Below are 116,977 nucleotides of genomic sequence, written 5' to 3'. Positions count from 1 at the left end.
ACTACGGGACTCATTTCTGAAACAGTCACGCAACCACACAGGCCCACTGATCAGGGACACATTAATGCATAAAGTCCAATAAAATCACATTCGAAGAAAGGAAGAATAAAGCACCAGAAGAGAAAATGACACAAACAGTAGATGGGGAACCAGGCAAATATAATTACCCCTGATTAACCAATTCATCACATAAATCCAAATAAATATCTAGCTTTGGCAGACAGCGCTGACAAACTGCAACGTAAGAAAAGATCAGCAAAAGGGTAGCTGGAAGTGAGGCAACGTACTTCACTGAAAATCTAAAGCAGACCCTGCCTGACAGAGGACGTGGGCGAGATTAAGGGAAGATCTGTGCCATATCAGTCAGGACTACGAACCGAAAAACAGACCAGTATAACCCACAGCTCCAATAAAAGGATTTTCCTTATGGGCGCAGAAAGGAAACTAATGGGTAGCTGACAATTCAAACAGTAGGAAAGATGTTTCAAAGAACCAGAATCATCATTTAAAACTAAAACTCAGTGCACGCCAGAGATTAAAAGCAACTGTCACTGGAAGAAAACATGAAAATAAATTCTATTATCAAAGGTATCTGGTGGCAATAAGGAGCTAAAAAGAGAAGAACACTTACTTGAACCGAGGCTTCCAAGGACAAAAGGTAAGTCGAGGAGATCGATAACCGACAGCAACCGCTTCGTGCTCGCTCCTGCCGGCCAGGTCCCCCGCGCCGCTTCATCTTTCTTCTGCAGCAGCTCCCGAACCATCAGCGGCGACACCGTCAGACCCGCGGAGGGGCAAGTCCCAACAACAGAAAAAAAAGGGAAACCCGACGTCAAAAAACGAACGGGTCACGCAACCACCCAGCCAAGGAAGGCCTTGCATTCCTCCCCGCATTGCGCCCCCCAACCCAATTCACCCCGGCAAAACCCGCTTTGAGCGGCTTTTCTCTCCTCACTGACTCACTGCGGACTTCCAGCCGGTGCTGCGGGGGATCGCAGAGGCGGTCAGACCGGGCAAATGGTGCCGGGCACACAAAAAGCAGCGGCCAAAAGACAGCTTCCCTGCTTACAGGGACCCCCAGCCTCCGCCTCCGTTGCAAAGGGCCTGGGACCCCGGGGCAGCTTCTCCCTGGCTTACAGGGCAGCCCCCGTCCCTACGGCCGAGGGAGGCTCCTTCTCCCACCAGTTCGGGGCACCCAGAAACGCACCCCGCTAACGGGGCGGTCACCCCACGCAGGCTGCCAGCAGAGCACAAACGCTCACGCACCCACGACCTGATTACAGGCGGGTGGACGACACCCCAGGAGCCACAGAGCTCGGCTTCACCCCCGCCCCCCAGTGGCAAGAACGACTCTCAGCAGCCAGGTAACGGAAAGCCGAACGCCTTTCATTCTGCTTTTGGCTACATTCGCTTTTATTGTAGCAACGAGATAAACTCTATTGATTGTTACAGTAAAAAGCTTTGGAAACAATCTTGTGTTGATACATCAGTATCCTTTATGCCCAGTTACCGTCACCATCCTGACTTCTTGTCTGCAAACTGCAAAATGTAAGTTTTTCAATCAAACTATGTAAGTCCTCCCAAGAGGATATAAAAACCAACTAGCAATATGTGAAACCCACATACAATGAACATATAAAGAGATGCTTTTTATTAAAACACATAGCAAAATACAGGGACTGTGCCAACTGGACTGTGCCAACTGGACTGTGCCAACTGGACTGTGCCAACTGGACTGTGCCAACTGGACTGTGCCAACTGGACTGTGCCAACTGGACTGTGCCAACTGGACTGTGCAAACTGGACTGTGCCAACTGGACTGTGCAAACTGGACTGTGCCAACTGGACTGTGCAAACTGGACTGTGCAAACTGGACTGTGCAAACTGGACTGTGCAAACTGGACTGTGCAAACTGGACTGTGCAAACTGGACTGTGCAAACTGGACTGTGCAAACTGGACTGTGCAAACTGGACTGTGCAAACTGGACTGTGCAAACTGGACTGTGCAAACTGGACTGTGCAAACTGGACTGTGCAAACTGGACTGTGCAAACTGGACTGTGCAAACTGGACTGTGCAAACTGGACTGTGCAAACTGGACTGTGCAAACTGGACTGTGCAAACTGGACTGTGCAAACTGGACTGTGCAAACTGGACTGTGCAAACTGGACTGTGCAAACTGGACTGTGCAAACTGGACTGTGCAAACTGGACTGTGCAAACTGGACTGTGCAAACTGGACTGTGCAAACTGGACTGTGCAAACTGGACTGTGCAAACTGGACTGTGCAAACTGGACTGTGCAAACTGGACTGTGCAAACTGGACTGTGCAAACTGGACTGTGCAAACTGGACTGTGCAAACTGGACTGTGCAAACTGGACTGTGCAAACTGGACTGTGCAAACTGGACTGTGCAAACTGGACTGTGCAAACTGGACTGTGCAAACTGGACTGTGCAAACTGGACTGTGCAAACTGGACTGTGCAAACTGGACTGTGCAAACTGGACTGTGCAAACTGGACTGTGCAAACTGGACTGTGCAAACTGGACTGTGCAAACTGGACTGTGCAAACTGGACTGTGCAAACTGGACTGTGCAAACTGGACTGTGCAAACTGGACTGTGCAAACTGGACTGTGCAAACTGGACTGTGCAAACTGGACTGTGCAAACTGGACTGTGCAAACTGGACTGTGCAAACTGGACTGTGCAAACTGGACTGTGCAAACTGGACTGTGCAAACTGGACTGTGCAAACTGGACTGTGCAAACTGGACTGTGCAAACTGGACTGTGCAAACTGGACTGTGCAAACTGGACTGTGCAAACTGGACTGTGCAAACTGGACTGTGCAAACTGGACTGTGCAAACTGGACTGTGCAAACTGGACTGTGCAAACTGGACTGTGCAAACTGGACTGTGCAAACTGGACTGTGCAAACTGGACTGTGCAAACTGGACTGTGCAAACTGGACTGTGCAAACTGGACTGTGCAAACTAACACTATATTGTCCATAGAACTTGTTGCTAAACACATGCTGTTGATTAAATACATGCAGGTGCACTATTCTTGTTCAAAGCATGGTACATAAAATCTGCAACAGAGAAGAAAAACACATCTATTTAAGCTACAGCAGCGCACAGTAAATTTAGGCATTACCTAGATCTGCAGACCGAATAATTCCAGGCATACTTACAGGGACCGGTGAATTCATATACAGAGAAATGTGTTCAAAAACAGCATGAATTAAAAGTTTATTTTATTATCTAAGTACTCTTAATTTAGTTAGAAGACATTCAGATTATTCTGTTCTCAAAATGCATCTTGTTGGCAGTAACGGGTTATGCAACAACATCTATTTCCTGTCTTTATGAATATACAGTATTCAAGACTGATTAGATCTTAGGCTGTCACATTGATTAGCCTAACTCCTGCCCATGAAACTGTTAAAATATGTTGCTTTCTTAAGCTGTATCCTTTCTCAAAGATCTGTATGGACATATTCTAGCAGGATTCATTGCCTACTTACCACAGAGATGCTCTCTGCAAAGGGCATGCCACGATTTTCATTGGGCATCCAGATGTTGCACATCACTGTCATCAAGTATTCTGTAGATAGCAGATCCCAGTTCACATTCCCATGAAACAGGTGTAGATCCATCTTATCAGTGTCAGTATACCTGCCCAGTAGCACAGGTCACAACCTTTTGAACACTGCTATACATGTCCTTGATTTTTGTAAAGCCTTTTGGTATTGCATTACACTGCACTGATTCTACAGTGAAATACTAACACGGGTGCAATCACACCATCAAGCCAATTCTCACTTTGATAATAAACTGTTCTACAAGCACCTTTCTCTTAAAAAGTAACTGAACAGATCTTACCTCTCACTCCAGCAACATCTGAGATGCCACTTCTTGCAGGAGCTGCAATCACAGTAGGCTCTAATTCAGACAGTTCTACTGGCTTGTGGAAGTAGCTCTGTTGCACTAAACTATGTCATTTGCAACTTTCTGCAGCTTTTATTGTGTAGATGTTTGACTGGAAGCTGATGAATGAGAACTAATTCTCTACAGCTAAATCCGCTACCTCAAATGGGAAAAACTTTCAAGCATGGTTCATGCAACTTCTGTGGCTTCAAATAAATGGTAAACTAATTATGGTATGAAACAACATAACCATTTTGTACATAGAACACTTACTCTGTATCTATTTTCTCGGGTGATGTTGTTGTGTAAATGCAGAATTGTGGAATTAAATGACAACTTATTTCACCTAATAAGTACTATAAATATCACTTCAACCTTCTTGTATTCTACCTGCTCGTTCCTCTCCAGCAAGAAAACTACTTCAGGATTTCACTATGCAAGGGAACTTCAAGCAGCTCCTAAGGATGTTCATTGTGCCACATAGAACCGTCAGCGATCACGTAACTTGTAATACAGTTACCAGCATCTGCAAACACAACAGAGAATTCTTTGGCAGACTACCCAATTGTAAACCAGCTGTACAAAACAAATAGTCTCTTAACATTACTGCTTTGAGGACATTCCTCTCTAGGAAGATAGAAATGATTCTTAAGATAAAAGCTGCAGTGAAGATATATTCAGCATACTGAATATACTCAAAATACGGAAGGCATGCATTGAACATCACATGCGCGTTGACCTGAGAGCATACAGAGATAAAGTACTTGTAATCCAAGATGAATTTCAAAAGCAATGAGCAGCACAACACATAGAATGAGCAAATTATCTATAATGAAAATAAACTCCACCAAGTTTTCAAACTAAAACCCCGCTCATTTCATAATCCAGTAGGCCCATAACTATCACTGCTGCATCCAAAATTACTTTGGTAAAGGCAAGTGCTACAGGGCCCAGCATGTCTCAGTCTTACACATTTGACTAGCGGGGATGTCTGCTCTACCTGGGCAAGTGGTGGTGCGTGCTGCTGATGGGTATCCACAACATAACAGTTCTCAACCAGTTTACTAATATGTAATGACACAAACTGGTTGATAAGGACTACAATGCAGAGAAACCTTCTAAGCTTTAGCAGTAATACCTGAACAGTAAGAATCATAGCATTATTCAGGTTGTTAAAAGCAGACTGTTGTGAATCAGCCCCGTATTGGAGTTTGCATAGACAGATTTTCTTCAAGCTGAAATTGACTGAATATGAGCATAGAGTATTCCACCTCATGAAGGCTTTATTACAAGAGACATACAGAAATACAGTGCAAAATACTGGATACATAGCTGCTACTGAAAAATCAAAAAGGATCTGTTTGACCTCAGAAACATTAAATGCAACCTGGGAGGAAGCCATTACTTTCAGGGCAGTCCTGTTTTCACAGTTCACATGTAGAGTAGTGTGAATGTAGATTTTGCAACAGAACATACTTGAAAAAGATACCTTCAATTTGCAGATTTAAGTAGCTATGAACAAGAACAATTTTATTTTTTAAGAACAAGCCATCAATTCACTTAACATACTTCCAATGTCATAGAAGGTACCTGGAATTTCAAGTCCTGTCCTCTTCTTTTACAGTTATTTCATCACTTTAATATACCTTCAAGAAAGCTTCAATTTTACAGCTATTTGCAAGCAGAAAAAGTTTAAAAAAAAAAATTCTGAACACACAAGACAGCCATTCAATTTCTATACGGTGTCTTCGCATGCATACAACAAATGAATGACTGGGGAATTAATATTCCATACACAGGCCCATGCTGACATCCTCATAACACTGACTGTACATTAGTAGCTTGATGCAGTACCTACTTAGCACTGCGCTGCTATTAAACTGAGCGCCTCTTGGTAGACGTTTTGCCTTTGGTTCCAGAGCAGACAAATCTTAACAACACAGAGCTCTCAATACTTCTTAACATCAAATTAAGTATGAACATTGTTCTTAATAAAGTTTTAATTTCCACCAGTGAGCTATGCAGGAAGTATCAGAAAACCCACTGACAACTACATAAATGTAACAGTGGAGATTCCAAGGACTGGAGCGTAAAGCAAAACAATTATAAACCACACAGTAAAAATCTAATAAATTCAGATTTTTTGCATGTAGGTTTTACATGCAGATAATAGCTTCAAAATATAAAAATCATATTCTATTGCTTAATCTGAATTTTATTATTTTGCTCTGGAAGAGGAAGGTGATCAGAATACTAATTTAGGTCTCCCAAATAAAGCTCAATTTTAATTTTTTGAAGTATTTATTTTCATTACATTTCTCCCCCTGAAATAGACCACCACAGTAAAAACATCTGTTCCATTTGTAAACATTACCTAGAAACAGAAATGCCTCTCACAGGCAGGATTAAGTCCCAGATATGTGTAATCACACTCTTATCCAATACACAAGCAACACTCAATGAGCAAGCTTTATTTTCTCTTGGCTCTTCTACCATGAGAATGAGTAATTCTGGTTGCTATACAGACAAGGGAATAATTCATAGCCTTTTTCCTATTAAAGAACTAAGCGATGTTCTCCACAGAGACATTAGATAGAAAACACAAAGTGAACTTAAGAAATGCATCTTCATATCTTCAAACACTTAATGAATACTTTGCCACAGGATTTTGTGTCCAGTTTATCTTACAGATGTTGAAAAAAACCTATCATCTATACACAAAGGCTGCTAAACACAGAGCTACCTGTGGTTGAGGCAGGCACTCAACTGCAGCTTTCTGAAGGACAGAAGGATACCCAGTGAAATGTACACCATAAGTGCATCTTGTTCGATGCTTCCTAAGCGTTTTCTGCAGGCTGCTGTTACACACTGGATACTGGGTTGGCTAAACTTTGGGAATTCATATAGACAGCCTTGTACTCTGATGTATTAACCTTACATACTTGTAGTTCTTGATTTCAGTATTTTGAGTATTCCAGAGAGGCTAAAAGACATCCACACCTACAAGAAATGACAAGTTAAAACATATGCCAAATACATGGCAAACATCACTGTAATGCTTAACTCAAATAACAAGCTCACTGTATTTCAGCACTCAAATCCATCTCCAGTCAATATTGCACAGTGTGTGATAAGTCGAGACAATAACACTAAAAAATTTTAACCATGGCTAAAAAAAAAATAAGAAACACAATGGAGATAAAAAACACATCATCTTCAGACCCTAACTTAAGAAATAAGAAAGCCCTATCACTTTCTAATAGCATTTGGACAAACCTTTTTTATCCTCTAACTGTTTTCCAGGATAACATGTAAGCATCGGGGCATTCTCATTGCAGCATAAGCATCAGGCAAACAGCAAATCATGCTCATTTAGGAAAACTCTATATTGATGCAGCTAGATAGCAGTTCAACACTACTAATAACAACAAACTAAAATTAAAGCAGCAGACAGAAAATTAAAGGTGTGGGAAGATGGAGCTGCAACAATGTAACATAAGCAGAGGAAAGTTAGCAGAGAAAGTTTCTGATTTCTCTCACATTGCACACCAGGCAACTAAGAGTTCATCAGGCTCCAGTTTACAGCTGGGGACAGCTGGAAGTGTGAGACTGCAGGAAGCATAAAGGCCATTCTGGTGTATTTTTTCTTTAATAAATGGTGAAAATTACTGGACTCTGGGTTCACATTACAAAGTACTAAGAAAACAATGAACACTTCTTTGAGAAGAGGTTATTTGTAGATCACAGCTCCTTTGAAGTACAATTCTCTACAGCAATATGGCAACACATTAAGAAATCGCCACCAAACCAGCATCATATATCTACCAGGAAATATCAGTGAAGAACCAGAAAACGCACCATGAATTCCATGATGGGCATGTACAGAGACCTACAGTCCTATCAGTAGTTCTGTTTTTATTTTTTTTATATATATTTTACATATAAAATATTTTATTACAATTTGGCATTACACAAAACCTGGTTGCCCTCCGTTAGTTAAAGTTAATACGAAAATCACGCACTAACCGCATAGTGCTCAAGAATTAATGGAACAAGCATTCAACAGGGAACACTCCTAATTCGCCTTTTCTGCCCTCAAGACCCACTGAACGAGGGGACGACGACTAGGCTGCTCACCCTCTTCCCTGTTATGTGCTTTCCTTTAAAAGCAAATGAAAGCCTAGCAATTTGAACGGCAGCTGATGGTAGATGCCTGCAGAAGAGCATACCCTTTTATCAGGCAAATAATGGCACTCCCCAGAGGGCTCCTACATCTTCAGCTATTTGTCATTCCAGTTCTGGTAAAGGTGGTTTCTCTATAGTTAACGGTCTTCAATAGGTTTATCTTCCACGAATTTGTCACTCTTTCCAGCAGTGAATGCAGTACCTAAAAAGCTGTATCATCCTGGCACAGTACAATTCAAAGATCAAGAGGTTAAGCAAGACTTACTTCTGATTTGACCCAGTCACAGCTTGCAAACACTCAGAAATATAACAGGAGCTGCCATAGCATGGGAATCAAGTGTTGTTTCTGCATTTAGAACAAAGTAAGAATATATAAGTAAAGAAATTTGTAGTTCCTAGGTAGAAGTCATAGGTACAAAGGGTGCAGCTCCTGTCTGTCCAGCTCTCTGAAATCAAACTACCGATTTTTGGTGCTGGACAAATAAGGCCTGAGTAATAAAGGATCTAAAGAGGAGAAGATAAAATAATTAACAGTATATAAACTAGCAACAACATGTGTTTTAATGTTTTCTAGTACACACTGTACAAATATACAAGTAGTGATGTATCTAAGGATGTGCCTGAAGAGATATCGGTAAGGACTGGAATCACCCCCCAGGCTCTTTGTTCAGCAAAGGTCTCCGGGACAGAATGGAAGAAGCTTTGAAGGGAATCAACATATCAATACCATAACAGTACCGAGACATCTTGGAAACAGAAGCAGTAGGATGGCGACTGACTGGCACAAGATAGCACGTGAATTAACAAGTTTCAGAATGAAATTAACAAATGCAAACCTCGGGTAAAACTGTAAAATTATACTACCAGCAGCATTTTAAAAACAGCAAGTGAAATAGCTTGGATCTAGGTTCAGGTGCCAAGTTGGTATTCATTTATGCTGACCTCACTTCACATGTATTTAATATCAACATACTCACTTGTGACCCATAGACCTGACCCTGGCAAGACTGATCCCTTCTAGAAAGGCATCTAGTTGCCTGTTGGTAATCTGTGAAGAGAATGCACTACAGTAGTCCTTCACCGCCTGCTCATATTCTTCAATGGGGAAAACAGTTTCAGTGCTGTCAGTATTCTGCTTGGTAATGCGCTGTCACTCCTCTTCCACACAGAGCAAATAAACAGTTCAGCCAAAATTATTTCATTACAACCTCCATGTCTTAGAGAAAGCCCAAGGCCGGTGAAGTTTTCACTGCAGGTTGCAGTAGCTCCTGACTGTCCCCAGGGAAAAGAGAGAAGCTGCACAACTCTACAGTGGTGGTCCGAGCTCCTGCTAAGCCACTATGTGTCAACATTACTGTTTTCCACAGACTTACATCTATGTAAGCAAACTTTTCAAACACACATGTAGGAAACACTGGGGTAATAACAATTACTCTATAAGACTGCATTCATCAAAAGTGCCAAACCAGAAATAATGCATCCAAATCCCTTTGGTTTGAAAACACTTTTCATCTCACAAACTGAGGTGTTAACATGTGACCACAAATAACACACAAATAATCACATGGCTAAACACGCCAAATAGCTCAAAAGCCCCTATAAGGGCTGAATTTGCTTCTTAAGCTGAGTTGAATCCTGTACAGCTTACTTGGCAAGAGAAATAAGAGTAGCAATAATGTATTTAAAAAGTACCACACTGAAGTATTGCTAGCCTTAGTGTTCTTCCAGACCTTGCCTGGAGTCATCCGTTCTCACAGCGCACAAAGGGCTAGTATACGCCTAGCCTGACTTCACCTGCTTTGCTGCCTTGAAGCACAAGGAGGAGAAAAGGGACATACGTTGAGATTCCTGCACTGAGGAGCTTGAAATTCTCTGGGGGAAAAGGCCTCCTGTTTGTCCAGCTGCATATACTAGGATGTAGTAGAAAAGATTGAATGCAGGAGTGGAGTACATTAGAGAGCAGAAGGCTTTGGGGGAGTTTTTAAAGGACTAGAAGACAAGCACAATAAGCATTTTGTCTGTCATGGGGTAAAGAGGTGCAGGAGGAGAGGTTCTGGGAGTTACTCACCGGGAAAGGAGGAGCTGTAGCACAAAGTTGGATAGGTTGTCAACTATGTTGCTGAGGCAGAAGGGGGATGGACAGTAGAAAGTGAGGAGCTAGATGCTCTGTACTGGAATGAGCTGCAAATTGGGACATACACTGAGGGGCATTCAGCTAAGAGACAATGAAAAGTAGAGTGAAAACCCTGCAGGGTGTGCAGGACTTTGAAGGAGGTTTAAATTCAAAATAATTCTAGCCAAGGATACCCTGATTAAGGATTTAGGTACTTAAACACATATTCGAGAATTTTCCCCGATCACCCTACCCACACATCAAGTCTTCCTACTCCTATTGCCAGAGATGCACTAATTATGGCTCACGTAATCCAGTCCATCAATTGGAGCATAAAAGACATTACATTCTCTATAGCTATTGGGAACAAAGGAAATACCCTGGTGTATTCCTGGATCCCAAAAATCCATGTGAGAGTTGAGCCTCAATCACAGAAAAACTAAGATGGTACCAGGAAAACAGACAAAATGAATAAAATTCCTTAAGACAGTGAAACTCAAAAACACTGTCTCAACACCATTGTTAACTGAGAAGTCAGATGCTGCACTGTTTGAGCTAACACTAATCACAACAGTTTGCTGTCTACTTGCTTTTACATGTTCACAACCTAATTGTAAAGGAGGCCAAAGGCCCTGCTTGGCTATTGAGGATACCAGCTAAGCAGAAATCTAGTGACACACACAAAAAAACATAAGAAATCTCACAGTCCATTTTCAGCCCTTAAGTAACCAGCTCTGCTGCTTTCATTAGGGAACCAGAATGAAGTAGGAGCTTTGCCTGCAGGCTCACATGCCACAGTAAGGCTATAACAAACAGCACCTGAATTTGAGTAGACTCGGACTATGATAGGTAAGGGAACAGTTTGTTAGTCAGATCTAAATTCAATGGTGCTTTCTCAGGTGTCCTGGAATGTAAACAGCATTGTAAAATATAAATTGTGTTATAAACAAGGGAAACTAAGAAGCTGCATGCACTGCAAAATACACATTGCCAGGGCACATAAGCTGCTAGAAAATAACATGAGAGTAACAGAAAAGATAGCTGACTTCCACCCCCACGATCATCAGGAGGAAAGAAAGTGCACCCCCACACACAACAACATAGGACGCCAGCAATAACCTGTGCAGCCACAAGAAGGACTGGAACATATGCAAGAGATAAGAACTGTGTAACTGCAGAACTGATCCTTTGTTCAAGTTGCAACCTTGGCACCTTGGTGGAGTGTAGACTGCCCTCAGCACCCAGCACTGTTTTGCTCACTGCACCACCTTGCTTAATTGAATCAATCTATCCCGTTATGTATCACACTAGACTTTGTATGGCTTTGTCATGGGAATCTGTAACAGGGACATTATACTAGACCTTAAGGAACAGTAGGTAAAGCATCTACTGAAGACACTGGGCAAAGAAGAGGAGGCCAGGAAGAAAACTAGCCTCAAGAGCAGCCTATGAGGGGAAATTGCAGTGCCAGCCTTGAAACTTAACAGGTTCCGTGCTACTCAGTTACATGCGCTGGGAGCCATCAGAGGTAAGCAGAAATAACTGACAGCCACCACAATACTCTTCCTACACTATCAAAACAGCACAGCAACTTTGACAGCTAAATCCCATAAACAAGCGATTGCAATTAGAAGAAAGCATAGGGCTTGCCTGTGGAGGTCAAGAGATCATCTTGCCAGCATGGGAAAACGGAGCCAATACAACTGGGTATATTGCTGATGCCCGTTCCGTTCAAAATTTCCAGCAAGCTGAAAGGCAAGGTATCTAAAACAGGAGAGAGAAATATAAAGCCACAGTGGATCCTATTAAACACATTTAAAGCAACACAGGCCCATAGACTGCTCAGCCATCGTAAATCCCTCTGCCACAGGTAAGGAAGGCAGGCAGCAGTCCCTTGGCTTTCTGCCTTCACCTGTGTTGCCACTACACTGTAGGCTGCCCACCCTACACAATTGACCTCTTAACCTCCTGGTTGAAAAACATCCACTCTTCCTTAGGGGTGAATTTCGAACCTACAGCGTGCCCCACAGTTGCTTTCCCAAATGCAATACGGTGAATAAGGCTAACAGCAACGCATTTACAACAGGAGACTTCTGCTTCTGGTGTTCAAGGGAGATTTGACTACAGTAATTGTTCTGCTTCCAGTATTTAAAGAGGCTGCATTGCATACCATGGTTTTCATTTTATTTAACCAAGTGGAGAACAACAACATGACTAACCTAGAGATGGATTTAATAACTAACAAAATAGACTTGAAAAAAGGGCAATGAAAGGTCTTAAAAGATCCCACAGGTGTGGATGAACATAAAGAATACTTGTGGAATCACTAAATCATTTGGGTTGAAAGGAACATTTAGAAGATCACCTAGTTGCAATTGCCCTGCTGTCAGCAGGGACACCTCCCTCTAGACAAAGTTGCTTCATGCCTCATCCAGCCTGGCTTTGAATGCTTGGGAAGGGGCGGAGGGATTCATAACCTCAATGGGCAACATGTTCCAGCATCTCACCGCCCTCACAGTAAAACATTTCTTTATGATTTCTAGTTCAAATCTACCCTTTTCCAGTTTAAAGCTATTTTCTTCCATCCTGCTACTGCACACCCTTAAAGAAGTCCCTCCCCCATAGCCTTCAGCACATCAGCAAGCACAGGTAAGTCCTAATCAAAAACAGTTAACGCTGCAGGCGAGATGAGGGAAGAAAAGCAGTATGTGATGCAAAGTGGAAAAGTATAAGTCCTAATGATGCCTGCCTGGACATTCCAGAGCAAACCTTCAACAAAACAGCTCTGACAGTGTTCATCCATACCTCAGCACCTCTGGAATTAATTGAGGACATAAATGCATACTTTGTTTTTATTTTATATATACAGGCAGCAGCTTCCCAAGTTTAATCAAGGCAAAAAGTTGATTAACTGCCTTCAGCTGAAGCCTGCCAGCAAACAGCCCTCTACCTATGCACTGTGCATTTGTCGTGTGCTGTTTTGCCTTTGAACATTTCTGTGGCACCCCATCCCAAAAGCTCACCATTCACCTCAGCAGCTGGCTGGAAGATTAGCTCTACAGCTCACATCAGAAAGGACCACTTTTACAGATAAATGTGGAGGAAACTGAGGAATTCTGACTGTGCATGAGGAAAAAGGGCCAGAACAGAAAAAAAATACAGAAATAGCTTTTGCTTTGCAACGAAGACAAGCATTTCTAGGTATACGTAAGCAAAATGAAGCTGAAGTACTAAGAAATACCTTCAGACCAAACACAACACAACCTGTGTAAAAAAAGCGTTCAATATAAGTAGTAGTACTACAAACATGTCTCATCCATTCCTTTCAGCAAGCAAATCTCTCTAGTCACTTAATGGCAGTCACCAGTTAACCGAGTTTGGGGAGAAACTTAGTAGGAATAGGCAGGACTTGGGAGGAGTCTGATAGAATGGGGGCAAGGCTTAGGCTTATCCATTGCACATTTCAAAGGAATAAGCTCCTGGAACTGCAGATCTGAAACCTTCAGATAAGAAACTGGAACAATCACCATAAAAGAAAGCTCGTTCAAACTGACTTGACTATACATTGTGCATGTCCAAGAAGGAGTGAAAAGCAAGAAAACATTCAAGGTATTAGTTAGCATAGGACAACCCACTGTGTAGAATGGTTTAGCAATACCTACTTTGGGTAATCATGAATGCACTGTTCCAGCAACTGGTTAATACAATATGGAGAAAGCTTTTTAGTCTGTCTTTTAAGCCTCCTAGCAGCAAAATCTACTCATTCCCTATATGCTGTGATCTACTTGCTTCCTATGTGTGCACAACACAGCTGCCAGATTTAATAACCTCAACAGCCTGCATATCCCATAGAGCAGAGAGAAGACAGGATAAACATGATGAAGTCAGCATGTCAAGGTGTAGCTACGGCCACATTCATTGAAATGTCGTGTTGCTCTTAAAAATTAAATTAACACCATTAGTTAAATAACACTCAAAAGGATTTCAGAAATGTAAACCCGTACCTGCCTTCAGTGACACTGCAGAACTGGCTTCCTCTTCCATCAGCTAACAAACCTGAAGACTCGAGTTGATTCCTTGTCAAAACATCCTGATCAACAATTACACGTTTGGCCAAGCAACACGTGCCTGTAACCCAAAAGAACATAATATTAACTGACAAATTAGTTAAGAACACCCCTCCCCAGAAGGAATTATGTCCTTTTCTAAAAGAAATCAAAGACTAGTTAATAAAAGAAGGAAATTCTCACTTAACACTTAAACCCACCCAGGCACAGCTGTTGCTGCAGAGTTTCTGCAACAGCTGTGTTTGCCTCTTACTACTAATCTCTTCACTTCCCCTGGAGGCACCCATATCACCTGGGAGCAGTTACTGTGGAAACCACAGACAGTTGGTTTTCCCTCAGAGAAAGTGTTACTAAGAGGGAAGTGAGGAGGAAGGAGGGTATTCAGGTGATGTTATTGAACAGTGCAGCGATCAAAACCACATACTAAAGATGAGAGGATTTGAATCAATTTATTTTTCCAGCAACAGGAATTTCAGTACATCTCCTCTGCTCAAGTCCCACTTGGACTCCTACCTGCGCAACCTGGTGTAGGGAACCTGCTTTGGCAGGGGGGGTTGGACTCAATGATCTCTGGAGGTCCCTTCCAACCCCTACAATTCTGTGATTCTGTGAAGTACACGGCTGGCAAAGACACAAAGCAGAGGTCACAGTTATAGATGGTTAGTGAGCCCTGAGAAACAGGTTGGCACTGTGCCTCCCTGACAGCCACACCTGTGAGTAGGCTCTTAACAGGCAAGAGAAATCACAAGTAGTTAAACATCAGAACAAGCCATTTACACAAAAATGAGCAACTTCAGATGGAAGAAAATTGCTGGGCAAGTGCTGAGGTTTAACCTCACAGGTGGGAACGCACCACACAGTCACTAACTACAGTGGGACGGGGAAAGAATTGGGGGAAAATTATATAACAACACATAGGTTGATATAAGCCTATTTACTAAAATAGAGAAAAGGATATCCATTACAAGCTTATATACATAAATGGATATAAACAACTGGTGATGCACAAGTAATTGCTCACCACCTCCTGACCAATGCTCCAGCTAAACCTGGAACAGAAGACAGATGAACACCCACCCCCCGTAGGTCAGATTTAGGCCACTCTCCTAACTCTGCTACCTCCCGACTCCTTGCACACTTAGCTGAGAACAGCCTCAGCTCTGTACAACACTGCTTTACAACACCTTCAATAATAAAAATATTAATTAAATGATATCATAGTTATCAACTAGAGAAAAAATTAAACCAATATGCCACGCACTCTGAATAAAGCAATTACAGCCCAGTTGAAACAAAGACAGTAAACTGAGGACAGCTCTACCTTGGAGGTGATAGCTGTGACTCAGAAGATAGCTCTCTTCAGACCTGTCAATCACAACTTCTATTAACATAACATGCATTAAAACAAGGGCACAGATTTCTCTCTCTTGGCATACTCAAAATACAAACAAGACAAAGCAGCCTGTCTACAGACTATTTCCCAACAGCTTACCTAAGATCCTCATGCACTGCACAAAGGGGAACTCACCATTGATGGGCCACAGAGGCAGGAAGCATTTCTCTAAACCACACAGCCTTCACAATCCTGTCTCATGGACAAGAACTACTCACGCTACCTGAAGGCAGGAGTCGACTGACATATCACTTCTCCAAGCAGCTAATGGAGAAACAAGTCCACGGGGTCACAGAAAAAGCAGTAGCTGACTCAAGTGGCTGGAACATACTCTAAGCCCAGCCCCCCTCAAAAGATTTATCTACCTGGGAGCTCTCATGTGCTATCCAGAGAACCAATATTACAAAGACAACAAGCACAGCACATTACAAACTACCTCTTTCTTTTTAAAATAAAAACTAAATGATAATTTTTCTTCCTCTTCTGAATAAATCCCATATCCAAACAGCAAAATAATTATACACTGTCTTACTGAAGCACCTGTGTAGTGTCATAGGTAAGACAGCACACTCAGAAGAAAAACAATAGAAAGACACTGTGATCAGGTTCTAAAGAGTTAAGCTGATGCCTACATTCATGCAGTAGAGGCATTTTCCTACATAATACCTTGAACTTCAAATAGCATATAGTACAGAGACAGTATGATGGATAACTTGAGACCTTAATACCACAATAGAAGATGGTAAAGAAATGAAGCAAAAATTAACAAAAACAAAAAAAGAAACAGAACCAATTCTTATGCCGTATCAATTTAAGCACAGCATTAGGTGACATGCTTACATGTCTTTTAGAGCAAGTTAAGAAACATTTGGTCAACTCAGCATGAAGTCTGATCCACATTCACTCACCTAAGCAAACCTTCAATGGGCGGTCATTTGCTGCCCCCTCAAGCAGATAATAGGGTGTGGGGGTGTTAGACATCTCACTACCACCAGTAAGTTGCCTAAGAAGGAACATAACAACACTTATATTAAGTATCCTAAACTCTTTTGCCAGCTAACTGGGGATTCCAGGCTACCCAGGTTTCTGATCTCTCTAAGCTGATCGTCTGAGAGGATGCACAGCAATTACTGTGTGGCTGGGCTGCTCGGAATACAAATTGTACTGCCATCTTTTGCCTGCACGGAGAACTGCACCTTCAGAGTGCCTCCCTCCTCTAAGAAGTCACTGTACTCCTTTAATCTAGTCAATGAAACAACTGCTCCCATATAGAGATGTCCAGTACAGTCAATGAGCCGAGTCCTTCGCAGAAAGCAACTTCTTGTGGACGTACCCAGAAGAAGGTTAGTAATTTTGGACAACTGCATTACACTTGAAAGGAAAAACACCAGTCTTAAACTGATCAGCTAAGAAGCAACTACACCTAGTTCACATATCATACCAAAACCCTTGGAATCAGCTCCATGTTTCCTCTGGCACTTCCTGTCTGCGGGACCATAGCAGCATTCAATACCCAAATAAGTCAGTACCCATCAGAGCTGGTATTAATTTTAGACACTGATTCACAATGTGTAGTTTTTATCTAGGCCAAGTTAGTAGTGGTGGACAGTACTACTTTAAATAGATAACCACGCATTACAGAAAGTTTTCTTTTCTATGGAGGTGTCATGCACAATTAACTGTCCTTGTTTGAAGAGTCAGCACCCGGCAAAGAATGAACTGGCATTCAGGGCACGCATTTTGGCACATGGTGTTTTGTAACGCTTCACCAATTTATGATGAAACCAAGGCAAAAAAATCATACCTTCACTGAAAAGAAAAACTTATGTACTACGGGCCTCAGTGGAGCTGGAATTTTACCTGTGGTATCTAATAAATGGATCCGTGGCCTGGAGGAAGACAAAGGATAGGTATTTTAATTTAACAGAAAGCAGTTTTAAGGAGCTCTCAATTATTCTATGCAGGTGCAAAGAAATCAGAACACAGTACACACCTATGACCAAAGTCAAGAAATACAAACAAAGTCAAGACAGGTGTTACTTACTATTGACTACTCTCACTCGCCCAGTCCCACTAACTCCAAGTTCCTCTGGTGTAATTAAAAGTATATACAATAAGGAGCGTACCTACTAACTCTAATACATACATTGGATGTTCTCAGCTGCAATATTCCATGAAGGCAACAATGTCACTGCAACCAGAAACCAAGGGTCTCGATTCACATTCCATTCTGACCTCTAATCCACAGCCTTCCAGTAAGAGACCTTCACACAGCATAGTACAGCACTGGTTAACACCCTCACACTGGACAACCAGTGCGAGAGTTTGACTTCCATACCAGCTAGATGGAGGTAATGTTGTACAGCTGAATAACTCAGATTCACATGGTATTACAAGAAACACTGAACTTACCACTGCCCCGTCCCTCAGCAGTGCTCCGTCTTCCTCAGTTATATAGAATATGCTTTATCCTGGCTATGTCTAAACAGAGCAATAGCTCATGCTTTCTAGTATTACTAATAACATTTCACCATTTCTCTGCTCATACAAAGCAGTGGCAGATGTCCAGCCATTTGAAAAGCATTAAAGCCACCTGCTAAACAAACATTTTCAAGCTTTTATTCTATACCAAAAATACCTGGAAAACAGCATGACAACCCAAACAAACAAAAAATATATATATACATCTTAAAGGGACCTAAAAGAAAATTACGTCTCACAGTATATCCTGGAAAAAAAACAAAGGGTTTGTGGAATAAATCCCAATTAGGAACTTTAAAGATAAAAGAAACCAGCTCATTTCCAACATCAAATGCACCAGTGAAAGGAACCTAAAACTGCAGAAACATCTTCAAACAGCCAAACGTACCCTCCCACACAAAACAAGACTACTAGCAAAACAAGAACCACAAAACATCCCTACTCAGACATCAGAGCTAAGTGAAGTAGGCCTGCTAAAAAACATACACCTCAAAAAGCACAAAGGAGTGAGGGATTACACATTGCTTCAGGCTATTGCAAACTACATAGAATAAGGAACCAGACTGAGCCACATAACAGCTAAAACCCTCCTTAGAATCTTCATATCTGCTCAATTAGAGTAAGTGACTGTGCCAGCAAAAATAAAAAAGACAAAAAATGTGTACCTGGTGTACAGCTCGGTTCTACATCCACCCACATCAGCTGGGACTTCCTGTAACTTCTTTCTAAAGGTCTCTGGATGAGCCGCCAAAAGACTAAGATCCATCAGACTCTGTATCCTTTCTTCCACTGTGACAACAGAACAAGATAAAATGTAACTCAATCAGATCATTCACAACACATAGTATATGAAAGCATATGCACATAAAGCAGTTCCAGCAAACACTGACATTTTAAAGTACCTAAGACAGAAATGAGCTCCTTCACAGTAACAGCAGAACACACTCACGGAGGAGCCTGCATAAACATCCCTACCCTTGTTTTACCTCTGAAGAGATCCTGTATTTTCAGGCTGCCATTCCTTTTCACCTCCAAAAGGTGACGCTGTATTGTAGGTTCCTAGTTCTGCTCTTCACAGAGGCTGCCCTACAGCAGAAATTAACAGCCTGCATAATTCAATAACTTGCAGGACTGCACTGCAGACAGAGCTGCAAAATGGGTTGCTCTTACTAAAGTGATAATACGTTCTGTGTTTTAAGCTATATGTAGGAAGTGGTCCGCTTAAAAGCCAGTAATGTCAGCTAAAATGAGAGTAAGTGAACTCTCACTTGAAGACAAACTGCTGGAAGCTACTGAGATAACATTACTCTGGAATAACCATCTGGATCAACAAAAGTCCAGCAAATAATCTTCACAGATCATTATCTCTGCAGAAATTGAACCCTCAAAGCTAACTACTTCGTTAACTATGACACAACATTAAGAATCCACCAACTGGAATTTCTTAACACCTCTCCTTTCCCTCATACACCTGATATCAGAAGCTTCAAATCTCAACAGTATGTGAGCTGCCAGCTGGTCTTTAAAAAGGTAAAAATAAATCCCAAACAAAAGCTAGTTAGTAACTGTAGTAGGAAAAATAAACCCCTGTACTGCCATTAATAAACACAGTCCTACAAAGAAGGTAAAAAAATACTTGTGCTGAAACAGCTGGAAACCCAAGGTACAAATTAGACAGGCAAGACAAATAAGTCAAAACTTTCTCCACATTTGCCAATTAAAACAGCCCTGCTCCAACTGAACCAAAGAAGTCAGTCTTTGTTCTCATGAGTAGTCTCAAGCAAAAATAAATGTTTCTGTTTCAGACAAAGCCTAGTAGATAAATAAGTCCCAAGCTGCAAAGCTTCATCAGTAGCATTCCTGCCGTCACACCCCAGGCCCAGCAACTTGAGGCAGAGCTAGCTACTTGATTTCAACCCCCTTAGCATAGTCAGTGGAACTCATAACTGAAAATATTGCACCCATCCATTCTTGGAGACTCCAGCAGCTCAGCTGCCTCCCAAATTGATCCGCAAGAAGAATGATAAACAGCCAAAAGAGCATTAAAGGAAGGTTGTGATACTCTCCCATAGTTAATTTGAGATTCCCAACCCAAAACACAACTCATTTAGGCTGGCTCCATTCTCCTCTCATTATAGGAAGAGAACCAAGCAGCAATACACCCTCGAAGCAACGGAGGACAATGTTATCCCAGCCTGTACCAGGAGGTGGGTTACCACCACCTCAAAGGAGGACATCCAGCAGCATGAAGTGTACCATGTTTAGACAAACTAAAGTGCAGGAATTCCCCTATGAACATTAAGAAAAATTCTTTACTGTTCCCTCACCGAGAATGGCCAGCAAAATTTACACAGAGACATTGCAGAGTCTGCCTACTTGTAGATATTCAGAGCTGTTTAGATACAGTCCTGAGCCACCTGCCCTTTGTAGCCCTACCTAGGCACAAATGCTGGAGAAGACGCCATCCTAAAGGTCCCTTACAATCTCAGCCATTCCGTGACTCCAGTCTCTACCCTAATAGGTCGAACTTGCAATTAACTTCCACATAACTGACTCCTTTCTCACACATAACATCCAACCTTTCATGCAGAAAAGCCTAATTCTTACTTCCAGAGCTCCTCCTGAGCCCAGATAACATATCAATATTACCTCCGAGCACAATTTAACCACCACTAAGGACAGCCTTTGCTATTCAAATAAGAGCTATTAAATCCTGCATGTCATATTTCCTCAACAGTACAAGTTGAGTATTTGACACATCAAGAAACAAAACATCAATCCCATTAAAGCATGCAGACTACTCAAAACAACTGAGAATAGTTAGCAAACTACATAACAAATATAAGAGACAACAACAAAAAGGAGAAGGAGAGTAACAATGCCTATAGAAAGGCCAAAAGTTAAATAGGCGCACACAGATCCTTTCTTTACTGCTACACCTCCCACTACATTTTCACCTGTGAACTCCCACCTTCAAATTTAACTAGTTAAGTTCCCTACATCGAAATCTCAACTTACGAGTAGTACAACAAGCAACCACTTTACAGTGGACCATTCCTAAGCAACCTGAGCAGTCAAAGCTGGTCTAAAAGAAAAAGATGGCCACACCCTACCAGCTGTGCAACTAAGTGAATCATTAAGAAATCTGAATAGAAACATCACTGAAGAACAACTACAAAAAGCTAAAAATTAAGATAGGCCCCTAGAGCTTGTTCAGCCTTCATGTTTTTGAGACACGCTTCTTGTTCCTTCCCTCAACCTTAGACAGGGTAGATTTGTGTCAAAAGACACACCGGATGCAGCATTACCCAAACACCTCCTCCTTGTTCAATTTGTAAGCACTCTCACTAACCTCATGGATTTCCTAGCAAATACAAAACCCATCTGCTTCTCAAAATCTTCCCTTGTTTTGCATAACAATCACTTGCTTGATCTTTACAGTTGCTCTTAGTAAACTCAACTGTTACCTGCTAATTTATGAAACCTATGAGCTGAGCAGGCTGCCAAAACATTTACATAATAAGTCAAGTAATAACCTCCAAAACTCACAGTTCTGTACATTCGAGTAAAAAAATCATTTCCACTAGTACTAAAGAGCAATTGAACTAGTCAATGACATTCATGAGTCACCTCTCAGACCTATCAAGCCAGGCTTTTTTCTCTAGAACAGGTAGCTTCACACTACCCTAAGCTGAAATAATGAATATAAAACAGAAATAAAAGTGTATCTGTAAGCCTGAGAAAATAAGGTAAACAGCAAAGAAGAAACTCTAGAGACAACTCTTATGTCCTAACTTACAAAACTTCACAGCTTTGGTCCATAATTCATACCTGTTTACTCCTGCTTCTCCTGCACCTTTGAGAAGATGTTCTCCTTCCCTTAAACATGGAAAAATAAAAGTAGACAAGCCTGCCTGTTTAAAGTGGCTCACCCAGGCACGGTAGCTCTGCACAACAACAGTACTACACAGCAGCAGGACTTCCTTTCCTAAGCAGCAGTTGTTGGAACACTAACAATGTTTCTCAACTCTGAAGTAACTGAAGGTATAAGTGACTGATTAGAAAAAAACATCCCAAACCACAGAAAACTAAAATTTACTTAAAGAAAAATACAGCTACAGGAACAAAATTAAGTAAATCCACCACTTACCTACAGAAAACCTCCTTTATTCAGGTACCTGTAACAAAAGGTACCCCCAACATCCCTTAAATGAGGACTGCAAAGGGGAGGATCCTGGCTCCACCCCTTCTTGTCAGCTGCATTGTGTGCACCTGAGCTCCCCCGAGTCAGCCCTAGCTTCCTACCTGATGCTGTCACCTGTTTAATCTCTGACCTACAATTCTGCTACCACATGAAATGAAAACCTGCTTTCAAAACATAACAAAAGGAAACATGCAGTGAGATCTCTAATGGGAAAGCATTATTTCATAGAATGACAGTTTATGGATTACGACAAATATGAAATACACGTGAAATGTAAAGGTTAAGCATAAAAGACTGGAATTGCTGCTATAAATCAAACACTTGTAGTGAAAACACAGTCCTCATAACATGTTATTACAGTGAAAAAAATAGCTAAAGCTTAATGTACACATGCACATACACTGATGTTTAGCAACAATAATGCAAAGATAGTACAAGAGAGGCACTGGTAAGTATCCAAAAGGTTAGCTGTGATAAATATCCAACAGGTAATTTAAAGGAAAGACTCACCCAATAGAGGCCTTCTGTCGGCTGGAAACACTGAAGCAAGCAAACAGTAACAAGTATTTAACAGGTTATTAAATGGAAAGACTCACCCAAGAAAGGTCTTCAGTCTGCTGGAAACACTGTAACAAACAGTAATAAGTATCCAACAGGTAATTTAAAGGAAAGACTCACCCAATAGAAACCGTCAGTCTGATGGAAACACTGAAGCAAACTCCACCAAAGAACAACCTTAAAGGGATGCTGCTCCAGCCGTGGTCAGCCCTTAAATGAGGTCTAGAGGAGGTGGAGTCAGGCTCTACCCCATACGGGAGCACAGCTGAATTACCCTCACCTGTGCTCTCACGGCTGACCTGAAGCTTGCCTCAGCTGATTAATCAGTGGTTCAGGCTGTGATTACATATACATATACATACATGCACAAATGCATATACTAATACATATGTATTTATTTAACATGCAACATGAGACTGAGCTCAGCTGTCAGGTTTTCAAAGGTACGTTAATGTAACTAGAGGATGGCAATATACAAGGGCTGCTTCAGAAGTTGTCCTGCAACATCAGAGACAGATGTCATCGGTACGACAGAAGAGTCTGAACCTTCCCACTGACATCCCGTTACACATTGCTGCTGTGTGACAGATGGCAGTAGAGGGTCAGTCTGACGGAATATGACCTGACGTGCAAGTGTGTACAAAGCAAACGTGTGTCACTGAATCCATGGTTTGAAATCATTTCTGCTTTCCCCATAATGACACACCCTGCTAGAGAATAGAATGTGTCCTCTCTTTTCCTATAGCCTCTCTGCAGACCTTGAAAATCTCTGCAAATCGCTCAGTAGTGCACACGAAGAACGACTGGCTACCGGAGTGAAAAATACACTTGGTCATACAGGCAGATGGGTCGTCAACAGGTTTTATTCGTGTGCATTTTTACTTTCTGCGTGTAGCTGAAATGCCAAGTCACGGCTTGAAGCAGTGATGGAGCATCAGGTGGGAAGGCAAGGGTAATGGAGTCAAAGGACTTTGTGTGGCAGGAGCCTGCAGGAGTTTTTCTCCCCTGGTCTGGCTCGAGCCCAGCATTCAGCCTGGGGGATGTCCTGGTGGGGAGCTCAGGACACACGAGCTGGTGAAAGCATGAGGGCTTCTGCTCTGCAGCGCTGCCCACAGACAAAGCCCAGACCCCAGGGTGCAGCCTCAGCCCTCGGCCCAGAGGAATATGTGGGCAGTGCTGGTGCAGCCTCTCCCTACCCAACAAGAAGTGGAAGCAATCCTCCTTGTCCTCTGGTGCTTCTTCACCAGAGACAGAGGTATCCAGTGATGAAAAATAAGATCCCTTGGGTCCATGAAGCACACTGTGACACTGTCTGTAGCAGGGGATGGTAACACGCAGCATTATCTGATTTCGTTCAGGGGTGGATGCTGGGAAACACACAAGGCCTGTGGTTCTCAAGTTCCTACGAAAGCGCTACGACCCACTGATGGCAGTGCTTATAGCTGTGCTGCTGCCTCAGCTGGTGATGACCTGTATTGTTTTCTCATGGATGTGGCACGAATGTCAGTGAGTTGGCTTTTCCCCAAAATACTGCTGCATTTGGCAATGAAGCATTTGTGGTGATAGGATCCTGGATGACCAACTCAGCTGCTGGCAGTATGCTGCTAGGATGAATGTTGCAATGTCTTTTAAGCGTGCTCTTAGTTCCCATCAGCTAGCAGTGCTTTCTGAAACTCATTCTCACAGAGTGTGCAAGAGAGAAGAGACAGCTCCAGGACAAGGTCATCCTGACCGTGACCAGGAGAGAGGCCAAACTGGAGGTGAAGCAGAGTTGCAGGAGGCAGCAAAAGAGGATGTACTTGCCCGAGAAAGAAAGAATCTCTGCAGCGGATCCGGCCCATTCTCCCGCTCCTTTGAAGCAGAGTTTGACTCCCTGTGCAGCAAAATCAGCACAGACCCTTCCCTTTGGCCCACGTGTCCCAGCAGCTCTCCCACAGACAGCGTCTCTTCCCCAGATACCCGCAATTCTCAGGGTTCCTCATAGCCATCTAGTGCCCCAGTTACCTGTGTCAGCAGGGCCGCGGTTCCCTGAAAGACCCCTTTCTGAGTAATAAAGACGCCCCTTGCAAAAGCAGCTGTTTTGACCATTTCCATTGGTTATAGTGCATAGGGCTGAGGCCAGCACTTTGTGCAAGGGAAGGTGTTGGACAGCTGCACACCACTGAGGGACTCCTTGGTCCCAGCATCAGCTTGCTTTTCTAATTGGACTGTCACCCAGGCTCCCGCCAGAACAGGGAAGTGCTGGGGGGGCTTGATACGTGAAGAGTTGTCCTTCTAGGCTACTGCCCTGAATAAGGGCAGGCAGTGAGAGAAGGAAGCACCTGGAAGGAGGAGTTTCCAGCAGTGAGCACATCTAGGAGAAACAACATGGTAGCTAAGGCTGCCAGTAAAATGCTTATGTCTGCAGGTGAATAGATGACAGCCTGCTTCATGGCAGAGACCAGAAATCACAGAAATCATTTTACGAGTCATGGCAGAAATCATCGAATGGTGTGGATTGGAAGGGACCTGAAGGACCTTTGAGTTCCAAACTCCCTGCCACAGCCAGGCTTGTGAATCATGAAAGCATCTTTTCTATATAAAGGTGGACTCCATTACCCAGCAAACAGGTTTTTTTTTATAAAGGTCCCCGTTTTGTTGTGGACATTGGTTACAACTCTTGTCCAGGGAATTTGGTGTTCCCTTGCCCTGGGTAAGTAGGAGGACTCCATTACCCAGCAAAACACAAAGGATTTTCACCCTATACCTGAGACCAGCTAGCAGAAATAACTGTTATGGGGCAAAGGTTGTCAAAAGAGATACTGAGAAAGTGAAGGCTCCGGGGAGGCTTCATTGTAGCCTTCCAGTACTTGAAAGGAACATATAAATAGGAGGGGGAATGGCTGTTTACGAGGGTGTATAGTGATAGGACAAGGGGGGGATGGTTTTAAACTGAGATAAGGGATATTTTGTTTGGATATTTGGAGGATGGTTTTCACACAGAGGATGGTGAAGCACTGGAACAGGTTGTTCAAGGAATTAACGGATGCCCAATCCCTGGATGCAATCAAGGCCAGTCTGTATCTTGCTCTGGGCAGCCTGGTCTATTGATTGGTGATCCTGTACAAAGCAGGGGGGTAGAAAGTAGGTGATCATTCCGGTCCTTTTCAACCCAGGCCGTTCTGTGATTCTATGATTCAAAATTAAACATGTAAAACTTGTTGCATGGATACCTTATGGTACTTTTTAATAGCTATTCCAATAAGAATTTCTCTGTAAACACTATTGATGAAGAACTCTTATTTTTATTTTGTTTTGTTTTGCTTTTTTTTTGTTTGTTTGTTTTTGTTTTATCTTGTTTTATTTTGTATTCTTCTATGCAAGTAAAAGCTGGAAAGGGAGTGTCTGTGAGCCTAAATGCAACCATTTCTGGAGGGTTGGAAATGGCTCAACATTGCTAGAAGAGACTCAGGAAATTAGGGGCACCCAGTGGGACTTAAGCACCTCCCAAGGCTTTAGGGGATACCAAGGTTAAGGAGCAGCATTCAGGGTGCCAGAGACTTTGACACCTTCTCTGAGCTGAAGAGCAGTGGACAGAGTGAGGACAGACTCAGGGTTGGTCAGGGACACTCAAAAGAATAAGGCATGTTCTAAGCGGCAAGTGTCATGGGAAGGTGTTTTGCAGATGCACAGGAAGACCTCCCCAACATCCCACTTGGACCCGATGGTTGAACTGTGCGCCAGAGTATGTGCAGGTTGGATATCGCCTGATCAGACTACAGACTGTGACAGGAAATTGCTGCTGAGTAGTACGTAGAGCCCGATTGGGCTGGTTTACGCAGAGAGGGTTCAGACTTGTGGGTGGAGCATGCACAAAGGTGTTGAGGCTTTTGCATGCTCCAGGGTTACCCATGCCATGCTGCACCATCATGACATTGCAATATTGGTTAGTACTCGAGGATGGTGTCATGGGGAAGTCCACGTGACTGTTCAAAAAATCTTGGTAGGTTGGAACAGCATGGCACATAGACACTGTCAGGGCTAGGAGCAGGACAGCAGTCCACCACAGGGAGCTCATGGCCACGGCTGCCTAGGAAGGAAACTGTAAGAGAAACTCACTGCTCTGTGAGAGTACCAGGTAACTCAGGTGCCCCTGCTGCACCCAACACAACCCACCACTCCCTAGGAAATTCTCCTGACCCCCAGATGCACTATTGTCCAACAGGAGATTGAGACAAACAAAGATCACCTTGACACCTGTCCCTCCCAAATGGCAAATGACCCCAGCCCACTCTACATACACAAGAAAGCCCAACTCCCTCCTGGCCCATAACCATAAAGTCTCCTCTAATTATCCAGTGCTAATTCGAGCTATTAAGGAGGCAGAACACTTCCTCCTGATCCTCTGGAGAGCTTCCTGTAGAACGGGGATGCTACACATATAAGCAAATTCCCACCCCCTTTTCAATACATTTTCACACCCCTTGTCCTCTCAAACACATACACGTGCCCCAGCAAAATACTCCACTGTCCTCGATGTCTCAGCCAACCCCACAGAGACACCTCTTTTCCCCGGGTCCCTCGTATCCTGCCCACCTAGGACTCACGTTGCCACTCTTTGGGTATTTGTGAGGATCTGTACCTGTCTCTCCTCAGGGTCGTTCCACCTCGACCGTCGACCGCTTCCTCCGTCTGGCAATGGTTCAGGGTATCAGCTGTGTCTTTTATTTACTACAGTGTGACAGGAAACTCCTAAACAAGGAGGAGTCACCACAGTGCAGGGAGGAAGCACACAAGAGGCGGCACTTGGGGGGTTGGAGGATGGGATAGAAATTAAGAACTTACGGGCTCTGCTACTTTGGAAGGAACTCCAAGGCCCTGGTGTCCCAAACAAATTATAAGGGCCATGGTCAGAGACAGCTCAGGGCTGGCTGGCTGGTCAGCTGGTGATGTGGAGGTGCCGAATCAATGGGATCTGGGATGTGGATGGCTATGCTGCAAGCAACATGCAGGTGGCCCGGCAGCATTGCTGCAAAACAGATGCATAAGCAGCACTTCATGCTACAGCCCTAAGACTGCTGCCGAGGCTCAAAGCTGCAGCACTGCAGGGCCAAGCAGGGGTTTCACCCAGTTTTCGCAGCAGGAGATGAGAGAATGAGTACAAGAAGACCCCAGGAACTGCTGGCATTTTCCTTCTAGTCAGGTTTGGTCACTGGCTGCACATCCCCACCTGGGACATCTGTGGTACTTCTTGCTGCCAGCTGTGGAGTAGAAGAATGTCATTATAATGCATACCTGGATGAGATGTGGTTGAAGAACCCAGGCCACAAGATCCTGTCTGGAAGATGAGATTCACCATTAGGGAAGAAGGCAACACACAAGCAAGCACTAGTGCACCAGCTCCAGACATCTCCAAAAACAGGGATTCACAAGGGACAGTTTTCAGGTTGTGTGGAAGGACTGTGCACTGTGGAGAAGGCAAAGTTACGGTCTGGAACAGCACACTGAGACTTGGCACTGTGCTGAGAGACTGCACCTGTATAGCTAAGAGCAAAGATTGCCATCTTTTTAAGATGGCTTCTTTCCTCTGCCCAAATGAACTTCTAAACCAAGAGGAAGGAGATGTCAGCATCACACACCATCCAAGACTGTGCCATGTTCTGCCATGTCCTTGTGATTCACCACTTCCTCATTTAAAAAGACGTTGATGTGTTCTGGTGACTGTGCAAAAGAATTTCAGCTTTGTGGTCTGTGTTACCTGCTGCTACAAGGACACGAACGCCTTTTGGCTATAGAAAAGTTCTGGTGCATTTTTGTCCCCTGCCAGTCCGTTAAGGATCCCAAGCCGGTGGCTATAACAACAAAAGGCAGAGCACTGTCCATTTATTTTCTCACCTGAGAACAGATGTTCTTGTCTTGCTTTGTGAATCACAGGGAGCCCACTAATGACAGTTCCGTGGCCATGCAACCAGTATCAGCCTTTGTCCGTGAGATAGGATGTTGGAGATGGCAAAGGATGAGGCGCAGCGGGCACGCTGCAGCTCTCCCCACTCGTTTTCCTGCACCAGCCCAGATGTGGCACGGGGCACTGGGCTTCACTGCATGCTTCTCTGCTCCTCTGATTCTAGCAGGGCTAAGCTCTCCTGTGTGAAAACAAGTATGAACTGTTGCCACTTTTTGATCATAAAGGCAGACTCACAGAATCACAGAATAGTTGTGTTTGGGACACCTGGATGTTGCCTGTTCCAACACCACTCCTCCAGTGGGTATGGACTTTTTAGTATATATTGGAGTATGTAGCATATATTCACTACTCAGTGTGGAGTAGTGAATGAATTTGTTCTTTTCTTTTTCTTAGTCATGCAGCTTTTGATTTACTCAGTAAACAGTCTTCTTCTCAACTCGCGGATCCTTGTACATTCACTTTCCCAGTTCGCTCTCCTGTTCCACTCGGGAAGTGTATCTAGCACCTAAGAGGTACACAGCTGCACGCCAAGGCAAAAGCACAACAGAGACACATACACTGTTAAGTACAGAATTACAAAAGGAAAATTCTCTGCAGCCCTTGTATATTGCTATCCTCTAGTTACATTAATGTACCTTTGAAAACCTGACAGCTGAGCTCAGTCTCATGTTGCATGTTAAATAAATACATATGTATTAGTATATGCATTTGTGCATGTATGTATATGTATATGTAATCACAGCCTGAACCACTGATTAATCAGCTGAGGCAAGCTTCAGGTCAGCTTTGGGAGCACAGGTGAGGGTAATTCAGCTGTGCTCCCGTATGGGGTAGAGCCTGACTCCACCTCCTCTAGACCTCATTTAAGGGCTGACCAGGGCTGGAGCAGCATCCCTTTGAGGTTGTTCTTTGGTGGAGTTTGCTTCTGTGTTTCCATCAGACTGATGGTCTCTATTGGGTGAGTCTTTCCATTTAATAATCTGTTAAATACTTGTTACTGTTTGCTTGCTTCAGTGTTTCCAGCAGACTGAAGGCCTCTATTGGGTGAGTCTTTCCTTTCTTCCATGCATGTGTACATTAAGCTTTAGCTATTTTTCTCTCTGTAAGAACATGTTTCTGAGGACTGTGTTTCCACTACAAGTGTTTGTTCTGTAGCAGCAATTCCAGTCTTTTATGCTTAACCTTTACATTTCACGTGTATTCCATGATTTCCAATAATCCATAAACTGTCATTCTATGAAATAATGCTTTCCCATTAGAGATCTCACTGCATGTTTCCTTTTGTTATGTTTTGAAAGCAGGTTTTCATTTCATGTGGTAGCAGAATTGTAGGTCGGAGATTAAACAGGTGACAGCATCAGGTAGGAAGCTAGGGCTGACTCGGGGGAGCTCAGGTGCACACAATGCAGCTGACAAGAAGGGGTGGAGCCAGGATCCTCCCCTTTGCAGTTCTCATTTAAGGGATGTTGGGGGTACCTTTTGTTACAGGTACCTGAATAAGGGAGGTTTTCTGTAGGTAAGTGGTGGGTTTACTTAATTTTGTTCCTGTGGCCGTATTTTTCTTTAAGTAAATTTTAGTTTTCTGTGGTTTGGGATGTTTTTTTCTAATCAGTCACTTATACCTTCAGTTACTTCAGAGTTGAGAAACATTGTTAGTGTTCCAACAACTGCTGCTTAGGAAAGAAAGTCCTGCTGCTGTGTAGTACCGTTGTTGTGGAGAGCTACCGTGCCTGGGTGAGCCACTTTAAACAGGCAGGCTTGTCTACTTTTATTTTTCCGCTTTTAAGGGAAGGAGTAGCAACTACTCAAAGGTGCAGGAGAAGCAGGAATAAACAGGTATGAATTATGGACCAAAGCTGTGAAGTTTTGTAAGTTAGGACATAAGAGTTGTCTCTAGAGTTTCTTTTTTGCTGTTTACCTTATTTTCTCAAGCTTACAGATACACTTTAATTTCTGTTTTATATTCATTATTTCAGGTTAGGGTAGTGTGAAGCTACCTGTTCTAGGGGAAAAAAGCCTGGCTTGATAGGGCTGAGAGGTGACTCATGAATGTCATTGACTAGTTCAATTGCTCTTTAGTACTAGTGGAAATGATTTTTTACTTGAATGTACAGAACTGTGAGTTTTGGAGGTTATTACTTGACTTATTATGTAAATGTTTTGGCAGGCTGCTCAGCTCATAGGTTTCATAAATTATCAGGTAATGCTTGAGGTTACTAAGAGCAACTGTAAAGATCAAGCAAGTGATTATATTATGCAAAACAAGGGAAGATTTTGAGAATTGGAAATTACATGCACTTCCTGTAGGGTTACGAATCTTGCTCTGATAAGGAACAGGGTCTTTAGGGACGTGTAGACATCCCTTCGTAGCCGGGAGCCTGAATGCCAGTGTTGATTTCTGAATAGAAGATGGTGTTCAGTGGTAATACTGTTTTTGTAATTCCTACAGAGTCTTCAGAGTAAATCCCCACAGAGACTACAGTCATGTAACATTTACATAGGGTGGAAAAAATAACATCCCAGGAGCTAGAGTGCATTCATTATACTCTCTATTCAGTACTGTGCGAGTAGGCTGTAAAGCTGGGCATATCACAGAGAGGGTTTTGTTAGGAGTCTTCACTGAATGTTTCCTTCCTGAAGTTAATTGTGCTGCATGGTGTCCCTTAGCTGCCTCCATTCATATTGATGGAAAACACTCAATGTGGACAGAGACTGACTTGACTTCTTTGGATCAGTTGGAGCAGGGCTGTTTTAATTGGCAAATGTAGGGACAGTTTGTACCTTGGGTCTCCAGCTGTTTGAGCACAAGTTTTTTTTTTTACATTCTTTGAAGGACTGAGTTTATTAGTGGCATTACTGGAGTTTATTTTTACTTCTGTAGTTACTAACTTGCTATTGTTTGGGATTTATTTTTTTACCTTTTTAAAGACTGGCTGGCAGCTCACATACTGTTGAGATTTGAAGCTTCTGATATCAGGTGTATGAGGGAAAGGAGAGGTATTAAGAAGTTCCAGTTGGTGGATTCTTAACGTTGTGTCATAGTTAATGAAGTAGTTAGCTTTGAGGGTTCTTTTCCTGCAGAGATAGTGATCTGTGAAGATTATTTTCTGGACTTTTGTTGATCCAGATGGTTATTCCAGAGTAATGTTATCTCAGTAGCTTCCAGCAGTTTGTCTTCAAGTGAGAGTTCACTTACTCTCATTTTAGCTGACATTACTGGCTTTGAAGCTATATCTAGGAAGTGGTCTGCTTAAAACACAGAATGTATTCTCACTTCAGTAAGAGCAACCCATTTTGCAGTGCTGTCTGCAGTGCAGTCCTGCAAGTTATTGAATTATGCAGGCTGTTAATTTCTGCTGTAGGGCAGCCTCTGTGAAGAGCAGAACTAGGAACCTACGATACAGCGTCACCTTTTGGAGGTGAAAAGGAATGGCAGTCTGAAAATACAGGATCTCTTCAGAGGTAAAACAAGGGTAGGGATGTTTATGCAGGCTCCTCCGTGATCGTGTTCTGCTGTTACTGTGAGGGAGCTCATTTCTGTCTTAGGTACTTTAAAATGTCAGTGTTTGCTGGAACTGCTTTATGTACGTATGCTTTCATATACTATGTGTTGTGAATGATCTGATTGAGTTACATTTTATCTTGTTCTGTTGTCACAGTGGAAGAAAGGATACAGTATCGGATGGATCTTAGTCTTTTGGCGGCTCATCCAGAGACCTTTAGAAAGAAGTTACAGGAAGTCCCAGCTGATGTGGGTGGATGTAGAACCGAGCTGTACACCAGGTACATTTTTATTTTTGCTGGCACACTCTAATTGAGCGGGTATGAAGCTTCGGAGGAGAGTTTTAGCCGTTATGTGGCTCACTTGTTCCTTATTCTAGGTAGGTCTCTCGGCATGGTGAGCCCTTTCATCTGCCTGGCTTTGCAATAGCCTGAAGCAATGTGTAATCCCTCTCTCCTTTGCTTTTTGAGGTGTATGCTTGTAGCAGGCCTACTTCAACCAGCTCTGATGTCTGAGTAGGGATGTGTTGTGGTTCTTGTTTCGCTAATAGTCTTGTTTTGTGTGGGAGGGTTTATTTGGCTGATTCAAGGTGTTTCTGCAGTTTTAGGTTCCTTTCACTGGTGCATATGTTGTTGAAAATGAGCTGGTTTCTGTCATCTTTAAACTTCCTAATTGGCATTTATTCCACAAACCCTTCGTTTTTTTCCAGAATATACTGTGAGACTTTTTTTCTTTTAGGTCCCTTTAAGATGTTTACTTGGGTCGTCATGCTGTTTTCCGGGTATTTTTGGTGTATAATAAAGGATTGAAAATGTGCATTAAGCAGGTGGCTTTAATGCTTTTCAAATGGAATGCATGTTTTTGAGGAAACAAAACCTAAGAGATTAAGGAGTATCAAGAGAGATGTATTTAGGTTGGATTATGGATCATTATTTTCAGAGATATCTAAGGATTTACTTTTTTTTTTAATTGAGTGCATGGAGATAATTAGTGAAAATGAAAAATCATTGAGTGTGATATTTGCCTTGGTTTCATCATAAATTGGTGAAGCGTTACAAAACACCGTGTGCCAAAATGCATGCCCTGAATGCCAGTGCTTTCTTTGCAGGGTGCTGACTCTTCAAACAAGGACAGTTAATTGTGCATGACACCTTCTCCCTAGAAAATAAGTTTCTGTAATGCATGGTTATCTATTTAAAGTAGTACTGTTCATCACTACTAAATTGGCCTAGATAAAAACTACACATTGTGAATCAGAGTCTAAAATCAATACCAGCTCTGATGGGTACTGACTTATTTGGGTACTGAATGCTGCTATGGTACCACAGACAGGAAGTGCTAGAGGAAATGTGGAGCTGATTCCAAGGGTTTTGGTGTGAGATGTGAACTAGGTGTAGTTGCTTCTTAGCTGATCAGTTTAAGACTGGTGTCTTTCCCTTTGAGTGCAATGCAGTTGTCCATAATTACTAACCGTCTGGGTACATCCACAAGAAGTTGCTTTCTGTGAAGGACTCGGCTCATTGACTGTACTGGACATCTCTATATGGGAGCGGCTGTTTCATTGACTAAAGGAGTACAGGTGAGTGGAGATGGATCTGACTTCATGCTGAGCTGACCAAATGTTTATTAACTTGTTCTAAATGTCATGTTCTGAAAGTCATGTAAGCATGTCCTCTAATGCTGTGCTTAAGCTGATGATTCATGCTGTGACAACTGATACGGCATGAGAACTTGTTATGTTTCAATTTTTTATGTTTTTATTAATTAATTTAGTGTGCTGTCTTACCTATGACACTACACAGGTGCTTCAGTAAGACAGTGTATAATTATTTTGCTGTTTGGATATGGGACTTATTCAAAAGAGGATGAAAATCTCTCATTTAGTTTTTATTTTAAAAAGAAAGAGGTAGTTTGTAGTGTGCTGTGGTTGTTGTCTTTGTAATATTGGTTCTCTGGATAGCACGTGAAACCTCCCAGGTACATAAATCTTTTGCAGGGGCCTGGGCTTGGAGTATGTTCCAGCCACTTGAGACAGCTGCTGCTTTTTGTGTCCCCCTGGACTTGGTTCTCCATTAGCTGCTTGGGGAAGCAATATGCCAATCAACTTCTGCCTTCAGGTAGAGTGATTTGTTCTTGTCCACGAGACAGGATTGTGAAGGCTGTGTGGTTTAGAGAAATGCTTCCTGCCTCTGTGGCCCATCAATGGTGAATGCCCCTTTGTGCAGTGCATGAGGATCTTAGGTAAGCTGTTGGGAAATAGTCTGTAGACAGGCTGCTTTGTCTTGTTTGTCTTTTGAGTATGTCAAGAGAGAGAAATCTGTGCCCTTGTTTTAATGCATGTTGTGTTAATAGATGTTGAGATCGACAGGTCTGAAGAGAGCTATCTTCTGAGTCACAGCTATCACCTCCAAGGTAGAGCTGTCCTCAGTTTACTGTCTTTGTTTCAACTGGGCTGCAATTGCTTTATTCAGAGTGTGTGGCATATTGGTTTAAATTTTTCTCAAGGAGAAAAATCATGTTGATAACTCTATTATTAATTAATATAATGATATTTTATTATTGAAGGTGTTGTAAAGCAGTGTTGTACAGAGTTGAGACTGTTCTCAGCAAAGTGTGCAAGGAGCCAGGAGGTAGCAGAGTTAGGAGAGTTGCCTGAATCTGACCTACAGGGGGTGGGTGTTCATCTGTCTTCTGCTCGGGGTTTAGCTGGGGCATTGGTCAGGAGGTGGTGAGCAATTACTTGTGCATCACCAGTTGTTTATATCCATTTATGTATATAAGCTTATAATTTATATCCTTTTCTCTATTTTAGTAAATAGTCTTATATCAACCTATGTGTTGTTATATAATTTTCCCCCAATTCTCTCCCCGTCCCACTGTAGTTAGTGACTGTGTGGTGCATTCCCACCTGTGAGGTTAAACCTCAGCACTTGCCCAGCAATTTTCTTCCATCTGAAGTTGCTCATTTTTGTGTAAATGGCTTGTTCTGATGTTTAACTACTTGTGACTTTTCTTCCCTGTTAAGAGCCTACTCACAGGTGTGGCTGGCAGGGAGGCACAGTGCCAACCTGTTTCTCAGGGCTCACTAACCATCTATAACTGTGACCACTGCTTTGTGTCTTTCCCAGCCATGTACTTCACAGAATCACAGAATTGTAGGGGTTGGAAGGGACCAGGTTGCACAGGTAGGAGTCCAAGTGGGACTTGAATATCTCCAGAGAAGGAGACTCCACAACCCCATTGGGCAGCCTGTTCCAGTGCACCGTCACACTCACTGTACAGAAGTTCTTGCGCACGTTTGTGTGGATCTTCCTATGTTCCATAGTATGTTCATTTCCCCTTGTCATGTCTCCACACACCACTGAAGAGAGACTGGCCTTGCTGCTATAACCCCCACACCTCAGATATTTATATACCTGAATTAGATCCCCTCTCAGTTGTCTTTTCTCAAGGCTAAACAGACTGTTTTCTTAGCCTTTCTTCATAGGGGAGATGCCCCAGTCCCTTCACCATCTTTGTGGCCCTCTGCTGGATTTTTTCCAAGAGATCCCTGTATTTTTTTTGGACTAGGGAGCCCAGAACTGGACACAGTAGTGCAGCTGAATCCTTACTGGGGCTGAGTAAAGGATCACCTTGTTCAGCTTGTTCAATTGCTGACTAAAAAGGGGAGACAATGCCAGCCCACACAGCCACAATATTGGGGACCTCATCTTCCTGTCTCCTAGATAGGCTCCGATATGTTCGCTTGCCCTGCCATGGTTGCGGATAGGTTTGTTTCCTTTGAGCTGAGGGCAAAGCTGTGTAGACAGCATTTTGCCTTGTCCGTTTTTGCTCTGTTGCACACCTTGCCTCACTGACTCCCATAGCTTCTTTCCGACACTTGAGGTTTTATGTGGCACCGTTATCTAATGTGGAGTGAGCGGCACTGCAGCTGTTAGCTCTGTTTTGAGCAGAGGAGATGTACTGGAATTCCTGTTGCTGGAAAAATAAATTGATTCAAATCCTCTCAGCTTTATTATGTAGTTTTGATTGCTGCACTGTTCAATAACATCACCTGAATACCCTCCTTCCTCCTCACTTCCCTCTTAGTAACACTTTCTCTGAGGGAAAACCAACTGTCTGTGGTTTCCACAGTAACTGCTCCCAGGTGATATGGGTGCCTCCAGGGGAAGTGAAGGGATTAGTAATAAGAGGCATACACAGCTGTCCCTGAAACTCTGCAGCAACAGCTGTGCCTGGGTGGGTTTAAGTACTAAGTGAGAATTTCCTTCTTTTATTAACTAGTCTTTGATTTCTTTCAGAAAAGTAAGGTAAGGACATAATTCCTTCTGGGGAGGGGTGTTCTTTACTAATTTGTCAGTTAATATTATGTTCTTTTTGGGTACAGGCACGTGTTGCTTGGCCAAAAGTGCAATTGTTGATCAGGATGTTTTGACAAGGAATCAGCTCGAGTCTTCAGGTTTGTTAGCTGATGGAAGAGGAAGCCAGTTCTGCAGTGTCACTGAAGGCAGGTACGGGTTCACATTTCTGAAATCCTTTTGAGTGTTATTTAACTAATGGTGTTAGTTTTATTTTCAAGAGCAACACGACATTTCAATGAATGTGGCCATAGCTACACCTTGACATGCTGACTTCATCATGTTTATCCTGTCTTCTCTCTGCTCTATGGGATATGCAGGCTGTTGAGGTTATTAAATCTGGCAGGTGTGTTGTGCGCATGTAGGAAGCAAGTAGATCCCAGCATATAGGGAATGAGTAGCTTTTGCTTCTAGGAGGCTTAAAAGACAGACTAAAAAGCTTTCTCCCTAGTGTCTTAACCTGTTGCTGGAACAGTGCAGTTGACCTGCAGAACAACACTCTGACTAACAAGAGTCAGAATGGAAGGTAGTTCATTTAAGGTATATACACCTGAACAATGTGGAGCTTCCACTACACTACCCCAGCTGTGCAACTAGTGTCCCACAAGCAGTGATATTTATACCATGCAAAATGCACACTCATGATTACCCAAAGTAGGTATTGCTAAACCATTTTACACAGTGGGTTGTCCTATGCTAACTAATACCTTGAATGTTTTCTTGCTTTTCACTCCTTCTTGGACATGCACAATGTATAGTCGAGTCAGTTTGAACGAGCTTTCTTTTACGGTGATTGGTCCAGTTTCTTATCTGAAGGTTTCAGATCTGCAGTTCCAGGAGCTTATTCCTTTGAAATGTGCTATGGATAAGCCAAAGCCTTGCCCTCATTCTATCAAACTCCTCCCAAGTCCTGCCTATTCCTACTAAGTTTCTCCCCAAACTCGGTTAACTGGTGACTGCCATTAAGTGACTAGAGAGATTTGCTTGCTGAAAGGAATGGATGAGGCATGTTTGTAATACTACTACTTATATTGAACGCTTCTTTTACACAGGTTGTGTTGTGTTTGGTCTGAAGGTATTTCTTAGTACTTCAGCTTCATTTTGCATATGTATACCTAGAAATGCTTGTCTTCGTTGCAAAGCAAAAGCTATTTCTGTACTTCTTTCTGTTCTGGCCCCTTTTCCTCATGCACAGTCAGAATTCCTCAGTTTCCTCCACATTTATCTGTAAAAGTGTTCCTTTCTGATGTGAGCTGTAGAGCTAATCTTCCAGCCAGCTGCTGAGGTGAGTGGTGAGCTTTTGGGATGGGGTGCCACAGAAATGTTCAAAGGCTAAAACACAGCAAATGCTCAGTGCATAGGTAGAGGGCTGTTTGCTGGCAGGCTTCAGCTGAAGGCAGTTAATCAACTTTTTGCCTTGATTAAACTTTGGAAGCTGCTGCCTGTATATATTAAATAAAAACAAAGAATGCATATATGTCCTCAGTTATTTCCAGAGGTGCTGAGGTATGGATGAACACTGTCAGAGCTGTTTTGTTGAAGGTTTGCTCTGGAACGTCCAGGCAAGCATCATTAGGACTTATACTTTTCCACTTTGCATCTCATACTCCTTTTCTTCCCTCATCTCGCCTGCAGCGTTAACTGTTTTTGATTAGGACTTACCTGTGCACGCTGATGTGCTGAAGGCTATGGGGGAGGGACTTCTTTAAGGGTGTGCAGTAGCAGGATGGAAGAAAATAGCTTTAAACTGGAAAAGGGTAGATTTGTACTAGAAATCATAAAGAAATGTTTTACTGTGAGGGCGGTGAGATGCTGGAACGTGTTGCCCATTGAGGTTATGAGTCCCTCCGCCCCTTCCCATGCATTCAAAGCCAGGCTGGATGAGGCATGAAGCAACTTTGTCTAGAGGGAGGTGTCCCTGCTGACAGTAGGGCAATTGCAACTAGGTGATCTTCTAAATGTTCCTTTCAACCCAAATGATTTAGTGATTCCACGAGTATTCTTAATGTTCATCCACACCTGTGGGAACTTTAGAGACCTTTCATTGCCCTTTTTTCAAGTCTATTTTGTTAGTTATTAAATCCATCTCTAGGTTAGTCATGTTGTTGTTCTCCACTTGGTTAAATAAAATGAAAACCATGGTATGCAATGCAGCCTCTTTAAATACAGGGAGCAGAACAATTACTGTAGTCAAATCTCCCTTGAACACCAGAAGCAGAAAGTCTCCTGTTGTAAATGCGTTGCTGTTAGCCTTACTCACCGTATTGCATTTGGGAAAGCAACTGTGGGGCACGCTGTAGGTTCAAAATTCACCCCTAAGGAAGAGTGGATGTTTTTCAACCAGGAGGTTAAGAGGTCAATTGTGTAGGGTGGGCAGCCTACAGTGTAGTGGCAACACAGGTGAAGGCAGAAAGCCAAGGGACTGCTGCCTTCCTTCCTTACCTGTGGCAGAGGGATTTACGATGGCTGAGCAGTCTATGGGCCTGTGTTGATTTAAATGTGTTTAATAGGATCCACTGTGGCTTTATATTTCTCTCTCCTGTTTTAGATACCTTGCCTTTCAGCTTGCTGGAAATTTTGAACGGAACGGGCATCAGCAATATACTCAGTTGTATTGGCTCTGTTTTCCCATGCTGGCAAGATGATCTCTTGACCTCCACAGGCAAGCCCTATGCTTTCTTCTAATTGCAATCACTTGTTTATGGGATTTAGCTGTCAGTGTTGCTGTGCTGTTTTGATAGTGTAGGAAGAGTATTGTGGTGGCTGTCAGTTATTTCCGCTTACCTCTGATGGCTCCCAGCGCATGTAACTGAGTAGCATGGAACCTGTTAATCTTCAAGGCTGAATCTGCAATTTCCCCTCATAGACTGTTCTTGAGACTTGTTTTCTTCCTGGCCTCCTCTTCTTTGCCCAGTGTCTTCAGTAGATGCTTTACCTACTGCTCCTTAAGGTCTAGTATAATGTCCCTGTTACAGATTCCCATGACAAAGCCAGACAAAGTCTAGTGTGATACATAAAGGGATAGATTTATTCAATTAAGCAAGGTGGTGCAATGAGCAAAACAGTGCTGGGTGCTGAGGGCAGTCTACACTCCACCAAGGTGCCAAGGTCGCAACTTGAACAAAGGATCAGTTCTGCAGTTACACAGTTCTTATCTCTTGCATACATTCCAGTCCTTCTTGTGGCTGCACAGGTTATTGCTGGGGTCCTATGTTGTTGTGTGGAGGGGTGCATTTTCTTGTCTCCTGATGATTCTGGGGATGAAATTCAGCAATCTTTTCTGTTATTCTCTGGTTATTTTCTAGCAGCTTATGTGCCCTGGCAATGTGTATTTTGCAGTGCATGCAGCTTCTTAGTTTCCCTTGTATATAACACAATTTATATTTTACAACACTGTTTACATTCCAGGACACCTGAGAAAGCACCATTGAATTTCGATCTAACAAACTGATCCCTTACCTATCATAGTCCCAGTCTACTCGAATTCAGGTGCTGTTTGTTATAGCCTTACTGTGGCATGTGAGCCTGCATGCGAAACTCCAACTTAATTCTGTGTTTCCCTAATGAAAGCAGCAGAGCTGGTTACTTAAGGGCTGAAAATGGACTGTGAGATTTGTTATGATTATTGTGTGTGTCACTAGATTTCTGCTTAGTTGGTATGCTCCATAGCCAAGCAGGGCCTTTGGCCTCCTTTACAATTAGGTTGTGAACATGTAAAAGCAAGTAGACAGCAAACTGTTGTGATTAGTGTTAGCTCAAACAGTGCAGCATCTGACTTCTCAGTTCACAATGGTGTTGAGACAGTGTTTTTGAGTTTCACTGTCTTAAGGAATTTTATTCATTTTGTCTGTTTTCCTGGTACCATCTTAGTTTTTCTGTGATTGAGGCTCAACTCTCACATGGATTTTTGGGATCCAGGAATACACCAGGGTATTTCCTTGGTTCCCAATAGCTATAGAGAATGTAATGTCTTTTATACTCCAATTGATGGACTGGATTACGTGAGCCATAATTAGTGCATCTCTGGCAATAGGAGTAGGAAGACTTGATGTGTGGGTAGGGTGATCAGGGGAAAATTCTCGAATATGTGCTTAAGTACCTAAATCCTTAATTAGGGTATCCTTGGCTAGAATTTTTTTGAATTTAAACCTCCTTCAAAGTCCTGCACACCCTGCAGGGTTTTCACTCTACTTTTCATTGTCTCTTAGCTGAATGCCCCTCAGTGTATGTCCCAATTTGCAGCTCATTCCAGTACAGAGCATCTAGCTCCTCACTTTCTACTGTCCATCCCCCTTGTGCCTCAGCAACATAGTTGACAACCTATCCAACTTTGTGCTACAGCTCCTCCTTTCCCGGTGAGTAACTCCCAGAACCTCTCCTCCTGCACCTCTTCACCCCATGACAGATAAAATGCTTCTTGTGCTTGCCTCCTTGCCCTTTAAAAACTCCCCCAAACCCTTCTGCTCTCTAATGTACTCCACTCCTGCATTCAATCTTTTCTACTACATTCTAGTATATGCAGCTGGACAAACAGGAGGCCTTTTCCCCAGAGAATTTCAAGTTCCTCAGTGCAGGAATCTCAACGTATGTCCCTTTTCTCCTCCTTGTGCTTCAAGGCAGCAAAGCAGGTTAAGTCAGGCTAGGCGTATACTAGCCCTTTGTGCGCTGTGAGAATGGATGACTCCAGGTAAGGTCTGGAAGAACACTAAGGCTAGCAATACTTCAGTGTGGTACTTTTTAAGTACATTGTTGCTACTCTTATTTCTCTTGCCAAGTAAGCTGTACAGGATTCAACTCATCTTAAGAAGCAAATTCAGCCCTTATAGGGGCTTTTGAGCTGTTTGGCGTGTTTAGCCATGTGATTATTTGTGTGTTATTTGTGGTCACATGTTAACACCTCAGTTTGTGAGATGAAAAGTGTTTTCAAACCAAAGGGATTTGGATGCATTATTTCTGGTTTGGCACTTTTGATGAATGCAGTCTTATAGAGTAATTGTTATTACCCCAGTGTTTCCTACATGTGTGTTTGAAAAGTTTGCTTACATAGATGTAAGTCTGTGGAAAACAGTAACGTTGACACATAGTGGCTTAGCAGGAGCTCGGACCACCACTGTAGAGTTGTGCAGCTTCTCTCTTTTCCCTGGGGACAGTCAGGAGCTACTGCAACCTGCAGTGAAAACTTCACCGGCCTTGGGCTTTCTCTAAGACATGGAGGTTGTAATGAAATAATTTTGGCTGAACTGTTTATTTGCTCTGTGTGGAAGAGGAGTGACAGCGCATTACCAAGCAGAATACTGACAGCACTGAAACTGTTTTCCCCATTGAAGAATATGAGCAGGCGGTGAAGGACTACTGTAGTGCATTCTCTTCACAGATTACCAACAGGCAACTAGATGCCTTTCTAGAAGGGATCAGTCTTGCCAGGGTCAGGTCTATGGGTCACAAGTGAGTATGTTGATATTAAATACATGTGAAGTGAGGTCAGCATAAATGAATACCAACTTGGCACCTGAACCCGCATCCGAGCTATTTCACTTGCTGTTTTTAAAATGCTGCTGGTAGTATAATTTTACAGTTTTACCCGAGGTTTGCATTTGTTAATTTCATTCTGAAACTTGTTAATTCACGTGCTCTCTTGTGCCAGTCAGTCACCATCCTACTGCTTCTGTTTCCAAGATGTCTCGGTACTCTTATGGTATTGATATGTTGGTTCCCTTCAAAGCTTCTTCCATTCTGTCCCGGAGACCTTTGCTGAACAAAGAGCCTGGGGGGTGATTCCAGTCCTTACCTATATCTCTTCAGGAACATCCTTAGATACGTCACTACTTGTATATTTGTACAGTGTGTACTAGAAAACATTAAAACACATGTTGTTGCTAGTTTATATACTGTTAATTATTTTAACTTCTCCTCTTTAGATCCTTTATTACTCAGGCCTTATTTGTCCAGCACCAAAAATCGGTAGTTTGATTTCAGAGAGCTGGACAGACAGGAGCTGCAGCCTTTGTACCTATGACTTCTACCTTATAACTACAAATTTCTTTACTTATATGTTCTTACTTTGTTCTAAATGCAGAAACAACATTTGATTCCCACGCTATGGCAGCTCCTGTTCTGTTTGAGTGTTTGCAAGCTGTGACTGGGTCAGATCAGAAGTAAATCTTGCTTAACCTTTTGATCTATGAAATGTACTGTGCCAGGATGATACAGCTTTTTAGGTATTGCATTCACTGCTGGAAAGAGTGACAAATTCGTGGAAGATAAACCTATTGAAGACCGTTAACTATAGAGAAACCACCTTTACCAGAGTTGGAATCGCACATAGCTGAAGATGTAGGAGCCCTCTGGGGAGTGCCATTATTTGCCTGATAAAAGGGTGTGCTCTTCTGTAGGCATCTACCATCAGATACATCTACTGTCTACGCCGTTCAAATTACAGGACTTTCATTTGTCTTTAAAGGAAAGAATGTTACAGGGAAGAGGGTGAGGAGCCGAGCTGTGGTCCCCTCGTTCAGTGGGTCTTGAGGGCAGAAAAGGCCAATTAGGAGTGTTCCTCTGTTGAATGCTCATTCTGTTAATTCTTGAGAACTAAGCGGTTGGTGCGTGCTTTTTGTACTAAATGTAACAGGGGGCAACCAGGTTTTGTGTAATGCCAAATTATAATAAAATAGTATATATATAATAAATATATATAATAAAAAAATAAAAACATAACTACTGATTGGAATGTAGGTCTCTGTACATGCCCATCATGGAATTCATGGTGCATTTTCTGGTTCTTCACTGATATTTCCTGGTAGATATATGATGCTGGTTTGGTGGCAATTTCTTAATGTGTTGCCATATTGTTGTAGAGAACTGTACTTCAAAGGAGCTGTGATCTACCAGTAACCTCTTCTCAAAGAAGTGTTCATTGTTTTCTTTGTACTTTGTAATGTGAACCCAGAGTCCAGTAATTTTCACCATTTATTAAAGAAAAAATACACCAGAATGGCCTTTATTCTTCCTGCAGTCTCACACTTCCAGCTGTCCCCAGCTGTAAACTGGAGCCTGATGAGCTCTGAGTTGCCTGGTGTGCAATGTGAGAGAAATCAGAAACTTTCTCTGCTACCTTTCCTCTGCTTATGTTACATTGTTGCAGCTCCATCTTCCCACACCTTTAATTTTCTGTCTGCTGCTTTAATTTTAGTTTGTTGTTAGTAGTGTTGAACTGCTATCTAGCTGCATCAATATAGAGTTTTCCTAAATGAGCATGAATTGCTTTGTTTGCCTGATGCTTATGCTGCAATGAGAATGCCCCGATGCTTACATGTTATCTTAGAAAACAGTTAGGAGAGGATGAAAAAGATTTGTCCAAATGCTATTAGAAGGTGATGGGGCTTTCTTATTTCTTAAGTTAGGGTCTGAAGATGATGTGTTTTTTACCTCCATTGTGTTTCTCTTATCTTTTTAGCCATGGTTAAAATTACTTTTAGTGTTATTGCCTCGACTTATCACACACTGTGCAATATTGACTGGAGATGGATTTGAGTGCTGATGTACAGTGAGCTTGTAACTTGAACTGAGCATTACAGTGATGTTTGCCATGTATTTGGCATAAGTTTTAACTTGTCATTTCTTGTAGGTGTGGATGTCTTTTAGCCTCTCTGGAATACTCAAAATACTGAAATCAAGAACTACAAGTATGTAAGGTTAATACATCAGAGTACAAGGCTGTCTATATGAAGTTCCAAAGTTTAGCCAACCCAGTATCCAGTGTGTAACAGCAGCCTGCAGAAAATGGTTAGGAAGCATCAAACAAGATGCACTTACGGTGAACATTTCACTGGGTATCCTTCTGTCCTTCAGAAAGCTGCAGTTGAGTGCCTGCCTCAACCACAGGTAGCTCTGTGTTTAGCAGCCTTTGTGTCTAGATGATAGGTTTTTTTTTTTTTTTTTCAACATCTATAAGACGAACTGGACACAAAATCCTGTGGCAAAGCAATTGCAAACTGTTTGAAGATATGAAGATGCGTTTCTTAAGTTCACTTTGTGTTTTCTATCTAATGTCTTTGTGGAGAATATTGCTTAGTTCTTAAATAGGAAAAAAGCTATGAATTATTCCCTTGTCTGTATAGCAACCAGAATTACTCATTCTCCCAGTGAATGAGCCAAGAGAAAATAAAGCTTGCTCACTAAGTGTTGCTTGTGTATTGGATAAGAGTGTGATTACACATATCTGGGACTTAGTCCTGCCTATGGGAGGCATTTCTGTTTCTAGGTAATGTTTACAAATGGAACAGATATTTTTACTGTGGTGGTCTATTTCAGGGAGAAAAATTCAATGAAAATAAATACTTCAAAAAATTAAAACTGAGCTTTATCTTGGAGACCTAAACTAGTATTCTGATCACCTTCCTCTTCCGGAGAAAAATAATATGATTCAGATTAAGCAGTTGTATATGACTTTTCATATATTGAAGCTAGAAACAGCATGTAAAACTTACCTTAGATCTGAATCTAATATATTTTTACTGTGTGGTTTATAATTGTTTTGCGTTACACTCCAGTCCTTGGAATCTCCAGTGTTAAATTTACATAGTTGTCAGAGGTATATTTTCTATTTAGTATTGTTCTGATACTTCCTGCATAGTTCACTAGTGGAAATTAAAACTTTATTAAGAACAATGTCCATGCTTCATTCGACATTAAGAAGTATTGAGAGCTTTGTGTTGTTAACACTTGTCTGTTCTGGAACCAATGGCAAAACGTCTGCCAAGAGGCGCTCAGTTTAATAGTAACGCAGTGCTAAGCAGGTACTGCATCAAGCTACTAATGTACAGTCAGTGTTATGAGGATGTCAGCATGGGCCTGTGTATGGAATATTAATTCCTCAGTCATTCATTTGTTGTATGCATGTGAAGACACCATATAGGAAGTGAATGGTTGTTTTGTATGCTCAGATTTTTTTTTTTAACAATTTCCTTTTTTCTGCATTGCAAATATCTATAAAATTGAAGCTTTCTTAAGGGTGGATTAGAGTGATGAAATAACTGTAAAAGAAGATGACAGGATTTGAAATTCCAGATACCTTCTATGACATTATTGGAAGTACGTTAAGTGAATTGATGGCTTGTTCTTAAAAAATAAAATTGTTCTTGTTCATAGCTACTTAAATCTGCAAATTGAAGGTATCTTTTTCAAATATTTTCTGTTGCAAAATTTACATTCACGCTGCTCTACATGTGAACTGTGAAAACAGGACTGCCCTGAAAGTAATGGCTTCCTCCCAGGTTGCATTTAATGTTTCTGAGGTCAAACAGATCCTTTTTGATTTTGCAGTAGCAGCTATGTATCCAGTATTTTGCACTGTATTTCTGTATGTCTCTTCTAATAAAGCCTTCATGAGGTGGAATACTCTATGCTCATATTCAGTCAATTTCAGCTTGAAGAAAATCTGTCTATGCAAACTCCAATACGGGGCTGATTCACAACAGTCTGCTTTTAACAACCTGAATAATGCTATGATTCCTACTGTTCAGGTATTACTGCTAAAGCTTAGAAGGTTTCTCTGCATTGTCGTCCTTGTCAACCAATTTGTGTCATTACATATTAGTAAACTGGTTGAGAACTGTTATGTTGTGGATACCCATCAGCAGCACGCACCACCACTTGCCCAGGTAGAGCAGACATCCCCGCTAGTCAAATGTATAAGACTGAGACATGCTGGGCCCTGTAGCACTTGCCTTTACCAAAGTAATTTTGGATGCAGCAGTGATAGTTATGGGCCTACTGGATTATGAAATGAGCGGGGTTTTAGTTTGAAAACTTGGTGGAGTTTATTTTCATTATAGATAATTTGCTCATTCTATGTGTTGTTTTTGAAATTCATCTTGGATTACAAGTACTTTATCTCTGTATGCTCTCAGGTCATCGCGCATGTGATGTTCAAGGCATGCCTTCCGTATTTTGAGTATATTCAGTATGCTGAATATATCTTCACAGCAGCTTTTATCTTAGGAATCATTTCTATCTTCCTAGAGAGGAATGTCCTCAAAGCAGTAATGTTAAAAGACTATTTGTTTTGTACAGCTGGTTTACAATTGGGTAGTCTGCCAAAGAGTTCTCAGTAAGTTTGTGTTGTTATTTTGTGATGTAGGGATTTATAGCTCTGCCCTGCTTTGCTCTTGAAATGCAACTGATGATTTATGGCTGTGGTGATGCACGGAGGTGCAGTAATATTTCATTCAATTGCGAAGATTAAATGCCAAAGATAGATCACTTTATTAAGTTTCTTTACACTTATTTAATTAATAATAAAAAATCAATGTGACCTTTTTTTATGTTGTGTTTGCAGATGCTGATAACTGTATTACAAGTTATGTGATCGCTGACGGTTACATGTGGCACAATGAACATCCTTAGGAGCTGCTTGAAGTTCCCTTGCATAGTGAAATCCTTAAGTAGTTTGCTTGCTGGAGAGGAAAGAGCAGGTAGAATACAAGAAGGTTGAAGTGATGTTTATAGTACTTATTAGGTGAAATAAGTTGTCCTTTAATTCCACAATTCTGCATTTACACAACAACATCACCTGAGAAAATTGATACAGAGTAAGTGTTCTATGTGCAAAGTGGTTATATTATTTTATACCATAATGAGTTTACCATAGATTTCATAGATAGCTTCCAATCAAACATCTACACAATAAAAGCTGCAGAAAGTTGCAAATGACATAGTTTAGTGCAACAGAGCTACTTCCACAAGCCAGTAGGACTGGCTGAATTAGAGCCTACCGTGATTGCAGCTCATGCAAGAAGGGGCATCTCAGATGTTGCTGGAGAAAGAGGTAAGATCTGTTCAGTTACTTTTTAAGAGAAAGGTGCTTGTAGAACAGTTTATTATCAAAGTGAGAATTGGCTTGATGGTGTGATTGCACCCGTGTTAGTATTTCACTGCAGAATCAGTGCAGTGTAATGCAATACCAAAAGGCTTTACAAAAATCAAGGGCATGTATAGCAGTGTTCAAAAGGTTGTGACCTGTGGTACTGGGCAGGTATACTGACACTGATAAGATGGATCTACAGCTGTTTCATGGGAATGTGAACTGGAATCTGGTATCTACAGAATACTTGATGACAGTGATGTGCAACATCTGGATGCCCAACGAAAATCATGGCATGCCCTTTGCAGACAGCATCTCTGTGGTAAGTAGGCAATGAATCCTGCTAGAATATGTCCAAACAGATCTTTGAGAGAGGATACAGCTTAAGAAAGCAACGTATTTTAAAAGTTTCATGGGCAGGAGTTAGGCTAATCAATGTGACAGCCTAAGATCTGATCAGTCTTGAATACTGTATATTCATAAAGACAGGAAATAGATGTTGTTGCATAACCCGTTACTGCCAACAAAATGCATTTTGAGAACAGAATAATCTGCATGTCTTCTAACTAAATTAAGAGTACTTAGATAATAAAATAAACTTTTCATTCATGCTGTATTTGAACACATTTCTCTGTATATGAATTCACCGGTCCCTGTAAGTATGCCTGGAAGTATTCTGCCTGCAGATCTAGGTAATGCCTAAATTTACTGTGTGCTGCTGTAGCTTAAATAGACGTGTTTTTCTTCTCCGTTGCAGATTTTCTGTACCATGCTTTGAACAAGAATAGTGCCCCTGCATGTATTTAATCAACAGCATGTGTTTAGCAACAAGTTCTATGGACAATCATAGTGTCAGTTTGCACAGTCCAGTTTGCACAGTCCAGTTTGCACAGTCCAGTTTGCACAGTCCAGTTTGCACAGTCCAGTTTGCACAGTCCAGTTTGCACAGTCCAGTTTGCACAGTCCAGTTTGCACAGTCCAGTTTGCACAGTCCAGTTTGCACAGTCCAGTTTGCACAGTCCAGTTTGCACAGTCCAGTTTGCACAGTCCAGTTTGCACAGTCCAGTTTGCACAGTCCAGTTTGCACAGTCCAGTTTGCACAGTCCAGTTTGCACAGTCCAGTTTGCACAGTCCAGTTTGCACAGTCCAGTTTGCACAGTCCAGTTTGCACAGTCCAGTTTGCACAGTCCAGTTTGCACAGTCCAGTTTGCACAGTCCAGTTTGCACAGTCCAGTTTGCACAGTCCAGTTTGCACAGTCCAGTTTGCACAGTCCAGTTTGCACAGTCCAGTTTGCACAGTCCAGTTTGCACAGTCCAGTTTGCACAGTCCAGTTTGCACAGTCCAGTTTGCACAGTCCAGTTTGCACAGTCCAGTTTGCACAGTCCAGTTTGCACAGTCCAGTTTGCACAGTCCAGTTTGCACAGTCCAGTTTGCACAGTCCAGTTTGCACAGTCCAGTTTGCACAGTCCAGTTTGCACAGTCCAGTTTGCACAGTCCAGTTTGCACAGTCCAGTTGGCACAGTCCAGTTGGCACAGTCCAGTTGGCACAGTCCAGTTGGCACAGTCCAGTTGGCACAGTCCAGTTGGCACAGTCCAGTTGGCACAGTCCAGTTGGCACAGTCCAGTTGGCACAGTCCCTGTATTTTGCTATGTGTTTTAATAAAAAGCATCTCTTTATATGTTCATTTTATGTGGGTTTCACATATTGCTAGTTGGTTTTTATATCCTCTTGGGAGGACTTACATAGGTTGATTGAAAAACTCACATTTTGCAGTTTGCAGACAAAAAGTCAGGATGGTGACGGTAACTGGGCATAAAGGATACTGATGTATCAACACAAGATTGTTTCCAAAGCTTTTTACTGTAACAATCAATAGAGTTTATCTCGTTGCTACAATGAAAGCGAATGTAGCCAACAGCAGAATGAAAGGCGTTCGGCTTTCCGTTACCTGGCTGCTGAGAGTCGTTCCTGCCACTGGGGGGCGGGGGTGAAGCCGAGCTCTGTGGCTCCAGGGGTGTCGTCCACCCGCCTGTAATCAGGTCCTGGGTGCGTGAGCGCTTGTGCTCTGCTGGCAGCCTGCGTGGGGTGACCGCCCCGTTAGCGGGCTGCGTTTCTGGGTGCCCCGGACTGGAGGGAGAAGGAGCCTCCCTCGGCCGTAGGGACGGGGGCTGCCCTGTAAGCCAGAGAGAAGCTGCCTCGGGGTCCCAGGCCCTTTGCAACGGAGGCGGAGGCTGGGGGTCCCCTGTAAGCAGGGAAGCTGTCTTTTGGCCGCTGCTTTTTGTGTGCCCGGCACCATTTGCCCGGTCTGCCCGCCTCTGCGATCCCCCGCAGCACCGGCTGGAAGTCCGCAGTGAGTCAGTGAGGTGAGAAAAGTTGCTCAAAGCGGGTTTTGCCGGGGTGAATTGGGTTGGGGGACAATGCGGGGGGAATGCAAGGCCTTCCTTGGCTGGGTGGTTGCGTGACCCGCTCGTTTGTCGACGTCGGTTTTCCCTTTTTTTTCTGTTATTGGGGCTTGTCGCTCCGCGGGTCTGACGGTGTCGCCGCTGATGTTTCGGGAGCTGCTGCGGAAGAAAGAAGAAGCGGCGCGGAGGACCTGGCCGGCAGGAGCGAGCACGATGAGGTTGCTGTCGATTATCGATCTCCTGGACTTAACCTTTTGTCCTTGGAAGCCTCGGTTCAAGTAAGTGTTCTGTTCTTTTTAGCTCCTTATTGCCACCATATAACTTTGAGAATAGAATTTATTCTCATGTTTTCTTCCGGCGATGTTTGCTTTTAATCTCTGGCGTGCACTGAGTTTTAGTTTTAAATGATGATTCTGGTTCTTTGAAACATCTTTCGTACTGTCTGAGTTGTCAGCTACCCATTAGTTTCCTTTCTGCACCCGTAAGGAAAATCCTTTTATTGGAGCTGTGGTTTATACTGGCCTGTTTTTCGGTTCGTAGTCCTGACTGATATGGCACAGATCTTCCCTTAATCTCGCCCACGTCCTCTGTCAGGCAGGGTCTGCTTTAGATTTTCAGTGAAGTACGTTGCCTCACTTCCAGCTACCCTTTTGCTGATCTTTTCTTCCGTTGCAGTTTGTCAGCGCTGTCTGCCAAAGTTAGATATTTATTTGGATTTATGGGATGAATTGGGTACTCGGGGGTAATTATATTTGCCTGGTTCCCCATCTACTGTTTGTGTCGTTTTCTCATCTGGTGCTTTATCCTTCCTTTCTTTGAATGTGATTTTATTGGACTTTATGCATTAACGTGGCCCTGATCAGTGGGCCTGTGTGGTTGCGTGACTTTCAGGAATGAGTTCCGTTGTCTGATTCAGTTCGTCCTGGGTGTCGAGTCACCGGAAGGCTTGCTTTGTAGGGCCCGGGACAGTATTTTGGGCAGTAGCCACATGCACGGGGTCTGTTTCCAGCGATCCAGTGGTTGTAAGCATGTGGTGTTTAGGTGGCCAACGGCTATAATCTTTTCACACATCTCATATCTCGTTTAATGCTAGGAGTTGGACTATTTCTTTCTCCTCCCGTTTTTGTGTGACATCGCTCCTCCTTTGTCTTATCTTACAAGCTCTCCTTGTTAAACATTCAGGCTTTTTAAGGCGTTTTTTCTTTTTGCTTATAGGTGACAACAGTTACAGGCACTGGTTGTTTGGTTGAACTGTGAGACTTACAGTGACTGTAGTGACTGCAAGGCTAGTTGTGAGCTTCGTGGCAACATTTGCGCCCTTTAGGAGGGTTGCAGTACCCACAGGTCCATCACATGGCTTGAAGCAACCGCGAGGCCTGTCATAGGGAGCGGAGCAGCTGCAGGACTTGTCGCAAGGCTTGGAGCAGCAACAGGGCTTGTCACAGGAGCCGGAGCAACCCCAGGGCTGTAAATGCTGCAACCTGGCTGTTCTTCAACGTTGGGTAATCCTGCTTTGGTTTCAGTTTTTGGAACTGCGATTAAATTCACAGCTGCAGAAATCTAGATAGCAGTAGTCAGTGCTTGTGTCTGTTGCCTAATGTACTCAATATTTTTAGAAAGAAGGAGAAAAAAAAAAAAAAAAAAAAAAAAAAAAAAAAAAAAAAAAAGGTTGCCAAATACATAAAAAAAGAAATCAAGTTCCAAACTAGGGATGTCAGATGGGCCCTAGTTAGTTTCCATTTATCTCATGTATTTATGGAACAGATACATCTTCTAAATGAAGCTTATTAAGCAGTCATTCAATGTTGTTGTACTTGACACGTATCCTCTCAAACGGTTTATAGACAGGGCTTGTCAAAAGTCAGAAAGAACTTTCTCTTACATCCTCCTGTCCCTCTGATAAAAGATCAGGGAAGGGGGAAAAAAAAATGTGCAGTTCCTTGTGTGTCTGTGCACGTTGCACTGGGAGTTGGGAAGGCAAAGTCCTTGCTGATGTCCTCCTGTATATGTTTACAAAGCTATAATGGATCATTAAATTAGAGCTAGTGATAGGTTTTTAATTCCAGGTGGGAATGGTTTTGTTCATTTAATGGGATGTTATGCATATCAGAGATCAGGAATCTCTGGTATTTTTTTGGGAATCTTAATAATTGCCACAGCACTGAGGCTTCTCTTCAGCATGTAGCAGTATGGGCTTTCTGTTTTTCCTTTTTTGTTTTGTTTTGTTTTGTTTGTTTTTTAGTTTTAAAGTATTGGGTTTTCTATTTGTTCAGCACATAGACAAGATTAATGTTGTCATTTTTCTGTTCATGTGGAAATTATGACCTGGAAGTGACCAAAACCTCACGCAGATGACAAATTCCCTGCAGTTACGAAGTAACCACGTGAACTGATTTGGTGTTGTGATTTAGATTCAGTCATTATCTATCTCCATCTGCTTTAGTATTTTTAATCCTTTTAAACACTTGGCCTAGGTTATTCCGAGCAAAAAATAAATAAATGTATATATATATATATATATTCCAAAAACCCGTCAGGTTTATGCTGATAACCACTTTGTTTTACTATTGTTCTCAGTTAGTTCCATCAGATGTACTCTTCTGCAGTTCTGAACTTTAGAACTGAAATGCTAAAACTAAGCATAAGTTGTAGAGCAGTTTGAAAAGCTGTGAACTTCTCTAAGACCTTTTAGATCCCATCTGTTAAAGGGCAGTTATTCTGCCTGGTTATTCATATTCATATTCATTCTTACTGTTTCTTATCATTTAGGAATCTATTTCTAGTTTTGCTACGACCAAGTCCACTTATCTTATCCATCCTATGTGTTTTCACACAGGAAAGTCCGCGGTAGTTCTTCAAACAGCACCTTTTGAAAGGTTTTGCCTGCTCCACCCAGTGTTCCGAAACACAGTTTTCTGAGTAGTAAAAGACAACATTCATTCCTCCATAGCAATGAATGCATCTCAGTCCTGAGGTATGTCTATTTCAGCACGTAAGTTAATTTTTATTAATACAGGATCTAAAACAGAGTATTAGTCTGGTAAGGAACTGCCATTATATTCTATGTATGTATGCATAGTCTGTAAAGCATTATATTCTAGTATGTGAAGTCCACCGTTTTTCTTTCCTTAGCAATTTTCTTTCCTCTTGTGCTTTTTCTGCTTTTATAAGCAGGGTACTATTTTTCTGAAGAACTTGACAGCAGGCGTTATTCAGCGCTCATGGAGAGCCTTCAGTTAACAGGCTTTAGCAGGGGGGTTGGAGCTTGATGGTCCTCAAGGTCCCATCCAACCCAAACTATCCTACGTTTCAGTGTTATTATCTTATTATCAGATCATACTTTTCCTTACTGGCTTTTGGAGTTATTTATTTACATGTCAAATTATGTCTCCAATACAGACAGTAACAGTGAAATAACTCAGTGATGACTGTGTGGTAGAGCTATATTTTAAGGAAATAGTTTTGTTTACCTTATGTAGTACTAAAGTCTTGAATTTAGTAGTCAGATAATTATATTTGAACGTAATACAGCAGACGATTTTGCAGCCTGATTTGCCATCTCTTCCAAGGAAAAAGCACATACTGGGAAGCGAGGGTTGTGAATTCAGCTTGTTTCAGAATAACCTGTTTTTTCAGCATTGCTAACTAGCGTTTTATAATGTGTACCAATCATCAGAAATCCACTTAATACAAGATTATTTCTGGCTCCTTAATGTCCTTCTGTTTTTTGTTGTTGTTGTTGTTGTTGTTGTTGTTTTGTTTGGTTGGTTGTTTTTGTTTTTTTGTGGGTTTTTTTGTTTGTTTGTTTGTTTTGTTTTGTTTTTGTTTTGTTTTGTTTTTTCATCTCTCTTATCATGATGCAGTGGAAGTGTCTGCTAAATCAGCTGTCTCGAGCATGTTTACCCTCCCCGTCAAACTCACGATGTCACTCAGATGTCCAAATAATCCACTCTAGACCGTGATTTTCAAGGAGGAAGACACTTGCCAAAGATTGCAGTAGTACTCACCCCTATGCTTTAGTGTTTTAATAGTGCATTCCTATTTAATCTTAATACATTCAGTCAGTAGCTTTTCTTTTCTCATCATTTCAGTAGTTTTTTTCTTCTCCTTTTTCCTATAGGATATATTTTTTCCCACTTGGTGAGTTGATGCCAGTGGAAACATTGTTGGAGTTCAAACGGAAGAGATTGTTTGGCTAAAATCTATCAGTACATTGTAAGTAATCCTGCATCACAAATACATTTGATTATGGTTAGGAGAAATAGCAGCAAAATAGTTGAGTTTTATCAGTGTTGAAAAATGTGTACACTTGTCTATTCTTGGTGCTATTTCAGAGAGAAGTCTTTCTTTAATGTCAGTTTATTTTTATGTGCTTTGACCCATAAGCCAGCTTCTCTGATATTTGAGGTGCGACCGCGCATGATTGTGATGGATGTAAAAACACGGTATGGCCGATGTCAGAAGATATTTCCAGAGGACCTCGAGCAGGACCCCCTATCTCAAGCCCCCCAGGGTCACATCCGGGCTGCTTTTGAAGATCTCCTTGTTAGGGAACTACACCCTGTGACAGTGTTCTGACACCCACGCATTAAAGAAGGGTTTCCTGATGTTAAGGGGAAACTGCCTGCATTGCAGCTCATGCCCCTTGCCTCTTGTCCTGTGCTATGTGCTATTAGTGTTACTTCTCTGCGTGACTAGTTAGAGGGACATGCTTATGAGAATACTTAATTTCACTCTCCATTCCTTTTTTCTTTTTATCTTTGACTGAACTGGAATATAGAGGTAATCACTTGGAAGCAGAGCTGCAGCGAAACCACAGGGATAAATTTGACTGATTCTGCTTTCTGAAGTTGTTTTCACGTACTGTAACTTAAGAGCTCTGAAGAGGTAACTGTGCTTAATCTTAGGGGCTGCTTTATGCTCGCTAGGGTTTACGTGACTGATATGCAGCGCTGGCAGATGAGCAGGGTGGTACAAGGAATCTGAAAAGGAGGAGAAGCCGACGGTTTGCACCCTACTCAGGACAGGATGAGGTGGTGCGTTTGCGAATTCAGGCTGCTAGTTAAACTCCGGGAAAAACCAAGCTACAGATGAGGAACAACATGAAGGTGACGACAGGCTTGCTGGGTTAGGTTTGTCTCAGGGCTGTGCACCTACCCGGGCTCCTTCCCTCTTTATTTTTATGGACAGAATTGAAAGTCTGCACACCGATGAATTCTTTTCTTTGGAAATGATCTGCTTTCCCTCCGCTTTTAATCTGTTTGAGCAAGTTTCTTCTTTTAAGAGGTAGAGAAGGCATTCCGTGAGTCTGCATCAAAAAGGCAAAGTTTAAAGGCAGACTCCTCCTGAGAAGAAGCCTGACAGCGCTTCACTCACGTAGGCGGGAATCCTATTATTGAAGACTGAAAAATGCGAATGGGCCTCGGAGAATTGAAGTGAGCAAACACAGCATTGTATAAAGAGAGAGAAGGGAAAAGCTGAGAAGCCCTAAGCCCATATTAAATTTGCCAAACAAACTGCAGGACAGACTACAATGCAGTATAAATAACAAGTATAGTTTTCCTAGTGTCACGCATTCTGGTTGGCTTTTGAATATTTCTGATGTTACAGTTTATGGATAAATAAAATAATTTGTACAGCAATAAAATGAAAGAGTATTTGTGACTAAAACTGGATTATAACTCTGTCAGATTTTCCCCACTTAGCACATCTCTGCCAGACACAGTGCTCTATGCAGAAGATCACCATTTGCTTTTGAGTGCTAATGTACATATGTGACTTTAAATCTCATTTTTACTTGTGTTCACTTGAGGTATTTGAACAAAGGACACAAATTAAAAGCAGATCTGTAACACAAGAGATTATTTGTAGAATCATGCAGAATTCTGAACGGCTCTCTGTGTAACAAAAAGCATGCCTTACCCTATTTGTATTCATCTTTCAAACCCTCAGCTTCATGCGGTTTCATTGCATTATTTGTCTCCTTTCTCAGCATCAAGTAATAAACACTAAGCTGTTTAAAGCTGCTTTTACTGAATGTGTTGCTTTCTTAAGTGATAAAGATTTGGTCAGACAGCTTTTATTCACAAATAAATGTGCTTTTTTTTTTTTTTTTTTTTTTTTTTTTTTTTTTTTTTTAATCCTTAATCTTTTTGTTTTGGTTATGTGATATCCCTTTCTGCTATTTGTGGTGACTCAGCACATGTCATTTGCATCACGCTCAAAGTGCAATCTGTCACTCGAAAATGGGCTCTCAGTTTGTGAGGCTGGCAAAAACGGTGGCCTAAAAAGGCCTCGCAACCCTTTGATAATGTTACAATAGGTGTTCCACAAAGAGATTTACTTTTTGTTCTGTGCTCCAGCGTGTCCAATTATTATAATGGAAAAAGACTTCCCTAAGCATGCTGAGAAAAGCATACTCATCTCTAGTATCAGCTTCACAAGGCACAGCTTGAAATGTTTGTTTGTTTGTTTGTTTCCATTTAAGACTGTATAATAATATGTATAACTGCATAATATAATACACTTTTTTTTTTTTTTTTTTTTTTTTTTTCTTTTTTTCCCCGTGTGTTACAAGGTTCATTTTCTCTATCAGATGATCACAAATGACAACTGACATCCTTTGGTATTTATGGAAAAAGAAGTCATATAAATGAAAGTGTGAAGAAGGGCTGTACAGTCCCATTGTTCCTATGTGCGCTATGGGTAACAACCTGACAGAACCAACCAAACAACCTGACAGAAGGGCTTTGGTAACTGGAAGTCAAACGTTTCCTTCTCAATGCTTGAACTGATTTTACATCTGCAACGTCAACCAAAAATCAGAGCTCACCGGTGGTTCTCGAGAGTCTTTTTTATGTGGTTTTGAGTGAAACTCTTAAGGAAGTTCCTGGCCTTCGCTTGCGGACCTGATAATTAATATATTGAAGTCTTGTTTCCTGATTTCTTCCTGTACATCTGCTACAAAATGACTATACATAGAGATGTAAGGACATATTAAAATTGGAACTCTGATTTCACAATGATTTTTCACTTAGAATATTTTGAAATAAAGGTATCTTAGTCCTCATTTTCTCGGTAATGAATGTGTAATGTGTTGCCAGTCTTCTCGGAGGTACTTCCAGCAGAAAAAGGCATCTGGCAATTAGAAAAGCATATCAGATAACAGCAGTTGTTGTAAATACCTAGAACCTAAGCAAGTTTTTCATCTGGCAGGTTTCCATGCAGGTCGGCTGTCGTCCTTTCATTCATCTTAATATTAGGGCTTCTGCCTGTTAAGTGTCCGCTTAGGTACCGATAGCTGCAAAAGGCTGGACACTTCCTGTCAGAGAGCCGCTGGGGGACACACACTTATCTTACAGCATCAGAGCCTTTGGATAGTTTCTACATTTCCTGGGCACTATCTTTGATAGGTATTTGAGGGCAATAGGAATTCCCAGCTCTGCCTATTAAGAGTCAGAGTGCAATTGAAAATTAGAAAGATGAAAGATGACTTTGTGTCCTGCGACAGGGCATTACGATGGACCTGAAGTTTCATTTAGAGTCTGGTTTCGAGCAGAAACCCTTGAGGAGATAATGAATTCTATTATTAAATGCAAACATGTTTCACATGGGCTCAAATGCACCCTGCTACGGGCGAGCATCCAGATTTTGCAGTTGAACGTGGCAGGGTCTGAAACAGCGACCTTCATTTGAGATCTCTATCATCCTCAAGGAAAAAAAAAAAAACAAAAAAAAAAAAACAAAAAAAAAAAACAACAAACAAACAAACAAAAAAAACCCCACACAATAAATGTTAATTAAATAGTTAAATTAAAAAAATAAAGAGTTAATAAATAAATAGTTAATTAAATAAATAGTTAAATAAATGTTAACTGAATTAATAACTTTCCCATACCAGGTGAAGTCTGTAATATTTTTTTCCAACTTCTTTTAGCACACGTTCAGTGAAAGCAACATGTTTCACACAAGACAGTTCAACTGGAAAGCGAATATATTATTTTGGCACATGAGAGTCATTATGGAAACTATTTACAGTAGACTGAAAGTGATAATGTTGCTGTTAGTGTTGTCTTTAGAAGTTTACAGGTCAAGACATTGAAGATAATTTCACACAAATTCCATTTTAAGAATAGTTTTTAATGCTAAAAATACTGAGTCATTATGTATGATCATCCTGCGAGAGTAAACCAAAATCAAAATCTAACATGACTTTCAGGCGTATGTAAGGAGCTCTTTAAAGAAGGGGTAACTCTGGAGTCAGTCTGGGATCTTCTGTACTGCTGAACAGCTCCAATTGTCATTAAATTCTTCTTTGAGGCCTTTCGAGTTAATATTAATGGCCTGCTTTACACAGTATATTGCTAAAAAAAAAAAAAAAAAAAAAAAAAAAGAAAAAAAAGAAAAAAAGAAAAAACAAACAAAATAACTCATCTCATTTTAAATGGAAGAGACAGGAATCACACCAATATTTCACAAAGAACTTTCGCAACATTAATTGAAAATGAAAGAACCAGAGTTGAAGCACGTGCAAACGGAGTCTCAGTTCCCCAAGAGCGCTTCGTTTCTCTGCAATAAATCTCTTCTGGCTCTGCTTTGTGCAGTAAAATCCTCTGTGGAAATTCTGATGTCGGTTGTGGGTTTTCTTACGAATGTTAAAAAACATTTTGAAATATTGGCTCAGCGTCCATTTCTTTGACAGAGCGGCTCGGGTGGCAACAGAGCTTAAGAATCACGCCGTCGGAACACCTCCGCTACAGGCAGGGCCGCCACCCGCTCGGCGGAGCCGCCCGGAGCCCCGTCCGACCGGGTGCGGAACGCCTCCGGACGCGGGGCCGTCACGGCTCCTCCGCGCGTTCCGCGCCAGCGCCTCGCCGCCCCGAGTAAGACATTCCTGCCTCCTCAGATGTCACCTAAATGTCCCCTGTGTTAGTTTAAAGCCGTTCTGCCTTATCCTGTCTCTTTCAGGCTGTAACAGAGATGACAAGTCACAGCTGGAAGCGATGACGGAGCACGTGGCGAGAAGGGGCCGGGCCGACCCGGGAGAGCTCAGGTGCGGGCGCCGCAGCGTAAGGGGCGGAGCCGGGATCCACCCCTTCGCAGCCCTCATTTAAGACTCGGCGGCGGAGGTGAGAGCATCGTGCCCGAGTTCTGTGAGTAGTAGAGAGATCTTTAGAAGGTGAGGCGTTTTTCTTTTCTTTGGTGCTGCTTCTGCGGCAGTTGCTGCGTTCGGGCTCGTCTTTGGTTGCCGCAGCCTAGCGCTTTGCCACCCTCCTGTTATTGCTGTACTTCACGTCAGTACAACAGTATCACACAGACCGCATAACAGGTCAGCGTCTGTCCTGTTTATGAGCTGGCTTCGAGTGCTAGGAGGCTGTAATGAGGCCTTTGTCCCTTGTGATAAACAGACCCAAATCCCTCAATGTTTCTCGTTGGAAGAAGTATTGTAGCCCTTTGCTCCCTTTGTGGCCTTCCCCCGGAGCCACTCCGGCAGTATTTCCCCCCCCAAGGCCCGGGCGCGGGACTCCAGCCGGGGCCCTTCGGGGCAGAGCGGAGGGGGACCGTCACCTCCCTCTTCCCGACGCCCTTTCTCTTCTGACGCGGCCCAAAATGTCGCCGGCATTCCTGGCCGCAAGGGGGTGCCGTTGTGCTCACGTTCAGATTTTAGTCCGCTAGAACCCTGACCCAAGCGGGACACCGGGCTTCTTTGAACCTCGTAGTGTTCACGTGGGCTTGCTTCTCATATTTGTCTAGATCCCTCTGGATGATATCCCTCCCTTCTATTGTATCAGCAGCACCACCGAGCTCGGTGCCATCAGTGATCATGTCTAGGGTGCGCGCGATTTCTATATTTGCGTCATCGGGTACGAGGTTGAAGAGCACTGCTCCATAGAGCGGGTCTTAGGGGATGCTATTCGTCCCTGTGGGGTAAAGAAAACTGAGACTTGTGTGAGCAGAGTACGTACTGCAGGGTTAATGATTTGAGATGCCAAGAAAGGATGATTTCATCTTTTGTTGTTGTTGTTGCTGTTGTTGTTGTTGTTGTTGTTGATAGTGGTGTTGTGTGTTTGGTTTTTATCCCCTGGTAAAATAATTGGAATACTTGGAGTATTGGCATTGCAAACAAGATGGGTTGGAAACCTGTGAGCTTTTGAACATATGACTGTGAGGTTTCTTTTTATTAAACAATTGCCCCTTCTGGGAATTGAGCAAATTCTGCTAGTGGCTCTGAGAAATGTCAGATTTGATCTTCTACCTCAGCACAAGTAGTGGAGATGAGGGTTCAGCAAGTCAGACAGCGACTTGAGGCGTGAGCTTTCTTGTTTGATCATCTCACTTGATCAGAGTTCCATTTAAAACAGAACAGTAGAAAAGCCTGTCAGTCAGACAGTCTCCGCAGTTTTCTTTCCTCATGTGCTGAGCTCAGTCAGAGTCCTTGGAGTTCTGGGGAGCTTTCGCTAAGCTCTTGCCAAGCTTTTGCTAAGGTGGCGAAGTCTGGGGGATCCCATCTTTCGGGAAAGGCTTTGAGAAGGATAAGCGGTTCTGCCTGACTTATCCGAGGCTAGTGTGTCTAGGTACTGGATTATACCAGTATATATATATATAGTGTATATATATATACACTATATATATATATATATATATATATATATATATATATATATAATATACGTATATACACACACAGATAGTATTCATATATATAGATTGTATCATAAGCAGTAAGATTTGCAAGACTGTCAGGGAACTGCAGAATCCACGTCCGAATCACCGATCCGGCACCTGGGCGAGGAGACCGGGTCTGTCTCGGGAGCACAGGCGGAGGCGATTTACCGTAACAACGGGAAGGGCTGGAACCAGGTTCTGCCCCTCTCAGACCTCACTCGAGGGTCGTTTGCCAGCGAGGAAGGATCTCTCGGCCGAGATCCCTCCTTTGTGGAATTTTTCAGTGAGCCTAGATCTTCAGAGACAGGTAAGCCTTGTTCTTTTTGTTACGTGATCTCACGGCAGTGGTTTCAGTGCTGTTACAAAGATAATAGCTGTAGCCTTTCCTTTGTAGCCTTAATATTTCTATTTATATGGCTGGATTTTGACGTGTGAAGTAATTAAGAACTTAGAAACTGCTGAGAAGGGTTATATCAGAGAAAGGAATTTAAATGATCTCCTACTGTCATTGTAGGTTTGATTTCTCCTTAATTGGGAAAAAAATCCCCTTACTTTGACATTTATTGCACGGTTTTGAGGGCAGGGATTTATCTTGTCAGCTTGAAAAGTCAAATTGATGCAGAAGGGCTATTACTGTAGATGAGTTTTCCCCACGTGAGCGTAGATCCTAGAGAATGTGGGAGCTCCCACACGGCGTGACAAGGGAGGGCGTTTTTCAGTCTAGGGGATCAAGAGAGGGGCGTGTTTGGCTGTTTGAGTCTTCATAGCTACAGAACTTACTTTCTGTTCAGCCCTTCTGGGTATTGGTGGTAGAACACACTAATACTGATTCTATGCAGACAATATGTTTAGTGGAATGTCTTGGATTTTAGCAGTTGAAAGTCTTTGATGCTGCGTGGGAGGCAATCTGTACTTGTTAGCTATATCTGTATTACTGATTCTGACCTGTTTGCCATTTTGCATGAAGGGGATAGGGTCATTAACTGCAACGATTTAAGCAATTCTGATTCAGTAATTAATTGCTATAAGTTTGCCTTTTTTTTTTTTTTTTCGTTTCTAACATCAGCTCGCTCCACTGAGCGCACGCATAACAAAAGAGAGGTGTCTGTGCAGTGTTCTAGTTCTGTATTATCTGAGCATGTAAGGAAGATGCTTGTCGGGCAGGGGGATGCAGAAAGTCAGTCTTATCTCAGCAGACAGCCCTTCCTCCTTCTACCTCTTATATATAATAAAAATAAAAGCTAAGCACTGACTCAGACCCCCTACAAAGGAGACTGCAAGCGTTTGTTAGGATAAATGACGAGAGGAGAGGCTGGCAAAGCATGTGCAGTTTGGCAAGAGCAATTCTGCTCTTTATTTGTATATATGTATAAATACTTTTTTTTTTTTTTTTTTTTTTTTTTTCCTGATTTGGAATCAGTATCCCAAGAGGTGTTCAAGGAAAGGGTAGGTAACGCACCAAGTTTCATACTTTATTAGTGTGGCTGTGACTGGTTATCTGTTAGCTGGTTTAGATCTTACATAGACAGCGAGGGTGCAGGAGACTGACCTGTTATAACCCCCTTGCCGAAGCATTTGGACCGGACTCTCAGCAATAGCCGGGGCAGTCAACAGACTGACAGTGAGCAGCAAGGAGCAATAGGGTGTTTTCTTTTTGTATTTACTAGAAAAATCAGACTTGTAATTGTGATGAGCTTGTTGTTTCTTATAAGCATTTATTAGCGCAGTTAAAGAGACTTCAAGCATTCCTCAGGAAAACGATCCATCATTATGCTTGTTGTGATGATCATTTGCCTTTTAACGTGTCCTTGAACTATTAATTAGAAATATCTACTAATGTAGTGCTGTGCTGTTCATATCAATAGGAAAGCAGAATCATTTTTAAGTGAGCTCTGCACACAATCCTGAATTATCTAACAACTGTTGCACTTCAATGGTAGCAGAAACAGATCAGTTATTAAACATGTAGCCAGTACATAACTGCAGACTACAGCAGAAAAGATTCAATCTGTTTACTTTTATTATACAGAGGCAGAAGGGAATGCAGTTTCTTTTATTTCAGTCAGAACAATGTGATACAATACCACCACCCCCTTTTGTATTAGAGTTAAGTCTCAGTTTGGGACCAAGGCTCACAGAAAATCACCAAGTTTCGAGGCAAAGGCTTTCAAAGAGAAGCAGCAGCTAGAGAGTTTCCTAGGGAAAAACCAAGTAAATTGTCAGCAAACTTAACTGTAACACAGAAAGAAGTGTTTTCTCAAGAGCTCAAGGCTTTACTGAATTAAAGGAATACTTCTATCCATATGCTCAACTGCAGCAATAAGACCACTGGTATCATACTCTGCAGTTTTACTTGTCGCATAAAGCATATCTGATATGTTATAGTTCTGCATTAGCTTCATTTGAATTTAAGTGTCAATTTCTGTTTCTACAGGCTACCAAACACAGCAAGTGGGCTTGCTTACAAGGGATCATCTTGGTCACCTTTTGCCTTAGTCATGATAAACAGCCTAACACCCCCACCAAAGGAACAAGGCTCAAGTCCAGAAGTAGCCAGCACATCTTTTATTGAGGTAAGTGACATTTTACAGTGTGGTTTATCTTGGTTTTATTCAGAGACAGACAGGCATCCTCTGTACAAAGTATTGAGCATGACTTCTCTTTCCCTCAATTGCATAAGACATCCCACTCACTTCTTAGGACACACAGCACTCACTCTGAGAGACACAACAGCTTTATTGAAAGACCATTTTGAGCCTTTATTTTATTTGTCTCCAAACAAGACAGACATCATAACCTGTTTCTCACATCACAGAAGCGAGCTTAGAGATATGCCAGTGGTACACACTGAAATGAGAACAGAGTTATATCCTGATGCTGCCCTCTACAGCTGGGCTTAAGTAATAAATAAAGTAGTAATAAATAAAGTATTAATTATTACTTTAATTATTATTAATTTATTTTAATTATTATTAAAGTAGCAATACAAAGTAGAAGACTTCTCTTACAAAGCAAGTCCTAGTTCATATTTTATTTTTGAAATTTAAGTTGTCTGCCTACAGATTGCAATCAGCACACATTTAGGGAGGCACACTTACTTCATATTTCTAAGTTAAACCTCAGTAATGCAAAAAGAGTTTATTTAATGTTATACAAATGTAGAAAAGCAGTGGAGTCAGCCTTTGACTTGGCACAAGAGGAACCATCAGGACCATCTTCTTTATTCTTCTGCTTAATTGACTTGCTTTACTAGAAGAGAACACAAAACACTTACAGAGCAAAGTGGCAACTTAACTCCTTCTCAGGTATCTCAAACTATTTCAATCAATACTATAAAACACCCACAGCATACCAGACACATACACTGCAGGCACACTTACCCTCCAGCCACTTATCCAAACCCTTTTAGAGGGCAACTCCCTCTGCTTCTCAATTGCCATTTAGTGACTACACGGAGAAAAGCTATTTAATCATTCTGGTTTGCCCTAACACTTCAATTCATTTTTCTTCTTTTGCAGGACATAGAGCCCAGCTCCTCCAAGCCTCTTCCTTTACAGCCCAGGAGCCCTACCACAAAACCACCATCACCACATGGGAAACAGTCAAGCACACAGGGAAGACAACATCAGCAGAAGCCGCCCCCCACTCAGGGAAAGCCCCTATAGGAAGAAGGGGCCTTCCCTCACACCCCCACTCAGGGGAAGACCCTTCTATAGGGGCTTCCCCCCCACACCCCCACTCAGGGGGCCCCTATGCCAGGTGGGGCCCCCTCCTCACCCCCACTCAGGGGGCCCCTATGCCAGGTGGGGCCCCCTTCACACCCCCACTCAGGGGGGGCCTCGACAGGCCCCCTCACCGACAAAAAGACCGACATGAACCCACCATCCCGCCCAAAAATAAAAAAAATATATCTCTTTAGAGATAGGGCAAAACCCGGAGTCTAGCCCCATTACAAAGGGGGAAACTCTGGCCTCTCACTCTAAGAGTGAGCGGCCAGAGTTTCCCCCTTACATTCCAAATCATACAAGACAAAAGCAAAGCCCAAACAACACTTAACAGCCAAGAAAAAGACTCAAAGACCTACCAAAAAGCTAAAGTCCTTACAAACAAACACAAAAAAAACAGCCAAGTACTAACAAAACATCTAACTTCTCAAAAAAGAAGTTTAAACTACCAAAGAACTCTGAAAAAAAAACACCAGCCAAAAACTAAGACAACTAAACAAGCCAAGACCTAACAAACACACCTCAAACATCCAACTCCAACCAAATTTAAACAACAAAAGAAGAAAACTCTGCGTGTTCAAACACTAACTCCGCAAAAAACCAGCCAAAACTAACAAAGACAACTCAACACCACAAAATACTAAACAAGCCAACACCTAACAGACCAATCACAGAAAAAGAAACTCAAGCAACTACACTTGCCCCACAAAAAAAGCCAAGTCCTAACAAACACACTAACATCTAACTCCTCAACAACATTTAACCAACAACCAAAGCAAACTCTGCATGCTCAAACAACACACTGAATCTGCAAAAAACACCAAACTCAACACTACAAAAACAAACCGAGTCCTGACACACCACAACCGCGACTACTCTACGAGGAAAATTCAACGACCGCTGACAAAAGCCAAAAACTCTGCACGCTCACCGACACGAAGATTTTCCCTCAAAAAACAGCAGCCAAAACTCAGAAAACTCGGTGCCGCAAAAAACAGAAACCAGCCAAGTCCTAACAAGACACCACCAACCAACTACTCACCGAGAAACATTAACTGACCTTCAACAAAACCAACTGCTGACCGAGGCAAATGCAACAAAGAAGCCACCGCATGCGCTAACCTGACGGTGCCAACAATAACACGATCGAGCTAACCCCCGACGGCTCCGTCCCCTAATGAAGCACAAACAACACTGCATACTCTAGCCTCCGAACCACACAAAAAACATACATACACCAAAAACTGCACAAGTTGCCGATGCTACACGCCTCAACCGAGCTTCCCTGCCTTCCGGACATCAGGCTCCGCGCTAACAGAAACAGCACAAAAGAACACAACGCCAACCTATGCGAGCCCCTAGACCTGATCCAAACGAGCCGTCTGACTCGTCCCCTGCCACCGTGCCGATTCCAACTCCCTGAGGCAACATTTACAACAAGCATTCCACCATTAACCAATAACTATGGCCAATCGGCAACAGAAAATTAACTAACCTCCAGCCGACCGTCTGCTGAACCCCAAAAAACAGCCCGCTTGACACTCTAGCGCCAGCCTCCTCCTGCCTTTGCCCGCCAGCCACGGCATCGACAGACGCACCAGCTGCACTAGAACCTGACAAAACTAAACAGCTCTAAGACATAGCACCTCACACTACAAAACCCTTACAGGACAACCACACCAATATTTCTTAACCCTAATCCTCTAACAAGTCACACGCCTCGAGGGCACGACTGAAAACGCTCCATCTACCTCCAAAAAAAAAAAAAGGGTAAAGAAACACAGCCCCTACCTGGTGACGCCGTATCCTCATCCCGACGGGCTTTCGCGTGGCCGACCTTCTCGTCTGACGGCTCGCGCCCCTGCTCCCCTCCGTCCTCCCTGTCGAAGCCGATGCTCCGCTACAGAACGCGATGTGAAAGAAAAAAATCCTGCTGTTCGGCTCCCTTGCTTCCGTGGCTTTGTGATGGTTATTCCATTGCGAATGCTGCGGGCCCAATTTGAGTATCCCGGGACCACAGGACTCCACGACCTGTCTGGAGAGTGAAAACCTGTAGTTCTGCCGGCCGTCCTTCTCACGCTTCCCAAAAGCTGCGCCGATCGTCTTTACCCCGCAGTCCTCCAGTCCCTTGCAAAAATAAAATGATTCGTAGAGTAAAAAACTACCTGCAAATCACTCACCCCAGCTCCCTTTGTTCAGGTTACTCCCGTCACTTACTGCAATTGAAGACAAGCTCCGGAGGCCTCGCGCTCCTCCCGGTCTCCTGTCACCTGCACAAAAATTTTAGTCTTAGACTCGCTGACCGAACCTCCTGCAAAGATACATTTCACTTTCCTGACAACTAGCAGGGACGTACAAACCTACTGCTGGAACAAACGACTGAAGCCGAGAAGCTCCTTTTGGATGCGTGCACGCCCATTTCCACGCTTCTCGGTCCTGCGAAGGACGCCCCCGGCAATGAAACCCACATGGACCGGCCGCTCGAGCCCCGCTCCTCGGCGCTCCCCTCGTTTCCGCGTCCCTCGAGGAACTCTCGCCACAACACCGACTCCGCCGCCTCGTCCCCGGAACGTATTCCTGTAAAATCTGTGAGCCCTCCACGGCAGCGTTCCTGTCCAGCCGTGTCTCCGTGTGGAGAATGAGACCACGCTCCTGAAACTACACAGAAAAGAAAACGAGAGAACACGCGATCCCGTCCCCCTCGCCGAAAGCGGGACGGACCGAAGCGCCCGAAAACGCCGGCCGAAGAGGCGAAGCCGCCCCGGGGTCCCTCTCCGCCCGGGCCCGTCCGGCGGCGGTACCGCGCCGGCCAATCCGAAACGCCGGGTCGGAACCCGACCGCCGCGCCTAACTAAAGGCGAGGAAATAGAAGCGGCCGAACGGCGGACCTGCGAGATTACTGCAGGAAAAAAACAAAAACAAAAAACAAATACCTATTAACTCCCAAACTCTCAAGGCTTCCACCGCCTCAGCGATTCCGGCATAAAGGAGTCTCCGCCGCGACCCTCGGTCGATCTGCGAAAAGAAAAAGATTCCGTTTAAGCGGCTCTCGCCGTCGCTTCTTACTCCCGGCGGCACCGAGACCGCGGGAACGCGGCTCCGTCCCCCTTGCTCCGGCTCGACAAAAAGGAAGGATCCGAGAAAGCCGCTCACAAACTCGGGACGGACCGAGAACGCGGCGGGGCTGCGCTGCGACTCGGAAAACCGAGCGGCGGCTCCCTCCGAAAACGGGACGGCGGCCGGACGGCGACACTGTGCCGGCTCCCAGAAGCCGGGGAAGCCCGACGGCTACCCTGCGTCGGCTCCAAACTGAGCGCGGCGAAAGCCCGGAGAGAAGCCGGGGCCCCGGTTCTAATAGAACGACTCACCGGTCAGGGCCGATCCTCGACACAGAAGATCCGGCAGCAGCCTGAAACGAAACAACAAAAAACATCACAACCAAGCTCAAAAACACGCGTAAAAAAAACAAACCCACCTACCGCCTTTCGGCCTCACCGACGCGAAGACCGGACGAAGAAACGACACCCGCTTCGGCTCTTCGTAATGCTGATTCCCGTCGACTCCCTCGTGGCTACCGGCGGCCTCAGGCGGAGCTTAAGAGGCGTCGGCGCGGTTCCGCCCCCGGGCCGCCGACGAACCGCAGCCGCGCCCGGGCGGCCGCAGCTGCGCCCGGCGGCCGCGGCCCCGCCTGACGCTCGCCGCCTCGTTAGCGCAGCTGGGGCTCGTTACGGCCGGCCCGGGGCCGTGACGGTTTGACGTGTGAGCCCTAGATCTGAATTAGGGGCTGAGATGACGTTTCTGTAAATGACAGCTTAGTACGCGCTTCCCCTTCTCGTCTCTTTGCCGGACTCATAAATCAATTAAATAATTGTGCCAAATTGGAACGGATCGCTTTGCGTCTCACGAGACACCCTTCCAAAGAACGTCCCCGCCATTAACGGTCTCCAGAGTCCCCTGCTGTCCGCTTTCTGTCTCTGCCACGCTTTCTCTTGGCCCTCATCCAAAGAAAAAAAAAAAAGGAGAAAAAAAAAACAAAACAAAAAAAAACTACAAAAACCAAACCAAAACAACAACAACAACAACAACAGCAACAACCAAAGAACAAAACCAAAAAAGATTGTTAAATATGTAACAACTTTGTACCTGACTGAGGAAGAAAAACTAAAGGTGGAGGTGGAAATATGGGAGCAGGGATGTGGCAATCACCCGCAGGGGTTAATGATGTGCCTGAGCTGGTGAAGGACATTTGCAGCACAGCTTTATGAACGGCTCTGTACGGTGTTACTTGGGGTTACGTTGATGTGACGCATACATAGGCAGGAACGCTTTCGGAAAGAGTTCGGTCATCTCCAAGGTACTGTGTAAAGACTTCAGTGATCAAACTCGCTTTGCTTAGCAGTCTTGGTCTTAATTGGAAATCTGGATGTTTTGGGGGCAGCGGGGGGAAACCTTTGCCTGCTGGTTTTCTGGCAAAGCCATCCAGTTAATGTAGTTGGGAACTACAGCGATTGGGTACTGGCACATACAACTCCTTGGCTTGTAAATGTATAAATACATCTCTCGCTTTCCGGACCTACTGCTTGCAAATGGGTGCGTGTGCTCAAAGCGAACGTGTCCTGGGCTACAGATTCTGATGGAGAGGCCCAAAGCGGACTTCCCTCCAGATGTTCCATCACTGTTTCTGGCTGCCATTTAGCATTTTCTGTACAGCCTGATAGTGACAGGACAAAGCAGAATAGCTTTAAATTACAAGGGGAGAGATTTAGGTCGGTTATTAAGAGGCAGGGAATTTTTACTCAGGTAGGTGAGGCGCTGGCACGGGATGCCCGGAGAAGTCGTGATGGCCCCATCTCTGGAGGCATTCGAGCCTGGGTTGGATGGGGGGTGACTGAGGGGGTGGCAGCGCTGCCCGTGACAGAGATCGCTCCTGCTGCTCCCCTCCCTCTCAAAATCTTGTCACAGAAACCCAATACAGATACCAATGTCTGTTACTAAATGAGGGGGAAAAACCCCACACCTATTCTTGTCTGGATTTCCTTCAAAAAATAACAAAATAGTGCGACTTTGATGTGATACTAGAAAGAAAGAGTGCAGTTTAATACGGGTTGAGAACATGAATAACAAGGTAGATGGGAGGTTTAGATCTCAGAAGCCTCGAGAAGTGATCGCTAGCTGTGAGAATACTTTCCCTGGATCACAGACTGTAAATCTGTGCTATTCCTAATTCATCAATGATGAAATGGTTTCATTTTTTTTCTGCTCAGAATCAACGCACAACATTCAGACTCTGATTGCAATTGGAGTCTGCAGGTCACTGGAGGGAATCCTGATACTAAGATACACTTGGGAAGGTAGAAGAAAAGAAGCAAAACCAACAACACCTCCCACATACAGAAACATACAAACTAACTAAAAAACACAGAACAAGGAAGAGAGAAAAGGAAAAAAAAAAGCAAAACAAACCTCTTGCTGTGAAGCTGTCATGTATTGCAGTGAAAAAGTGTACGAACAGATTAGTTCCCTCAGCTTCTTCCAGTCACGAGATTAGAACCTCATTTCTCATAACTGAGATCTTGTCAATAAAAATGAATTCCAGCCTCTGCCCTTTATCCTCTACAAAGAAGGCTGTGAAACTATTTTATCCTGCTCAACTCATCAAAGGTACGCTGAGAATATTTGACTAAATCTGCCAACAAACCCAGTTCTGTAATAAAATATCAATCTGGATACATTGCAACAAGGGATCGGCAGCCTTCAAAGGAAAATCATTAGGCTGCCTGATGAAAAGTCAAACGCTTCTGGTGAGAGAAACCAAAACTCTGACTGTAACCGAGAACAAACCAGGTTTTCTCATCACTGTAATTGTTCATGTTAACCAGCAGGCAAATTTGGGTAAGACAAAGTATTGCTGTCAGCTTTACTGCAAGGAAAATAGATATTTTTTTCAAACAGATGGATAACACAAAGTTCATCTCCATCCGAATATTTTAATGTATGGGAAATTGGTAATCACAGCCTGAAACTCTGATTGATCAGCTGAGGCAAGTGTCGGGTTTATTGTGGGAGCATAGGTGAGAGTAATTCTGCTGTGCTCCTGGAAGGAGTGGAGCTTGACTCCACCTCCTCTAGACCTCATTTAAGGGCTGACCATAACTAAGGCAGCTTTTCTTGGTGAGTGCTTCCTGGTGGAGATTGCCTCAGCGTTTCCCAACATAGGCATCCATATTGGTGAGTTTTTCCCTTATAAATTATCTTTTGAATATCTGTTACCATCTTTGTGTCATTCTTCCTTACAATTCACGTGTGACAAAGCATGTGAAATCACTGCGTTTTAGAAGCTCAGCTGAGTGCTGATTGTCTTTCCATAGATTTCAAAAGCAACAGACTTCACAAAAATAACTCAGGGATTTTTCATCTGCTCACTGTTACTGAGCGCAGACCCCTCTGTCCCCCTAAGCTTTATCAGCTTTGTCAGCTACATGTGAATATTAATTAATGGTAACCTCTGTTATTTTAATGCTGACTGAGGTACAAATGTCCATTCGGGTAACTGAGTGATGAAGGAGAGTCTTTGTTTTGTCAGTTCGCCATGCTTTGCTTTTGTTATGCACCGTGATTTAAGTGTAAGGTGGACAAAAATGAATCAAATTCCCTTAAAAACAGGAAAGCATTTATGTCACATACGAACATCCTGGAAAATATCTCAAAATTAACAGAAAAAAAAAAAAAAAAAAAGCACTGGTACCCTAACCCTAATTTGGAGATGTCAGGAGCTGTTGCTTTTCATTCTGAGTGATATTAAACACAAGTTTCCTGTAATCTCACCCATAGCAGAATGCATTTTAATCAGTGTAAAACATGTTTACGTTTAATGACATAATTCATTATCTCCTCAAGATTCTTTGCTAGAATTCAGAATCCAAATGAAGCTTTGGGTCCCTCATATTGCTCTGTCATAGGCCACAATGTCATCTCTCACCATCACAGTTTTCAGTTACATCAGAACTTCTAATACGATGAGTTGGAAATTCATATTGCCCTGGAATAACTATTAAAAGATAGTTCCCGGGAAAAGGGGAAGCTTTCCAAACTCTCCAATGTTGTGGGATACACATCCCTGTGTGACTCTCCATTCCCAGCTTCCAGGCTCGTGTGGCAATAAAGTACATAAGTGGCCGCTTAACAGGCAGAAGCCTAATACTAAAATAAGGGAATGGGCAGCAGCTGACCGGCATGGAAGAGTGCAAGATGAATATCTTCATTGCTTTCTAGGTCTGCGCTGGGCGGTTGTTGTCTGATACACTTTTCAAATTGAGGCTGGCAGTATGTTAAGATATTATCCCTAAGGAAATGAGAAGGAATAGGATACCTTTATTTCAAAAAATGAAAATTAAGTGAAGAATCAGAAGCCCAATTTTAAGACGTCCTTACACCACAACATATGGTCATTTTGTAATGTATGTATACACACAGGAAGAAACAAGAAATCAAACATTCAATACATTAATTATTTGGTGTGTGAGTGAATGCCAGCAATTCATCTTACAATTTTCCTTAAACCAACATAAAAGGGACCATTGAGAATCATCAGCAAGATTGCATTTCTGGCTGACATGCTGACATCACAGTCACAAAGTAAGTTCACATGCTGCGCACGAAACATCTGATTTCCAGTTACTAAAGCCCTCCTGTTGTGCTGTGAGGATATTTAGCTTATTATCTGTAGCGCACACAGGAACGCCGGGACAGTTCAGCCCTTATTACTTTTATTAACATTCCTTTAATTCTATACATAGCAAAAATGCAAGTCATCATTTGCAACCATCTGATAGAGGAAATTAACTTTGTAATATAATGAAAACAATCTATATAATGCATAATATAATTGCATTTTCAATGTGAAAATATGCTTCCAAGCTGTGCCTTGTGAAGCCATTATTAGAGATGAGCAGGCCTTTCTGAGCATGCCTAACATCTCTTTCCATTATATTAACTTTATGCTTCACAGTAGAATGCAAACAGAAATCCTCACTGTGGAGCATCCATCGTAACATTTTGAAAGAGCTCTGATGCCTTTTTAGACCACGGCTTTTGCCAACCAAACAAATTCAGAGCCCACTTCTCAGTTACGGATTGCGCTTCCAGCGTGATGAAAATGACAAGTGTGGAGTCACTTGAAATGACAGAAAGGAATATCACAGCAAAAAGTGGAAAGAAATGCTTAGAGATCTTATACTGCTTAAAAAACAAAATCTTAATTCATATAAGAAAGCAGAATGTTCTGTCATAGCACCTTTAAACAGCTTAGTATTGATTACTGGATGGTGAGACAGGAGAAAAATCATTCAAAGAAAGCATACAAAACAGAGGATTCAGAAGAAAAGAATAAGGGATGTTTCATACTACAGAGAATCATTTAGAAGTTGGTGTGATTCTGCAAAGATTCCCTTATGCTATTCGGCTGCTTGAAGTCAGGCTATTCCATCGAACCCCACAGATGAACACAAGGGAATAACTGGATTCAAAGTCATGCATGCACATTGGCACTCCAGAGCAAATGACAATCTTCAATGCAGAGCACCGCGTCCAGGAGAGACGCACTGAGACCGGAAATATCTGAAAGAATTAATCTTCAGTTTTAATCAAAAATTATCTTTCACTTTATCAATGTACAAATTAAGTTGTTTATCCATAAACTTAACATGCGAAACAATCATAGCCCAACCAGAATGCATGACGCTAGGAAATTATTAATTTATACTGTATTGTGGTCTGTTCAGAAATTCACTCAGATTAAAAGCAGAGGGAAACAAGCTCAGTCTCAAGGAAAAAAGGCATCGGCACGCAGACTTTCTGATTTACATGCATAACAATAAAATTAAAAATCTTGTTGAGTGTGGAGCGGATTGAAAGACTTCAACCAGTCTTTATAATGAAAGATCATTTTATAAGCAGAAAAAAAAATGCATTTAGAAGTGAATTAGCAGTTCTACTTGTGTATTAAGCTGTCCTTTTCTGATCCCTTTCTTTTCAGCATCTCTTTAAAGGTGTAGTAAATGGTTTCATCGCTGCTTGGGAGGTGTTGAGATGAACCAAGCGTTTCCACTTGTGCAAAACTCAAGATCCCACAAAAATGTCACCAGCGTGTTGCTGTAGGTCAGCTGTGCCGACCAGTGCTGAGTTTTCTTATCCAGAATCCAAGTGAAACGGGCTCAAATACCTGTCTGAAGTAGGCTGATTTGGGGTGGCTCTTTTTCTTCATTTAGATGAGAATTTATGTATTGGATGAAGGAAAGGTTACCAGAGAAAGTCATTTGAAAACATCCATTTTTACAAGTTGAAAACAAAGAAGAGAAAGGAAGGAAATGTTTTTAGTGGAACATTCTTCAGCAATGGTGCTTTGTGGAAACATTTCCAACAATCTGCAGTCTAAAGTTCGCTGTCTAAACCTCACGTTACAAGACCAAGATTCTGCTGGCTTTGGGTGCATCTCTGAAGCCACGTAAAGCCTACAGACACAGCGTCACGAGGAGAGGGACAACTGCTGAACTTCATTTCCCTCTTACTTACACCGGTGAAATTCAGGAACTACTTTTTGGCAGAAAATGTTACCACATCTTTAATTACATTTGCACAATTCATACAGTAATCACATTTCCCACATATATACATTATAAAAAACAATGTGAAATTCTTTCCCCTCTTCCCCCCCCCAAAAAAAAAAAAAAAAAGATAATTATATCCTGGAAACAGATGGTCAGCCAAATATCTTTCAACTGACTGGAAAGTTTATTCCTGCCTTCAAGAATCTGGAGTTAAGTTCAGATACAGCAAGAGCTGTGAGACAGAGTACATAGAATTTCAAGGATTAAAGGATATTGTGAAGCACATGAGGGACACAAATTTTGTTCCTCTGAGCTGTGGATAGACAACCTCTATTAACTGGTACAAAAATGATTGTGAAATTTGTGCATCCCTTCCAAAACACCTTCTTCAAAATGCTGGAACAATCAAAACCTAAGAGCAATAATGCTGACAAATGCACACCTTTGTCTCATCCACCTGGCAGCATATCTAAAACGCACACTGATTCTCATTCGTACAGCCTATTCTCTTCAGCATCTTAAAACATCATTCTTCTGTTTATCATGTTTTCCCTTTTCAGCAAAGTTCAGAGTCCTTAGAAGGACTGTGAAGATCAGTTGCTTTGATTTTATTCCTGGTGACAGTCATCTATTTTACTGCTTATTTAGTACTATGCAGTTTAAAAGAACTGTGGAATGAACGCTCTCTCTCAGAACAGGATACATTTTGCTATTTTTACTCTTCTGAAAACACAGGTAGGGGATATTTCTGAAAAACAACTTACTTAGCCCCTACAAAAAAAAAATACTAAACAAACACATTTTACAAATGCCAGTCCATTGTGAACTTTGTTCTCAGTTTCTAACCGTACAAGTAATATATATATATATATACACACATATATATGTGATATATATATATATGTGTGTGTGTGTGTGTGTGTATGTGATATCTACTTATGTGTGTTTATGTGTAACAATGCATAAAATATGACATTAATGGAAAGGCCCCTAAGCTACCAGAAAGAAAATGTGTCCCATGATGTTGGAAATCACTGGAGGCTTCCCCAGTTCTGCATAGATATGTTAGAGTGCTTCACTTCAGACATTTTAATTCTGTCATCTTTATTCTTATAGGCAAATTGAGATGTACTGTGTACATGCATATCACTCTAAGGCCAAGTGGAAGACAGGTGAACTGGACTACATATCACGTTTCACAATGAAGTTTTGTATTTTATGAAATAGGCTGAATATTGTTCTACCATTTTGTCAGCCTCCAGCAGGAAGTTACTTCTTCAGTGAAAACACTACTTTCAGGATTTTACTCCAACAACAGCATCAAAAAAAGAAAGAAGGAATACAACATTATTGTGGGTCATCAAATATATGGACTTAATTTGCTAAATGTTTCCTTTGATTATCCCCATTCTCACTCAGTTTCACATTAAACTTCCCTTGTGACAATTAACTTCGCATTTGTTTCACTAAAAGAAAAAAGTTAGGGACCTGAAGTTGAAGCAGCATCACCTGTTAGTCTACCAAGGCTGGAATTCCCTTACACATCAGCTGACCTCCAGTAAAGTCTCATCGCTTAATCAAGAAACAGACAGAATAGATTCCAGTGCTTCCCCACTGCATTTTAAAATACAAGACACCTATGAACAACTCCAGCTACATAACAAGCGATATCTGGACGGTTCTGCATTTTGGCCTCAAACCACAGCTTTGCAGGAACCCTTTCTGCTTCTGTGAACATTTCACCAGAATACACTCTGTCAATGTGCCTTTTTACATCATCCTCACCACAGAGCTGTTTGAAGAACTTTAAAAGAATACCTCCAACTTCAATACACCAGAGAAATACATACATACATTACATTGCATGCTAACACCCTTTCATTACCACTGACCTCACAGCCACTTCAGCATCAAAAATATGCTTCATGAAATACTCAGGTTAAAATTATATCAGTACAGCCTCCTTAAAAATACAGGCGAGTCCTCCTAACTTTAGCCTCATCCATTTAACAGAAAGCAGAGTTAAACACTTCAGCCGGGACAAGCAAAGGGAAGCTTGTAAATTCTCCGCTCCAGCAATTATGTCACAGCAAACTGTGGACAGCAGTATAGGCTGCTTAGCAGTCCTTTGAAAGAAAGAACACCTAAACGTATCGGTTTCCTTGGAGATGTCCTGGTGGCTCAGTTGTGAGAAATCCTACAAGTAGAGAAAGTACCAGCTTGGTTCTCAAAAACTGTCCTCTCCATATTTTATTCTTATCCTCTCAAAAGCTCGGATGACCTTGCTAAAACTACACAACAATACAAAAGCTGTGAAGTAAATGGGTGGAATGAAGCTACAGCCTGTACATCTTACAGCGTCAAGAGTCCTGACCTGATCTTTCATCTTTTACACACAGTTTGCTGCCATCAGCAATTCACACGTTCTCCAATTCTATGCATGGAAAGATGGCTCTCTTTTAAGAGATCATTCCAGCGTGTAAAAATGGGCAAATTCTGGTACACAGTAATGGGATCCCCTCAAAGCTTCCTGAAAAACTTTCTTCAATCACTGCACTGGGTCAAGCTTCCCATGGTAGAGCTGCATCAGTCAACGTTCTCATCTTGGTACACTTCTGACTTACCTTCTATTTTATTTTAAAAGTTCAGATCACTCGACCACAGCTGTGACAACAACATTAACCGCCTCCCGATATAACAGTGGTAGTATTTACGTACCTACAGCTGGAGACACACTGAAGATTTCACGGTGGATTTGAGATCAGCAAAACATTCAAGTCCCTTTCTTGTTTTAAAGCTAAGAAGATACATCCATGGGATTCGTTTCTTCCACTGAACTCAGTGACGCTGAATGACCTAAAGCTTTAAAAAGGAAAATGGTGTAAAAATCAAATACTAGATGATAATAAATAATAAACATAAAAGCATAAAAGCAACATCATATCTTCTCTTGGCCAGCCAAAACATTAATTTTCTGCCTTGATACTCACTGCAGAGGGTAACTCAGGCTCACCCACTTCTTCTCTTTCTTCTCAGGACTACTGCCGTATCTTCAGAGATTTAAATAAACTCTTCTCAGTTCTCTGTTTCCGATTTTAAAGCATCAGAGAAGGTGGTTGGTGCTGAGAGGACGCCTAAAGGAGAAACTAAAAAGAAACCCAACTTTCCACACATTTGAGTACCTCATCTCTATTTAAAGAGTACAAGCAATTGTTAAGGGATAAAACACATCTCATTTTTTTCCCAGATGTTCTTTCAGATATCTAATACTGGAAATATTTTCTATAGTTTTAAAAAGCCTCCAAAAATAATGAAGCATTTTTTCCCTCTCAAAAAACAAGGTTTCTAGTGAGCACTTTGTGCTGTGAATTCCCCTTCTGCATCAACCAAACACAAGAATGAAAGAATCTACTGGAGGGAAAGAATATACGGAGACTACTCTCCCACCACCTGCCCTGCCATAGAGACAGCTGTCAAAACACCTTCACTGAAGTATTCCATTACACAGACAAAACATTTTTTAATGTTCGTTTGAGAACAGAATGGGGGAGATCAGAGAGGTTCTGCTGCTGCTCCAGCCCATGCAACAGATCCTGCAGCTGCTCCAGTCCCCGCAACAGGCCCTGCAATTGCTTCAGTGCTTGTGATGGACCTGTGGGTACTGTAACCCTTCTAAAGGCTCCTGCAGCTGCCATGAGCCTCACAACTAGCCCTGTGGTCACTCCAATTCCGATAATAAGTCCAGCAGTTCAACCAAAGAACTAATCAGTGCCCTTAACTGTTGACCCCTATAAGCAAGATGAAAAAGATATCTATAAAAGCCAAAACATTTAACAAGGAGAGAAGCCCCTAAGTCAAGATTAAGGTTGAGCAAAGCCATTACTAAAATGGGAGGGGAAGAAACACAAAGAAGCTCTCTGACTCCTAACATTAAGTAAACTTTGAGATGTGCAAAAGGATTACAGCTGCTGGCCAACCAAGCACCACGTGCTTCCAGTGGTGGAAGCAACCAGCAGGTGGCTGGAAACAGACACCATGCTCATTTGCTACTGCCCAAATTACTGTCTTGGGCCCTGAAAATCAAGCCTTCTGGTGACATGGCAACCCAGAAAGAACTGAGTCAGACAACAGGACTCAGTCCTGAAACAATCTTAGAATCACCTGGGCAAAAGAACACAGCACTGAGTTCCTATATCACATCCCCTACAATACACTGCATCTGGAAAAATCAGATTATACATTGGCCTACTAAATCGTGGAATCACCACGGCTGGATCACCCAGTCCAGCCATCCACACATCACCAATAGTTCTCAATAAACAGCCTCCCTCAACACAACGTCAAAACATTCCTTGAACACCTCCAGGGTCTGTGACTCCAGCACCTCCCTGGGCAGCCCATACCACTGCCTGACCGCTCCTTCAGAGAAATAATATTTCCTAATGTCCAGCCTGAACGCTACCGATGCTCGGGGACTGGCTGAGCATCGATCAGTGGGGGCTGGGCAATTGTGTGGTTAACAGTTGCTACTCATAAATAAATGAGTGTACGTACCATAGCCATTATCGAGTTTTCCCTTTCTTTTTTGTACGTTAGTAAATTCTTTTTATCTTTAATTCACTATTTCTACCTGTTCCCCCTCTCATCCCAGTCTCGACTGTTACCACGTGGGAAGCAGGGGAGGAAGCCAAAAACTGCAATAGGACTAAACCACCTGCGAAATTAAACCACAGCACTTCAGGAAAACAAAATCACCAGCCACGTTGATTAGGGCCATGTAAGTGCAGAATGTGCAGTAAGACTGCACTGAAAGAAAGAGAAGGGATAAAGCATCAGCAGAAAGAGCAGCATTAACCGCTGAAAAACTGCAAAGGAAGAAGTCAGAAAAGTGTTCCTAAAAGGAAGGCAACTTAATTGGCTGAAAAACTAAACCACAGCCTGCTTGACAAAGGACATGGGCAGAATAAGGGAAGAGCTGTGCCATATCAGTCACCACTACAACCCAAAGAAAGGACACCAAAATCAGCAGCTCAGATAAAAGGATCTTCCATATGGGTGAAGGAAAGAAACAAATGGCATGAAAGTAAACCACCCAGTAAGTAGAAGCTTCATGCTAACAGAGGTGTAATTCAAAAGAAAAATTCTAAGGAGGACAGAGATAAAAGCCAGATATCATTGTAAAAAAAACAAACAAACAAAAAAAAAAACACCAACATAAACATTTATTCTCAGAGCAGAAAGATAACAATAAGGAGCAAGCAAGAGTAATTCATACATTTCAACAGAGGCACTAAAAGGGAAAAGTGAACTGAATGAGAATGAGAGTTAACAGAATCAATTTCTTCCCAGTTCCTGCCTGGCAGGTCCTCCACACCGCTTCTTCTTTCTTCTGCAGCAGCTCCTGAAACATCAGCGGGGACACCATTAGACCTGCGGAGCGGCAAGCCCCCCTCCCGGAGGAAAAGGGAATCTTGACATCGCAAAGGAACTCGGCACGCAGCCACCCAGCCAAGGAAGGCCTTGCACACCCCCCCTCCTGATTCACCCTGGCAAAAGCTGCTTTGAGCAGCTTTTCTCACCTCACAGACTCACGGCGGACTTCAAGCTGGCTCTGCGGAGGATTACAGACTTGGCAAGTATCATTTTTATCTGGAAACTGAAAAAACAGCAGCCAAGTGTCAGCTTCCCTGATTACAGGAGACCCCCTTGCACTGTTTTTATTAGAAAGACAACAACTGGAGTTTTCCCAGACAAAGAGCCACCGTACCACATTGGCTCATTTGAACTATGACTGTGTCTTATTTGACAAGGAGAGGCCTCACGTTCCTCTCCTTATCTGTTTGATCTGAGATTAAGATTTCCATCAATCTTCTTCAATCTTCTCATTGCAATATGCTGGCATGAAGTTACAAGGGAGATTTCTCACTTGTAACACCTATTACCACGGCTTGTCCTGAAGTGGAATACAAAATTTGACATTCAATTTTATTTTTTTCTCTGAGCATCCACTGTTTCTCTCCTAAAGTGCTTTAAAATAATAATAATAATAATAATAATAAAAAAAATATGTCCTTAAACAGGGATCTCTATTTTTGTGCTTCTCCCTTTTTAAGCATCTGTGCACCACTCGTCTCTTCCGCCATTCCCACCACTTTATTAATGAGAAGAAAAAAAAAAAAAACCAAAACCACAAAGCTGTATGGCTCGACACCGTGATTGCACTTGCTATTGTTTTATTAGTGCTTATTTCCTTTCATTCTGTCCTTTGCTACTTTCTTCCTCGTTGTAGCAATGGTACAAAATACGGCTATGGGAGGAGACACAGTGATGATTACAGAGTATATGCTGCTCCCACCAATGGGCTATGCCCGTTGCACGCCCCTTCTATGCATCAGAAGCACAAATAACTGAGCTGTGAGGAGAAGGTTCCTTTTAGGCAATTCTCTTCCACCTGGGATGTAACCCAGGCAGATGGATTGCCCTGGAGAAAGGAACCCAGGACCTGAGGGAACAGGCTGTGATACAAACGGTGTATTGCACCAGCGTCCAACCTGTCTTGGCTGAATTGAATGAAGACAAATTCTCGTGGGCCACCGTTTTACCCCAGGTTAGCCAGAGCATTTGCCAGGAACTGAGTAGTAAGATGAGCAAGGCAGTAGAATCATCATCTCAGAAACCCAAGTGGCAGCAGAATATCCAGTTTGTATTCACTCAGGAATCATCAGGCTCAGTCATCATTAGGAGGGTTTAAGCTTTACTGACCCTTCTAATAGTTCCAGTCTAGACTGTATTTGGTAACAAACTGACTGGTATCTTTGATATACGATAGATGTTATTATCTGCTATCAAAATATATTTTTTCTGTCGATTGTTACTGTAAAATCTTTCAAAACATCTGTAGGTCAAGATTTTCAGAAGTACCTCAGCATCTTAATAGCCTGAGTTCTTCTTAGGCACTTAGAAATAATCTTAGCTTTTATACAAAGAAAGAAAACACATTACCACCCCCAGAAAATGGACACAATGAAAAACAGCTCCCATTTTAGAGCACATATCAACCCTCCTTGATTTCAGTTATCAGCTTAGCAGAGGATGACTCAAAATTTTGGATGCGTTTCTAAGTGATTCAAAGACTTAAATATCTTCCCTGCCTTACTATGAAGAATCATAAGGAACTGGTACATACTCTGGATCCAGTATCAGATGATACCCAGTACAGTCACTTTCATCCTTCATTTCTGCAGATATTATCTGACACCATCATCTACTAGAGAAGTTACATCTTGTCTGAAAGGTGTTGTGAACTGAGGTGTAATCTGTCAGAAAGCTGAGCTCTTTTAGTAGAGACTCCACCAACAAGTGGATGGGCAACTCTGTTTTCACTGGTAGCTCACTCATTTCTGAAAGGAAACAAGGAACAATATTTTCCAGTAATTTTTAACATCCTCAAGGAATCACTAAGTGGATGCAATCAAAAATATAGTGAATCTCTACACCAAATGCAGGACATTGTCTCTAGCACATACAACTAAAACTAAACAGCTGTGCAATCAAAACAACTAATCCTGCTTGCTGGAGCACGCTCGTCCCTTGGGAAGAAAGAAAAGAAACAGCAGATGACCATATCAAGTGTTGCACAACTAAGAGATGCTCTGGTACTGGAAGGACAAGTAAGATTTGAAAAGTTCATCTTCTTACTGTTTTATTTGTTTTTCAGAACTATCAATTACATTAATGGGTAAACACTGAGTCTTCTACAGCGCGGGTGTAAAAACATGATATGGGCACTGCCCCTAGAGCTTCCCACAGTTACACTGCATTCTGCACATTTGAATACTCTAATATAAAAAATACTTAAATATTTTTAATAAAGGAATAAAACATGTAATCCACTAAACATCAAGAAGTCAGCCAAGTGAACCCTTGCCTTGACATCAGGAGTCAAGAGAAATTCCTGATCAAAGGCAACAAGAAAGGGATAGAGTATGCAAACACCTCCACCCCGAATGGAAAGGCTGGCAAATACAGATGTGTTCTAAGGCTGATAGGAAGTTACCTGTTAAATATCCCACTCTGTGTATCAGCCTTTTCAGTAAGCTTACAAACAGGCAATATAACAGCTATTCATATTGTGCTCATGTCTCAATTAACAGAAATAAAAAAAGAAAAAAGTAACCCAAAAAGCAACATAGGTGTTGCTAATAAATAATGAGTATGACAATTCAAAGAAGAGAGGCTAGGACTGGTGCAGTAAAGCCTACTCATCTAGACTGTGCTCTGCCTGCCAAGATAATTCAGTTAGTAGGAGATGGGGAACATGGCCCTTCTGAAAATAAAACAAAACAAAACACGGTAATAAATACAAAAACAGATTCAGACAAAAAAGAAGGGTTATATGTATGATTGAAATCAGTTGGTCTTATCACTATGGAGGAGCTAAATCTGTTTATATGCCAGACTGCTCTGTATGCAGAGAAGGCATGAACTTCCTTGCTATCAGCCTAACACTTCTCAAGATTAAAGAATCTTATGAAGGGGTAGAACTCTTGCAGCACTGACAACTTCAAATGAAGACATAGAAATCTGAAACAAATTTTTGATCTGGTGCTCTTTACCTTGCTCTATAGGACATTTACCTCAGCTTCTACTATAAAGTCACAGTAATTATGGAGCAGGTTAGAAAAAAATAAACTTTTCCTTAACTCTCTGGCAGCCAATACCCAATGCATCTGCTTGAAGTTTCTCACATTTCTCTAGTTCACAAAGCACGTAATTGAAAATTCAACAGGTAAATCAAGTATTTGGTCAACAAACTGTTGGACACTCACTTTTCAAGCTGCTCGTCTTCCCTACAGCTCAGAACATCAAGGCTATGATTCATTTATTTACACTGAAAAACACTGAATATTCCTTTTGCAGACTCATCCTCGTACTTGTGCATCAGCAGGTATTTTTGTAAGCTGAATCACAACAGTCAAGGCAATATTTTGAGAGACTGGAATCCTCATTAAACTAGGATGAGGTAATATGCAACTAGAAATAATATTAACCCAAACTTCAACCGAGTTAATTTTTTATTAGCAGCAGATGGAAGAAATAAAGACAACCAGAAATTACCTAGAGCCATTCTCCCACTCTGATGACAAATTAAAATATTCAAGTTGTGTTTTTGGAGATCAGAATACTTCAGCATTGTCACAGCTTCTCAATTTTCAAAATCCTATGCTCCTTACATCCAACCAGTTATCTTTTATAGCACACAGTATTCATCTGAAGAAGTACAGAGTCAACTAAAAACAGAAAAACAATGAACCACAATGAGAATTAATGCTATCAAAAGTCATTGAAATTTGAATCAACACTTGGAGCACACAGTACTCAAACTCTATTAGATATCTGTGTATTAAATAGGGTTTGTCATCAACTATGCTTGCCCTATGAACTAGTTTTGAGGTTGCAAAGCTCCAATGAATTCGTTTCCCTACATTCTTCACAATAGCCACTGATAAATGACTTGGTATGTTTTTCCTCATCTACTTAAAGCCTTGATGACTGAAGATTGCATAGAAAGTTATCCAACTGAAAACATTCACAGCTTGAGGCAAGAATGTATATACATAACAGCTAAATGCCATTTTGTGTTTGTGGCATAAATTCTAAAGGATGCTTGCAACAGACAGCATTTTACTAGAACAAGATCACTGTGCATAAAGAAATAAGGAACCGGAGCTCACTTTTTCCTCTTCCCTGTTTACTGCTGTTGTGGATCATTTCCAGAGGTCAGTCTTGCAAAGAAAAAAGCTTAGTAGAAAAAGGATTCAGTACCTCAGCCTTTCCTCTGTTCTGTGTCACAAGGTCCCCACCTTAATTAGTAACAGACCCACATGTCATCTGGTCTTCCTTTTGGGTCCCTGCTTCTTCCTTGACAGGGACACCCACTCTGACACCTGCCGAACAACTAGCATGAGCTGTGACACAAAGTGCTGCATGTGTCTGGGAGCTGCACTGCACGCTGTGTTTAAGTACAGGTCTTTCTCACACACTGAAGAAGTGCTGCTTGACACTCCTGAAGCTGCACTAAAAGCTGCAGGCACCCTGGGGCAAATGGCAGCAAACCAAACTGGTAGAAACTCCTACAGATTCCTTTGGCCCAAACACTTTTGGTTCCCCCTTACCTTGATCTCATCTAGCATTAAGATAAAAAAATTATACAAACTTCCCTGATAATTTATGCAAAGCTTACCTGTTTACAGAAGAAAATACATGTTCTGTATGCTCAATTTAAAATTATAAGCTGTATTTAAGTCTCCTTGCCCTATGCAAACTGTTTGTCTCCCTTTAAGCAGAGTGCACCTCCATAGCACTGAGCATGATTTCAAAAGTGATAATTATTAAAAAAAACAAATCCATGGGAATCTGTGGTACCAAAGCCACGTACAGATCTGTATAAACAACCCGAGGCTGGAAAGTACTGGTAGGTGTTTCCTAAATGGTAGCATGTAATCCTATCCCCTAAGAGACAGAAAATCATGCAGAAACACCTCCAGATTTGACGCTTACTAAAGCATGAACTAATCTAACTGAATGATGTTATCCAACTTAAGATGAAGGACGCTGTGCATTTCTAAAGCAAAACATATGGCTGCTCTTATATTGTTCTAAAGACAGTATCATGTGAATATATCAGCATTTTAATGCTCATTTAGCACCACCCTCCTTTCATATTATCTCCAAATGGCAGAACTGAACAGTTTTTCCATTAACACCAATTCCCAAAACACAATATATAAAAAAATAAATAAATATATCACAGAACCACCAACTGTTAATGCCTTCACTGCTAAGGGGCATTACAAACCAAAGTAAAACACAGGGCTGGCAAAATCACGGTACTCCACAGACAGTGGAGCAGAATCCACTTGTGCAGCATGAAATTCAAAAGCCTTTTGTCAGGCTGGAACATTGTGCACTGGCTGGCACCTGTTTGGAAAGATACTAAAATGAAACTCTCTGGTAAACACTGTCAGGATACAAAGTGACAGTCAGTTGGATGAACAGGAGAATATAGGAAAACACCCAGAAGTAACAGACTCAGGCCGGCACAGCTGGGTTTGGATTAGGCACAGAAAGAAAGTGCAGATAATATTTATACCTACATTTAATATTCAAATTAATTTGCATGGGAACACTTCGTTAAGGTGAGCTGTACATAAGTGATTTCATTTCCATTTATATTCCATCCTGTATTTGAAGTATGTTTCAAGAGGTACTGCACTATGTTTCAATACTTTAATCACCGTCCTGTCCAATTCAACAATATACACAATTTCACTACTCTTGTTAGAGGCATGGTCCAGAGAAAACAGCAGAGGAGAGGAACAGCATTTCTATTTCAGCTGCTGAAGTACCCAATAACTTTGGGTGTCACCTAAATCTTCAAACAGAATCAATCCAGGCATACTTACAAGGATCAGTAAGTAGTCCTATTGCTAATATAGGGCAAGCACTCCAGAGATTATATACAGAGGAATGTATTCTAATACAACATGCATGAAAAGTTGATTTTGATACTCTTCCAGTACAGTTCTTTACATTTAGAAGAAATGCATATAACTGTTCTTAAAGCAGTCCTTGTTGGTACCAGCATGTTATCCAACAAGTTCTGTTTTCACTCTGCATGAATACACAATATTCAGGGGTGTTCTTGTCTTTAAATTCCACATAGATTAGCTTAACTTCAGCCCACAGAAATTTTAAAACATGTTACTACCTTAACCTGTAACCTAGTTCTTAAAGGTTTGTTTGGCCATATTCTAGTAGTATTCGTTGCCTACTTACCGCAGAGATACTCTCTGTGAAGGGCATGCCCCAGCCTTATTTCCTCTTCAAAACAGAGAAACCAGTCTTGGAGCTGTGTTACCAATACTTTGTTCCAATGACTCTTACCTGAGCTTAGATAAAGGAGCTTCATGGAAAAAAAAAAAAAATAAATAACAGGAAAAGACGGTACTATACTAACCCCTTTTCACCTACAGTTTTACACTCGAGAACAGAGATGATTTCTACTTCTAGTGTCTCTCTAGCACTTTTCCTGTTTGTTTCTTGCTCTCCTCTAGATATCTGAACTCTGGAAAAAGTAGAAAAATAGAATCAACAGAACATGGCTCTTACTCTGGAGAATGATTATCTATGCTAATTATACCATAAGAAATAACAGGGAAGACAAATGTTCTAGTGCCCCCACCACTCTTATTTTAAAAAACACCTTTCTTATATAGCCAATCTATATCTCTAATCTGAACTATTTCCCCTTCTCCTATCACAGAGGACCCTGCTAAAGAGTCCATATCCTTTATTTGTCATCACCCCACTTTAGATACTGAAAGGCTGCTATCAGATCACCTTGAAGCTTTCTCTTCCCCAGGCTTAACAGCCCCAGATCTGTCAGCTTTGTTGTAGAGGTGTTCCATTCCTTGGATTGTTTCTGTGGCCCTTCTCTGGATGTGCTTCAACAGGTTCGTACCTCTCCTGTACAGAGGATTCCACATCTGGATGCAGAACTCCAAGTGAGATCTCACAAGTGCAGAGCAGAGGGGCAGGACCACCTCCCTCACCCTGCTGGTCGTGCTTCTTTTGATGCAATCCTGGATGCAGTTGGCTTTCTGGGCTGTAAGAGCACATCGCTGGCTCACATTCAACTTGCTGTGCAACAGAACTCCAAATAATTTTCCATAGGGCTGTGCACAATTTTTTTTTTTTCTCCCCAGGCATGTAATGATAGCAAAAAGTAGGCATGACCATAGTGCAAAACTGCACTTGACTTGGTTGAACCTCAAGAAGTTCACCCAGTCCCACTGCTCAAGCCAATATATGACCTGAAATAGAGTTGTTGGGGTACTCTCCTTTTAAGAGGTTTTCAGTAAAAACAAAATATCTCAGCTTGTGCTCCTCCTAAGGCCTCTTAAATCACTGGCAAGAAGAACAGGCATTTCAAAACCACTATTATCTGCTGTGCAACACAAGTATATCTTCAGGTGAATCTTCAGGGAATTATTAAGTCTTCAGCTAGAGATAGTATATATACTCATAAGCATACCAAAGATCAACTTAGAAAAATGATATAATTCTTTTCTATCTCTTCCTTGTCCCTTTTCTGTAAACTATCTGGCTTGCAAGACTCAACAAGTAATGAAGGTAACGTAATCAGGCTTCTCATATTCTGCAGTGAGCTTTCACATTGGAATCAATGCAGAATAAAGAGTCTGTCTAGAGACAGTTCATAGCTTCTAGCAGTGAAGATTCCACATACCTGGTGGGAAAAACTTGCTGATGTTTCCCTAACACTTGGAGTCTAAAGTCACATAAGAGTTGCATTTCCTTCGTTCTTACAACTAAATGAACAACAGAAAATAGATGACAAACTGAATTGCATAGCTATCACCCCTGATAGGATGATCACAGGTCAAGACAGAAGGTCAGTTTTACCCAATTGTTCCCAAGACCTTGCATCCAGTTCAATCTTTGATATTTTTAAGAAACAACAACATTCTAATGATTATTGAACTAATGATTAGTTTCAGAGCTCCAGCAATGTCTTTTGGTCAATATCTATTCTCAACTGTACAAGTGTCTATTTGTTGTAGCTGTTTAGTTTTTGTTTTTCAGTTCTGCTAAGCATTACTGTTAAAATCTTAAAATGCAACATCTATTATTATTATTTTTATTCCAACGTTAACTGATTCACCCCAAGAGGTGCTCTTCTAGTTTAATTTCTTCCTAAAGGAATCCAATTCCGGTCATACTAACCAAAGCACAATATCTAGCATAAATTAAGTAATATGCCTGTTATTTTCTATCCAGCAAGAAATGTATTTAAGGTTTACCCATACAAGGAAGCTTCACACAATTTCTACAGATGTTAATTCTGTCACATAACTCTTAGCATTCATGCAACTTAAAAAATAGTTTACAGCAGCTACAAACAATACAATAAGAAATGCCACTGATTTCTATTATTTATCAGATAAGTCTAAAGGACTTTATGAAATAATCACAGTGACTGAATAAAGTATCTATATGCATCAGCATGACAGTGACTCATCTGCTGCATTTCAAGAGCATTGCGGGGCACCGAGCTGCATTTCAAGAAGTAATACTGCCCCGGAATTCTTTGGCAGGCCACTAAGTTTAAACAACCTGTACAAAACCAATATTCTCTCTTAACACCACTGCTTTAAGGGCATTCCTCTCTGAGAAGATCTGAATGATTCTTAGGATGAAAGGTGCTGTAAGGATATATTCAGCACACTATGTGGACTCAAAATACAGATACTGTGTCTTTAAAGTCATTTGTATGCTGACCTCAGGGCATATTGAGATAAATTACTTCTACTTCAAGACTAATTTGCAAAGAAAAAAGCTGCACAATACACAGAATGAGCAAATTATCTATAATGAATATCAGGTCCAAGTCTCCAAGTAAAAATCCCCCTTGTTTAACAATCGTGTAGGTCCATAACTACCACAGCACATGTGAAGGCAACATAGAAGAAATGCCAAAATTCCATCATGTCCCAAACAGCATACAGTCCTATCAAAACACAGAAAGACAAAACCTTCACTGTATAGAGATCATTTGTACTACTACGTGGTCCTCTGCTTAGCAGTCAAAGTCACATTTGTCAAGACAAACGCTACATGGTCCAGCACATCTCAGTCTTATGCATTTGAATAGTGGCAGTTTCAGCACAACTTCAGCAAGCAGTGGTGTCAGTCACTGACAGGCATCCACTACGAACCAGTTCTCAACCAGTATAATAATTCATAATGACATGAACTGGTTGGTAAGGACTGCAGTGCAGAAAAGTCTTCTAAGCTTCAGCACTAGTACTTCAACAGGAAGCAGATATTGTTAAGCAGCCCTATGTCAGGCTTTTTAAATAGGCAGATTTACTTCAAGCTGATATTGATTGATTACAAGTATAGGAGTCTGCTTAAGATTATTCAAGTGCATGAAGACTTTATTAACAGAGGCACGTGGAAACGTGATGTAAATTATTGGATACATAGGATACTTCTATTGCAAAAACCAAAATGATCTCAATTTGGTCTCAGAAACTTTAAACATACCCAGGGAGAAAGCCTTACACCTTTACACATGTCACTGTCTTACCTGATGCCTGCAGTCACAGAATCATAGGCATTGGAAGGGACCTCTTAGAGTTCATAGAGTCCAAACCCCTTGCCAAAGCAGGCTTCCTACAGCAGGCCGCATAGGCACACCTCCAGAGGAGACACCACAATCTCTCTGGTTAGCCCGTTCCAGTGCTCCATCACCCTCCATCTTTCACTTACTGGCACAGAACTTCCTGTGCTCCAGTTAACAGCCATTTCCCCATCTCCTGTTCCCACAGACCACTAAAAAGAGACTGGCCACGTCCCTTTGTCTCCTACAATTAAGATATTTATAAACATTAATCAGATGCCCTCTCAGTCATCTTTTGTCAAGGCTGAACAGACTCGCTCACAAGGGAGGTGAACCAGGCACTTCTACCTTCATCCAGACTCTTTCCAGGAGACCCCTGTCTGTTTTGTACTGGGAAGCCCAGATCTGGATGCAGTACTCCAGGTGAGGCCCCCAGGGCAGAGTAGAGGGGAAGGATCACCTCTCAACTGGCTGGCCCTGCTCCTTTTAATGTACCGCAGGATTCCATTGGCACTCTTGGCCACAAGGACATACTGCTGGCTCATGGCCAGCCTTTCATCCAGGACCCTAGGTCCTTCTGCACACAGCTGCTCTCCAGCAGGTCATGCAGCAACCTGTACCAATACTTGAAACTGTTTCTTCCCAGGTGCAAGACTCCACGCTTGCTTCTGTTAAACCTCATCTGGTTTCTCGCTGCCCAGCCCTCCAGCCTGTCCAGGTCTTCCTGAACAGCATCACAGCCATCAGGTGTGTCAGCCACTCCTCCCAGCTTTGTATCATTGGTATTCTTGTGAGAGCGGACACTAACTCCTCATCAAGGTCATCAGTGAAGATATTGAACAAGAACAGATCCATCTCTGACACCCAGGGGAACACTGCTAGTTACAGGCCTCCAACTGGACTCCACACCACTGATCACAGAATGGCCCAGGTTGGGAGGGACCTCAGGGGTCATGAAGCCCCAACCCTCCTGCCTTGCAGGGACACCCAACTTCCACATATACTAGATCAGGTTGCCCAGGGCCCCATCCAACCTGGCCTTCAACTCCTCCAGGGACAGGGCACCCACAGACTCCCTGGGGAGCCTGTTCCAGTACCTCACCACTCTCCTAGTAAATAACTTCCCCCAAACATCCAACCTAAATCTTCCCTCTTTCAACTTAAAACCATTTTCCCTTGTCCTAATATTATCTGCCCTTTCAAAGAGCTTACTCCCCTTCTGATTATTGGTACCCTTCAGGTACTGAAAGGCTGCAATGAGGTCACCCCACAGCCTTCTTTTCTTCAAGCTGAACAAGACCAGCTCCCTCAGCCTGTTTTCATAGGGGAGGTGCTCCAGCCCCCTGATCATCTTCACAGCCCATCTTCGATCACCACTCTCTGAGCTCAGCCAGTTATCAGCCCACCTCACTGTTCACTCATCTATCCCACACTTTCACAGCTTTGTTATCAAGATGACATGGGAGACAGTGCCAAAAGCCTTGCTGAGGTCAACATAGACAATACCCACTGCTCTCTCCCATCTACCAAGCCAGAGACACCATCATAGAAATCTATGAGATTGGTTGAGCTCAATTTCCCCATGGTGAATCCATGCTGACTATTCCTGATAATCTTCTCTTCCAATCACTTGGAGACGCATCCTGAACAAGCTGTTCTGTCACATTCCCAGGAACAGAGGTACAACCGATTGACCTCTGGTTCCCCAGATCCTCCTTCTTGCCCTTCCTGTACTGACACTGGCCATTCTTCAGTCTTCAGGCTTTTCTTCTGTTCTCCAAGACCTGTCAAAGATGACAGAGAGCACCTTCAGCAAACATCTGTCAGCTCCCTCAGCACACATGGACATACCTGCACCCATGACAGCCCTCTCCTCCCTCAGCACCCAAGGGGAACTCCAGATATCAGAGCTCCCCAAAGTCAACGTTACGGACTGCACCTTCCACTCCCCCCCCCTCCTTGAGGATGTCCACCCAGGTGCCCACATGAGCCCAGAGAGCCTGCATCTCCTTGGTCTGGTTTGCTGCCTCAGATTAGCTGCTGTGACTGATGCTCACCATGGTAATTATAAGAGGCAGCAGCACCCCAGAGTTCTCAGAGGAGAGGACCCTCCCTGCTCCCTGACAAGTGCCAGGGCATCCATCTAACAAGCATTCCCTGTTCGTAAGTTCTGCTCACAGTGCTCCTGTGTTGCCACACTCCCAAAGCGGAGCTGCTTTTATACAGAAAGGAGGTTGGCTGCCATCACTCCCAGCTCCACTCACACCACAGCAGCACAAGCACAGCTCCTGCCTGATCAGAGGGGGAAAGACAGGCAGGGCGGGGGGGAAAATGTGTCTGGGGGCTGCCACACTGACCAAATGCCACAGTTCTGGGGGTAGGTTCTGTTTACCTCTCTGCCACGATCCCTTGTTGCAGTCTATCCATGTGGGTATGTAAGGTCCTCACTAAAACAGCCATTACCTCTCTGTTACTTTAGGGGCAACCTTCAAGTTTTCACAGTTCATGTGTAGATTGTCAGGAATGTAATTGTGGCACTGAGAAAAAATAAATCATGGTAGCCATGATTAAGAATATTATCATTCATTTACTGTATTTCCATTAACATCATAGGACCTGAAATTCTGAATATCTCCTATCTTATCCTTTTACAGATATTTCATCTCACATACTGTAAAGGAGGCATCAGTTTTATTGTGGCTTTATAAAAGAAAAAAATTAACTGGGAAAAAATAATTAAATCTGACTATACACAATAGCCACTCATTTTCCATACAGTGTCTTTGTGTGTATACAACAAATGAATATTAGGGCATTTATATTCTATACACAGAGCTATGCAGAAATTCACATAACAGGGTCCATACAGCAGCAGCTTGATACTTCCAGCAGCGTAGCTTTTTTAGCACTGCGGATAAACTGAGCACCTCTCAGCAGAGACCTTCTCAGTTTTTAAATGCTACAGAGAACTAAAAACACCTCCCAAAAGCAGGACCAGGTACCAGATACCCATATCTCCTATATCACTTTCCTGTCCAGTAAGCAACACTCAATGAGCAAGTTTCATTTTATTTCGACTATCCTACCTTGAGGATGACTAATTCTGGTTGTTATATAAATTAATAACTGGTTTATGTATATATATATATATATATATTTTTATGAAAGAACAAATGTATGTCACAAAGATATTGGATAGAAAATTAAAAATGAACTAAAAAACACATCCTCGAATCTTCAAACAATTTGCAATTCATTTGCCATAGGATTTCATGCTCAGTATAATTTACAGAAGGTGAAAAAGACTTAGGACATATGCAAAGGCTGATAAACACAGGGAACTAATTATGGTTGAGCCAGGCACTGAACTGCAGCTTTCTGAAGGGTGGAAGGATACCTCATGAAATGTACACTGCAAGTCTGTCTTGTTTGATGTTTCCTAAGCATTTGCTACAGGCAGCTGTTAGACATAGGATAGCGGACTAGCTGAACTTTGGAACTTCATACAAACTCATACTTTTACATATTAACCTTACATACCTCTGGTACTTGATTTAAGCATTTCAGGTGTTCCACAGAGGAGAAAAGATATTCACACCTGCAAGATAGGAGAAGTTCAAACATATTCCATACAGACAGGTAACACTGTTAATTTTAATTAAAATTAGGAGTTCAGATTCATCAGCACTCAGTCTGTCTCCAGTGCGCTAAGCTGAGGTAATAACACTGATATTAATTATAACCACAGCTGAAAGGATGAGAAGACAGCGTTTGGAGGTAAAAAGCCATTACCTTCAGTCTGTACTCTAAGGAATAAGGACATTCCCTCACATTCTAGTAATACTTCGACCGACTTATATCATCTTCATGTAGCAGTTTACTAGAATAACAATTTCTTCTCAGAATTCTGATTGCAACATAAACGTGAGGCAAAACAGATACATACTCATTTAGGAAAACTTAACTGGCTACTGATGCACCTAGACAGCAGTTCAACACTACTAATAATGAAAGGTTAAATTAAAACAGACAAAACTAACAACACAGGAAGATAAACTTGCAAACATAACAAACAGAGGGAAGTTAGCAGATAATGAGTTCCTAATTTCTCTTTAAATGGCTCTCAGTTTGTACGCCAGGCAATTAAGACTTAGTTTACAGCTGAGGATACAGTTAAAAGTGTAAGACTCTAGGATGAAAAATGAATATTTTATTCATTATTTTTTAAAGAATATGGTAAAGATTAGTTTAGCGTGAACACAGATTTTAAGGCACAAAGAAAAATGACCGGCACTTCTTTGAAGAAACGCTATTTGTAGATCATAGCTCCTCTGAAGTACACTTTTGTAACACAATATCATCATCAGTCCCAGCTTCCAAATACTGAGTGTAGACGTCACAGGATCTGCCATAGCACTCACTGCCTTAATACAGAACTGCTGAATGGAGAATATCACTGAGATCCACAGTGTTTCTTTAGCAAGTTTCTAAGTCATATGAACAAAATGCACAATAACGGACTGACTGGTCCTCACCCCGGAGGCAGATCGCTTCCATAGTAAATGAGTACTAACCAGCATTCCTCCTTGCTTCCGGTTACAAACTAGATTTCTACTTTCTACTTATAAAAACAAGCTACTTAGAATCCAAATGTAGCAGAACACCCCAATTACTGAGAGGAATGGCATGCACTGCCAGGATGCGTCTACAGATTCTGAGAAAGAAAAGGTTCACAAAGCTTCTCATAGAGTCACAGAATCATTAAGGACAAGAGAAACCACTAAGACTATCTAGTTCAAACCATCAGCCCATCACCACCACGCCCACTAACACTGGTCACTCTGTGTGTCACTACCCTTTTCTTCAAAAACCTCAAGAACAGAGAAAATATTTGAAGATATGGCAGAAAATAGTGGAAAACTGACTTGAATGTTTATAGTATAAATTGTTGTATTCAGTGATATAAATTACACAAATGAAACCTAGTCTTCATGTTAATAAAATGGTTCAGAAAGGTTGATAAAGACTATTTACATCTCTCCATGTATCAACACAAATTTTGTTTAGTGCAAGGTGGGCTTTATTCAGGTCAACCAAAAAACAAGGGTCTCTTTCTCACAAAACAGAAATCCTTCCAGTTTGCATTTGAGAAACATTTGTAGCCAAGCAGCTCCCACAGTCACAAATCACCTTACAACACAGAGAGGGACCACCCTAACCTATTCATGTCATCGAAGCACAAGAGCAGGGCCGGACAGAAGCAACACATCTTAAAAAAAAGCTATGAAAAAGAAAGGCACAAGGAGATGGAAACACTTACATAAACAATAGCTGCTGTTCATCTCCTTCCAGTATTTACATACTGCAATAAACTCCAAACAATCACTATTTGCTTTTTTAATTATTATTATTATTTTGGAGCCTTTTGTGTTGTTTTTGTTCCAGACACATGGTCAGTTGCTTTGTTTCCCCCCATTAAACCACAACCTACAGACTCCAGAAACACTGTATTCTAACAGTCACAGGACTTCAGCTTGGGCCCTTAAACCAGACTAAAAAAAAACAAGTTCGTATATGTTGTCCTGCAAATTATAGGTGGGTAGATGTCCAGGAGAAAGTTACCAGGGTTACAGGGATAAGGAGGAGAAATAAGTCAAGAAGTACTTGTAGACTGAGAATGGGAGTTCTATAATACAGAACACTGCACTGTTTTAAAAATCAATAAATTCAAAGATTTGTTACTTTCTACAGTGCAATTGCATTAAGGATTACTCCTTTTTAACCAGATTTTATTATATGGAGTAAAGAAGCATTTGCTGCTCTATACAAACAAGTAGTTCAAAATAGCTATACTCATATCCAAACCACAACACCACACACCAACTCAAACATACACCCACACAATATACACCTTCTATTGCCCCCTCAAACAAAACCACACTAACACCAGCACAACAAAACACCACATGAAACAAACCTACCTGGAGACTCTGCAGCTCCTGACCCAGGGAGGGGACTTCACTCCACAGTGCCGCACCACACCAGATGAAACATGCTCCACTCCTGCAGGCATCACCTCTCCCAACTCCATTCCTTGTGCACACCCTCAGCCTGAAAAAGAAAACCCACATACCATCACTCTCAAACAAAATGAATGGGCCTCTGACGCCAAGGGACAGCATGCACCAGCCAAGAACACAACAACACAACTCACCTCCCTCCACAGAGGCTCTGCAGTCACACCAGATGCCTGCTCTGTCCTTGAAACTGCTGGAAGAGCTCCTCAAATCGCTTCTGAAGGGCCACCAGGGTGCACAGGCTGACCTTCTCACCCTTTCTGAACACTGCAGGGACTTGGGCTGTCCTTTGGTCCTCAGACACCCTTCCTGTAGAAAAGAACAGAAAGAACAGGATAGGGAGCTCTTCAGTACTCACTTCTGCCAGTTCCTTCAGCACACACAGGCATGTCCAATTAGGGTCTGGGAATATGCAGGCCTCCTTTTTGCCTAAATCACCTTTGACCAGCTCCACCACGCTTGAGACAAACTCCTCCTTCCTCAAAGCCTCTCTCGTCTCACGCCCCCAAGGAGCAGTCACAGCAGCCACCGGAGGGCGTTGGGCACCTCCGCCTGCTTACATCCCGTTTCACCAGCTGGTCCCCATCGCAGCAGGCCCACGCATTCCCTCATCTCTACTTTGCCTTTGGCAAACTTGACAACTTCTGTTAAGTTTCCATTAACTTCTGTAACCAAAACCCCCGGTGATGTTACCCACCTTTACTGCCTCTTGAGCCTCACCCGCCGGCTCTCCTAGGTCTTCCTTCATCCGGAGGCACGGCACGGGGAGTTCTGGTTCTCTCCACGGTCCCTTACCCTGAAAACAACACAGCCATCCCAAACGCGTTCCGGTCGGGCAAGCTGTCCCGACGCGTCTCCGGGATGGGAACGACATCGCGCTCCTGAACTTACAAATAAGGGGCGGCGAGTGGAATAGGTGGTCCCACCCTGCTCGCTCCCACCGCTGGAAGCGGAAGGGGCCGAAGAACCCGAAAAACCCTTCTCCGGTGGTTCGGCCGCGGCCCCCAGCTTATCTAGCTGCTCTCAGATGCTCACCGCTCCCACCGTCTCGCCGGTTCGGGCTGACGACGGGCTCCGCTGCAGCCTTCGCTCAGCCTGAAACAGAACAAAACTTGCTGCAGCAGCCCTTTGCTTTGCTTCCTATTCCCAGCAGCACCGAGAACGGAGGAATATGGCCCCACTCCGTTCGCTTCTACCGGAGAGATCGGGAGGACCTGACGGCGCCGCTAAAAAGCCCTGAGGGGCTGAGAGCGCCCCGGGGCTGCGCTGGGACTCGGGGAACAGAGCGGCAGCACCCTCCGAAAACGCGACGGCAGCGGGACGGCGATGTTACCCCGCCTCCGAGAAGCCGGAGGAGCCCGGCGAGAGCCCCGCGTCGGCCCCGAACGGAGCGCGGCGGGAGCCCGGCGTCCTCCCGCTGCGGGCGGACGGCACCGAACGGCTCCCGGGAGCTCGCCGCCTCCACGGTCCCGGCACTACCTGATCGGCTCACCGGTCCGGGCTGATCTGCATCGGGAGACGTCTCACTGCAACCTGAAACAAAACAGCACAACACGCAGAGAACGTGACATAGAATCCCAAGGTCCCGTATTAAAAGCAGCCCCCCGCGGTACTTACCAGCCCCAGCTGCACTACGACCGGACACAGCAGCAGAACCCGCTCCGGCTCCCTCGACTGATGAATCCCAGAAGCTCCTCTCGTGGCTCCCGACGGCTTCTGGAGGAGCTCAAGAGGCGTAGGGGGCGGAACATCCCCGGGCTGCCGACGAGCAGCAGCTGCGCCCGGGTGGCCGCGGCCCCGCGGCACCTGACAGTCGTGGCCTCGTTAGCGCCGGCCGGGGGCCCTGACAGCTGAATCATCCTTCCAAAGAGCGACCCCAGCCTTAACGGTTTCCAGCGGCCCCTGCTGTGTGCTGTTTCTGCTTCCACTTCCCTCTCCCTTTGTTCAAAAACAAAACAAAACAAAACAAAAAACAAACAAACCAAAAACAAACAAACAACAACAACAATAACAAAAGTTTGTTACACATGTACAATAATTGTGCCTGATGGAGAAAACATGACTGAAGGCAGCAGTGAAAACATGGGAGCAATGATGTGACTGATTCCCCAGTGGGTTAATGATGCACTCGAGAAAATTGCTGACGTGAAATCTGAAGCATAGCTATACAAATGGTTCTGTATGGTGTTGCTTGGGATTGTGCTCACATGTCACTTAAGGTAGAAATGCTTTTGGTGAGATTTCAGTTATCTCCAGATATGGACACGGGTACTCTGTAAAGACTTCAGTGATGAAAATTCCCTTTACATAGCAGTTTTGTTCTTAATTTTAAATCCTGACAGTTGTACTACACTCATTTACATTTCTTATGATGGTAGAACTGTGAATGTTTGTATCGCATGCTGTTATGGATATATCGGTCACAGCCATCAGCGGCATCAGACAGGAAAAGAAGAGAGATCTGAAAATGCAGAGTGAGGTGAGAGGTCCTTCTGAGGGTGTGCAATAAGTTGCAGCGTTCTCCGGGAGAAGAAGCGGTTTGGTGATGGCTCCTCTCACAGCCAAGCAAAATCCTTACATTTACTTAAACGCTGTAAGGGAAGTGTTCTGGGAGACAAGGAGAGTCATAGCGCACAGCTTATAACTATTAGTGTGAGCTGTTGCTACTTTCTGTTTCTTTGAGTGAGCACTTTGCCGGACTCTCTGAAAATGCCTGACGTCTCTTATCTGATCACCTGATGAGTTCAAGATAGGAGGAACTGAGCTTTGAGTTACTATCAGCTTTATGCAAAGGATGAGCTGAAGAATCTCTCTGACTCTGCAGGTGGAATGAGAAGGCCTTGCAGGATATGTGGCTGTTAAATACTCTTAAGAGCTATAGCCCAAAACCTCCTTTAAACTTGGCCCAGGTGGCCAAGAAGGCCAATGGAATCCTGGCTTGGATCAGGAACGGTGTGGTGAGCAGGACTAGGAAAGTAATCCCACCCTTGCACTCAGAATTGGTGAGACCTCACCTAGAGTAATGTGTTCGGTTTTGACACCTCAAAGGACGGGCATTTTAAACCTAAATTTGATCGTGCTAGCGGTCATTCTGTGTTTCATTCATTTGAAGAGGTAATATTTCTACAGTACAGAACTGCTTTAAGTGAGCTCTGTGGACTGGATCCCTGGTTGTCGCATGTCACTGACATTTTGCAGGTTGAAATGTTCCAACCTAAGCGTGGTATTTGGTGAAAAAATGAGTTACATCTCAAGTGATCAGCCCCACAGTTAGGTTGGATGGGAATGTGAAGAGTTTAAATCTGCTTTGAAGAGCAGTTCATTGGGCTGTGTAAATATTTGGTCTTTTCAAAGGCTGGAGACTAAGTCACAGGGGACTCAAATTTCTTGTTTCTGTGCATTAAGCCAGTAGTTGACCTGCTTCAAAATTCAAACCTCTTCATCCCAAATGTATATACTGCTGACTATTCTGCTCTTTCATAATGCAATGCAAGGCAGAAGAGTCGTATTGTAGATTTCTGTTTGGAACATAAGTTGCCTAAAATAGCAATCATAAATTTTAAAAAAACCTTGTCCTTCAATTCTCTCAGAACTTGACTAGTGGGATCATTGCAAAACAGTGATAGAGAGGCAATAAATATCGATACCTATTTGGCTTCTCATACTTGAGACATTCAGATGCATCTTAGCAAGGCAGATGCTGGAAGCCCATTTGAAATTAATATTTCTCTAAACAAAAGACTTCAAATGTGTTGTTTATTCCTCACCAGTTTTGTGCATGGTCCCAAAGAGGGTGTACTTTAATGAGTGTCTGTCAATTTTTTGCTTTTACAAACAAAGTAATACTGATGGACTGCATCTGCTCTGTTACTTTCATTCTACCCGACCGACTGAATATTTGGCATTGCTTTCATGCCTCGCAGCTGTTTGCTCAGGATAGAGAAGTCTTTTGGCATTTGGCAGAGTGGCATTTGAGAGTAAGGAACTAGGCCTTTTGAGAAAGATCCAGTTTTGTCTTTACCAGGGACACATCAGTTTCTGTTGTCACTGTGAGGCACTAATATTTCAGGTTCTGGGGGGCTGTGGGTTTGTTTGCATGCAGCTTAATGTTGGTATTTACTCCAGAGTTCATGAAAGCATTTATTGTACCCACTGTAGATGGTTTATGGGCTCCTCTGGCTCAGTTCCGTGACTAATGAGGCAGGGGTCCCACGGATCCACACCCCGGGAGAAGGGAAAAAAGAGAAAGGGTAGGGAGATGGGTCTAAAAACAAAACAGCAGCAACAGCCTGAGGAGCATAACTTATTTACTAAATACAAAATATCACAATGCAAGATAACACAATACAGAGTCACAATGCAGAGAATTGTAGAGGCCAGAAGGGACCACTAGAGATCATCAAGTTCAGCCCCCCTGCAGAGCAGATCTGATACAGAAGGCGATACAATACAACATAATTGGAATTGAAGCTAATAAATCAAATAAAACGAGAGTGTCCAAAACCAAAGGCCTTACATGGCTAGGAAGCACGCTCTGCAGAGATGAGCAGAAGGGGAAAAGGGGATGTCTGTGCACAATTTTATCTTTAACCTCTCAATGGAAAACAGAAACAGAACAGTGAACAATCCTCTGGGATGTGTAGTCCTCCTATTCTTCTGAGACAGGTGTGCCAGGAAGTATTGATGATCCACGGATCTGGAGCATTTAACGCCTTAACTCCCAGAATGTTGTCCATCACATTTAAATTCACACGTGTTAGACATGCTATCACAACGAGTTTAGAAATGCACATAACATAAAATTACTGAAACAAGCTGAAGTTCACTTAACTGGTACATTTTTTATTCATCAAGCTCAGGACTTATGTTTGCCAGGTTGTTGTGCCTGATCAGTTCCCAGATAAGATATTTTAACTGTTCAACTCTGCACTGGACTCACTTGTTCAAGTATTTACTAAGATGTAGGGGAAAAAAAATGAGAAGCTTTGCAGCGAGACAGCTTAGCATTTCATTAAGATCTGCAGAGCTAATACCGCAGATAGTATAAACCATATAAAACAGTTTATTTCTACTGCCCCATAGACAACAGCAGCGTTAGAGCAAAATATAAGAGCTAATTAAAAGTTTTTTCTGAATTATCTTACTGTAGCAGGTAGGAAAAAAGAAAGAAAAAGTAAAGAACAAACCAAGCCTATTAGCTTTGAACACTGTATCTGCAACAGAAATATATCCACTATCTCAACCTTAACTTTAAATTACAGTACTTTCAAGCTCATAATCTGCTTTAGGATCAGCATTGTTACAACAGAACACAGAGAATTAGATAACAGAGTAAATCAGAAGCACAGCATCAGAAACAATGATTGACCTGCGTCTCTGGGGTTTGGGTTCATTAAACCTGGGCAAACTCAATCTGCTATCCCACGTGCAAGAGTTCCTGTGCAGAAGATCAGGAGCAGGGAAATTATTTCCTCAGGTTTTGAGAACATGAACCTGTGAAAACATGCCTTGAAGTTCCTTTTAACTGTATCTGCTAGTAAAGTTTAAGAGGTTATCAAAACCAAACTAATTGAAGGTGTAATACAAAACTACTATGCGTGTAAGTAGCAAAGCAATTGTTTTCTCTGCTGTGATTATGAAAAGTGGAAAAGCATCCAGCCTGATCCTGCTCAGCAGGATGCAGACATTATTTGCTGTCTCAAAATTCCTATACTTCTGCTACCTTTATGCTGTGCTTAGATTACCACAGCCATCAGCATTCTTGCCAATATTTAAGTAACTGAGTTATTGTTACAGATCAGTGCTGCATGCTAGTATGCCGCAAGCAGCAATCCTACCTTCAGCTCCTCAGTATTCCTAGGGGCAGTTTCCTTCCCTATCATTACAAAATGCTCTCCTTGGACTCTTTTAACTCCATCACACGTATTATATAGCCCATTTCTTAGACATTAGCAGCTGCCAGCAGTTTTCCCCACATGGTTTTCCAATAGGTCTCCCATGACAATGACTTTCAGAAGCTGGCCTACTCATTCAGAACCTTCAGACTGCTTAACATGTCCCAATAGTTCTGAACTATGTGATTTCACTGGCCTGAGGGGAACTATACTGTAAAAAAAATAGCATAATTAGCATATAAGGAAATCATAGTATACATTGTGTATAACAACAGCATTATAGCACGTAGCATTTCCATTGGTACTTTGTTCTCCAGAACTATTCAGGTAATAGCGTTCTCAAGCAATACGTTATTAATACAAACATAAAACACAAACCTCCTATGCTACCAAGGGAATTAAAACAGAATGAAACTAAACACAGCACTTACAGCTTCTAAGAACAAACAAAAAAACCTCAATGCAAATAGTTTGGCAATTCCCAGAAATATAATCCACCAAAAACTAGAAACCAGGAAACAGATTTGCGGTTTTGTGATTTCAAAGAAACAGAAATGTTACAGTACAAGAGGCTTTGAAAAGATTCTAGGGAGCATCACTTATGTCCAGCTCCTTTTCAAGCTTGCAGTCGGTACTTGATGTTTTCAGAACTGAAGCAAGATAGGCCTGTAGTAAAGAAGGAGCTTAAGTATTAGTGTTTTTCAGCAACAGCAATTCTGAAGACCAAGCAGTGGATGTGAGCACAGAGAGGCTGTGGGTGCTGCATTTCAGCAGTGGTGACAGCGGGTCACATCTACTGGTGCAGATTTGTAGGCGTATGGCATGCAGGCTCTTGTTCGTAGCTGGTGAAAATTCATAGCTTCTGGTGGTGATTGCGCTGAAAAAGAGTGCTTTGCAGCTGACAATTTTCTGTTTCAAACAATGTTATTGTGTTCTTTGTATCCGTTGTAATTTCCACTGAGATAAATAGGAGTGACCTGTGTATATATAAGGATCATGTAGCAGTGTCTAGAACTATTATTTTGCTATGAATGGAAAAGCTGCAGAAGGGTGAGCTGAGGACACAACTCCCAACTTCAATTAAATTATTAATGAGTTGATACCAAAGAAGGAAGTAATTCTTCTGTTTTCCACTACAGCTTTTTTTTCTTCCTCTCAGTTAATATGAGAACCATACTGAGGAGCACACAGGGACAGCAGCAGCCCTTCAACTGCAAATTACCATATCCAAATTTAAAGAGTTTCTTTCCTTTTCCAGAGTGCCTGCAGAAACGCCAAGCTTCCCAAAAGAGACAGCTTTGTAACAATACCAAAAAAAACCTGCTGTGCTCTTCTGCACGTAAAGATTTGATATTTTTTCTTTTATCTTAACTTCATAAAGAGGGACAATTTCATAGGCCTGGTTTTGCTATATATATTAGAAGCAAATTTTTACAAGACTGACACTGACATGGATCTAGACTTAGATTTCATCTGCCTGTGCTCTCTCTGGTTAGAAGCCACAGCAACATTGCTACCAAATCCGTATAAGGAATAAGCAACAAGGGAAAAAAGAAGTCAACAGTGCTGCTGCCTGTTACTCACTGCACACATATCCAGACAGAAATTTTCTTTTAGCCTACAAACCCACCTGCAACTGCAAATTTGCTAGAGGTATTTTTATTCTACAGCTTACAAGAATAGAAGAATGTTTTCTCTATAACACACAAATGACTCAGGGCAGCCAAAAATAAAGGAACACAGAGCTCACTGATTATCTAGAACATACCAGCTTGCTGTTCCATCAGCAGCAGCTTTCATGAGTTGCTCAACTTCTTACACGGTCTGTGCCTATTGATTGCAAAAGATAATGATGCACATAAAGCTTGTGTGCATTGTTCTATAGTCCATTTAATATTAATCTCAAACACAGTTTTATCTTTCTCTTCCCCCTACAACCCAGCCACCATTCTGTTTAAGCATAGAAAGAGTTGTGGAATATGGTTAGCAAAATAGCTAAGAATTTGCTTAGATGAAACTTCAAAGACATGAAAGGAAGAGCTGAAAGAAAAGTAAAGCAGCCAAGGAAATACTTTGTTCATCCATCCATAATTCCTTGCAATTAAGTGGCAGTTTGCTTGCTATACTTTCCTCGTGAAAATATGCAAAACATTTTCAGAAGCATTCTATAGCTTTGAGTTACAGTGTGCTGCATATAACCAAACTCAGTTGACTGTTTAGTATTGCGGCATAGCCCTCTTGTATAGAATGGTCAAAAAGATCAGGTAGCTCCAAGCATCACGAGTTGGATTTGATCCCCTTCCAACTTAGGATATTCTGCGACTCTGTGAAAGCCATCCGCATAATCCTGTTATTTGAAAAAATAAACATAAAAAAGCATTTAAAAGCTAACAACTTAAATCATATAAAAGAAAGTTCTAAAATCATAGTTTCTTCCCTTGTTCCTCTGATCTTTGGCACAACTTTCTGAAGATCCTAAAACTATCACTGCGGGTTCCTTTTGCTTTTATTCCCCATTTTTATTTTAGTTATCTGTTTATTTTCGTAATAGTACTAGATCTCTTAATTCCAGCGTATAATGATGGGAAAAAAATAATACACAAAAATCCTAAAGAATCTAGGATATCATTCGTTCTCCTCTACTTGTACCCCCAATACTTAACTTCCGTAGCTCAGCTCTGTCACAGTTCATCCTGGCTTGGACTGGTTCCATGACAAAGAGGCAAATCCATGAGCTCCCAAAACAAGGATGCTGGCAGAGGGCTCTCCAAAAGCAATTGAAACCTGAGCTCCTAACTCTGCTTTTGTGTGCAGCCAGCCACACCAGCAACTCCCAGGCGAAGCTCCAGTCACGTACTGGAAGCAATGCTGCCTCGTGCTGCAGCAGCCTCTCATCAAGTATTTCCCTGGGCTCCTACAGTTTACAAAAAACATGCATTACTGAGCAGCACCCTTTAACACAGTCATCCCACAGCACAGTCTTGCCACTTGTGAAAACAGTGTAAGGCATACAGTATTAAGGACTCTATCCAGTAAGGAAAGGTATGCTCATCTGAGGCCCCATGGGAACAGAGCTACACCAAATTTAAGGGGCTGGAAGGTGAAAATTCAAAGGTCGGAAAAAAGGTTGTTGACAGAACCTTGGCTTCAAGTGTCTAAATTGCCATAGCCGTGCAAGTCAACTCACACGGGCAAAGCCAAACTGCAGTAATGTTTGTTTAAATTAAAAAAAGGACTCAGAAATGACTAGAAATGCATCTAGCAAAAAAGCACATAAGGAGATGATGTGTTTGTTCTTACCATAACTTTCTGAAACGTCCATTTTTCTCTAACATTCCTACAGCTAGTCACTACTTTTTTCCTTTTTCTCTCACCTTTTTCCATACACCTTTTCCATTTTTTTCTCCAAGAAAATGAAGATCTATCAGTGAATCCGGTCAACTCAAACTGAATTTTTCTAGCCTCGACCCCTGGGAAACGGGAGCAGCACGTATCTGAGCCAAACATTTCATCTGTTTTTTTATATTTTAAGCTCAGCTGCATTTGTGTCTGTCATGGTTTTGTGATCATCAGTATTCCACATCATCACATCCTTGTAAGCACTTTCACCCCTTTTCTTTTTCATAGCAAAATAAAAAGGTCCCCAGTGTTTAGTTTGATAGCTCTGGAAACTATCTAACAGCAATGCTGACTCATGAATACACATTCCTATTTTCACTTGATGCAAAGAAATTAAATACCACAGAGACTGCTCTACAGCAAAAATCCAAATAAGCTGGGAGAGAGTGAAACTGCACTAGGCCATAACACACTGATACACTTACAAGATTCAGCCAAGCTTTTCTTCTTTCAACCGTGATAAGTGCTGTCATATTCTTCTGGCAAACTGATGTTAAGTACTTCAGCATGTCTGCATACTTGCTAGGGTAGACGAAAAACTCATTACAGAAGAAAACAGAGGTCTAAGAATTCAGGGCGGATGGGAGGGAGCCACTGCAATCAGAAAACAGTTATTAAATTGAATGCTGCATAGCAGAAAGCCCAACTTCCCTATGAAAACTACAGAAAAAATGAAAAACCGGACCTTTTTTCTTCTTTCCTAACAGCAGATATTTTAATGTTTTTATTTTACATTTCTTGCCTGCTTCTCTGAAAACATCTCCCTTTCCCAACCCTAATATAATATAAACTGAAAAGCCACAAAGAGTTTTAAAGAAATGTCAGTGGCTATAATAATAGCATATAATAATAGCAAGACAAGTAAAAGAGCGAAATGTTTTGATGCTTGCATATCACAAGTCTTTCAATAGGAATACTTCTAATGTCCCAAGGCAGGAGTTTCCTATCAAAGACTTCACTCCGGATGTTTTCTCAGAGCATCCCGATCATCAGCCTATGTGGAACAAATCAAGTTGCTCATGTTCACCAAAGAAAATGATCACAAAAGCAATAACAGACTTTATAAATGGTCTTGCAGAGTTTAAGAAGGCTTCGTGAACATAAAATCAAAAAGGGTTGCGTTTCACAGCGGTTTGGAGGTGAGTTCGTACCCTTCCTTCATGCTTCTCTGACATTGGTAATTATCTGAGGAAGGAACAGGATGGTCTGCTGACATGTTATAAAAATAGAAATTTAATACTTTTAAGATAGATGCTCAGGACACGTTAGAGGGTCATGTTCAAATCAAATACAGCTCAGGAGCCAAGGGAGAACAATGCTGACACCAAGTGGAAGAGAATGTTGCTGCAAACTTGAGATGGATCTCAGAGCCACAAGTCTTCCACTGAGGTGTAAAAAACGTCAGATGAAGGCCACATAGATCCTCTGAAGGTAGAACTTAGTGTTATCCTAACATGTACACTAGATTAATTATGACTCTCTCCCCTCTGTTGTAGCTGGCCTTAATAAGCAACACAACCACCTGCCACTCTAAACACATCAGACACTTCTCCCCTTTGTGAACTGCAAATAACACTCCTCAATCTGTAATCAACATACGACCTGCGAGTCTGGCTGTGGTAGGAGCTTTCAAGCTGCTCTGCTCACAGCAAAACTGAAAACAGGCATTCACAGACTGAGAAGTAACAAAAGTGAGTCTCCACTACTGCTTAGTTTGTTTCTGTACAGCGTATCGCCTCACAGTGTTTTTCCAATCTGGTAAAGGCATCTGTCATCAATCAATTTTAGAAAGATCTTTCCCACTCACATTTTTTATGCCATCACTGAATGGCTGATGGTGATCAGCGTCGTCAGCTTGTGCAATCACTTGAGCACTATTTCTGAATTACTCATTTCATTAAAGAATCGTAGGACATCAATTTAACCAGGTTCCCTCTTCATGTTCAAGTCACTTCATGAAGTAAAACACAGCTGAGAGTGTGCTTCAAAGCTTACAGAGCACGCCTCCTGCCTCCCCTATTCTTTCCAAGCACAACTTTCATCAGCCAAAGGAAAATACAAGTAACATTGTCTAGATGTCACAGGGAGCAGGGAGGTAGTGGCAAAATCCACAGATTCATAGGAAGGATTTAAGTGTGACAGCATTCATACAGTAAGGCAGGAGAAAGTCCCAACAATGCTGGAGCAAACATTAAATGTGTCACATTGACTGGATCAGTGGATCTCATCATTTGCTAAAAACAGATCAGGCATATTTGTCATTTCAGAGTTACAGACCTCCAGCATAAAGGCAGGCCTGCTGAAGACCTCAGACACAGCTCAGAAATAACATCACACATCACCAGACCACATCCCTTGTGCTCTTCACCCATCAATGGAAAGGCTTTGCTGTTGAAAACCTAGAATGAGTAATGAATATTCCAGCCACCTCCAGTTTGTTAGGCTTTTAAAGTCACAACTGCCTAATACGGTGCTCTTTATCAAATCCTTATGTCTGCAGTCAGTAAATTATTCTTCTCTGTTTATCCAGAAGAAGAAGAAAAAAATACATTTTCACAATATATTACCCATAATCTTTGTGGAGATCCAAGTCCAGCTCTGATTCTCAATGTGCGGCATTTTTAATCCAGTCTTCTGGTTTGGACGGCTCCCAAACACAAACTTAAAACTTAATGTTTAATGAGCCCATGCTTTTAAAGAATTTACAAAGGTCAGAAAAAATACTTTTTTGTGTGTGTGTGGAATGGGAAGTAATACAAAGAAACCTTTCCATAACATAACAGCAAAGCCTACAGAAGCACTGACAAATCTCTTGGCAGTTCAAGTGCTACACGCAGGACTCGTTATGCTCACGTCTAAACTCAACTAAAAGTTATCTTTGCAAAGCAAAGATATGTGAAAGAAAACAATCCGGATCTGTACCAGTTTAAAGTTAGGAAATAATGCTAAACCCACAAATATGAATCAGGACTATGAGAGTCTATCCATGAAAAATTACACTGACTGGACCCTTTAGTCTAACCTGGAAGCCTGAGTTTCATATATCATAAGATCACATTTGCTTCATTTTTGAAAGGTTTCAACTAATTTCAAAAGCATTATCATGAGATTAGCAAAGGAAAACATCATTTAAATTGCTGCTTAAATTGAGGACAGTCCATTAATCAGACTGCAAATCCTTTTTTACGGCAACTTCAAATGAAAGTGAAGCACCAATTTTTTCTTTCTTTCTTTTTTAAACAAATTGGTTGATGTGGAAACACTCCCCTCTTTGAAGAATGCTGAAAACCTGACACTAACAAAACTCCCTAAGCCACAAAGAGCCATCTCAATAAAACCATAATTCAAATAGATGAAGTCTCCATAAAATATTTAGGTGCAGTAGGCCGACCAACTCAAACCACACTGTACAGTTTCAGAAATCCATTCTGAGGTGTCTGCGGTCTTTCTGAAGGGCTGCAATAGTGTTTAGCTCCCCTCTCCCAGCCACTGGCTCTGCAATCCCTTTTCAGTAGGGCTCCACTATTGCAGAGAATAACTACAGAGTCTCTTCAGCCTTGCTGATAAAAAGAGAAGCATACATAAAGGGCATGGGAAGAAGAGAAAACAAGAAATGAGAGTTATTTCCTCAGGGCGTTAGCTTTTCTTCTGACTGAAGGACGGGATGCAGTGGTATGCACACACCCCAAAAGTTGTGCTTCTGTTTGCTTAATTCAGGAAGGATTTATCTATCGTGCTTCAGTACAGAGATAGGAAAAAGCACTCTAGAACTTGATAAAAAATAAAATAAAAGTCCAGTCATTTCTTAATCCAGAACATAAGATTTGAAAATGATGATGACAAAGAGCATGACAAATCACTACTGGAAAAGTTTGATTTATAATTCAATTAGCTTCTATGGTGTAATCTTCTACAAAAAGCACACCCCAACAACAATGAAAAGATCCCTCACATTAAATAGCTGAAAATGCAAACACCAGTGTAATTGCTTCAAGTTGCTTCAAGAGAAACAGCCAATAAAAGCAAGTTTCATTTCCAGGAAGCAACAAGGGATCTGAGCCACATTTGCCATTTCACTTTTTGCTTGCTTTGCTGGAACTGGTTCATGCACATTGAATATGTTTACTTTGTAGACCTAACTTTGATGTTTCTCGTTTAGTGGACTTTCAGCAATTGTTATATTATGAAAGATGGAGGGTACCTATCCAATATGCTGGATTTCCTGCCAGAAATTACAAAAAGAAGATCAACCACAGAATTCTGAATTCCCTCCTCACCACAGATGGGATTTCTTTCATAAGCTTACCTCAGAGCAGGAGCGTGCCTCACGGCTATGCTTCGTCTGGGCTTTTATTAAGGAACTTGAAAGGATTTTTCCAGAAAAATTCTTTCCCACATCACCACAAGCCCAGACAGACTGTGACATTTTGCAGAAATACAGGGAGTGAAGTTCCTTCTAAAACGAAGTCATTGAAATAGAATGCCAAGTCTCTTGGCTTTTCCAATGCCTTTCCAATTTCCTCTTGCTACTGTAAGAACACATAGTTACTGTGAGCAGAAGCAGATACAGTTGGATGGTCTTGCACACTCATTTGAGTACGTGTTTCAGGGATTCCCAAAGGAGAGTTGACATACGAGAGTATAGTGGAAGGTAGAAGTGTGTGCTTCGATGCTGTCTGCATGAATTGACTAGGGTTTTAGATCTGGAATCATTTCATAAACATCCTTGCACTTGTGTCTTCTGTTCTCTGTACTTACGATTATACAGAATTTTTCAGTTTTTTTTTTTTGTTTTTAAATATGGAGAGGTTTTCCAAGAACGACAGTCTCAGTATTCTCCTTGCAGAACATACTTTGCATATGAATCATGACTTAGCATTATAGAAGTCTGCCGATATTTCCTTAACACAGGCAATTAAGAAAGAAGCCAAAAAGAAAGGAATCAAAAACATGAGAGTCATGAGCTTCAATTACATACAATTTAAATCTATTCAATAATACTCTACATGATCTGTTACCCTTCCAATCCTCTAGGAGTGACCTGCAAGGATGCGTGGTAACTTCATGATGTAGTCTGAGACCGCGGGCCTTACTACTACATGCCCCTCAAGTCATTTCCTAATAAAAACCAATTTCTAATTAAGCGGTAATGATACATAACATCACAAACTGAAAACAAAACTTACATTGACCCTCTCCCTAAAGCAACATTAGTCTATCAAGGTTCTTCCACCAGGAGATTTTTTATCAATGAGGCTAACAAGAAATTCAAGCGCTAGCATTCTTTTAAAGAAGAACATGTCACCCAAAGAGAATCTGAGACAAATTCAGCAACATATGGAAAGATGAAATGGCTTTCACCCTTCCGTATTTGCTCCCCTGAATCACCAACATACAGCAACACAATATAAAGAGTTTCAGTAGAGAAAAAAATCAGTGGCTTTAATCTAACGAAGTTCTGCATTGAGATATTTAACATGGAAGAAGTTGGAACTCTATTCTTGTCTCTGTTCTTATACAATTACATCAGTATTTTTTTTCAAAAATCAGAATTTTAACTTCTGGTTCCCCTCCAGCTTATGCTGAATACTTATAGTACCGGCAAGTAGCTGTGGTCAGTACTTAAACTACATATAAAGTAATTTCTTTCCACTTGTAGCTTACAACTCAGTGAAGCACTTCTGATTCCTTGCTGAATCAGTTGATGTAACTTTCTTACCTGGAGGCCATCTGCTTGTCTTGCTGAGAAACAAGGGTTCACATCGACAAAAAGCATCTCATAATGCTGAAGCAAATACAGCAGGAGGCCATTGTAAAGTCTTTGTTCTTCACAAGCCAAAGGACTGACAGGAATCCTAAGGGAAGAACAGATAGATAAAGTTTCAGAGCTCTGAGATCAGGGTCTAATGATAAGTCATGAACGGAGCACCCCTAATGCCCCGAACAATTCAGAGTGCAGCCTGTTAGACAGTTGGATAAAACAAGTGTTCCAGCCCCCTTCCTAATACATGATTGCTGGGACAGGAGTCATCTTCATCTGGTGGGGGTCACGATACCGCAAAGCTCGCAGTGATGGAGTCTCAGTGTGCTACAACTACTCACATCACATCAAATCTTTGACACAGCAGAACAAGATAGCTAGAGCCTGACAGTTTCTCAGCTGTGAAGTTCATAATATCAAGGATGAAGAGGACAAAAAAAGAAGCCACAAAAATCTGCCACTACTCAAAGGTACAAGGGCTGAAAGAGCTGTTTTGCTGTTTCAGCTTCTGAAGGTGAATTTTGATGACTTAAATACTAAAAGAACAGCCTGTGTGTGTGTGTGTGTGGGGGGGGGGGGGGGGGGGGGAATAATAATTCTAATATAGTGTTTCAATAGAATAATTTGTGATTTCATAGACTTTGGTCACATGAAGCAGAATTTCCAGGTGCTCCCAATAACAGATTGTCCATAATGGAATTTTTTGTTATTATTAAACAAGCAGTAGTTAAACTTGTTCTATCCATGCAAGTAAACTAAATTGGGATCATTTAATTTAAATCTGGGGATTCATTATGTGACATTGTAATCTCATTCCCTTAAGGGACTGCGTATTCCCATAGTGAGCTATCTGGAGGCTTGGGGAACATTACATATAAATTTGTTGCCCAATCCAGCTTCCCTGTTTATGCTGCAACAACTCAATTCTACACAGCATGATATTAATATTTAAACAAGAAATTCATAAACTAAGGAGACTAAGGAAGAGAAATACACACACCAGTCTTCCGCTTGCCAAATTAGTACCTTTGCTATTCATTTGCAATTTTGAAGTACAAATATATGCACAGGGTCCAGTTCAAGCAGTTTCATTCACATATAATTTTTGTAAATATACAGTTGTTTCTGTAAGAGCTTGGGCTCCTTTTAAAGGAGAATGTATTAAGCAGAGTTATAGGCAGATATAACTTAGATGTACTGGACAAACCACCTCGATCATCACTTCTTCCTTCAGGGCTGGCTAACAATTCTCCCTCTTGGATTCCTCTTTTTCTCAAAACTTGTCCATTTCTCACATGACAAAGCAAAGCAAAAAGAAAAATCTTTTTAAGACTGGTTAGCAGAGCACACAGGAGCCCCAACCAAACTCTTTTCTCCATTAGCATGGAATACTCCACAAGCCGTCCAAAGACAAACAGCTCTCTCCATATTTAGTGGGGCTCACGTTCACATAGTACTTCTGAGTGCTCCATTCTCAAGTCAGCATCAGACAAACCAAAGCTATACTCAGAATGTGATGCTACAGCTGACTCCAAATATCAGACATCTGCAGATATTCACAGGTGGCAACACATGAGGATTCCAAATATAGAAAGAACATTTTTAGTTTTCTCCGCAGCCACATTCCACATTCAGTTTCAATTAGTTCTGCAAAACAAGCACTTCCTGCCACTTCAGACACTTCTGCTTCTAGCAGAAACCAATCATCAGGCTGACAATAGAGAAGCTGCGTTCACACCACACTGGCCAGGAATATGTTCTTAGGAAGGGCATAGCTACTGAAGTACATTCTGCACTTCACCTCAAAAACTCTTTTGTAGTACAAATCCAACAACAACAACAACAAACAAACAAACAAAAACAAAAAACAAAAAACAACAACAACAACAACAACAAAAAAACACTAAAAATAAGAAATAGAACTGGATCATCAGGAATCAACTAGTGTTTTCCTTGAGAAAACCTAAGCCTTTTAAAGTTGCTTTGCCACAAAGCACAAGCTAGAAAATTCATACACGCTTTGCCTTGGTTTTGTTCAGGAGACCTGCCAAGGTTCCTTGCTGGCAGAAGCTTATTTGTAAGACTTGCTGTAAATTTACAGAAAGAATGAGTCAAAGTGAGTAGATGCAAACAGATAGTTGGCTAGCACCCTTATGCACGCATCCAAGAACTGCTAACTGCAGTTAGCAGAAATCTCTTTACCAAGACAAGGCATAGCAAAGTGCACACAAAAAATCTAAGTAACATAGGTCAAATCTCTGATAAAAGGAGTGTTCTCTCAGCACTTGTGCAGGCAAACAGGGCATGAAGCAGCTCACAAGAAGCATGAATAGCAATAGAAGTGAATAGTTCAGAGGATGAGCAATAAGAATTCTCCAGTGGGTCCCAGAAAAGAAAATCTAGGGAGTAACCAGCATAACTCTTGACCTATGAGCTATGTTTGTGGCTCCCTCACCTACAAGGAGGTGAGGACATGACAGCAGCATCATGCAGATGTTAACACTGAAATTTCAAAAAGCAAGAAACACGTGCCAGGGTAAAAATCTAAGAGAACAGTGCCACAGGAAAAGGAGATCAAAGCTGGTTTATGAAGACTAAAGTAAAATTAGAGCATTTTACTCAGTTATAGTTTTTTTCTGATATATACCTACTTTTTTATTGACACTTTTGGTCCTATCACACAGAACAGGCACAAGAAGTGTATGTGCCACTAATATAGTAGCAGAACAATTCCAGTATGAAGATATTTTCAGTCAAATATTCAAAATATGCAGGGTTAAGGTAAGGGGTTGCAACAGATTAAAAACAGAGAAGTGACATTTAATACCCAGTTTTCATATGGTGACTTTTTTTAGCCTTTAAAATTAAAGGTAATAAGTTCTCTGTGATCCTGTAACTAGACTTCCAATGTAACACTTGTGCTAAAGCGTATAATTTCTATGTCGAGATTAACGTACTTAATAACTGTTCAGTATACGCAGTTTAGTTTAGTAAGGAATAATTAGCAACAAGTTTTATGTTCCAATTTTGTGTCCCAATGTCCACAGCTACTCCACGGTCCAACTGTGGAAATACCAAACTCTGACACCTTAGCAAAGCATATGGGATCTGCTGAGTCCTGACCTGAAACACTGATTGAGTACTTGAGCAAAGGACTCAGGCCACCCTGAGAGCACAGGTGAAAATAATTCAGCTGTATGGCTGGAATGGGTGGATCCTGACTGCACCTCTCTTAGACTTCATATAAGGTCTGACTGCCAGTGGGGAAGGGTTTGTTCCTGAAGATTCCTCCTTGGTGGAGCTTTCCCCCTGCAGATCTGGAATCTTCTGATATGGGTAAGCAATTGTTTTCCCCTCCCTTATAGCACTTTTCTATCTTACCTGTCCCCCCATCATACCGATCTGCCCAATTGCTACAGTGATCTATGAATGTGAGAGGTCTCAACAATAAAATTGTCAATATATTGAGACAGATAATAATCAGAGATTGAATTTATGCTTGAACATCAACAGAATAAAAATTAAAGCAGAATGGTTTAATAAACAACCCAAAGTGAAAGCAGGAAGACATAACCGTACCAGAAATGCAGAGTACCAGTATGCGTGAAGAACAGTGAACACATGAAACGAATTAATGTTACAAATGTAGTTAGCGTTACATGCAGAAAGTTATTTCCAACAATAGCATGGGGTATACGTTTCTGTAGATTAGATTTAAAATCATATTTTCTACTACTATCTGAAGCAGAACTCTACTCAAACTATGGCAAGGAGTACTCAATGTGTCTTATTTTCCTGTTAATCCTGGGTGCCAAATGTTTAACAATGTTGCAGCTAATTGTGTAAAGTCTTGCTCTGAGAGACATAATGGAAATGCATGGCTTTATTCCCCGTACCACGCTTGACTACCTAGAAATTCATCTTGTACAGGGAAACGCAGCAGTTTATTCTGAATCTTGGAGGCCTCGGGCCACTCAGTGGGAAGCAGTCCAGCAATCTTACTGAAAGAAAACGCCAGCTGCAAGGCTCTACTCCCCACCCAATTACCAGAAAGGTGATTTTTTCATAATTCTAGAAGGTAGCTCTCAAGGACAGCAGCAGTTACACACTTCACAAAAAAGGAAATGACCTACTGGTTTCCCTCTCCCAGAGCTGGTAAGATCAGAATGACTATAAAAAGCATTCACATTCACATTCATTGGGCAGATATACTTCTATTTACGGTAGCTGTGTTGTCTTGACAAATCACTCTGGCAGGGAAGCTCGAAGCTGATCATTTCTAAGGCTTCTCACACAGATCACTGCCACAAACATTTAGTTTAGCACTAAGTGAACTCTAAAAAAAAAAAAAACACAAAAACCCAAACAAATGGGCATGCTTGGAACTGGCTTGAGAAACTCCCAGAATAGACTAGGATGCTTAAAAACTGGAGGGGCTCATCACTTAAAAAGGGAACCTGCTTAGTTCTTCTGCAGAGATACAGAAAACAGTGGGCATACATTCAAAGAATTTGGGAAGAGAGTAATAAGGCATTATTACGTGTACGTGCACATAAGCTCAATGGGATGGTAAAGGTGCCTTAAGACACAAGTGTGACAGTCAGTGCAGTCCTTGTTGAGTTAGCGTGGGGGTGAGGTCTGGATTTTTGATGAAGGTTTTTTAGCATCAACCTTTTTTTACCTACTGTAAGTATCGTGCAACTAACCCAGACACTGGGAGCAAAACTCATTTGCCTACACTTATTAACTACTTTCAGTACACAGGTCTTAAGGGGTTTTGCTGTACAACTGCTTTGTTCCACAGTTGAATATCCTCCATGGTGAAGCCTGCTTTCATAAGAGTGAATGCTATAAGCCTTGTCACAGTACACTCTGCTAGATAAGTCTCTCCAGCTGTTTTTTTAAAGTTCCTTTTATTAACGTCACCTGCAAGGGCTATAAACTGTTACACAGTTTATAAGCTCACAGAGCAGAGAAACAGACATTGACCCACTGAAACAAAGGTGTGCAAACTTTGAGACAAGTATAAACACTTCATCACTTTCCTGCATCAATGTGAAGGATAGGATGATGTGCTGATATTTCTGTTTCTCTGGAAAACCCAGCACTGTCAGACCGTTCCAGGCCGCTGCTTCTCACCATCTTGACTGGCCTGACATATGCTCTCCTACCTTTCTTTTTTAGCATCCAGTTAAGTGTCTGGCCTCTACTATTCCAAATGCAGCTTCAGCACCTACTGCTTGCATTTTAGTGGCACCGATATATCCAAAACTCTCTCTGCAAAGGATACAATGAATTACTTTTGCATCTTGGAGAGGCTCCCTTTGCTGATGTTACACTAGCCCATAATATTCTGTGTAGACATTTAACTTTCAAAATGCCGCACTTCCTATTGGAGATACTGTTACTACAAAAAGCTTCATTTTCTAGTGTGATCACGTAGCACTGTTTAAAATGGATGAATAGACACAGAGTACTTACTTGAAAAGAGCAGGTCCAAACACAATGGCCAAATTTTCCAGAGTCATGCAATTCACTGCACTGTATGTTGCTACCTTTAACAGGAAGGCAGACAGGAACTGGAGAAGGTTTTGATGTGCTTTGGGAAGGCAGCTAATTAACTGTCTCAGATTCTTTATGCATTCTGTTGTGTCAATTCTGTGCTCTGTATTTAAAAATAAAGAGGTTATTACAGAGATATTCCTGGTAACAACAATCTCACCAGAGACATTGAAATATATTCTTTACTCTTAGTATGTATTCCAAATGACACATTTCTACACTAAGTTTTGATAACTATTTTCATAGATTTTCCAGATTACAAGTTTTATAAGCGCTCTTCATGCTATTTTTCCTGCTAGGGCAGAAGAAGCCAGTACTTGCTGCTTTTTTTTTTTGTAGAGCTGGTAACAGGCAGTAATAATGTATATGAACACTTAAGGCTACCTTTAAGGACATTATAAGATTATTGGCCTTGATTTTCCCCAGAGATCTTATACATTTGCCTCTCATTAAGAGGTGTAAGGAACTGTACCCCTTCAGCCCCAAATCATCTCAGTTTCCTGACTAATTCATAGCTCTCCATCTCAAAACATTTTTGCTCTATAAAAACACAACTGCAGTTACACAAGAGATGCTCAGAAAAACTAAGTTGTGGATGCTTAGTGTTTCCTTGATTCTCATTCTTCAAAGGAGTGTTACAAGGCAAAAATCATCTCTGTTTGATCAGCAATTCAGAATTAGTGTGATAAAGTCTCCTGGTATTAGAACTGAAATGGCGATGCTGCTCAGTAACTGGCAGCTGATGCTCAAATTTGCCACAGATCTCCAGGATGCATCTGTGTAGCTTCAATATTGTGAACAGCAAATCACATCCTTTAGGGCAATTCTAACCCTAGAAAATACATTCCATAAAGATTAAGACCAATGTTGCCCAACACATTAATGAAAAGGGGTTGGAATGGAGGAGGAGAAAAGAACGAACAGCAAGATTATTCAGGCTAGTCAAAGCAAGGTGACTGCAAGAATCTGTAGAAACCAAAAGGTCTTTCAGCACAGTCTTTTGGAGTTGACGAAAGTGATTTTGTGTACTTCTTTTTGTCATCATTTTTAGTTGGATTCTTGTTTGTTTTCTTTTTTATAAGCATTTA

At 42.0% G+C, this 116,977-nt stretch overlaps 1 protein-coding gene and 4 long non-coding RNA genes across 7 annotated transcripts; 2 read left to right on the top strand and 3 right to left on the bottom strand.

The window, feature by feature from the left end:
* Window positions 1-33,857: 33,857 nt before the first annotated feature.
* Window positions 33,858-43,355, top strand: LOC140254419 (uncharacterized). Its single transcript, XR_011904199.1, has 3 exons — window positions 33,858-33,952; window positions 36,761-36,884; window positions 42,808-43,355. It is a non-coding gene; the product is annotated as an uncharacterized lncRNA (long non-coding RNA).
* A 15,722-nt stretch (window positions 43,356-59,077) lies between these two features.
* On the top strand, window positions 59,078-64,366 carry LOC140254224 (uncharacterized). The gene is made up of 3 exons (XR_011904102.1): window positions 59,078-59,174; window positions 63,096-63,234; window positions 64,180-64,366. It is a non-coding gene; the product is annotated as an uncharacterized lncRNA (long non-coding RNA).
* Window positions 64,367-66,641: 2,275 nt separating this feature from the next.
* On the bottom strand, window positions 66,642-69,078 carry LOC140254038 (uncharacterized). The gene is made up of 3 exons (XM_072340226.1): window positions 68,836-69,078; window positions 67,320-67,638; window positions 66,642-67,044 (listed from the first exon to the last, which is right to left on the bottom strand). Exons 1-3 carry the CDS (start codon window positions 69,076-69,078, stop codon window positions 66,728-66,730), a joined length of 879 nt encoding a protein of 292 aa, XP_072196327.1. The 3' UTR covers window positions 66,642-66,727.
* Window positions 69,079-81,198: 12,120 nt separating this feature from the next.
* LOC140254211 (uncharacterized) lies at window positions 81,199-97,188 on the bottom strand. 3 transcript variants are annotated; one of them, XR_011904098.1, is made up of 7 exons: window positions 96,891-97,188; window positions 96,470-96,806; window positions 96,165-96,368; window positions 95,971-96,069; window positions 95,411-95,582; window positions 95,178-95,307; window positions 81,199-81,391 (listed from the first exon to the last, which is right to left on the bottom strand). It is a non-coding gene; the product is annotated as an uncharacterized lncRNA (long non-coding RNA). The 3 variants fall into 3 exon arrangements; XR_011904097.1 differs by lacking the exons at window positions 81,199-81,391; window positions 95,178-95,307; window positions 95,411-95,582 and having other exon boundaries at window positions 95,658-96,069; XR_011904099.1 differs by lacking the exons at window positions 81,199-81,391; window positions 95,178-95,307; window positions 95,411-95,582 and having other exon boundaries at window positions 95,658-96,069; window positions 96,753-96,806.
* Window positions 97,189-103,835: 6,647 nt separating this feature from the next.
* Window positions 103,836-106,359, bottom strand: LOC140254447 (uncharacterized). The gene is made up of 3 exons (XR_011904210.1): window positions 105,807-106,359; window positions 104,992-105,160; window positions 103,836-104,081 (listed from the first exon to the last, which is right to left on the bottom strand). It is a non-coding gene; the product is annotated as an uncharacterized lncRNA (long non-coding RNA).
* Window positions 106,360-116,977: the final 10,618 nt, after the last annotated feature.

Source organism: Excalfactoria chinensis, chromosome 6 (assembly GCF_039878825.1).
Source record: "Excalfactoria chinensis isolate bCotChi1 chromosome 6, bCotChi1.hap2, whole genome shotgun sequence".
In the NCBI taxonomy this organism is placed as follows: Eukaryota; Metazoa; Chordata; class Aves; order Galliformes; family Phasianidae; genus Excalfactoria; species Excalfactoria chinensis.
Note: the sequence above shows the minus strand (reverse complement) of the source record. Positions and strands in the feature narration are given on the sequence as shown.

Bases quoted from the DNA above. Each gene is read 5' to 3' on its own strand.
- LOC140254038 (XM_072340226.1), bottom strand. From the start codon at position 69,078: ATGGCAGCCAGAAACAGTGATGGAACATCTGGAGGGAAGTCCGCTTTG. The intron at 67,639-68,835 runs GTTTCCCCCCGC...GAGCCGGCACAG, and splicing joins CAGAAAACCAGCAGGCAAAG to TGTCGCCGTCCGGCCGCCGT. The intron at 67,045-67,319 runs GTATTTGTTTTT...TTTTCTGTGTAG, and splicing joins GAGAGTTTGGGAGTTAATAG to TTTCAGGAGCGTGGTCTCAT.